Below are 141684 nucleotides of genomic sequence, written 5' to 3' on the forward strand. Positions count from 1 at the left end.
ACCAAAGCTGGTTTTGGGGAACACTGGAAAGCAGAGCCCTCCTTCGGGCAGGAGGTTCAGTTTAATTCCACTGTACCTGGCCACAGGACAGAAAAGCCTCTCCAGCCACACCTCTGGAAACTGGAAACTGTTTTCAAAACCAGCAAAGTGCTGCCTGAAAAGAATCCACTCATTCCATCCTCAACACCTGAGAAATTTACCCACGAAGAACCACTCCTGCAAACAGGCTTTCTGCCCTGAGCATTCCACATTTGGTAAGGGCAGAGTACTGTTCACATCTTCAGATGAGACTGAGAGAATCATTTCTAGTGAGAGAACCTTAGAAAAGTGCCTCAATTTAGAAATATCTAAAAGCAAACCAAAGTAACTCATCTAGAATTAAAAACAAACAAACAACAAAAAAAAAAAATAAAGCATAAGATCTAAACTAGAATTCCTGATTTTACATTCCAACAGAAAAGTAAAAAGTAAAATAAGTTTCACCTGATACTCGACATGTAAAAGTTCAGTTTATGAAGGAAGAATAAAAAGAAGCAGTGATTTACACTGTTCTGTTTTCAGTCACATAGGTGGCAGTCCATTGGTTCCAGCAGAGCAGATCTAACAGGTTTCTATGTTGTTTCCCTGATACCAATTCTGATTTTTAGCCTTTCAAAGTCCTGAGCTCAGGGCTGGAGAGATGGTGAAAGACAATTGCTTACCTTGTTCTATTTTAATGTATGTCATTGGCTTGAATAGCTCCATTTTTAGGCAAATAGTACAGAAAATCTCAGGGAAACTATTCCACTACCTGAATTAACATAGGGACTGTCCTCTGCAGTGCTTAGCCCTACATTTTCCTGATTTACATCTTTTGAAATGAATATTTTCAATGAACACACCACCCCTTAACAGCTGAGTGTCTTACCACAGGTTCAAACTCTGCCAAGGAAATCTGGGGCACTGAGCAGTGGATCATCGCCACATTGAAGAATTAACCAGAAGGGAGAATTTCTTTGCAGCCACCCAGGTGAGCCATCACTAGGTCAGGTGAGGTGAAGGAGGTGATCACCACCACGGAGATGAAGCAGCAGGGCTGCTCAGAGCACAGGAGAGCCAGGGAACAATTTTGACCAGTGGAGGTTTTCCCAGAAGCTTGTTTTCCCACTGGGACTGTGGGAAAGGAGTCACAGGCACACAGCACACCCTGCCCAGCAGGACAGGCAGGGTCCCAGGGAGCAGAACAGGAGTGCAGTGGTCACTGCCATCACCTCCCACCAGTGCAAGGATGCCCCACAGATCCTCCCAGCTCCCTTCTTAGAAACCACACAGTCCCAAAGGAACTTATGGACAGGTCTCACCCTTCCTTTTCTGCTCTGGTGGGCGAGAACAGCACACCCACTCAGGACTGTGGGGCAGTTTGTCCCTGTCCTGCCCAAGAGAAGCTTTCAAACCCCTGGGGTCTCCCTCTGAGCCATCCCACAGGAGCTGCATGGCTGAAGGGCCACTGCAGGTCCCTGTCCAACACTGAGCCCTTCCCTGAGCAGCTTTACCCCTGCCCAGCCCTCAGTCCCTGCCATTAGACCTGATTTAATGCCCACGTGCTCTTTTATTCACCTAACAAGTTTATTCCTTTGTCAGGTGCAGCCTCACGTCGGAGCGCCGCGCTGGGACAGGCACAGTGGGATTTATGTGCTAACAGGTTTATTCCTGCAGCAGCCATTCATTCCTGCAGCCTCCCCCTGGCTGGCTCCCCTCACCCCGTGCAGGGTGAGGCAGGAGCTCTGCTCAGAGCGAGCCTGCATTGCCCTCCTGCGGCCAGCACCCCGCTCACAGCCGCACATTAATCACAGCAGCAGGAGTGTAAAATTCAATTTTACCTCTCCATTCATTCTGAGATGAGTTGAAGGCCAGCCTTGTACATATAAACCACACTTTACTTCATCAGAGCCCTGGTAACAAATGGAGTGTCTTCTTCGGGGAGTTTAACCATCAAAAAACACCGCGCCATTTAATTCCACGCGTGCCGAGGGTCAGAGCAGGAGCTCTTGGCATCAGCAAATGCCTCAGCCCTCAGCTGTGCAGTAAACTATGTTTTAGAGATTGTTCCTCAATATGAAATGATCAGTCCATTTATCTGCTAAAGCAGCCTGTCTCTTTGTTCAGTCGCCCAATATTTTTTCCGCTGACCTGATCTGGACAATAAACCAAAGTCATCTTAAGATATTCACTGTTCAATTTGTTACTTGAGTGCCTCTGGGCCCTGCTGGCCCTGCTGTCAGCATCCCAGCTCCTCAGCCTTCCCCAGCAACCCCAGTGCCTGTGCCAGGCACCACCAGCTCATGGGGCTGGGCTCCAGTCCCAGCTCTGCCCCGTCCCAAACCCCAGCCAGATGTTCTGCCCAGCATCCCTCTCTCACCAAACACACCACAGCACCAACAGAAGGATTTACCCTGGCCAGATGTTCTGCCCAGCATCCCTCTCTCACCAAACACACCACAGCACTGGCAGGAGGATTTACCCTGGCCAGATGTTCTGCCCAGCATCCCTCTCTCACCAAACACACCACAGCACCAACAGAAGGATTTGGGGCTCCCTGTGAAGCTGCTTTTTGCACAGCTGCAGCCACAGGGTGCTGTGATGCTGGTTCCCTGTTGCAAGGGGAGCTGATCCGTGCTCACGAGGTGCCCAGGTCCCCTCCTTGCACCCTGACCCCTCTCCTGGAGCTGGTGAGTGCTACCACGTGCAACCAAACAGGGCTTAGAAGTCCCACCATAGTTTGAGTGGATGCATTTGAGCCAACATGGATGCAGGAATTTATCACATCTGCTATAGCTGGGCTTGTACCCTTTTTGCAGCAGTGTGTGCAGGAACTCACCATCCTTACACTTCTCTGCACTTACTGGCAAAGGCCAATGAAATGGATTGAGTCCCTCTCCCTCAGAGGGGGATGTAACTCGTGCACAGCCAGATCACTGCTGGCCTTCAGCATCTCACTGGTGTCTGAGCTCTGGGCTTCCAGCTTTAGAACTGGATTACCTCTCTCTACATCACTTTATGGGAGGCTTTTAGAAACTCAGCTCCACAGAGGTTTCCCAGTACCACAAAGAGCTGAGCTTGCACTGGCACTACCACCTCAAACTCACTTTTCCCTGGCTATCTCAGGTATCTCAGCTAGCAAACTGGGTGCCATGCACCTTATCCTTTGGCATCAGCAGTCCCTTGGCACTGCATGGAAGATCAGGCACCCACACAAGGCTGTGGTGCCCACTGCAGGAGCCAGACACCCAAAGTCAGCCCTCCCACTCCCTGACTCACTCCCAGAGCCCTTTCATGCAGGTAGCTGTAAATAACTAAAGCAAGTTTACACTACAGTGATGAGGGATTTAATCTTTAAAGATGTTAAAAGAGCTTCCAAACCACCAAACCATCCTGGCTGCACAGACAAGACACTGCCTGGAAAAGCTGCTCCTCATAATCATTAATTTTGCTTCACTTGCCATCTTTCCTGATGTGTTGCTCCATACCATCTGCTCAGCATCACGTAAGCAGCAAGATTTCAACAGCAGCCTGCTGACTGCAGCTTTCTGGTGCTTCCCACCTTGGCTGTGCCACACCAACCCTTCAGCCAGAACAACACTGGCCTGCACAGGCAAATGAGGTGCTGGAAGTCTCCAGAAGGACATTTTCATTTCTCTGCAAAAGCCCAGTGAGCTGGACTGTTGTGTGTGTGTGTGTGCAAAGTACAGCTGGGAGAGACAGCCTCAACAGCTGGGCAGTGGCAGACAGTGCCATCATTTTCATTTGTGATTTTTTTTCTCTGAAAACTTTCATTAAAAATGTTTTTTATACTTTTTTTTCCCCAAGGAAGATTCTAACCCTTTATCCATGTTTTGAAGTTTCACCCTGCATCTTTCACAGGTTTTTGAAGAGAAAGGGAGGGGAAGCAAGCTTCCTTTGCAGCTCTGCATCTTTCTGCAGTGGAAAAGCACAGCGAGGAGAGGGATGTGGCAAAATACTTTCTGCTGCTCAGCCAGAGAGAGTGAAGTGAGGAAAAAAGTGCAACTGAAATCAAGCACAGCATTTAAAGATCAGTCAGCACTGGGAAATATCAGATGTCAGCAATCTGCTCCTTCCAGTTTTAGAAAGAAGAGTTTTCTCTCAAACCATCTCAGCCAGTTTTGGTGACAAAATTCCAAACACGCAAACCCACTTGCCAAAACCATTTTTGCCTTCCAGAAAGCTTTGTGTTTGTGGGTGTCAATAAATCTGACAGACACTGCAGTCTCTTACTGCTGAAGGAGATAAAATTTCACCCATATTTACACTTCAGTAAAATGAACTATGAGTGGATTTACCCAGAGAGAGACAAAGTCAACAGTAAAATGCACATGTTCCTTTCTTCCAGCCAAAAAGTTATTCCAGAATGAAATTCTGGAGGGAGGAGGTGCATATTCAATGTTTATCTACTAACTTTGGTAAAAATACACAAAGCAGCCTGCTCCAAAATGGTCCATAGTGCCTCTGGAGTCCTTCAAGGCGTTTTTCCCTGGAGAACACACCTTGGGAAGAGCTGTGATGGTGGCAGGCACTGTGCCTGCCTCTGTGGCTGTGCCCTGGGAAAAGCTCTGTCAGGCTCTGTCCCTCTCACTGCACCTGCTGCAGGAATTCTGGCAAAGCCTAAAACTCCTGTCCTTCCAGAAGTTATTGCTTGCTTAGGTACAAGGGCTCCTGGAAAGTTTCCAACCCCTAATGGGAACTTTACTCAAATGAATGAGTAGCAGGTTCCCATGTATTTCAGCCTCCCCAGCCCCTGACATTTCCTTCTGCAATGTATCTTCCCTCTGTGTTCCACTCCTCACACTCACAAGACAGCCCTTAAATGGACTCAAGAGGACTCTGTGACAAAGGGACAAGAGTTAGGAGGTGCCTGTGAAAAGCTCTTGGGTGGAGAGCAGCAGGAGGATATGGAGCAGATCCAGAGCAGCAGCTGCTCTTCCCAACACATACCAATTCCCTGTTCAGTGATGAGTGCTTCCCACTGGGATCTCCTCACTCATCTTCACAAGCCTCCCTTGTGGTACAGCACATCCTCAGGAGGTCTCCAAACGGTGCTGGAATTGAAAGGTGCAATGATGAACCACACCAAGGGCACAAATACCCACAGAATACCCTGCCCAGGGTGGGTTACACACTGCCCACACAATGGCACCAGTGGGGACATACTGAGCAGGGGGCCATGAGGTTTGAATAGGGCCATTTGCCAACTATAGAATTCACTTAAAATTAACCTTTTCCATATATATTTTGGGGACAGAATGAGAGAACATAACATGAGTCTTGACAGCTGCTTGGAAAATCAGTGCTAGGGGATGTGGACACTTGACAGGCATCACTATGTGGGGACCCTTGGCCAGACAAAGGGGAGGTGGCAGCCTGGTTCCTCTCAGCACTGCAAGAGAGATGTGCCCAGCAAGAAAAACACACACACACACACACACACACCACTGTCCTTGGATACTGCTGGGAACCAGGGGAAGAGCAGCCTTGAAGCCTTGGGTTTCTCAGGCTGCTCAAGGACAAGAAATTATATCAATGATTAAACACCTGCTGTTGATCACATCATGTGTGCCACATGATGTTCTGCACAAAGCATGTTTTCAAAGAGTGCTGCCTTCTTGGACCAATAGTCTTTTCTGTTTTGTTTTGCACTAACTACTCTATATATAAATGTAGTGTTTCTGTAAGTAAAGCTCTCTTTTGTTTCTCCATTACAGGAAGAACAATGTTGCATTATCCTTTTCACCACTCTCCTTTAGCTTCAGATGCAAGCACCAGAAGTGTGTCCTTCTCTCCCAGGTGAGCCCTGCAAGGCACACGGGCTGTCAAACCCTGCACTGACTCCCTGCCATGAGGGTGCTCAGACAGGAGAGCTCTGGGGGCAGGTTTGGTAACAGAGCCAGGAATGGCCTCCTCTGGAGATGCTCCAGAGCAGCCAGTGCCCTGCACACGGCTGCAGGAGGAATCACTTTCTGCTTCTCCATCCAAACCAAGATTAAGGCTTCTCTGGTCCATCCCTCACCACTTAACACACTGATTTCCCACCCATGCCATGCAAAGGGTTAAATCAGCAGCAGCTGCAATTTCCAAAATGACAGATTTAGATAAGACAAGACTTGTCCAGCAATGCTGCAGTTCTGACGCAACCCCTCTCCATGTGCCAGGCTGCCCAGCATCCCCAGGGAGCCACAAAGAGCCTTCCTGGTGTCCTGGCTGCTCTGACAGCTCCTAATGGCCATCACTATTTCACACTGTCCCAGCCTGTATTTACATCCACAGCTGTCCCTGTGATGGATGCCTCCCAGCAGCACTGCCCCAGCCTGTGCCAGCACAGCAGCAGGGCCAGGCAGATCCTGCTCCCTGTGGCAGGACTGAACATGAGCCTGGCTCTTCCAGGTCCCAGCACATCCCAGCCCTGGCTGCAGCAGGATCTTTGCACAGCTTAGAAACCCTGGTATCTCCCCAGACACCAAAGGGAGAAGCAGCAGGAGTTCCATAAAACCTGGCTCATGGAAGATGTTTCCTGACACCAAAACATTCCCTGTCTGATGGGATCCTCTCTCTGCCAACAGGCTTCTGCAATAAACAATCTATTTCTTGGCTGGAGGGAACCAAGAAGCTGTTGTGATTTGCTGCTCTGTCCTGCTCTCTCTCCTGTAAGGTTTGACTTTTCCAAGCAAAGCAGTACAGGATGGAAAGTCTGGTGGTGATCCCTGCTCAGGTGGGAGACCTTGAAGGGAGACTTGAAGAGGCTGAGCAAGCAAAGCAGGATCACTGCAGGGACACTCACCCACTTCCAGGCATCAGGAACACCCCAAGGACAGGCAACACCCTCCTCTGACTGTTTCTGCCTCTGCCTGAGGCACCCAGGCTGGGAGGAGAGCACAGGGAGCAGCCAGACCTGGGAAAGCAAGGAAACAGCGAGGGTGGGATGTGCAGCTGCAGCCATCCCCCCATCCCACAGCGAACTCAGCACCAGGGATTCCCTTGAGGGGAGCCCCTGATGCTCTGTGCACTCCAGGAACTGTAAGAGAGAGTTCAAATAAATCTGAAAGACAAGTTAAATGCATTTAGTTATTTTAAATTCTATCTATTATTCTAGAAAGGAGAAAAGAGATTTTTTTTTTTTTTTTTTTACCAGGCAATTTTTGGTCATTCATAATTGCCAACACAGCCAAATGCAACCCCTGCATCTCACAGCCTTGAACATGCACAGCTCTGAAAAAGCCAGTTTTGGAATGGAGCAGGAAGATATTCCTGCATCCCCTGAGACAAATCACATCTGCCATGATGCCACAAACAGAACAGGGGGATTTTTTTATTTGGTTTGGGGTTTGGGGCTTTTTTGCACTGAACTGTTAATTTTGTTTATTACAGTAGTGGCTAGAATCCAACACAGCTCAAAGATTCCTTTGTAGTGAATATGAAGTGTGGACAAACTGCCATTTTTTATGACTCAGGGTGTAAGGGAAAGAACCACTACAGAATGTCCTGGTTGGGAATTTTGGGGGTTTTTTAGGGCATTTTGTTTGTTTGCTTTTAAACCAGTAGGACATTATCCCTCTGGACTTTTCACTAATCTCTGCACCTCAAACACTGCCTTTATCCCACAGCCACCAACAGCTTTTTCCTTTACCCTTTCTCATCCTACTTATCATTAAACTAATTAAATGTTAAAACTGAAGAATAAGGGAAACTTTTGAAGAATTGGCCAATTAGTTTTTCCCCAAGATACTTCTTGAAACCAGTGCCTGCCATCTACTGGCACTCTCTCAAAATGCAGCCAGTTTTAAGCCAAAAACTGGATATAAGAACAGTTTTTCCACAAGCTACTTACATTTATCTGCAGAGTCACTTACTCTAAATGATGAGTTGTGGTGTCAACTTCCTTTGCCAACTGTTGATTGTATGATCACTTGATGGAGATGAACATTATGAAATTAGAGTAACAAACCTGTTTCCAAGCTGCTTTCAGTAAAATTGCCTGAGCCCTGTGACAGGATGGGCACAGTTATCCATGACACTGATGCTCCCAAAATAAGGGATTTTGAAAGGCTCCCTCCTACCCTACAACCAAGGCTCCCAACTTTTAATTACTTGTCTCTTTCTTCAGATTAATCAGGAAGGGTTGTGACTCTTTTCCCATTAGTTTATCAGAACTACTTTTAATCCTCAAGATGGGAAATACATTTCAATTAATATTTTCTTAGCTGAATCTTTCTTTGTTCCAGTTTAACTTCATTTTCTTCTAGAGCTGGCAATACTGAAGTCCTGAGTAGAAACACAGAGAGCAGTTTCTGAGGGGCTTGAGGTGTGCACTTTTTTTTTTACCCCCCAGTCATTTGATGCCAGTGGGTAGTAAATTCACTTTTTAAAATACCTGTCTCCTTGCCAGCAGCAGAATGACTTCTACTCCAAGCAGTATTCTGATTCAACAGGCTGACATTTTAACCTCATTCTCTAAAAGCCAGGATTCAAATCCTTAAATGTTTCCTAAACTCCTGACAACCATCTTCAAATGGCTCAAACCTCCCCCACAAGAGCCTGTTAATGCAACAAAGAGCCACCACCAAGGCAGTGAGCCACCTCCTTACACAAAGCTACTTAAAGCAGAATGCTCTGTACTAATCCAGCAGGGAGCTGGAGGCCAAAGCTTTACAAAATAAATATTTTCAGGGTTTTTTAAAGTTTTCTAACACCTTCCAAGGGCCCACATCTCTGATGTAGCAGTGTTTTGTTTCTAAAGGTGACCTTAGTTTGGATTCTAGTAACACTTATCTGTATTTCTAGTGCAAGGTCTGTTCTGTCTCTGTTCTGGGTGTGGTGATACCTCAATAGTTTATAAAACTGCTAAAAAGACAAGTCTCAATTTCTTTGTTTATGAAGACCTACTGCACTCATTCTTGCACAACTACGATGGTTTGAAACGTGTGACAAAGCTTGCACACCCCTGGGTTCTGACCTCAGCAGGATTCACAATCATTCCCAGAGGAAATTTTGCAGCTGTGCAGCCAGGTAAAAGAACATCTGGACAAGACAGATTTCCAGAGCCACCCAAAGTTCTCAGAGCTGGCAAATGCAGTGACCACCCACTGCCAGCCCAGCCCAACACACCCACCCACCCTGCTCAGGCCAGAGTGATGCATTCCCAAGCTTCCTCAATTCAACAGTTTTATTTTTCTTAAGAATACTTCCAGAGGACAGAGAAACACAGACAATTGACAAGTCTTCATATTCAGTTCTTTCTCCAATCCTTTAAGAGAAAAAAACCTGCAAATTGAATCTTTTTAGTAAGTTCCAACGCTGCTCTCAGCTCTGGCTAGGAGACAGTCCCTGCCCCGAGGAGCTTCCAGTCTAAGAGAGTGATACAAAGGTGAGGGTCACAGGGACAACAAGGAGGAAGGTGACACAGTTTTGAAGCTGCTGGTGCCATTCCTGGAGACTGGTACATGTGTTTGTGCTGGCAGTCAGGACAGACACACCGAGGAGACCACACAGTGCACATGGCACAGCGTGCTCTCTCTGCAGGTATTTGGAAGGGACAAGGTAAAGAAGCTCTCAAAAAAGTTTTCAAGGCAGTCCTGTGATGAGAAAGGCATTTGTTCTATGTAGAAATTTTTGCCTATTTACATCCTTTTTTTAAAGAAAATAAAACAGTTAATACACCAAAAACCACATTCATCGAATCAGTTGAATTACAAAAATAAAATTTTTAAGCGATGTCTTTCTAAAATAAATATCAATAGGTAAAAATGGAAATAAATAAATACATGTATCCAAGCTGTCTTGTTAAAACAGAAACATGCAAAACTCCTTACTGAAAAGTAGCCATGGAATCCTGATTAAAGCAGCAACTGTTCAGAGCATCTTTCTCCTCAGTAACAGAGGAAAACGAGTCCCAAGCAGTAAAGAACAGATTTGTAATAAAAGAAATATAAAGGACTGTGTTCCTTATAGGAAATTATAGAACATTTCCTCTTTGCTGATCAACATAGGCTAAAAAACAGAGTTCATGATATTCCCCAGATGAAATTTACTGGTACTTCCAACCAGTGGAAGGTTAACATTTTTTCTCTCATAGGATGAAAAAGAAAAGTAAAGCCCTGTCTGTGAACTTGATTGGTCGTGAACACACATCTTTAGTCCCCTGATTGAGCAGAAAAATAATCCATCTTAAAAATACTGAGCTGTTCTTTCTCCCCCTCCCCAAACAGCAACTCCCATGTGCAGACCCAGAGATTTCAGTACCCAGGGACTGCTCAGCACAGTGAGCTGGGCCAGCTCAGCCTCGGGCAGGACACTTCAACTGCTTGGGAGCACAAGCTGCACCAGTGTGGGATGGTCCAACACAAATCAATGTTTCCATGGCAGCACCTTGCATTTCAAGGGGTAGTTGATTGCCCTGAGCTCCTGCTGGCAGGAGCCAGGCTCAGTTTGGCCGGTGTAAGTCACAGTGCTCTGGGTGACAGGAGGCAGGGTACCCTACTCCCCACACTCATAAGGCAGTACCACTCCAGGAAATCTGTTTCTTTCTTGAAGGTTTCAGTTTTTTGTGGTCCTGTATGTCCTCTCACTTTTTAAGTTGTTTTCTACCTATTTAAAAGGAGCAACATGCCCAGATTAATGACAGAGGTCAAGTAGGCAAAGATTAAAATGTCCACAATGCAAGCTCTAGGTTTACAATGTACTGGTCATGCATAAACCCCTACAGATCCTGGCAGGCATTTAAACATTTAGGTTGATGGAAGATCAAATTGCTAATGAACTGACTGCTGAATGGACTGTAGCCAGCTTGAAATCACTGGTAGGTTCTGCTTCTGATGTCACAACAACTGAAGTCATGTCAGTGGTCATCTACTTTAGCCCTTTTTGCTTTCAAGGAAAGATGCTGCAAAAAAAGAAAAGAAAAAAAATGCTTAGCAGATACACCAAAATTAGAAAATAAATCAGCTACAATGCTTTCTATCTTTAATCACAGTTTAAATGAATTCTAACACAAATATCCACACCCACCCAAGCTCTGATTGTTACTGACAACTAAAGTAAACCCATTAAATGAAAACCCAAAAAATACCCCAAAGTGATATTCTGGCTTGTAATAAAATAACTTCTAGTTCTTCTGTACTAGCTGCAAGCATAGGAACAATTTCCCACTGGAAACAACTTTCCAGGTGTAAAAATGCACAGAAAGATGTACTCCCAACAATACATCTGCAAAAAAAACCAGGAGAATGGACACAATGGACAACTGTACTAATCCTGAACTTGCACTGGATCTTTGGAACCTCTGTGCCCTTAAAGACCGACAAATGTGGAATGAAATATGAAAAGAGTTCTGTAAAACTTGGAGTGAGAAGTAACTGACCAAGATCAAGCTGCAGAAGAACATATTTTAACACAGAGTCCTATTCAATGGTAATTTGTTTTCAACTTGACAAAGGAATAAAACTTTTCCTTCCTAGCACAAAGATGTATCCTTCAGTAGAAAAAGAGTCTGAATATCTATAAATTAAATTATCGGTAAAGTAACATAAATCTGTGTGATTTGCAACAGTTCACTTATTCAAATTTTACATGTATGACTCAAAGTTTTACATAAGAAAAGTATTTCTAGTTTTCAAACATTTTACAAGGATACCCAAGATTTGGCTGATATGGATAACTGACCAGGCTGGAAGAGAGAATTTTCCTCAAAACCAGAACCATCCATTTATTTTAGGATGAAAGCAGTGATTAGGTCATAATGCAAACAGACTTCACTTGATCAAATCAAAAGGATGGCAATGGTAAAAATTAGGTTTTGAAAATTTCATAGAATATCTACTGCAGTAATAGAACTACCCTGAAAAACATGTAAAAAAACTACCTCAGTCAGGTAGGCAGCATAATTCAAGACAAGTCCTCTTTGTTACCACCTACCTAAAGTACAACCTCATCCCAAACTTCAGCCATGGAGAGGTCACAATAGGATTTTGTGTGGGTGTGGGCTGCTAAATGTAAATTATGTGACAACTGTAAATATGTGAGTCAAAGGAATAATCACTGCAGGAACAGATTTGATACAAGATTGACTCAGCTCCTTTTTACACCATGCCTGCAGATCATCTCTCAGCAGATGAAGGCTCAAGGTCCTGCCCCACAGGGGTCATCACTGCCTTTGTCAAATGTCTTATAGGAAAAAGGCAGAAAATATTCAGCTACTTAGTAAGTCCATTTATAAATGAGAATTGTCTGGATAATTGAGATGAATTATCCAAGATGAGCATAAAAAAACCCCTCTCTCAAGTCAATCACATGAACAAATGCCAAACTGTTGGGAACTGTAACCACAGAGGTGTCCTAAGGTGCTCCATGCACCACAGGATTCTCAATTTTGACAAAACCTCAAAGAAGTGAAAGAAAACAAACACCACATTCTCCAGGAAGTCAAATAGTGAAGCAGATGTATAAATTAGGAACAGATCACCTTTTTCATAGGTGTGACATGCAAATGCATTTTTTCACTCAGATTTTGTGAATTTTTCATTAATTTAAAATATAAAGCTCAGTAGATATTAATGTCCCATGGGAAATGCAAACACAAGCTCAATTTGGTAATCTGTACAGTATTTATAAGCTATGTAGTACCAAGTTTCAGCTGAACTAACATTTAGATAATACTTCATACCAATTCAGCTCTCAGAATGACCAGTGAATAAGTTTGGATTGATATCTTCACATGGGACAGTCAATAAAGGCTGGTGACAACTATTAAAAGGTACTTATAAATAAAAGGTATCTGCATCACACACAGCAATTTGCAATAAAGGTTTGCACAAAGAGCAGCTGTTCTTTGCCATTTCACATTTGAACAGATCAGAACTGATTTTTCTTCAGTAAACATAATTAAATAATAATGTTCAAAAAAAGGCTCAGGATTTTCACAAACATTTGCAAAGCATGCAAAGGCTCTCCTAAAATTATTATGCAAGGTGTGACCACTGCCTACCTACAGTGCTGCTCAGGGAAGTGCTACCAAGTGCCTACATTGAGGGTTCATTTCCCAAAGTGCTATGATGGTAAATGTAACTTTACCAGCAAATGGAACTCATTTTGTAACTCTGAGATCCATTGGCTGGATAACAGGGAAAAACATTTCATGCAGCAACTTACTACCCTCTTCCTTTATATTAAAACCACTACAATGAACAGAGCCAAGTTCAGTTCTGTCCCATGAGACCAGAGCACAACACAACCCTCAGAAAGTTCAGACACAAGAGCTGCTGCAGCAGCAATGGTACCGTTTGGCCTTTATGGCGATTCCGTACCGTTCCTTGCTGGTAAAAGTGAGGCGCCAGCTCCAACAGCCACGAGGACTCAACAGCTGTCACATCTCTCATGTAGTATTTAGCAGTCTGTATGACTTCATTGTAGACTACCCTGGGAGAAAGGAGACAAAAAGGAAGAGTGTTTGCTGTCAAGCAAGGATGGAGAGCTGATTCACAGCATATTTAGACAGTTTGACATACATGCTGCCAGAGGTGGCACTTACAGAGTGACAAGAGAGTCTTTAAGCTGTAATTTAGCCTCTTGCCTCTTTCTCTCTGGTTGGCCAGAGCTCTCCACATTAAGAAAATCTTTAGATTGCCATGAAAACAACCTCACATACTACCAGACCATATGGGTGCAAGGTATCTTATAATAGGGTCAAGGGGGACTCACAACTGATGCTTTGGAAGACAGAATATGAATTACTCTGTGATATCCTAAGGGAAGATGTCCAAAGCACAAGAACCCACAACAAGGAGGGCACAAACCCCAGCATGACTACCCCTGGCGCCAGTCTGCAGACAAGTGAGATAAGCATCAGAGGAAGAGATCAGCTTTAACTCCCACCAGAACATCTCCTGGGAAGAGATTTAGGAACATCCAACCATGTGGACTCATCCTCACTGCCAGCACAGTCAGGTTGCCAGCATGGGCAATCCGAATTCACCTTCAGTAGGTAAGGTCATTTTCCCCAAGGAACTGCAAACCCTTGTGCTGAAGGAGCAGCAGCCAAATCTTTAAGTCACTATCTGCCTTCTACACACAGTAGAGATGCAAACACCTGAGGTTTGTGGTTTCTCATTAATTGGTATTTAGCTCTAAAAAGCAAAGAGGAAAGAGTCCAAAATTCTCTTTGCCAAATGCATCCCGAGACATGGCAACTAGCACAACTGAAAATAAATCAGAGGAAAACAAACCAGTATGAAAACATGTTTCCCATACACCTGTAGCAGAGAGAACTGAAGCCCTCAATAGAGGATGGTTGCCCAGAGCAATGGATGGCTGCAGAAGCAGTGAAATTTAGGTTGCTAAGTTAAACTCCTATGTGACAGGTTGCCATGACACCAGGCCTTCTAAATCTCAGCAGCAGGCAGTGAAGGATGAAAGTCCAAATACTTCAGTTTGATCATGCTGACCTCAGAGTTGGACACACATTTCTGTTTGTAATATGAGGACCTTTGACCTGCATATGGAATTATCAGATCCCAACTAATGCCAAGTACAGCCAGTTCTTCCCTCAATCTGCTGCCATAACTTTTCACATCGTGAATTTTATGTGTAAGTCCTTTCCCTGCAATCCATTTGCCATTTCTGCAGCACCTGTTTGACAAGATATTTCCTTAATAAATAAAAGTAAATTAACCCTAGCTCTGTTTAGGTACAGAAACTGCTTGGAGAACAATCTGCAGTGCCTACTAAACAGGGTCACCTGGCTCTGCTTTCCAACCCCTGCAGGTTTCTTTGACAGTTAAACATCTCTCTACTTCCATCATTTATGGATACGTGCTACAAAATGTTGCAAAGGAAGTGACTATGACCTCCTACATCTATCCCTCACTGATGCAGAGAAGCAATTCAACATGGATGCTGCAAATCCTCTAAAAAAACCCCAAAGAAGTGAAAGCAGCTCCAACTTACCAGCGTGGAGGTTTCTCTGCATACAGCACTGAGCTGGGGTGGATATGAAGCTCGTGGTCATCACGGATAGTCCTTGAAAACAAGGTACTGTTTCAGACTGTGCCTCTCTTTATTGCTTAACATTTGGTCCCTTTCAGCCCCAGTATGAATGTTAAATAAAAGCAAGAATGAAAGGGCTGGAGTAAATTAACAACATTGGCATTTAATGAACAGAAACCAGGTTTAAATGCTGGTCAAATGAACGATTGATAATTTGATGTTCTAATAGAATTTTATCTACATTAAATGAAAAAGTAGCATTTCAGGCTTTTACTCAGTGCTCTGGGAGTGCTACAACACTACTGCACTACAATTGTACTTGCTTAACTTAAAGTAATCTAATGACTACTAGTAGCAACTTCCCACTACTAATAATTTTAGTTATATTTGCCAAAGAGAAGAGATAAACACTGAGGCAGTCTGCAAATACAGAACTTCAAATATTTAGTATATGGATTGCCAAACGTTCCTAATTGCAAATTAGGAGAAACATCTGCTTGATGATTAAACTTAGATTTATTCATCAGAGGAGTTTTGCAACCAAGCACCAGTTGTAGTGAAACTGTATATAGTCACCTGTAAGCTCCTGTGGAGTGGAATTTTGCTGCATTAGCAAAGAATCCAGACACTATGCACCTCAAAACAGGATCTGGATCACCTGGAAAAAAAGAATTTTTCTGTAAGATGAGTCAATGGAATGGCAAAAATCCCTAAAATACCACTTAATCATCTCAAACAACTTTTCAGAGTGCATCAGGCTTTGATAGCAAAAGCAGGAGAGCAGACAAACCCTGCAATTCTTTTTGACTTCAATTTCACAGCAAAGCAAAAATTGCTGCCTAAAAAATGAATGTTGCCACCTGTGCCTCCATGAAGAGTTTCACAGTTCCCAAAGCAGCCCAGAGTGACAGCTGAGCACTGAAGGCTGATTTGTCAGAGCAGGTAGAGACAAGTGCTAAGAACCAGTCCTGGCACCCGTGCACACACAGCACAGCAGGAAATCCCATCCCACAGACTGAACAGCACTTTGAACAAAAATGGCCTTTTTGAAAGAGGGAACAGTGTGACCTATTTATGAGTCTTCTGGAAAATCTGTCCATTAAATAGATAATCAGTGGTTATAACTTTTGCTGGAAATCTCGACTAATGAAGATTGGACTAAAATTTAATCATACAAATAGGCTAAAGTGCTCTTCTGCAGTCATTTTTAGGACAAAAAAATCTGGTCTAAATTAACATTATTTTGAGGCCAGGATAAAAATACTTCAAATGTTACAAGAAAAGCAGGGAGCAGACTGACAGTTTGGAAACTACCTTCACTATGTATTGGACAAGAGCTTAAAAAAAATCACCTTCACTGGACTTCTTTGGCACTTTAAAGCGGACGAGAAGTTTTTTCAGCTGCTCTCTTACAACAGAAGCTCTCACAAGCCCTTTGTAGTTCAGAAAGTGTTCCTGACACCACTGGGAGCTCTTGCTGTGCTGTACAATGAGAAGAGAAAAAAAATCTCAAGGAGATACCATCAGCAAAGCAAACTCAATCTCTTTTGGATAGCCTTGTTCTGTTTTAATTCTGGTCTCCTACCACATTTATTGTGGTTTTCCCTGAAAATCACCCACTCACATAGCAATTAATAAGAGTATGTATTAATAACTAAAAAACATGTCTCAAACAACTCATAAATAGCAGCAGACCAAATGCTACGAGGTATTTTCAAACATTTCAAACATTTCTTCATATCTGGTGAAAGCAAAGAGCATCAGTCACTCCATTTAATTCTCTCAGATCATAAACTTGTCTGTTTTCAACCTCAAAATGCAAACAACCTTTTCAGTGCTGTTTTCATTGGTCTTCTCTCTGCAAAGAGCTGTTTCTCCAGAAACCAGCACTCCCTTCAAGAGCTTTTGTTGTTTCTAAGAGAATTACACAGATACAAAATGTGAAGTTGGTGCCTGCCTGGCTGCTCTGTGGCTGTGGAAAAAGTCATGTTTAAACACTTGGGTGGTTATACTGCTTCAACTCAGCACTGCTGCAAATATTTTCCTACAGCAAAATATTTATACCAGCAAAATATACTTCTCTCAAATAGCTGTACTAGCTTCAAAACTATTAACTAAACCTCAGCTTACAGAGCAGTACTAAGGCTGGTGTTAGACCTCAGGGTAAAAACATAAGCTCAATGAAAAATTGTATGATTAATGAGTTAATTCAATACCAGGAGAAAGACTGCTAGATTTAAATGCAGATTATCATCAGTAAAGCACGAGAAAATATTAATTTCACTGGAAATTTGGACATTTGTTTTCTCCAAGCCCCAAGATAAAATCCCTGTCCCCTTGAAAACACAGCTGTCTACACATAAGATTTCCATGCTGTACCTCAACAAAATTCTCTTCTATTCCCTATTCAGAGGAAATGTGGAAGGTCTGTGGCAAACTGTAACCAGAGTCTTTCAATGTAGAATTATCACTTGATAGACTTGGGAAGTCCTCAACTTTGAGGACTTTTTGAATTCAGAACTTTCAGATTCAGAAGTGAGAACCTCAAATTCCTCCCATTCCTGCAAATCCACCTGAACTGACTTACTTTGACAAAGGCTTCATAAACATTCAGCATGGTCAGATGATCACCTTCCTCCACAGCAAACTTTCTGTGTTGCCTGGCCTGCAGAACAAGAAATATAATTTTATAGGCAGATTGATTTTTGCTGAAATCATGCCTGACATGCCCAGTTCCCTTCAGCCTAATATTTCCTGAGGACTGTTAAAATTCTTACCATCTAGGGCAGCTCCTCTGGGCAACAGCAATACTTTACTAGCCCCCCTACACTCAGGAACACTTCTAAAAATGAAATTAGAAAAATGAACAGATAAAGAATCTCCATTCATTAAAATTAGGCTCCTAATTCTTGCTATCTATTAAGAATTTGCTACATCCTTCCTGTTTTGCTCATCTCAGAAGGAAGTGGTGTGTGGGAAGGTTTTGTGGGATTTTTTTGCAAACCTTTACACTGACCAATATTGGTTCATAACCTTTCATGTTTTTGGCCCTCAGAAGGAGGTTTTTAGCAATACTAAAAGACTCCAAGGTTCCTCTGTTATTTGTTTTTTTTTTTACCTGCAACAAACACATATCATTCCAAACCTTATTTTATTTTCACACAAAATTGCAGTCTGTAATAGGCACCAGTAAAATACTTTCTGGAAGTCCAGAAATGTGAAAGCAACAAACAGAAAAAGAGACACAACTGAACTTACAGCCTGGTTTTTTTGATTTGGAGGGATCACAAAGATGTTTTGAATCTGCATCATGGCAGCAATTGTCAAAATCTCTTGGGAGCAGCCAAAATTTCCTGAAGAGTAAATGCAGAAATTCAATAGAGGAAACCTTCAATTCAACTTACCCCCATACAAAATAAAATGAAAAAGAAGCAGGATATGGTTTTATAGTATTTAAAACAAAAATACATAACCTCCTGGATTTTTTTTAGTATAAGAGTGAATGTTTTCAGGGGAAAACTTAAGACACAAATGTTAGACTTATTAGACTGTGAAATGTCTTGCACTAATCATTTAATAGAGATTTTAACTAGTTCTTTTCAATGCACACCAAATCAAGATGAAGTACAATTTGAGTTTAGCAAATGTCTAGCAATACATTGCAATTACATGACTGTGAAGAAACTGATTTTTCTCCTACCTGATTCCAGAAGCATCTTTGCAAACATAGGATTGAGAGGAAACTCAGCTATTCTCATTCCAAGAGGCTCTGTCAATCGGCAGTGCATATCCAAACCTGCAGCACATGAAGAAATGCAGCTGGGACACAGGCAAAACAGCACAGCAAGGCTTTGTTTAGGCTTAAACTGTACTAAAGAGCAGAATTACAAGATATACAAAATACAGCAAATGCACCTCAGAGTTGCTGAATGTTTGTTACACTAAGCTCAAAGGAAACCCATGATACCCATTTACTCTCACATGGGTTACCAGAAATTTTTTTTCAAAAATACTTGAACACATGTTTTTTAATTTTGACCAATTTTCACTGTCACTGTCAATAATTTAAAAAACCTGCAGTCCAAGTCAATGCCATGGCCAGATGGGATATTAGCTGTTAGACCTCTAATCCCCTTTTTAAATATTTAGTAACATCTTTGCTCATGAGGATGTAAAGCATATGAGAATGAAAATGGGGATAAACATGGAACAGGCATTATTGCAGAAACAGGAAGCTCTGCTGATGGTGGGATGTCATTTTTCTAAGCACATCTACTTAGGTCATGGAGAAAAAGAATTGATTATTATCTAAACAAGAGATGCACAGCTGATGAAGGTTTTCCACAGTTTAGTCTGTCTTGGGTATCAACCACCCAACTGCCAGTCCTGTTCCAGCTGCAGCCTTTTCCCTGGAGATGGCACAGGAGGGAGGCCTGACAGCTTCATCTGTGATGCCCAGTTCTCCCTGAGCAACCCTGCACATTTTCTATTTCAGAGCTTTGGCTCCCTCCAGTCAAACCCCTGCAGCAAGGGTGACCCATGCAAAGCACCAGGTCAGTCTAATTCTGAGCTTCATGCTGAGATTTCAGGGAAAGATTGAAATGGAAAAGCTTTTCCTTTGCAAGACGATGTAGAATTTTAAAAATATAATACACAGGGAACAGTATAAGAAAAAACAGCTTGCTAAGAAAGGCAGCAATGAGTGAAAATTAAAAGAGAAAACTTCAAGAGGCCAAGTTGTATGAGGTATGACAAAGAGGTAAAGCACAAGAGAAACACAGGCAGGAGTGAGTGAGAGCCCAAGAATGGGACTTGGGGCACTGCAGATTGCATAACCACCCACAGCAAAGGGACCTGAGGAAACACAGCCATGGCTCTCCCATTATATAAACACACTGCTTGTCAGACTGTGTGGTGGTAACAAAGCCACAGCTGCACTGCAGCAGAAAAGCAAAACCACAAATCAGGTCAAGGAATGAGATCTCCTGTCAGCATATGTGAATCCACAGATCCCTGCAGTCACTGTTTATTTTATTATTTGATATGCTATCAACTCATGGCAATGTAGTAATTCACTCACACACCCCTACACTGTCCAACAAAACCTACCAGGCTTTTCACATAATGTCAGTGTTTTCCTCAGAAACAGGTACCAAAGGCAGCTTTTGTGCAATGGTGAACTAATATATTTAAACACAAAGTCACAAAGCACCTGCAAAAATTAAGCTATGATAGCTTTCATTTGACTAGTGCCATATGAGAAGTTTAAGTTCTACCACAACTAATAGCTTAGACAGTTTTAATCTACAGAAGAAAATTGCATTCCTAAGCAGGAAAAAGGAGAAATGTCCATATATTTATGCACCACCTTCTACAGGTGCATCAAGCCAAAATCCTTTGGCTTCTGCTGCATCCTACAAATGTCAATACAATTTTGTATGATCTATATATGGGCTGTGCACAAATCTATTTGTAGTAATAAGTTTGAATATAGCCTGCAATGGATACTAGTTTGGAATAGGTGACAGGTTCCTTCAAATAATCCTGGAAGCAACCACTGAATCCACATATCCATAGGAAATTAAAGATCTTAGAAAAAGATACTACAAAGATTTTAATTAAACGTGCTCAGGAGAGATTATTCAAGTATCATAGCACTAAAATGTTTCAAGTAACAACAACTAGTGTGTGACAGACTGAGGGATTAAAACTATCCTTTTTAAACTCAGGCAATTGTTTCTGATAGGTGACAACTCACAAACAAATCTTCAACAAAGACTGAAATAACACTAAAAATAAAGCCACTTTTTGCCTGCTTATTTACCTCTTAAATTATGCTTAAAACCAATAAACTCCAACTGACAACTCAGACTCTCAAAAGAGCATCAAAGGAGAAGGCTGAGGAGAGACACTCCTGATGTAATCAGTTTGCACCACTGTAAAAATGATGCTACAAACAGTGCTGTGTTTATTCAACACAGCTATCAGCCTTAGGAGCATCTGCCCTGCACGAGCTGGCACCACACTGGCACAGCAGGGGCCTGACCCCAAACTGCCTTTCTGCATGGGACTGCAATGCCAGTGATGAAATCCAAGTTCCTACTTGCATAAGAGAAATTCAATCCTCACTGCACCTGCAAATGCTTGGGCAGCTTCACCTCTGCACCTTATATAAAATCTTTGTAATAAACCACCTAAAACTTAACTTTGCCTTTAACTTCAGCAAAAACTGATGGGGGAATCCATGTATCACACACATGCACACACATTTCTTTCCATCTGAAACACCAAGATCAGCACTTCTCTGTTCTGCTACAAAGTTGTGCAGCCAAGAGACTAAGAGCTCTTTGAAGCTACATGAGCAGAACACTTCTGCCAAAACATCACCCAGCTAATCAGTGAGTTTACTGAACTTGCCTCTCGTTTCCCTAAGGTGGTTTTGGCTGTGAATTCATCCTCGCAAACATGTTCCCGAGCCACTGTGAAGGTTCTTGTTCCAAGCTCACAGAGGTTGCCAAGAACCAAGTGCCTTAAATGAAACCCTCCTTTGCAAGATGGAACCAAACCAGCACAGGGCAAAATCCTGGCCAAGCAGAGTTACAGTTCCACGAGAATAAAAAGAAAGCAGACTGCCACAAGTTACAGCACAGCATCTGTGAGTGGTCTAAAAACAGCCACAAACCTCTGGAAGCTTCCAAAACTTACACAACCTCCTTTATGCTGCCTCATGTTTATGCTATGGAGCAAATATTGTCAACTCTGAATTAGCTACAAACAAGGAGCTAAAGTCAAGCAGAGCATAGTTTTGATTACTTGGCCTCACATCAAGTTTCTGTTTTGTTTAGTTTGTTGCATTCAAAAAAGATTAAACAGCTGTCAAAAAAACTCAACAATATAACAGTTCTTCCTATAAACAAAATTAGGCAGCAGGCATCCCACTCACCACACAAAAAGGAATTGAAAACTGTGTATAAACACATATTACTACATTGTGATCTGAGTGTTAAAAGTATCCAACAGCAGAATAATGAATAAAACCAGAATGAACAGACTTAGAATCAAAGACTATCTCGAGTTGGAAGGGACCCACCCACAAGGCTCAAGTCCAAATTCCTGCTCCTCACAGAACCACGTAAAATTAACCATATGCCAACAGTGTCGTTCAGACTCCACTGAACTGGAGAATAAGACGTGATTAGTAACACAAACAACTGAATTTTTAAAGACCCTCTTTTAAGTAGCTAAATAGTAGAAAAGTACTTTGAATTATGCTCTCAAGATCTGTCAGACTAATCTTTACTTTTTGTTACCAGTTTGTGTGTGTCTGTTGACTTGTCCATAACTGGCAAGTTCAATACTAAAACTAGAGCAGAGTCTTTGCAAGTGGCATGCATTTAAAAGCACGAAAAGCCAGAAAGCTGTGCACTGAAACACACACACTGCCTTGAGAAGCAGAGTTCCAGTCATCCAGGAGAAAATCTGCTGGTTTTAGGGATGATCAGGGGTTTTTATTAGTGGCTGTATCCTGTAATCACAGTTAACAGAATTAGAACAGTTTAACTTGCTGTGGGTTTGAACTCTGCCTCAGCTGCAGGACCAACAGCACAAACATGAAGAGCATTACACTACAGCAGGTGTAGCCTTCCAGCCACAGCCCATCCTGCATCCAGAGCAGAGAACAGACTGGAATGCATTTTAAAAATTATAATTAAATTAGTTCTTAATAACTTTTGTCAGTCCAGCCTTCAAAACCGTAGCAAGAAGGCAGTTTGAAAACTACAACACTCTCTGTGGGCTTTCAGGCACAGCCTCCAGGGACTGAGCTCTCCCAAATTCAGGCATCACATTTGACTCACAATGCTTAGGCAGAGTACCAGCACACACACAGCAAGAACAGATAATGACTGCAACATCTTAACAGGAAAATTTACAATAGACACACTATGCTTTTCAAAGTCCCACTAAAGAACAAAGTTGCAATTCTATCAGCCTTGATAAAGTCTGGGTTATTACAGTCAAACATTTACTTACAACATTTTGTTTATACCTGCAAATTACATGTTCCCATCACTGCCATAGTAACATGAAATAAAAGACCACCACACCAAGTCTTAGGTATGTAACAATTTATCTAACTGGATACAGGTAAAGTTAGTGTCTAACTCCTCTACTGGTCTAATAAGTGTCCAAATTCCATTTTTATCTTCATACAACTCTGGCTGGAGGAACACAAAGAGGATCTGCCAGGGAACAAACACCCTCATCAGCTCAGAGCCCTGTTCCTAGCAAGGATTTCCTCTCATGAAATTGCAAGGAAATACAGATAAGATAGCTATAAAATATTCATTTACCCAATCCAAATAGTTAAATTCTAGTTTAAACTCTATTGCTGCTGTTTGCTTGCTTACCAGTCTGAAATAACCAAACGAAAAGAAAGTAAATCCAGAAGAGACTGAGATACACTCTAAAAACCCACCAACAAAATATTTCACCAACCACATCTGTGTTTCTCTTTCTCAAAGCACAGTTCTCAAATGCAAATTTAATTAATGTCCATCCAATCATCAAATACAAATTACAATATTTTTTTCACTACTCCTGTAATATAGCTACAAATAAAGTAAAGCATTAAAATCTCACCTCCTAAAGCATACAGCAACTCTAAAGCTTGCACCATTGACTGTGCAGGGGGTGGCTGTGAAGAGAAAATGTGCATTGATTGAAGTTACCAGCATAGATCATGAGTTCAGCATAGCACATGAGTTCATAGATCTTTTTCTGCAAAATCCTTAACTACCTATTCTCTGCTGCCCAAATGAACAAAGAGCTGTCACACTCTTCCTTCTTCATAAATCCAGTGCAAAGGGACTGCAGTTACAATTCTACAGAACCTCACAGTTTGTCTTTTTAAGGCTTTCCTGACTTCTCAACAATTTTAACACCAAACTCTGGAATACGTTGTTTCTGAAATGGCTGTTTCTAAGTGGTCACACAGTTTTTGCACTATTGGTTCCCAGGAACACAATATGTTGACAGGGGACAAAGCTTTCCCAACCAGCCCTGGTGAATGGTTTTGTGGGCTACCACCAAGTCATCTCCTGATGTCCCTTGAGCCCAAGGAAAGGTGACAGCCTTTAGGGCTGGGACTCACCGAGAGGAAGGGGAACCTGAGCACGTTGTCAATGCCCAGAGCCTTGAGCTGCAGGATGACAGGGGCCAGGTTACTGCGCTGCATCTCGGGCACCGTGGACTTGGGCAGCTTCTCAAAGTCCTCCTCTGTGGGGAGAGAGAAAAAAAACTGGGCACTGAGCTTCAACTCCCACTCTGTGCAGTCACCACAACAGAATCATACCCATTTCAAGTTTAAATTATCACATTTGGATATTTAACAGGTGTTAAAAGATGATCTCTAGCCCAAAGATGATCTTTCTCCAATTATTATTTTACATTGCTTTCATTTAAATAGGAATTCAATGGTTTTGGCTACAGCGCTGATTCTGTAGTTCATCCACCCACATCTCAATTTGAAATGTTATAATTTGTTCACAGAAATCTGGAAATGTTTTGTTTCTCTTCTGTTTAACATTTTTGTCAGAAAATAAAAGGAAGGGTGCAATACTACAAAAAAAACATTTTTTTAAAGAGACATGGAAAAGCTCCAAAGCAGCATGCTTTCAGTATAACACTATTTCTGTAACTACTCAAAAAAATGGAGTTTTAAAATATATATTTTAAAAAAAGATTAAGGATGGAAAAACAATTTATTTAACAATACCTTTTTAAAATCACATTCACTATAAAGTCCAAGTCTGGAAAAATACTCCTTGTAAGAATAAAACCTCTATAACCTTCCACTAACCAACTGTTCTGCAATTTAAAAAAAGGTACATTCTACATTATTTTCACCAAAACTATTTTCATTTCTATAGAATCCTTTCCTAACTCAAACCTTCCCTAGGACAGACAGTGCTGTTTCTCTGTTGTTGCTCACTCTCTGCACTGTTGTGCACTTTCTTCTTTTCTTTTTTATTTTTTCCTCCTTTAAAACACTTCTTAAAGCACTCCCTCAAACAGCTCTTGAGCACACAAAAATATCTTCAGTGTAGTCATGGTTCCTCCAGTAAAACACTCACAAAACTAGGTAAACTTTGGATATTGTGTAGCAGATATTGTCTCCTGATTCTTACTGGATACATATAAATATATTGTCTCCTGATTTTTACTGGATACATATAAATACAGAGCATAAATCAGGCTTGGTTTAACTTGGCAACTGATGGCAAGGACATGTACAATTTAAAGGAAAATGCTTCATCTCCAACGTCTCAGAGCTCCAGTAAAACTAGAGGGGACCTCAAGCCCATCAGCAATGGGAGTGTTCAGCTACAAAGGCTTTTCCCATTAAGCAGCTGGGAACAGACACTGATTGCAGCTCTCTGCACAGTGCAAGGTAGCCAACAGATTTTATTTTAGTGCACTGCCAAGGTCATTGATTCAAGGGAAGAATTGGGGTTGGCAGCTATTGCTAGGAAAATAAAGAGACACAAAGTTTTCTCTGAGTTATCTAAAGGATTTCCAGAGACCTTTTGTATGCAAGGTCTAGGAGGGCTTCAGTCAAAGAGAGCACCACTGCTAAGTATTATAAACTGAAACAGCTCAGAAACCAAAATCCTTAAAGAACAAACTTCTTAATAAAGCTCACATTTCATGTCTGCAACTGCTGACTCTGCCCGGTTTCACAAAAAGATCGCGTTTCTAACACCTAGCACACAAAAACGAGCTATTTCTAAATGAGCCAGAGGAACCACAAAGGGAAATGCTGTTCTTTCCATGAAGGAGCACACGGAGTGCACACTCCAGTGCCCAGAGTGCCCAGCAGCAGCCCCAGGCACAGTGCTGACCTGTGTAGAGGCGGTAGCACTTGCCCGAGCGGCTGCGGCCGGCGCGCCCTGCCCGCTGGTTGGCCGAGGCCTTGGACACCGGCACCACCAGCAGGCACTCGATGGCCGTCCTGGGGTTGTAGGCGCGCAGCTTGACAAAGCCGCAGTCGATGACGAAGGCGACGCCCTGCACGGTGATGGACGTCTCGGCGATGTTGGTGGCCACGATCACCTGCGGGCACGGGCACAGAGAGGATCCTGTGAGCTCGCCAGCACACACCACCCATGAGATATCTCAGCTGTGACGGGCCCAGCACACACTCGGGAGCACTAAAGATACACCACAAGCAGCAGCAGGAGCTGTCAACTTGAAATAAGCCCAGTTTGCACAGCAGTTCTCACTGCTTCACAATCACTTTCTTATTCAAATTTATTCTCTCTTCATAAAAGAAGAGCTTGGCAGTGTTTGCAGAGAAAATCATTGGCAGTGTTTGCAAAGAAAAAGATTAACAGACTGCAGATCAAGTGTTCTTATGTAGCAAACTAAGAATATTTTCTTTCTGCTTCCCAATTACACTGAACTATTCTTTGTACACCGGAATGAGGTGGGGGATAGGAGGGGAACACAGTTGATCAAGAGTTCCACATTCAGCATTCCTGCAGGGATTCACTTACATATGTATGTCCTAAAATATTAAAACACTATTGTTTCCAGACAACAGTAGGAAATCTAATGCTTGTTTCACCCGAAATTAAAAAGAATATTTTGAAAGTTAACTGACTAATGTCATATCCCAAAGAGAAGCATTTATAAGAAATGTTCTTCAATGCCAGATGAACAATTTCACTTGTCAAATTCCAGCAGGTACAAGAATTACAAGTCGCTTTGGTGTAGTTTTGTCAGTGTATTTCAGCCCCAACACAGGCTCTGCATAAGCAGAAGGCACTAATCACATCCAATTATATACTTCTCTGACACTAAATGTCTAAACAAGACTTGCAGAAGTCAAAACAAAGCTTTTCTTCCCACTAAAATCAAGTAAGTTTGAACTTGTTCCTTAGATGAAAATACAGCACTTACCCACCTGTCACTCATTTTTCTACTACTGGTAGAAACCAGCCATGGACTTTTAGACCACAAAAAGAAAGAAAAAGGTAAAAGTAGTAGAGGAATTCAGAGTGTAAGAAGCTGAAGTTTCTTACAGTAAGCAACTGAACAAAGACAAATACAAAGTTTCATGGGGACACAAATTGCAGAGCTGATGAGGCAGACAGGAGAGTTGGAATTGACATGTCTAGAAAGGATCAAGATGAAAAGGGAAGGCAGGGAACACGTTCCTGGTTCCCAGTTTGAAAGCTGACAGGCACTGGAAGATGCAGAAAGACTCCCTCAAAGCAGCATTTGCAATAGTCCCATGATGTGAACCTGATAAATGCAACCTGTGTGTTGCAGACACCCTTCTGGGTGGTGGGAATTGATACACACACAAGAGCTCACCTTCCTGACAGTGTGAGGGACTCTCTCAAACACTTTCAGCTGCTCAGGAGAAGGCAGCCCAGCATACATGGGGAGAACACGGAGGTGCTTCTTCATCCCGGTGCGAGCGAGGGCCCGAGCCTGTTCTATGAGCATGGAAACTACAGTCTCCACTTCCTCCTGGAGCCAGAGCAGCACAGGGCACACAATGAGAGGCTGCACTTCAACAGCACATTTCTGTCACCCAGATACAAAATCTGCACCAAGTAATACCATTGTAATTGTCCAAAAGCCAGGACTTTGACTAAATCACTCTGTGCTGTAATATTTTTAATGCAAATTGCTATTAATAATAAATAAAGCTTTATATACATGTTTGTGTTCACTGTCATACCACACATACATGAGTAAAATCACAGGGGAAGGACTGAACTAAGCTCAGGAGGAAGCAGATTCATTTTCCTGTCTATCTCAACTGGTGAGAGCAAAATGGGAGGCCAAAATATTCTGGCAGTGCAGAATGCTGTGGGCCTGGATCAGGAATTGCATAGGAACAGCACTGACACCTCTTGCTCAACTTCATGTTTAATCTCAGCTGTGGCATCTCACTCTTAAAGACAGAAAAGAAAATGTTCAAACTGCCTCATGAAATACCAAATTCATTATTCCAAAGTTAAACCAATAAAGAGGATGAAGAATTGCTTTTGAAAATATGCAAGATGTTATTGAAGCTCTGCAAGGTAGCTCCTCACTGGAGAAATAAGTTGCCTCTCATTTGCTCTTCCCAGTTGCAAAGTGAGCTGACAAGCATAAATAAACAGAAGAGACCAGTACATTTTGATCTCATGGCAATTTGTTTTTCTGTCAAACACTTCAGATGTTGAGCCTAACAAATGGAAATTCCATTTGCCTAAACTATTAATGATGACTCATTGTCAATTTAACAGCTGAGTGTGTGTGATTTGCACCAGCAAACCACACAATATTCCACTCCTAACAAGGCTGAGAAAATAAAGCATTAAATGACAAAAACTATCATCAACTACTAGCTTTGATAAATTCAGGCTATCTTCACATCTTTGGGACTGGCCTCATTTTGCTCCCATCAATACAGAAATATTTGTCATCTTCACTGAGAATAAAGTAAGCACAACTAAAGAAAGCCCCAGGAGACTGAGACAGTTTTGCAAAGCTCACAATACAGCACTGTAAAGGAAAAAAAAATTGCTTATGTCTATACCTGGCCAGTTAAAAATGCCAGTATATCACCATCATTCTCCATCTGGTGAATTTTCATTGTAGTTTCCACAGTTGATTTTAAATAGTCAGGAACAGGACTATGAGGAGAGAAAACATCAGACACATGAGCAGAAAAATACAGACTCATCCCCTCCAGCAGTTCTGGGACACCAGAGCTGCAACCCAGACAAAATGACAGCACAGTTGCACAGCCTCACTACTGCCCAGACCAGACAGGAACACACCTCTGCAGGTAAAAGATGTCCACTGGAAACGTCCTCCCCTCGACAGTAAGGATCACACTGGTGTCTTTGCTGGGGTCACCAGTGTCGTTCTGATTAAAGAAATCCCTGAATTTCTACATTAAAATAAAAACAAACACTTTCAGTTTGATATTTCAAAGAATGGAGAGAAAAACCTAAAGACATGAAGAAGTTAAATTACTACTACTTAGAAGTTTATTTCATCAACTGGACAGTGCCAATTAAAAAATGTGCAAGTTTGATTTTGTTGCCTTCTATTCTGTCTGGAGTTCAGGCATTTAGCACAAATAGTGTTGCATGTTTATTACTTTGAAAAGTAAAAATTGGAAAGGGAAATAAATTATATCAGACACACTTGGAAAAATAAGATAAAGAAACTTTTTACTGGATCTATCACATCAGCAAAGTCAAAGCTTAGAGAACTTAGAAATAATTGGTGAAAAAAGGTTTATGTAGGGCCTGCATATTCTCTTTGAACAATATCCATCTTTGAACAAGTGAGTAAATTGTACAGCCCAACCTGAACACCAAGATCTCACTTTGTAAAAGCAGAGTTAGGCATGATTGATGAAAGTTTTTGATTTATGCATTGTGAGACACCTTCATAAATTTAGATTTATTGTCATGAAGTATTTTCAATAAATAACAGCAAAAGACAGAACTCAAGAACCCATATCATTCATCTCAACTTTTATGAGCATTATAGAGATAACCATCAACTCTCTGTATTAAAAAAATGTTTATATAATCACACCAATCATTTTGCTCATATTAATTCATTTTAGATTAACTGTCATCTATTTGAAATGTGGTTTCTGGCAGCTAAAATTTTGCATTGTAATGTACAGAATATGCAGCAGTGCAAACACTACCAAAGCACAGCACACTACCAACACTCTGGCACATGGTACTTGTCACTAAAGGAAATCTCCACGTGCCCACATCTTCAGTGCCACATGCAAGCTCTCACCACCACATCTTATTAAGGACAGAGCAGTTAGGAAAAGTGGAAAAAAGAATGAACATTATATAGGAGATGGAATAGCTGCCATATGAGGAAAGATTGAAAAGGCTGTGCTTGGGGAGCACAAGGTTGAGAAGACACAGCTGAGGTTTACAGAATCAAAGGTGACAAAGTAAATGTAAAACTGGTTTTGAGGGTGTTATTTTAAAATACCAAGTACAAGAACTGGGAGATCCTTGATGAAACTAAAAGGTTTGAAAGAATTAGTCCAAGTACTTCATTATATAGCAGGTGGCAAACTCCTGAAAATTACTCATGGTGTCCTGGAGACTTGCAGATTCAAAGACAAATTAACAAACAGCAGGTCCATAAACACATAGTAGAGAGAAACAGCAGGAAGGTGCTGACAAATATCTGTACTACAACTGCTGCAGATGCTGAGGCAGCTCAGACAGACAGACCCACAGCAGGTGCACAGGCTCACGTGCTCTCCTTAAACAGCATGTCCTGTTGCTACTGCTACAAGCAGAACACAGGGCTGGGTGAAACACTGCCCAGCTCTGAGAGAGCTCCTCTCCTGCTCCTACTCAAAATTAAATTCATGATGTTTTTACTAAGTTTACATAAGTGTCCACAGGTCAGGAGTCGATCAGGGATCTAGTAAGATCTCACTGAAATTAAATCTATTCATTTATCACCTATTTCTACTTTCTATAGCTGCCTCAGATTATTTCTATCAGCAAAACTGAGCTAAATCAATGCCTCTTAATAAATTAAGCCAAGGGAACATATTTTTATAAAGAATACAAATCAGCAGAAGAAAGATACCAATATATAAAAAGCAGATTTCATATTTCAATTCACATCCAAAACCATTTGCTAGTAGAACATGAAAACCAAATATGAGCAACTGAACTACAGCAGATATTTTCCTGCAACCACTCCAGCAGCAGCAGTGCTTCACAAGCAGCATAGAGGAAAGCTGTACATAAATAGCAGTGGAGCTGCCACCTAATGTCACTTCATTTCAACCCAAATCTCCGAGCTGTACCTCTGCATCCAAGGTGGCTGAAGCCACAATCAGGCGAAGATCCCCACGCTTCTTCTGAACCTGGGACAGAGACCAACAACACCCAGAGTTAAAACTGTTCTCTGAAATACAAGACTAGAACCAAGATTTAGAGAATCCAGATTACCAGAAACCTGTCTGTAAAGCTACTTTAAACTACAAGACAGATGATGAATGAAGCAGCCATATCACCCCACAGGTCTAAGAACCCGATGACTGTTTGGAGTTTTATATATTTATTTTAAGGGCATTCAGTCAGTTATCTTAATCTACTCTTAGTTTCCAGTGGGAGTCAGATCTTTAGTAGGTTGAAAGTCAGCAACAAGCCCCTATCACTTCACATAATCATCAGCAGCAGAATCAGTGTATTTTTGGTACTATCAGCTAAGGAGAGATTTCAGCATCAGGGGGAAGAAACAGAGGATCCTGAATGTCAGATGACCAAAGTAAATAGCTGGGTATGTACAATGGGCTGCAGGATGAATGAGGAAGCAGTAATCACACTCCCTAAATGAGGAAGCAGCAATTGCACTCCATCAATTATCAGCCATCAGGATCAGAGACTGAATGAAAAGGATGGAAATTAAAACAGCAAGAGAGAACAGTATTAAAATTACCAAATTAAAATTACAGAATTACAGTGAATTTTAAAAAAATTACCTTTTTTAGTAAGCCAATGGCAATGTCTGTATAAAGAGTCCTTTCATGAGCTTCATCCAGCATGAGGACACTGTGAAAAAGGCAGAAAGGTAAGGTTTCAGAAATTACTTGACTGACAATAGAATCAGTGTCTCCCTGTCTTCTAGAAACACCATTATTTGAAACCTGCTGCTGGACTATTACTGTTTACAGCCACTTACAGAACTGGGGAAGTTAAAAAAGCTTGCAGCAATGGAGCAGGGAGAAAAATGTACCTGACATCACATGGCACATACACTCTATATTCAGGCTAATTTTTTGAAAGGAGTAGAAGAAAACAAGTTTACGTTGACAGTACTGCATAGGTTTTTTGGATATCAGAAAAGCCTTTTTGTTGTTGATTTTTTTTATTAGTATAAGGAAGAAAAACAATTTAAAATTAGGAAATTAAACAATTCAGACTCCATAAGGCCCCCTTAATTTTTATCTCAAAACTACAGCATCAAATCCTGTTAGTTTTGGTGTTGCAATGATCAACTAACAATATGTTGTTGCTAACAACAATGGTGTTTTTACAATATAAAGAAGTCAGACTTCTACAATAATTCTCACTTAATTAGTATTTAATTTACAATAGCCACTAATAATTTATAAAAACTGCTATCACAATAGCATGAAAAGAAGCAGGTTTTGCCAAGTTGCACTTCAGCAAGCACTCATTCCATGTTTTCTTACCTGTATCTTGTTAATAAAGGATCAGCCATCATTTCCCTCACCAGCATACCATCAGTTAAAAACTAAAAAAAAAACAAAAAAAAACAAACAGTAAAAATATCCTTATCATATACTCTAAACTAACTGATTTTTAAAGATGATTTTCTAGGTTTTTGTCTGAATGTTTCCTTGCCTTTAACTTTCTAATGATCTATCAAATTAGACTGTGACTGCAACTGTGTCTTGAACAAAGCAAGAAATGATGGTAAAACCCTTCACATTTCCTCACATTTCCAACTCTAAATGAATAATAATCATCATGCCTAAAAAAATTAAATTCAGCTCTAGTTAATGAACAAACATCTCCATTTTTTTCACTGTAAAAGAAACACCAGTCTCTGAAAAAAAAATTACAAAGCAAATTGTCTCATTCATCAGCACTGCTATTCCAGCACAACTAAAGCAAATCTCTTCTGCAGGAACACAAGCAACACTAACATTGCTAACAGCACTGAAGAACAGCTGCAGAGTTGCTATTTAATCTACCAAATTATCTCTCAGCCTGCTCATCTTGGGTTTTATCTGTACTTTTAATCAAAATCTATTTTTAGGGGAGGATGCTTTTAATCTGTGATTCACTGCAGCCTTTCCCTATGACTTTGAGTGACACACAGGTCACACCAGTACTGTACCAACAGCTGGCCATACCTTGAAATTGTCCTCTATATTGAAAATGGTGCTTGTCAGACTATGAGAATCAAACAGATATTCATTTTATTAAGGTGCCACAGCCATTTCAAGCACAGTTTTGGGGTACCCACCTGGGAAATTGAAATGTTACCTATTCTCTAGACTGGGCATCACAAGGTTTCATTAATTTTTCAAAAGTACTTAAGAGTTTCAACTAATCCCTGCAGAGTAACCACACACTGTTCATGTTTCACCTTAATTCTTGTAGCCTGCGGGTCTGTGCAGTCATCAAAGCGGATACAATATCCAACCTCATGTCCCAGCACTGCACCTCTTTCATCAGCCACTCGGCCTGCAACCTGAGAAATGAGATCCTCATCAGCAAGAAACAGCTCAGCACACTTCAGCCTTGTGTCATTACAAACTACAAAGAATCTAGAGATACAATAAAACTCCACAACACATAAATTAGTCCCTGTAGAATCCCAACAAGTTACTGTCAGTCATTTGAGTGACACTCTAACCCATATCTACAGGCAAGGAATTCATGATTTCAGCTGGAATCTTATCACCCCATCATTTTCAGACCAAGAATTCAGGATAATTGTCAGTCTGGGTAATGTAAGTTCAGGAATTTCTAAGCTATGCTTTATATCTTTGCTACTATCTATCTTTATTTCTAACAACCTCCATGCTCTAGATGGGAGAGCAGATTAGTCACGTATTAAAATAAAATATCATTTTCAGTTCAAGACAAAGCAATAAATCATCAGTTACATTTCTCATCTCCTGTAACAGCCACAGTCCAGGCAGTCTGCAACAACAGTCTGAAAGAAAAACCCTGCTGTGTGCATGCACTAAGCCTGAATGGAATAATCTTTCTATTTTAGGCCTTAAAATGACGCAGTAAGACATGAAAGGGAAAAGAGAAGTGAGTTTGCTGTGAGAAATCATTGCAGCACTCACAACATCTCCTATAGAGCTTCTGCTCTGTCAGCTGGATGCCCTATGAAGGAGAAAAGGGAGAACACTGCAGGCAGAGTGCCCAAAGCACAAGATGCAGAGCACTGCTAGAGACTGTTACCTTAACCAGGCTGGATCTGGTAAAAGAACACTGGATTCTACAGTATCTACTGAGGTAAATGCTGCTATGTTGTATATACCATTTACTATATTACAGAGAACAGGCAAAATCAGAGTTATAAAATGGCACCTCAGTTCTCTGTACAAAAAGAATGCTGCAGCAGAAACTTCACCAAAGTCAGTGCCTGGCAGCAATTGTGAAACAAAGGAGCACTGGATGCTTTCTGTGCACACTGCTACCATAGAGCAGAAGTGGTTGAACTCAGCATCTCCTTTTTCCCCTGACAGCACATCCAGATGACATTATGCTCCCCAAGATATAAGATGTATATGCAAAAATTTCTCACAATAAAACTGTTTCTTCTTCTGCCTGACATTTTTACAAGAGGAAACCAAAAAACCCACACCTAATAACAACAAAAAAAAAAAACACAGAAAAAAAGTATTAAAAATTTAGTTATAAATTGCTAAAAAGCAGTACACAGCCTCTTGTTTCTTCACTGGCTGCACAACTATATGCAGATTTACATCACTGTTTCACCTTGTGAAAGAAGTTGAGGGTCACACAAGCACAGTTCTAGTCCTGAGTCAATCACAGCTCAGCCCTAACTTCCCTCCACAGTTCTGCTGACATCAGTCAATTCTACTTCAAAGCTTCTACATCTGCAATTCTGGAATGCTGGCCAGACCCACTAATGAGGTTGAATTCAGTGTGTAACACCAGCAGCAGAAACATCCATTCATTCAGGAGCTCATACCTGCTATTCAGCAAAACCTGCTGATAAACTGGAGGTTATAATGCAAACAGAAGATGGGGACACTCACTGAAACAGCAGCGACACGACGAGGCTGTGTCACCCCAACAACTCTTCCTTCAGCTGTCCAGCCAGCTTCTGCCAGGTACTGCAAACAACAATGGGGTAAGAGAGACACTGGTCATGCTGTGGTTACATCCTCACATTTTGTGTTTTTCCCTGGTTCTGCTCAATATTCCATGTAAAATCAGGGACCACCTGATTTTACCAATTTAAAAAGAACACTTACTTGTGGAATCTGTGTTGATTTCCCACATCCTGTTTCCCCAATAATCACCAGAGTCTGGTAGTTCTCCACTAGGTAAAGTATGTGATTTCTCAGCTGAAAGAGAAGATGACATTTATACATAAAAAAGATCATACAAAAATTTAAAAAATCAATTAAAATTACATTATTTACATATCTGGCAGATACAATAACTTCTTGTTACATGGAGTTCACTGCCAAAAGCGAAACAGTTCTTTAAAATCTATAAATGACATGTACAGCATAGAGTAAGCAATATACATCAATAAAGCCCTTAGACCTGGACAATAAATTCCAATAAATAGAGAGCAAAGTCATAAAATTATTATTTATGGTGCAAACTGATTTTATACTGCTCTTAAAAAAAAAAAGCCACAAGAACCAGACATCATACAGCACATTTAATATAACAAAAAGAGCTCCTGTACCTTGAAAACAGGCAGCTTTTGCCTTTGCTGCTCAATGGAGAGGGAAGCATAAGGGTTGTAGATGACAGTGACAGCACTGCTCTCAGCAGGGCTCTGCCTCTCCTCTGAGACACTGACACCAGGACCCTCTGAGCCTGCACAACAGGAGTGAATTTTAATGGAACAACACACTTCTGCCTGGTGTATCACAGTACAGCCAAAATAAATAGGTTTCATACAAATAGGAATCATGGGTGGCAGCATATTTTTAAAAAAAAACAAATTTTCTGTGAAAGCAATTAAAGTAAAAATAAACATGCCCCTTGCTTCAGCTCTGAACTTACCTCAGGAACTGAAACTTGACTTATTCCTGCTGCAAATTGTCACAAAACTACTGACAACTGAAACTGTGGAATCACTCAAGTGAACTAGAAACAAAAACTCATCTCAAAAACTGAACGTGTCATCTCCAGCTGCAGATTCAACCAAGAAAGTCTGACAGCAAACAGGAGAATTCCCCTGTTTTGTAGGATTTCCGTGCTTGCACTTCTCCCACTGTTAAAAGCCAAGCAGTTCTACCACAAATCATCAATTACTGTGATTGTTTCCACGGAGCTTCTCCACTGAGCTGCTCTCCCTGGTGTTAACCACTGTTATTCCCATCATGGCCATGATTTTGCTCCTCCTTCAGAACTCCTTGGGATTCCCCTGTGCACTTCATACCACCAGAGACCCACAAGGGCACCACACCCACCCCACAAACCATCCACTCCATCCCCTTTCCTGCCATACCATCCCCAGCAGCGCCCAGCTGGAGCCACAAACAGCCCTGGGCTTTGGCAGAGAGAGGACAGCCATTTCCCCACTACCCTCACTGAACCAGCACGGCTGGAAAAAACCTTCAGGATCATCCAGCCAACCTTCAACCCCGCACCACACTGTACCCCTAAAGCGCAGCACCCAGCAGCAGAGTCAGACGCCTCTTGAAAGCCCTCCGGGATGGTGACTCCTCCACCACCCTGGGCAAATTATTCCAATGCCTGACCACGGAACAGTGAAATAAGAAACTGTAACAGCTAATCGGGATGTCCCGTGTCTCAGGTTAAGGCCGTTTCCCTCACGGCACACAGCACAGAAGAGACTGGCTCCCATCTCCTACCGCCTCCTGTCAGGGAGCTGGAGGGAGCGACGAGGTCACCCCTAAACCTCCTTTTCTGAGAGCAAGCACACCCAGCTCCCCCCGCCGTTCCCACAAGACATGTTCTCGAATTCCCTCAGAGCCTTGCTGCCCTTCACTGTAAATGTTCCAGCGACCCCAAAGAGCCGAGCGGGGCAGCGCCGCCGGCTTTCGCCACAGCCCTCACCACGGAGAGGCAGGTCGGAGCTCTGTCCCCCACACCCCTCAGCACGGCCAGCAGGGCTGCATTCCCCGCACCCCTCAGCGGGGCCAGCCCGCGGCGGGGCTCCATCCCCCGCACCCCCCACACCCCTCACCCGGCTTCCAAAACTTCACCGGCCCCACGGGCGCCGCCATCTTGGGGTGAGAGGGCGACCGGAAGCGGCGCGCGGCGCCCACGTGACGCGGCGGCGTTGCCATGGAGACCGCGCCCCCTGGCGGCCGATCCCCGTGTGGCAGCGACCGGAGCTCTCCGCGGGTAACAGATCTGCCGAATATTGTCCAATATTGTCCGATATTGTCCAATATTGTCAAATACTGTCAAATACTGTCTTTCTGCCCTCTCGACTCTGTAGGGCCAAATATTGCTGAATACTGCAACCAAGGCACAGTGGAGTTACTGCCAGCGCTTAGTAACAGATCTGCCTTTCTGCCCTCACAGCCCCATAACAGGGCCAGATATTATCAAATACTTCAACTAAGACACAACAGAGTTAGTCAGGATTCAGAAACAGATCTGCCTTTCTGCCCTCTCGACCCTATAGAGCCAAATATTGCCAAATACGGCAACCAACACACAGCGGAGTTACTGCCAGCACTCATTAACAGACCTGCCTTTCTGCCCCCACTGCCCCATGGGCTGAATATTGCCAAATATTGGAACCAAGACACAGGGCTGTTCCTGTCAGCATTTAGTAACATCTAGTATTTGGCAAACTGCCGTGCGGGTGGGTAGGCTGGCAGCACTACCGTGGCTGCCTGAGGAACAGTGGACTATAAGGGAATGAGGGATGAATTGGGATCAGGAGAGGCCCTGACCAGAGCAGCTGTGGCTGCTCCATCCCTGGCAGTGCCCAAGGCCGGGTTGGATGGGGCTTGGAGCAGCCTGGGATAGTGGAAGGTGTCCCTGCCATGGCAGGGGGTGGGATGAGATCAGCTTTAAGGTCTTTTCCAACCCAACCCGTTAGCCCCAACCTACGAGAGCACACAGGATTTAATGGGGTCGAAAGATCATTGCCCAAAAGTCCCTGTGAATAGATGGAGCTGTGCCCCACCCCAGGCTACTTACAGGCTGTTTAAACCACAAACACACACATGAAAGCCCATGGAAGTTACTATTGAATCAATCTTAATACAGGCTTTGAAGTAGAAGCTAGAGGAAATATAAAAAATAGAAAGTTTAGTAATGCTGTCACATATTCATGCTTATGGGAAAATAAAAATCTACTCACATCTTACATTCTTATAACTTCCCATGCTAGCAGTGCAGTTATGGTGATTAACACAAACTGCACCTCACAACACTACTTCCATGGTCCTTGTTTTGCTGAGTAACCACATGTAAAAGAGGTTACTTAGTTATAATTATGATGTTCTTAAAGTTCTAAGTAGGTTTTTCAATGTACTTTGGATATTAAATCCACACTATCAAAAATAAACACGACTCGCAGTATTTTGTATCATCAATATATTAGTAATTGTTGAGAAAAAATCCAATATGGAAAGAGCTGCCTATTAATGAGATGAATAACAAAGTGGAAAAGTTATACTTGACAAAATATATACAGATAATTATTATGAAAATAAGATTGCACAAACAGTATTTTGCACAGAGTTCAACACTGTATGGGGCTTGCCTTTATGGAAAATATAGCTAAGAATAAAAATACATATTTCAAACTTCTTTACATCTGGATGGAAATTAATAGTACAAACATATGAACTGTTGAATATTTACAGATTAGGAGAGCCAGAATTATTACATTTCCATGATTGTAAGTGCAGAAGAAAGAGGGCCCAGATGAGTTGCATACTAATCAGCAGTACATTTTTGCAATGTCCATTTTTGTAAGATCCATCTGTCCATTTTAATGTTACCTTGCTGCTGCTTAGCTGAAACCCATGTGAAATTCCCCTGCCAAGTTTTAACCTTCCCCTTTGAAGCCCAGAACCCACAAAACACTCACACAAGCACATACCCGAGTATTTTGCAGTAGAAGAGCCACAAGAACAATTGAGAAATGGTAAACCTTTGTTTTGACTAATGAATATCTGCACTGGCTGATGCTGGAACTTCTGTACCTCAATGTGCAGCTGTTTGGGAAGATAGATTATTCATCTGAGGGTGTTTTTTTCCCCCTCCAGTAATGAATGGATTAAAAAATAATAATAAAAATATTGAGCTTCCAAGAGACCTTAAAAATGGTTCTGTTGCTGACTGCTGTGTCATTGCATTTTTGGGGAAATTAGAACTTTTGTGAAGAGGCAGCAGCTTCACAGATCTCAGATTTACTCAATTTTTCCCACAAGATCAGACAGCAGCAGCAGCTACAAAGAAAACAAAAAGTCTGTCTGGTAATGCCAAGGAATTGGTCTCACTTGGCTCTCCTACAAACATAGTGGATCCTTTAGAATATTATTCCTTGCATACATTATTGCATGATGTCCAACAATCCAAACAGTCTAATACAGAGGCCATTTGAAATTCAGTCACTGCTAAAGCCTTGTTTGCTGACACATTAGCTTGTTCTGCCTGCCAGCACAGCTTTGTATGAGAAAATGTAACATTAGAGAAGCAGTAGTGTGGTACTGACCCACTGGTTTCTAGATTAGGGTTACTCCTGTTCTGTGTTGTGAACTAGTTAGTGGAGAGTTTGTAAAACACAAGACCAAGACTGATTTCAGAGCCTGCTTTCACCTTGGGACAGACTTTCAAGCAATATGAATTTCAATACCTTGATTTATTTTAAAAAAAAAAGGTTGAGCTACTGAGTTATGATGCTGCCAACCCACCAGCTTAAAACATGCATGAAGAGATTGAGAAATGAAAATGTAATAGAATAGTAGAAGTCATTAATGGCTTTATAGTATTCTTCGAACAAAGCCACAATGGCAGTTTCACTTTCTCGCAGTCTGAGGTTTCTTTCCCAGCTGCCCTCACAAACACTGCAAGACAGTGCTGGACAGGGATGGACGTGGTTCCTGAGGTTCTGCTCCTTGCTCTGCAGGGACATGCAGTTCATCTCTCTATGATCCAGTGTGGCCTCATAACCAGGGAGCCATTCCTCTTAGTCAGCGGGGGAGAGGTGTGCATCGTGTTATTTGGGGAGTACATGGCCTCCCTGGAGGCGTGCAGCCAGCTCCTCTTCCTCTTCAGATCTCCTACAAATGCTCTCAGATACAGAAATTCCATTCTCAGGAAGTGTTCCCTGGTCACGTCTCTGGAAGCCACTGTTATCCTGAACAGCTGGTCCCACACCCTGTTCTTCTTGCAGCTGGAAAACTCTTTGAGGTCGATAGGCTTTGACTGTGAATGAAGAATCCGAAATTCCAGGTCAAAGTGGGCAACTGCAGGGCCTGACAGGATCAAAATGTTACTGCTGTTCAGCTTCCCATCTGTCCATGTGAAACTAGCAAAGGAAGAGTGAGAAATTATGAGTTAATTCAAAATAATCAGTAACAAAAGAATTGACTGAAAATTCTCTTTCATCACATTTAGTTATGTTGTACTCACAACCTAACAGATGAGCAATGGGCTGTTTTAAGGATAAATGTCAGTCATAAAATCTGATAAGGAAAGCAATTCTGCAGTATTGCTGGTTTTCATTTCCATGGAGAGAAATCATGTAAAGCAAGAGAAAGAAATTGGCACTTGCCTGTAGGAGCCTGTTGTCACTCTAATGCCATCAATTAACATGAACTTTTCACGGACTTTTCCAATGATTTTGGTGCCTGACCTGGTGCAGTATGTGCTCCCCGTGATAATCCGAACCCTCATCAACTGTCAAAGACACAGCAAGAGTCAGGTGCACTGCAAAGTTCAGTGATTGCATTTAAAGGAGTAACACAGAATAACTATGCTGGATAAACTGCACACTGGCACAAGAGTCACCCTCTAGGAACCAAGTGAGGATTTTATCTTGTTTTTAGGCAAAGAGGTGACATTAAGAGGCAAGACCATAAACTGACTGTGCAGAATGTGACTGTGAAAATTCCTGTTACCTAATCATCAGGATCCAAATTCCACAGAATCCTGAGAACCTGCTTCTCCCTCAGCCTTCAAAGTTTCAGTGAGCCCAAGCAACTCCAGTCATGCTTTAGGAACTGGACATTCCTCCTACATTTCCTTGAACTTTCAATTAGTATTTGTGCTCAGAAGGCAGCTGTAACATCCAATTACAAAGGTTTCAGATTTTTTATTAATTGCTATCTTTTGTGAGAACAGTTAAACCTTTCAAGATAGAGCTGGAGCTACATAAAACCCATTTTAACTCATGGCAGCAGGTGTAATAATTTCTTCTTTTAACAGCTCAAAGATTACAGTCACAAGAGGATCAGTCCCCTACCTTTATAAATATGACAAGGCTCACCTTTTCCTCCTCAAGATCAACTCCCAGATTCTTGCACATTTTTAGAAAGTGAGAAAATGAAGAGTGATCTAGAAGGATATACACTTTAACTTGCCGTTGGCTACAGGCTTCCAAGAGGTCTGTGAAGATATCAGTATCTGTGAAGGAATCCATAACCAGGGCAATCATCTGAAACAAGTTTCAGAAGAATCCATTAGGCTGCTTCCACATCATTGCAAGGGAGATAGTACATGAAAAATTTGCCTTTCAAACTCAGCATCCCCCCTGCCTTTTTTTCAGGTAGTTATGGAACATGGTACAGTCTTCTATGATAAAGAGTATTCTTCCTCACCCTGAGATAGAACTAGATCCCTGGTTTTGTCCTACCTTCTTCTTTCCTAAGCAAGAAGTTTTTTCCTTCTTGAGAACAGATATCTTTTCCTCATAAGCATTGCCAGAAGAAAAAGGCGAGCTAACTTCCAATACTAGAGTTTTCCATTATTTCAACTTTTCAAATATGAAAAGAAACAGTAAGAAAACCCAAAACCACCTGTGTCAGACTGCTTTTTACATTTCACCTCTCTGTTTGAGATAAAAGACAGGCTCGTCTTCACCTTATTATCCCGATTCTCATATTTCAGGATCTGACTAAAACATCCCTTGAGAGCCAGATCCTACCCGCACAGATATTCCCCGTGAGCTGAACCCAGGGCTTGCCGTGGATGCTCCGCAGGATGGGGAAGCAATGGCTGTTTCAGAGAGCCGGGAATGGGCACGCTCGGGATGTTTCGCTCACGGGTGCCAACTCCCCGAGGGAACTTAGCGGCACCCGGAGAGCCCGGGCTCGGCTTTCGGCAGTATGGGGCGGGGGGAAACTGGCAAATAATGAAGCTATTTTAAAATAACTACAAAAGATGTTGGTAAAGACATAAAGCAATATGAAACAGCAAAGTAATTAAGATCGGAAGGTTATGTAGAGTAAGCGAAGTGGGGCAGGACGAGGTGGCCCCGGGAAGCCGCGCAGGCGGGAGCGGGCGCTGCCGGGCACTCACCTGCCGGGCGGAGCGGATCTGGCGGCGCACCGCCTCCTTGCAGCCGTAGATGCTGTCCCCGCAGCCGGGCTGGAAATGCGCCTCCACCCGCGTCAGCCCGCGGAAGGCGCCGCTGGCGAAGCCCGGCCAGCCCAGCTCCAGCGCCGGCGGCTCCAGGTCCGAGCGCTCGGGGAAGTAGGTGAGCGACGAGGCGTCGAGCGAGGCGCCGGCCGAGGGCTCTGCCGCCGGCTCCGGGCCCGCGGCGGGCGGCAGCGCGGCCCGAGCGATGTCCTGCACCTCGGGCTCCGACAGGAAGGGCGGCAGCTGCTCCCGCCGCAGGAAAGCGCGCAGCGCCTCGGGGCCGCCCGCCACCAGCTCCTCCAGCGCCAGGCGCTGCGCCTCGCTGTACGGCCCGGCCGGCGGCGGCCAGCGCCCCGAGCCCTCCTCCAGCCACTGCGACGCGTTGGCCATGGCCGGAGCGCCCCGCCGCTGCCCCGGCCCTTTATAGCGCTCCGCGCCTCCCGCCCGGCTCCGCTCCTCCCGGCCGCTCGCCCACGGGACGGTCACGGGTGGCACAGCCCGCAGCCTTCCCCACGCCCAGGGATGCGCCCACAGGAGCGCCAGCAGCTAAGGAGGGAGGATCAGCCCAGCCCCGGATCAAAAGGCTGCTCCTAAGGTTGGAGAGGGCAAATAGCCCCAGCAGGAAAGCACCGAGCGCCGACGCTTAGTCACTTAGTCACCCCGATTTAAAATGCCAAATAAACAGAAGACAAAGCTCAGCGATAATCAGGTGAAAACTCCACGGCAAAAAGGAGTTTAATTGTAAACTGTTTCTTGTTCCTTTTAGAGTACCTTAACAGCTGCACGGTATAATAAAGTTAAAAAGCACATAGAACAAAAAAGGTAATTTTATATACATTCAAGAACTGCAGGACTTGTGCTCTTAAAAATACAACACGATATTGCTGTTGAAGGTGCAATCTTGGCTGCCTCCCTGCAACTTGGCTTGCTGCCAGCGTTCCAGATCCACAAATCAAGTAATAAACTACCTTATCATTTTGAACAAGTGCAGACAGAACCTTTTTCCCTGCCTCCTTTAGTAAAGGAATGAGTGACTGCTCTGAAATCCAAGTAATAAAAGTAGCTAAGCCGTCCATAGAGATTTCAGACTGGAATACCAAAGTTAGTTTTTCTCAACACTTGCAGGCCTTTTGAGTTGTGGATATTTTTATTCATTCATTCATTCATTCAATATTCAAGCCAACAGCTTAAATGTGCCATCTACTGGACACACATGCCCCTAAATAAAAACAGATAACTCAGACTGATTTGATTTGGCAAAATTCAGTGTGGTTGGCCACTGAAATACTGAGATGCAGGTCTAAAGAAAAACAGTACAGGTCACATCTCAGGGAGAGACTGCACACACTGCTTAGGTAAGAGACCCAGCAAGCACAGATATGCACAGAAACCTGCAAACGGTCAGATAAAGGCTTTGCAAAGCAACCAGACCTAAAGTCCACTCAATATTTGAAGTATCTTGAAAAACTAGAATGGCACTTTAGCTTCTTAAACCAAGTTAGTAGTGGAAACATGATAGATCAGGAATGAGTATTTCAGACACCACAGTTAAAAAGAGAAAAATGTTTATTTAACTCTTACAGTTATTTGTAAATTAACATTACCCAGGATAACTCGTAACATTCTGTAGTGTGTTTGTCAGTTTACTTTTGAATAGGGCCTTTGTCCAAGCCCTCAGTAGCTGTCCCACCTTGGAGCTCACTGCAAAGAAGGAAGTACACATATACACACACATATATATTTTCATACCTCTAAACAAATTCACAACAGCATGATCAAACTAAAGGGCTAGTTAGGTCATTCAGTTCCAGAAGGTTTAAACAATGGAAAAGTAACACAGTTGAAGATAACCTGCAACAGTTTCAACAGACTTTGCAACTTTAGTGGAAGAGTAAGGTATCACAGAATAAAATCAGCTTTATGGCTCTCTGTAAAAGCTGATTCTTCTCCTTTCAAAGATAAAGTAGACATTAAAGACAGTATTGGGAAAAAAAGATTGAGAATTCCTTGATATAAGATAGATTTCCAAAGCCACTCTGAGCAAGTTCAGTGCATCTCAGATTTATCCAAGTTTACATAAATTAAAACTAGGGCATTAGCAATCCAGGAAAGCAAGTTCAGTTTTGAGGTTAAATACCCAGAATTAAAACAATCATCACCACTAATGCACACAAGAGAAACCTGCAAGTAGTTACTACATAATTCCTTTTTCACCGCTTACATTGCATAGTATAACACAAAGTGCCGGAGAGTGGTGTACATTAAAGAAGTAAAAGTGCTGGACGGAAGGGGAAGAATCTTCAGGTACAAAGTGACAGCAGCCTGAGCCGGGGGTCTGTGTGTTGAGTGGTCAGGGAGGAGTCATTTATTGAGGGCAAAGAGCGAGGCGCCGCGGAGGCTGCGCAGGCTGGCGCTGATGTCCCGCCTGTGCCTCAGGCCACACCGGCCGGGGACCTGCGGCACGGAGCCGGCAGGGACACGGCCCCGCCGCGACAGCACCTCCACCATGTGGCTCAGCTTCGACCTGATCGTCGAGTAGTGCAACTGCCTCTCTTTGTGCAGCTTCTGGAAATATTGGGCCCTGTGACTACTGGGATATTCAAAGGACCGCAGAGAGGATATGGAGCCTGTAGAGCTTGCAAGGGAGCACTGGGATGATGATGATGAAGACAATGATCGCAGGCTAGAGCTGGGTACAGCCTTTCCAGACAGAAAATACTCTTCTCTTGACAGCTTTCTGGGAAGGAGGGGTGTTTCTGTGCCCTCTTCCTTTGTCTGTGTCACTGCAGTCTTCAGCAAAATTGATGTCTGAGTGCCTGTCACTCTGGCTGTGACAGCGGCCTGGGTGCCAGTGTCTGCTGTGGCAGCGCTGGCCTGAGTGGCTGCGTTACACTTGGTCACAGTTGCCATCTCTTCCCACGGGCCAGTTTGAGTTGATACACTTTTCTGCTCCGCTGCAGCCACTTGATTGCTGAACAACTCCTCCTCACACAGGCAAGAATGCCCCAGGGTACAAAGCTTTCCTGCAGGAGTATATTCAGTCTGATCTGTTTTTTCCAGCAGTTTCTTTGGAGTGCTAGACAATCTAGCAAATTCTGCTCTCAAGTTGCCTTCCACAGTATATTCTTTAGAGGATTCTGTTCTGGTCAGCAGGTGATCAAACATGCCACTGTTCCTGCAGCTGGACGGTCGCTTTGGGCTGATGGGCAGTGACTGGGCATAAAGAATCCTGAACTGGAGGTCAAAGTGTTCAACCACTTGACCTGACAACACCAGCAAGTTGCTGCTGTTCAGCCTCCCATCAGACCATGTGAAACTGTTGAAAACAAACCAAGACTCTCAGTTACTCTCCAGTGCATTTCAACAATACAGCTACAGACAGCAAGACTCAGCTTAAAAATTAAGGCAAGGTAAGGTAAGAAGCCAACAGACTGTTCATTTCTGCAAGAAGAACTCTATTTAGCCATGGCTAAGCTCTCTGCTAGCAACAAGTTGTGCAAACCAGTTTTCCAAAGGTGTTTTCAGATTTGTGTCAGCTCCACTTCGACTCAGCTAGTCCATGTGCCATTGGCACTCACTAACACTGGGCAAACTGCAAAGTTAGTACATCTTTTTGCAGCAAATCTCCGTTTCTACAGCTTCACTGGGCACCAGCAGATCCCAATACTTGCCTGTAGGAGCCTGTTGCCACTCTAATACCATCAATTAACATGAATTTCTCCTTGGCTTTCCCGACAATTTTGGCACCTGACCTCATGTAGTACGTGCTCCCTGTGAGAGTTCGAACTCTCATCATCTGGTTCAGAAAAGAAAGGAAAAAAGTAACAGCAAATGTAAGTTAATTTCTAGAAACTTTTGATTAGCAATTCCATTTAAAAGCAGCTATGCATAGTTTAGAAGATAGGAATGAGATTTACTTTTTTATACAGTTTCTATGAGTGTTTTTAGTCACACAGTGCTAAATTGTTGTTGGATTAGGTGAGGTCAGCTCCAATTAACTACTGCCCAGAAAGGAAGGAGTGTTTGTCCCTCTCCAGAGAAACTTTTACTGAAGTGAACATAAGCCTCTCCAAGCCAAGCCATAATGCAACCATGTCCATTTGTATTCACAGCAAATCACCTGGCTCACATCATCCAAACCCTTTTAAAAGCAAGTATTAGGAAAGAAAGCAGATGATACCAGAGCTGTGCCACCCTTTAGCTTCCCACGTTTCTGTTTTCCTTAGCAAGCAGTTCCTTGAGCCAAAGAATAAAGCTATTTAAATATTGCAAAATTAAATCTCTGAAAACTGCTGCACCCTCAGGACAGGGATGCCAGTGCACACTGCACACAGGGCTGGTGCACATCATATGGGCAACAGACAGGCTGCTTTAACCTTTCAAGGCAGTCTGATGCTTTGCAGACAGGTTTTTTGGATATGCATAACCAGTACCACAAAAATAAAAACAAACCACACTGACCCTAATTTAGTACTTACACTTTCCTGCTCAGGACAAACTCCCAAATTGTTGCACATTTCCAAGAAATGGGGTACAAAGTCCTGGTCAAGAAGGATGTAGACAGGGACTTGGCGGTTGCTATAGGCATCCTGAAGGTCACTGAAGATCTCAATGTCTGTGAAGGAATCCATCACAAGGGCAATCACCTGCAAGGGAAGTCATATCTCTTACTCAAGGGATTTATTTGACACAAGGCCACTGCCTCCCCCAGCCATTTTCTCCTGCTGCTATCACCAGGGCCTCATGCACAATTCCTCGTCCTGCTGCATAGGCCCTGGCAAGTTCTAAAATATTTCTATATTCCCACAACACTCCTGTAAATTCATTGTGCCCAGGCATACAAAGCATGGGCCTGAAGGGGTTTTTCCTCTGTCTGATGTGTTTGTACACTGTCACCTCCTCCTTTCCTACACAATCCCCTGTAATGGGGCCACACTGGGGAAGCTATCACAGCGAAATCTGGACTCCAGACAAACCAACTGCACACCTGTTCTCTCAGTGTTTCAAGCAGTGACAGGAGCATTAGCTCAAATGGCCTCCTTGATGTCAGATCTCACAAACCCCAGCTGATTTCCAGACTCTTCCTAGTTTCTATATTCTTACTGAGTTTCTATCCCTTACCTTCACAGGAAATGCCTCTTCTCACCCAACAGTTCTTTCAAAAAGGCAAATCCTAAGATGGGAATATCACATTTAGGAACCATCTCTCCAGCTAATTCAGAGCCACCTCAAACACTGATTTGGTGCTAGAGTTCTCACCCTTCAAAATCATTTCGGTGTAGGGAGACAAAGGCATAAAGGATTCAGGTTTATGACTGAATTTTCCACTTTTCTGTTAAACCAGCATAAAGAACAATGATAACACAACCACTGTGGGTAGCTGGCACCTGCCCTTGTCAGATGGAGGCTGCTCAGCACACCCAAGGTGTGTAAGCATGCAACACAGCTGCTCTGTGTGTGGCATGGCCTGTACTCACAGGAAACCTTTCCCACAGGAACAGGCTGAGCTTTGCATTCCCATTCTCTGTCCTGCTCCCTAAGGGACTGGTTCTGTTTGGCTGAGTTCTGACACATAACATACACAAGCACATGGGTATTTCTAAAGTTACATTATGCTGGGGCTTCTTGCATGTGTCTTGAGATTCTTGCCACCCAATCATCACTTGTCTAAGTGTTGGAGAAGATTAAAAACCGATAAGATGTTTTTGACAAGACCAGACAAGTAAGAAAACCACCCCTGAAAACAAAACAATTCACCCTAAATCTTTGGGAACACTGATGCCTTCAGATGACAGCTCAATTCACAGCACATTTGAGTTCTAGTCCCAGAATTAGCAGCTGAAAAAGACACAGTTTTGCCCAAAATATTTAGAGGAAAGAGAGAAAACCCTTTTTTCTACTCATGCATTCAGGATAGCAAGGACAAGATCACAGAAGTCACATGAACTAACTGCATTTGAGTGCCTTAGTTAGAGAAGAAATTATGCAGCATCTGAAGTTTTCCCAGTCTTCACATCAACTTGAGGAACTCAGAAATTATTGAGAAGTATCACACAGAATCTGACATTCAGTAAATTTTAGGGTGTCAAAAATGTCCGTTTATGTTCACAAAAATGCTCCCTGGATCAGGCACAGCCACAAATGAGGCAGGAGCAGTTTGCCTTGCTCTTGGCTCAGTGTGAGAGAAGGTGTTTGTCAGGACCCTGCAAGGAACAATATTACAAACAAGTACAGTTTTTGGGGAAAAGAAATGTCTTTATGGTGTTTACTTGAGTTACTAGACTGGTCTCATATACCTGTAGGGATTGTCTGAGAACAGAGTTTCCTCTGTGACCGTTTCTGGCCAGGATCCAGTCGTTCATGCCATCCTCACACACTCCCTAAGCTTCTGCCCTGGGAAGGGAGTACAGACCACGCTCGGTTCCTGATTCAGGGTGTGCCGTGCACGTTACAAAAAGAGACAGGGATTGCTTCATCTGGCCACCCAAAAAGGAAGCTACACATTTAAATTCTAGCTGAGCCAATGGAATGGCTGCTAAGGAGAAGGGTGGTTCCCGGCTGGGGATTACAGTTGGAGGCTATAAACTCCGGGAATGCCAGGAGTTACAGGGAACAGTTACAAGTTCCTACGCCACGTGATTTTCTATGTGCATAAGAACAAAAGCGTCCGCTCCTGTAGGAGAAAAGTCCTGTAAAAAGCAGTTCTATACGTCACTTGGGCGCAATTAGTGAGCTAAGGAAAGGAAATACAATAATGGTGTTATATCCCATAGGTAACCTTCTCTAATAGAAGAGGCTTTTTCTGTGTCACACCCTTCAGAGCACAGTAGAAGGTTTCTGCAAGCGAACCTGTCTGACAGAGCACATCAGTGGGGAATCCTGAATGGGAGACCTCTTGCCCAGCGGGGAAGCAGCATCGGCTGGATGCAAGGCTGTGCTGGCCGCGGCAGCAGCGCTGCGGGCCGGGAGCACTCGGCGCATCCGCTCCAGAGCACCCGGGAAAGGCAGGGCTCGTCGGGGCAGCAAACAGAGTGCCACTTTTCCCGTATTTTCGAGTTGTCCTCCTTAATGAGACACTGCTCGACAAGGGCTTTAAAGCCACTTGGCTTTGCTCGTGCCCATTTTTTATGAGCTTGCAGACCCAGGGGAGAGGGGCCCCGGGCAGGGCAGGGCGCTGCCGGGCACTCACCTGCCGGGCGGAGCGGATCTGCCGCCGCACCGCCTCCTTGCAGCCGTAGATGCTGTCCCCGCAGCCGGGCTGGAAATGCGCCTCCACCCGCGTCAGCCCGCGGAAGGCGCCGCTGGCGAAGCCCGGCCAGCCCAGCTCCAGCGCCGGCGGCTCCAGGTCCGAGCGCTCGGGGAAGTAGGTGAGCGACGAGGCGTCGAGCGAGGCGCCGGCCGAGGGCTCTGCCGCCGGCTCCGGGCCCGCGGCGGGCGGCAGCGCGGCCCGAGCGATGTCCTGCACCTCGGGCTCCGACAGGAAGGGCGGCAGCTGCTCCCGCCGCAGGAAAGCGCGCAGCGCCTCGGGGCCGCCCGCCACCAGCTCCTCCAGCGCCAGGCGCTGCGCCTCGCTGTACGGCCCGGCCGGCGGCGGCCAGCGCCCCGAGCCCTCCTCCAGCCACTGCGACGCGTTGGCCATGGCCGGAGCGAGGCACCGGGCCCGGCGGGCGCTTATGGCGAGTTTGAATCCAAACAGCGCGGCCGCCGCCGCCGCCTTCCCCGCCCCGCGCCGCCGTTGGCTCCGGCAGCGCCGCACCGCCTCCGCCGGGCGGGACCGGGGAGCTCCCGGCTGGGACAGCCCTGCCCCGAGCCCTGCCAGCCTCCAATGGAGCTCCCGGCTGGGACAGCCCTGCCCCGAGCCGTGACAACCTTCAATGGAGCTCCCGGCTGGGACAGCCCTGCCCCGAGCCCTGCCAGCCTTCAATGGAGCTCCCGGCTGGGACAGCCCTGCCCCGAGCCGTGACAACCTTCAATGGAGCTCCCGGCTGGGACAGCCCTGCCCCGAGCCCTGCCCCGAGCCTTGCCAGCCTTCAATGGAGCTCCCGGCTGGGACAGCCCTGCCCCGAGCCCTGCCAGCCTTCAATGGAGCTCCTGGCTGGGGACAGCCCTGCCCCGAGCCCTGCCCCGAGCCCTGCCAGCCTTCAATGGAGCTCCCGGCTGGGACAGCCCTGCCCCGAGCCCCGCCGCCTTCAGGGGCGGGCAGGGATCGCGGAGCTTTAGCCCCGAAAAAATCAAGCCCCTCTGAGAAGGGCTTCTTGAGAAGTGCTAACAAATGCTGGAGCTAAAGCCTTGAACACTCCCAGGGAAGGCAGGCACAGCTTTGGTGTTCCAGCTTGTCTCCACAGAATCACGGAATATTCTGCGGTGGAAGGGATCCCCAAGCCTCATCCAAGTCCAATTTCCGGCCATGCACCGAGTCCCTGAGAGCATTGTCCAAACGCTTCCTGAGCTGCATTTAAAACAAAAGGTTACACCCACCCGCTGGATTTCCTCTTCCAGACAGCCCCTGGCTGTAGACAGCTGAGATATTTAACTGAGTGCCGAAACTTAAACCAATTTTACAAAACAAAACCAAAAAACCTCAGTGGCATTTTTGTATTATTAAAAGAAATTTAATATAATTTTTAAATTAAAAAATTCAATCTCTCTATTAAAGACACTGAGTCAGGTGCTAATACTGTCAAACACGCTTTTGGCATGAGTTTTACATAAAGTTTAAGATTTTATGCATTGCTTCAACATGTTAAGAAACCATCTTCATACTTACAGTAGCAATAAAGTCAATTCCATACAATATCAAATATCCTTTTTTTAAAAAAAGTTTTAAATATATTAGACTCTGATTGCCAAAATGCCATTTTATACACAAAGCTGCTAATACAATATACAGTTCTTGCATTATTTTTTTTCTTCACATAAAATACATTTCATCAAGTTTTATTTGTACATCATTTACTACTGATCAGTGGAATTACGAGTTATTGCAGAAGGCTTGCCATTATTTCTTACTGTCCTGTACATGCAGCAGTCCTGCCTTTACCAGGGTAATCCACCCTCCTGCAACCTCTCACTGCAATCTAAAGGCTGAAGACATAGTGGTGGCAATACTAAGGCTGCATCTGCACTGTTTAAAAACCCGTATCTCCCTCCAGCTGTGGGTGGAGATCATTGCATTGGTGTAGCTTTGGGAACAGGTAACTCGAGCAGAGTCTCCTCTACTACAGCTTCCATGGTTGAAATACAGCAAAATATTCTAGGTCATAATTGTGCCATGGCAGATGTTGCCTGCAGAGCCCAGTGGTACTCGAATTGTGTGAGGGAACTGAGAAGTCCATTAGCAGTTTGGCCAACATGAACACAGTAAAGAGAGAACTGTTCTGTTGCACAGCCACGGGCAAAAGAAAACAAAAAATGTAAATGTGTTCTGGTGTAAGAGGTGAGACCTTGCTGCTGCAAGTGTTCTGGATTCTGCCTGTAGAGAACTGACACATTAGTCAATGTGATTTGTTAAAATACAGGGAAGCCCCTGTGCAATTCCTTTCTGCGTATTTAGGAAGAGAGAAGTGGTGATCATCAGAGAAATCAAGAGAGCAAATAATAATGTCAAAATCTGGCACGCTCTGAACTCTGAACTGTTATCCCCTTGCAAAACTCTCCAAGTTAAAGATCAGCAAGAACTGTATAGTCACCACAAACCTTCCAGAGACAAGTTACCTTTAGCAAGTATAAGGCACAGAAATAACCCAGGTGTAGGGAGAAACCTTCCAGCAGACAGACATTATTTCATCCATGACTCACTGGAGACCAGTGCTATTGCCTTCTCAGGATATTTCCTTTTCCATGGTTACTGACTCAGTTTCAGCAGGGATGATGTGAGTAATCAGAGCTCCAAGGAAAAAAAGGACACTAGACAGAAGTTGCAATGCCATTTGGGAGCTTTTAAGGGATTTCAACCCCATGAAGGAAGACCCTGCTCAATAAACTCAAGAACTCTCTGCCTCCACTGAGTATTGCACTGAGTCATTATTGCTATTGCCCTGCCATGCTCTTCTTCCCTACCATGAGTTCCTCATCCAGGTGGCACAGAATCACATCAGAACTGGGAGGGTTTTAAAATTCAGAAGCACCAAAGAAGTGAAATTAGGTGGGCTGAAATCACACTGTGTGGTGTGTGAAACACAGGTCCAGGTCTGACTTCAAACAGATCCCAGCAATGGGATTTAAGCCCTTATCTAACATTTCAGCACTGGGGCTTCCTTGGCTGAGCTCACTAAAGTAGAGACATTGTTTTCAAAGACACCTTTTTCTCTATCTAACAAAATTCTTTCAACATGGAATGTAAAGCTGCTCTCATCAACCACTTAGTTTGCTAGAAACAGTACAAATCCAGCACACAGGGAAATTTTTTGAGGAGAAGGAAGGGTTATTCTCATGCACCTCTGCCTGCAATAGACTTGTCAGTACATTCACATTCCAGATCTTTGCAGTCTCTGTGAACAACTACAACCTTTGGCTCACTGGTAATTGAACTGGGACTCTAATCTGGCCTTGAATCTATAATTAGATATTTATTGATCTCAAAACCATTCAGTAAATCATAAAAACCTCAAATGCTCCTCTAATAAATGAAGATATGCCAGTCACAACATGATTTCTAGGTTCCAAGTGCCCTCTGCTCTGGACCTGGGAGTTTTCTGGGATGGTCTTTAAAACATGCAGATATCAAAACCCCATTATTGTTGTAACACTGCTAAATTTTACAGTGAGAAATGTTATTCCTAGAGGTAGGCTGCTACAATGCCTGTGTAAGAGAATCCATGTGTTTTTTATTCCCCCAAAAGCCTGTTATTCTCCACAAAATAGTTCACCAGAAGCAGGTTAATTATCCATCTTACAGAATTCCTCATCCCAGACCTACAATTAACAGCTCTGCCAGTGCTCCACAGGCAGTGACCATTACATCTCAAATGTCACCACACAGAAGCATGAATCCATTCCAGGCCATTCTTCTGCAGCCTTCCAGCTCACACCCTGGTGCAACTTCAGCCCAAAGCCAGTGGTAGGTAAATACTTGGCAGGGCTGTGAAACATATCCTGCAAGATTTATCCATTCCTGCCTCTTACCATTAATAACTTTCTTGTCTGATTAAGAATGGATTACAATTGATCAGACACCACTAGACTTCACAGCTAGGATGATGAGTTCCCAGAGTTTTACTTATGTGAAATACCAATGGAAGCCAAAAAGCTGTTTGTCTGAAATGGACTGGTTTCCTGCAGTTTTGATGTATTAACAGCTCTCAGTGAAAGCAAGCCTTAAACTACTTTACACTATTGCATTCAGTGATCTTCCTTTCATTTCCTTGGAATTAGGCAGAGATCAATACACTTGCTAGCACACAAAGTTGCTCTGAGAAGGAAAAGGGCCCTACTCCTCCTTTGCTGGGAGGGAAGGCAACATCTGGGCCCAAATTTTGCACCATATACAACCTAGTAGATAGCGGCACCAAAATTGGTTAGAGTGAGTTCAGAAAACTCATTAGGGTGGATGTGAAGAGACAAACCTCACCACCATGGGGGAAGAGAGGCACCTGAAAGATCATCTCCCCTGTTCTGTAACAGCCAGGCCACACTTGGTGTTATCCCAGAATAATTTACTTAAGGTAATCAGAAGATCCACTGTTAACCACACACAGATGCAGTAAAGTCTTTCCAGTTACCAAATCATCCTCTTACTACTAGAGAATGACTTTAAAAATCCCTTAAGGTCAAGCACAAGAAGTATTTTCCAGTCTTATAATTAGCATAAGTTTCAACAATGGAGGGAGGCCAACTTCTCTGAATGCTTCAAACTCTGCCTTTAGCAGAACTGGGGTTTTAAGTGAACCAGATCAACTGCACCTAAAACTGGTGAGGAAAGAGAATCAAACCATTAAATTGTCAGCCCTGTATGGGAATGTATCCAGCCCCAGCAAGAGGTGGATTTGATGGGGGGCAGAGGGTAGCACTTAACAGTCACTGGCAGCCTTAGACCACTTTTTATAGCCTAGAAAAAAGTTAAGGCTGTGAGGATCCCCACAGAGGAAGAGGACATGTGAAGGGAATACTGATGTCTAAGAGGTGCCAGGTAAAAGGAAGATGGGTGGAAGCTGCATTTGCTGTAGCTTGGCTGAAGCACAACTACATGAGCTGGATTTAATTCACTGATGGCTTACAGAGACCCAAACAGGTTTATGTCTTCAGAGTTTGGAATTTAAGCTGCCCAAGAAGACACATATTCATGCAGGCAAACAGTTCTGTGTGTGACAGCCCCTCTGTGCAGAGGAGTTAAAGTTTACAGTTCTCAGATACAACTGAAGTGTGGCCAGTTCCTCAGAGCTGTCCCACTCTCCTTTCACCTCCCCAGGTACACAAAGCCTGAACTTGCTGCAAAGCCAGTGCCAAAGGCCCAGGTTACCCCGTGCCAGTGTTTGCCAGGTGGGCTGTCAGAGCTCACATGAACTACACCAAGACACAGTGCTGGAGCTGCAGCTGCTCCACAGCACAGAGCCTTTGTTAAGTTCTGATGGTGTCAGGCAACTCCCACAGACACAGGCATTTAAACATTCCTCTGCCAGCTGCTACCCACTGCTGACAGCTTCTGGAAAACAGAACAAAACATCTCCTGTCCTGCTGCAGTGTTCAACTACCACAGCAATGGTTAAAGTTATTTCTCAGCCAAAGACTGCAGGTTAATGCAAGTGTTGTCACATCTATGGGATTAGAAATGCTTTCATGGTGCTCCTAGTTAGTGTTGGCAAGCCTTTCCTTCCCATCCCTCCTGAGCCCTGTGGTTCTGGAAATCCAGAAAAAATCAGAACACAAAGCATATTGCCCCTAGTATCTGTGTTGAGCATACAGAGTAAACAAACAGAATCAGTAGGAAAGTGAGATCAACAAAAGTCTTTTCAGTTTTAACAAATTAAGAGTCTAAATAGTACAAATAAGTTTTTTTAAATTACTTATCCCAATATAGACCTTTGTCAGTATTTTATTGCAGTAAAATTCTATTGCCAGGGCCCCTTTATTGCAACATCACTTTTAAAGCCTATTGAGTGAAGCCTGTTCCAGGAAAAGTTCTGCTTCAAACCTGATGGCAGTCTGCAGTGACGAGGTGACACGAGCAGAACAGGACCCAGCCAGTGCACAGTTTGTGATGGTGAGCTGTCACTGCAAGGAGGTAACACCTTGCAAACTTCCTAAGTGCAGCACCTCTGCTTGCTTTGTTGCTCCAGCCCGGGAAGTGCTGGATGCAGCTGTGTGGAAAACAGCTCTGTCCACTCTTGCAAACCTCCCATGGGGGCTGACCCCCCCTCCAAGATGTGTGCATCACCTAAGAGTGAAAACACAGGTCTGAACTGTCACCTTCCAGCTGCTCGGTGACTTACAGCAAGAGGCTCAGAAACTAAGATTTGAATTCAGATCCTTTCTTTGTTCCAAGGCATCTCATGACTTCCCAAGGATGGGAGGCAGCACACCATACCTTCTTCCCCAGGGAGCAAGACTAAGGAGACTCTTCTGACATCGTGTTGATGTGCATCCCTTCCTCTCCTAAGAGCCTTGCTCCACCTGCACTACTCATCCAGCTGCATTGGAAGTAATTGGCAGGGTAAAGTACAATTTGAGATGAACAAGGCTGCCACAGTCAGGGTGTCCATAACCAAATTCTCCCTTTGGAATACAAACAACCTGGCCACTGTGATAGATCCAACAGCCCACCCACGTCTCATTTCCTCTGGGGTGAGACACAGAGCAGACTAGGAAATCCTGCAGCACCCGTGCACCTTCTCTTCCATTTCCTCCATGGGAGCTTTGAATTTCAGGAGGGGCGGATCGCCACTGGACACTGTGTAGTACACCGAGGTCCCGTTGGAGCTGTAGGGAGAAGTCCTGGATTCGATTAAGTGCGACTTGGCCTCGCCCACGCCCTCAGCCACCGCTGCCATGCCGGTGCTGAAGTGGGTGCTGAGGAAGGGGTGCTGCAGGAGCTTGGCTGCAGCTCGCTGCCGCTTCAGTTCCGACAGCGTCTGGTGGTTGTGCTCCTTGTAGGCGCCCCAGAAGGGCGCGGCCTCGGCCAGCCCGGGGCTGCCGTAGGGCAGCGCGTGCCCGGGGCTGCTGTCGGGGGCAGCGTGCAGGCTCCAGATGTCCCCGTTGGAGAAGCTGTACTGGTAGGGGCTGGCAGAGGCCATCAGTCCGTTCTGCAGCGGCACCTCGGTGTCGCACTGCGTGCTTTTGTTCGCGAGCTCCGGGAGCAGGGAGGAGTTCTCCAGCACTGAATTCTGCAACAAGACACGAAAGAGCATTGTCTCCCATTCCCCACAGCAGGGTTCATCCCTGTGACACCTCCTCAGTCTGCTCACACTCAGCCTTTCTACCAGCCAGGTGCTGCAGCATATTGAATTCCCCCACTAAAGCTGCAAGCCCCAATCAGGAACTGTTTCCCAAACCTTCACTCAGAAGGCCCCCCCCCAAATACACACACAAAAAATAATACGCTTATCTATATATGACAATAATTTAATTAAAAATAAGTAACTGCAAAGCAAGTTTACAATTCCTTTGTGCTTACCAGTTTGTGAGCTTTAGAATGAAAGGCATACACTATTTTTTTGGAGCATCCTGGTTCATTTTTATCTCAAAACTGTGTATGCAGCTGTAAATCCAAAACAGGCTTTCCACTTGAGTGGGACATCCCAGTTTATACCAAATGAGAATTTGGTCTTTTGCTCACACCTGGTGGATGAGGTCTACAAATTTTTCAGCCTCCTTCCACCCACTGCTACTGAACCCACACCACCAGCCCTCCTCAGTGACTCCCATGAAAGAGAAGAGATTCCTTACAGGGTCTGTATTCTCCTGGTCAGACCGAGTCTCCCCAATTTCTCCAATGAGACCCGAGTTTCTCCCTTCTTCTGCTGCCCCCAGCTGCTGCCACACCATGGCCTCCTTCTCGCACTCCTTCCTGTACAGGTTTGTCCGGTCCGAAAGGCTGGCCCTCCTCACCACCTTCCTGTGGGACAGGGACAAGGCCATCAAAGCTGTGAGCAGGGCATGACATTTCCTCTTAGCCTGTGGCTCTTCTCACCTCCTCCTCCTCACACTTCACAGCCTCTCCCTCTGGAATGGAACGTGGATTCAGCTTCCTGACACCCACGCAAAGGCACTGGGGTGGATACTGAAGGTGGGAGGAATGTAAGGAGTTCTAAACTGGCACTGCAAATCCCATGCAGGTCACCTATGGACCTATTCTACACCCAGTGGAGTAAATGTAGAGGGAAATGGCCCATGGGCTGTTTAGGGAGCTTTGTGGTGTGCAGGGCTGCTTTGGTGTCTAGTGAACATCTTGTAAAGACCTCTGCAAACAGTGTCTCAGCACATGTGACATACTACTGAAAAGCTCAAGTTACTCCACTTGAGCACTGATTTTCCAACACCAGTTTCAGTGGTTTAACAGGGTAAATTCTCACCATTTGATCCCGTGCTCAGGGCAGTTCTTAAACCACATCAGCACAAAACCATTTTTCTCCCCAAGAATTAGCACCTCTTCCTAGCGAAAAAGCCACTCTTCAGAGGAGCTCTGCTTTCAGCAACCGAAGTGAGCTACTGCCTTTCACCAGTTCATTCAGAAAGGACACATGGGTTGTTCTTACTGACCTCAGGGTGCTCTGGAGCCACCCCTGGGTGGCCAGAGCCCAGGTGAGGTGCAGGGAGCAGCACAACTCACCCCCGGCTGCCCGTGCTGGAGGTCCTGCGGCTCAGCGACGATTTGTGCCTCATCTGAGACTTCATGATCACATCGTGTTTGTGTTTCAGCTCCAGAAGCAGCACTTTGAATTCCTCCTCTTCACACAGATCTATGGCACACACAGACCAAGCCCTTTTGTCAGACAGTTCTCATTAACACCATGTTATTAATTGTGCTTTCCTAGTTAGACACCCAGGTCTTAGGGCTGCACACAACAGCAGGGAAGCTCCCAAGAACAAGGGATAACACACAGCAGGAAGACTTGGTGCCTAGGAAATGCCTTCTTCCTTCTTTTTATGACAAAGAAGAAGCATTTTCTGTAGTAAAGTAGGTGCTTCAAAACCTCAATCCCAGATAAAGAAACTTCAATTTTGACTCTAAAAAGATACCTAAAATAATTATGCTACTGCTTCTGAAAGTCCCATGTGAAGACTCCAGCCATTTCTTTCTTTAAGCTTCATAAACTCACCTATTGGCATCTCATCCAAAGATGTCCTGGCACTCAAACTAGCCCCATGGGACACAAGCAATTCAGCCATCTGCATCTAAAGAATGAAAGAAAGCCAAGTTGATCGAGGTATTTGAGGCAATTTAGGCTTTCCTCCCTAAAGCTGAAAGGCTGGAATAAGATGAGAGGCAATGGCACACAGGTTCAACTCACCTCAAATCACTCTGGTATGTGTGTGATGTTAAACACTGCTCCCACCATCCACCTGCACAGGCATGCTCTGCCTGAAATTTCTCAGCAACCAGTTCTTTTTGGAGCCCATGGGACCTCCTCTGATGCTCTCCAGAGAGCCCAGCCCCAGCACAGATTTATTCCATTTGCAGAGTACCCCACAGTTTGTCCAGGCAGAAAGGAATGCCATCCTCACACATGACACTCAGAGTGAAATCCTCACCTGTCCCCAGAAAGCAGCAGCATGCAGAGGTTCCCAGCCATCCCAGTCCTTAACATCCAGGCTTGCCCCCTGGTCAAGAAGCACTTCAGCTGCATGCAGATAACCATTGGCTGCAGCTATATGCAGCTAGGAGATAAGAAACAGAGCATGAGCCACCTGCAAGGACCACCAATGGTTTTATACTGAGTTTCAGAGGATTTTCTTGGCTAATGTTTGAGCCTGGAGCTGGACAGGCAGCACATTTCACACTGGGCAGATGGCACCAGGTCAAAAGTAGGTCACTCCTGCTACTAAAGCTCAGTATTGCCTGCATGTAATTCTGTTTGGAGAGGAAATTGCTTAACAGTTCTCAGAATAACTTAGATATATGGATGAGAAAAATAATGTATTCACATTTTAAATCAAGGGCTTTTAAGTGCTTCCCAATCTGTAGGGAAAGCACCATCAAAACACGAGCCTGCAATGCAGAACATCATCCACTCTAAGTTCTGCATTCCTCATGCCAGAAGAACATCTCCTCTTCCCCACTAAAGTGCTGTGGATGTGATTTTTTGGAATTAAATTTACAGCCTGCTTTAGTCAGAACTGTCTCCATGCAATTGCACTTCCAATCACACTGTAATTATTATCACCATTTGAAAGTCAAAAACATTTTAAACCTTGGCTACTTAAACCTAAAGGAGTATGATTTTTCAGATATTGGCTTCCAACTACAGCCACCACTTTGGAGGCAATCAGTAATGATCCCTTTTAGTCCCCCAACTTCATGTCTCTGAAGATTTTCATAATTGCAGTCTGCTGTTGCATCTCTGAGCAAAACACTGACCCATGCACTGCTCTGAAGGGATTAAACTCCACTCAGAGCTCCTCCTACTTCAGTTGTGCTACAGGGGAGAATCAAAGCTTCTTTTCAAAAAATGATCATGAGGATGCCACCACACAGAGTTACAACTTCATCTAGAAATAAATTCTGATGCTTTCTGGCAACTCAGTTCATTTCTACATAAATTTTATGCCACTTTCTAGAGGCCACATGAATTAATAAGGAATCAGTTTGGTATGGTATGAAAGGAGGAGCCAAGAGGTCTGTTTAAATGTATATAATCTTTGTTAATGGGAAAAACACGTTAAAAAATAAGCTGCAATAAAAACTTCAATCATCCCAGCTTACCTTTGAGGCAGCCTGCCCTCCCCTTACACTTCTGGTAGATGCTAAAGATGGCATTTAGATTAAGAAACTGGAATGCACTGCTGTGCCTGGCCCTCCAACACATGAACCAAGTCCTGTATATCAGTCATGGGTGGACCCAAGCATTAAATGTATGAAATGCCCAGCACATATGACCTCATTATTGAACATTCCCTAAGCTGGGACTGCTGTAAAACAAGATTTAGGAGACGCATTTGTGGGGTAAAAAGAGCTAGGATTGTTCAGCCTGCTCAGTCCCTGCCCAGAGAGATCAGATGCCAGCTTTGTGCTGCACATTGTCCTGGGTGCCCAGGGGCAGGTGCCACCCAGTGAGAACCAACACAGTGGCCACTGACTCTGTGTGAGCCAGGTCCCACACAAGCAGAAAGGAGGCAGGAAGCCTCCAGGGTTCTGAGCACTGCATCCTGCTCCCATGGAAACCAGAGGGCTCTCACAGTCTCCTCCACAGGAATCCAGTCAGTCCATGAGAGGCAAGAGGTTACTGGGAGGTCTCCCAGGCCCAGCTCCCTGCAGGTCAGCAGATGTGTTCTGTTCTGCTCTGTGGGACTTCTCCTCTCAGTGACATGCACCTGTTGATTTTGTGTAACTCCTGCTCCAGGGCAGGTTTCATCACCTCTGGGCTGAAGGAAAGCAAAACTGAAGGTGCTGCAGTTTCACTCACCAGTGTAGCACCTTGGGCATCAGTCCTGTTCAGGTCTTGTCCAGTGGCAAGTATGTCATGAATGTCACAGATCATGACCTGCTCTGGAGCAGCTCGCATCTCATTGATCCTCTCCTGGGTAATCCCTGGTAAAATTCCAGTTAGAAAGAGGACAGTTGGAAAGGTTCAGTAAAACTCTCCTCTGGCTGAGTTAAATAAGATTTATGATCCTGGTTGATATGACCCCACATCCTTCATCCTCATGACTTTTAGGAATCAGAATAACCAGAGCCAGGTCCCAAGAAATTATGCCAGGAGCAGCTCTCTGCTTTTCTCCAGAGGCAAATCAAGAGCTGAGAAACAGGGTAATTTTTAGTACCACATTGACCCATTTCTGTATTTTACATAAACTCAATTTCCTTACCCTGATAGGCCATGCAAGTCTCAATGACATCCAGGGTTGGCTCATCTTCACAGAGGTCATATGGCATGTTGCCATCTGCATTGACTGCCAACAGGTCTGCTCCACTGCAAGGGGAAAACTGAGTTACACCAGGAAGGACCTCAGACAGCCTAGAGCAGAGTGCCAAACACTGGGATAAATCCTTAGAAGAACCTAACTGGGATTTGACACCAAGGTATGTATGAGATAAAGATCTGAAGCAAAGCTGTGGAGCTAAGAATAGAGAAGATTAATTCCAGAACTGGATGAAAGGCAGCACATTACACCTCCTTCCAGAGTCAGTAATGCCCTGTATTCCACATCCACTCCATTTTTATAACCCTCATCCAAAAACTTCCTAACTCAAGTGGGAACATCCTCCAAGGGATACTTGACTGCATCCTCTTCTCTCCTTCATTATACAGTCAAAAAAGAGCCAAATTTTCAATGCTTATCTCCCAGACAGCACCACCACAGGGAGAAATCTCCCTCCCTGAGGAAGAAGGCAGCAGGTCAACACTCCCAAAGCACAGGCACTCTGGGAAAGGGAGGAGAGGGCTCCATACACAGGCACAACCATCTGCTCCAGGCAGGATTCACCACAGTGCTCATGAAACAGCTCAAAACACACCTGGCTTCCTGCTCCTTGCTGGCAAGTCTAGAAAGGTTTGAGCTTTAGGGACTTGGTCACCCTGTGCCACCACTGGGGATCAAACACTGCAGGAAGTTTACTGATCACTAATTAAGACCCAGGTCACAAAGCTCACCCAGGTGTCTGAGTTAAACACACTGCTGCCCTCCTGCACTAGTGTCTGCTTGACTGGGGCTGGAAGATCTGACGTGGTGGCTTGAGGGAAGATCCTGCTGGCTGCTCCTGTTTCTGGCCCCCCAGCAAGTTCCACAAGCACACACAGACACACCAGAACACAGGCAAAAAGGGGACATTTTGGCCCAATCTCCAGAAGCTTCACAAAACTGAGCCTAGTCATTTAGGGTTTATTCTCTCTTCAGCCTTTCTGCTCTTCCTCCTCCTCCTCCCTCTCCCCCAAGCAGGAAGGACCCCCTTGAGCAGCCTGAAAGCAGGGAATAATCACTAATAATCACCAATCTCCCAAGGTACTAAGCAGTCCCAGTTTCCTGTGGGTAGAATCAGACCCACAGAAAGGACAGACACAAAAACCACCTACTGCTGGATGAGGATCTTCACCAGGTTGATGTGACCACACGTGGCTGCTGCATGCAGAGGAGTCCAGAGCTCATTGTCCTTGGCATTGACATTGGCCCCATGGCTGAGGAGGAGCTTGACTATGTCCTCATAGTTGTCTATGCAGCACTGGGGAGGGAGAAATGCAGACAGATTAGGGTTTGCTAGACTTTGGGAAAATGAGGGCTCATACCTGCTCAGCTGTGAAATAATAAAGGGCACCTGGACACAGAGACCTACATTATCCTGGACTGCTTGGCAAGGAGCATCTCCAGCAGAGTTAAACACCAAAGTGAGCACCAGCAGGTCAAAAAGGCAGAACACCTACATGGGACAGACCAAAGGGTCACTGGTGATTTCCAGGGCCTTCTGGTGTGGGGGCAGAACCATCAGGGAATTACAGCAAACACGCTCACAGCTTCTATTCCACTGGGTCTTCCATATTCAAGAGCAAACATAGCAGAAATTCAATGTAACCAGTATAACCACATACCAAGGGATGAGCTGACAAGCTGACATTCCCTTTTCTTAGGGAAAATCCCACACACTGGCATGTGATGAGCAAAAGTTTCTCAGGAGCTGACACTACCTACCACAGTTATCTGGAGAGGCACAAACTGGATTCCCAGAACTATGAGGTACCCTGCAGAGCACCTTTCACTTCCCAAAAAAACCAGCTTCCTTCTGCATATAGTGTATAGCCCAGCAGGCCAGAAGGGCCTCAGCCTCTTTCCTTTGGTGAAGGTGGAATTTGCTCTTTGATCCACCTCTCGTTCACCTCTAGACATGAATGTGCATGTGATAAAGACACTAAAATAAGATTTATTCTTGTGCAAGAGGCATGTCTGTGCTCTGTGCATTGCTGCAGACCCACACAGCTCAGCACACAGTATGGCCTGTTAATGGGGCTGAATTCCAACACACAACAAACATTTCTGAGTGACAAGGACCTTTCAGGTATTTCTATTTTGTTCACTATTTGTACATGGAAGTGGGGTTAAAGTCATGCCTGTCACACAGCCAGGTTATCATGGAAGTGGAAGGAAGTCACATTCCCTGGAAGGAATGCTCATGTGCCCATTGAGGGGCTTGTCTGTGCTCAGGGATTCAGGTAATTCCAGTGGATACAAAGCTCCCATCAAAATCCCAAATACACCTTTACAACCTCCCAGTGCAAGGTGGGATTCTCCAGGCTTTAGAGCCTGGCTGGGCAAGCAAGGAGGCTGCCAGTATTTCTCTGAGTGCAGGATAACATCTCTTTGGAGAGGTGATGGTGGTGGGAGCCTTTTGTTCTTCCAGAAGCCAGTTTGCATTTTTACACAAACATTCATCCAGCTTTGAAGAGAGCAGGCAACTGGCAAAAGAGCCCAAAATCCCGAGTCAATGGGAGCATTCACAGCAGGGAGTTATGGCCAGAAAACCCTGAGTGCTCCAGTGACAACCAGGCACTGTTGTTTGAGGCAGTGGAGGCGGCAGCTGCCAGGCACAGCCAGTCCCACGTGCCTGAGAGAGAATAGAAAAACCCTTTTGGAAACAGCACAGGGGCTCCAAGGAAGGCCACAGACCTACACACCACTGTACAAGTCTGTATTTCACTGGTGACCAGCTACTGCCATCTCATACAGACTTTGGAAGTCCCTGAGCCTACAATGAGCAGCAGCAGATTCTTCAAACATCTTGTGCATCATTTATTTAAATCACTTTCAAAACTCATGGATTGCCAAGGTCTCTAAATTTGAGTTAATCTGCAAAAATTAAAGGGTGGGGGAAATGCTGTTCTCATGTGAAGTCCATCCCTGACTCCTGAGCTCTTATTATCACTGAATAAAGTCTGGGATACAGCAAGAAAAGGATTTGATCTCAGTTTGCTCCCTGAGAAACCAGATTGCCTTTTTTCTTAGATTGCCTTTCTTTTTTTCTCAGTTAAAGCAGTGAAACTTCACCATGATGGCAATCTAATCTTTTGAAGCTGGCCAGGTTGGCTCAGTGGCAGCAGGGGCACAGGAGGTGGGAGCTCCTGCCACACTCACCTGGTGCAGCGCAGTCAGTCCATCCTCGTTGCACAGGTCTGGGCTGATGTTGCTCTTCAGCAGGTAACACACTGCAAGGCAAGGACAGAGTCAGAGCAGCCAGCCTGCCCTGCCACAGCTGGTGCTCTCAGCCCTGCACAGCACAGCTCAAGGCAGGCAGCTCACACCATCAGTGTGGCCAGAGCTGCAGGAGCCACTGTCCCAGCACTGTCACTGCAGTGAGAGCAGAGTTTCCTGGCTTCATCCAGCAGAGAGCACCAGCACACAGCTCACCCCAACCTCCTTCCAAAGGACACTGTTAACATAAGTGAACATTTTCATTCAGTTGTGCTGGAACAGTCTCCATTTTTGCCATGTGTTTCACAATGCCTGAGTGCAACCTCCGCACTCTGTGGGCCAGGAGAGCCCCAAGGGGATTTTGGGGTCCTGAGTTACAGCCATGAGACAAATCCCTGCCACCATGAGAGGGATGAGGCCTTGCCTCAAGAAGTAAATTATCCATGATGAGAACCCAATACATTCAGGGCCCTGCCACATCTAAATACATCAGGGTTGCTTTGGACACTTCACTTGAGCTGCTAGGTGTTTGGAGAAAGTTTCCCAGAGGCTTCAGTTTTTAATCACTGCTTTGGGGGAAAGGGTAATATTTATTCCATTAAAATGCAAATTCCTGAAACATGTGAAAAGTCATTAGCCCCTAGGTGAAAAACTTGCACAGGGCAATAGCAACAAGGTTGGCAAAGGGCATAAATTAATAGCAACACCAGAAACTCTTCAATTTCAACACTGCTGACAGACCCTGATGACCCATGCCCATTTTCTGTTGTTTCCTTGCTCATTCCCTGTTTTTTCTCCAGAGATTTCACTACCTAATGCTTTTCCTACCTCAAATGTCACTGACAGCACAAGCACAAGCACAAGCCAGAGGTTCATAATCATCTCCCTGGGGCCAGAGCAGCAACAGATATTCACGTCACATCTTGTTTGATGGCAGGATGCAAGCACTGAGTGAAACCAGAGCTGCACAATATGGAACACTGACAGAGCTCAAAGGGCAAGGACCATCCTCAGAGCTGGCAATCAAAAACACTGCAGGGCTGCTCGCTGCAAAGCACCCTGCAGCCTCTGATCCCTGTCCTGCTGTCAGAGGGAGCTCTTCCCCAGCACATCCACAGGGAAAACCATCTGCAGGGCTGTCCCTGGGGACACAGCTCTTCTGGCACGCAAAGCTGAACGTGGAAAACACACCCACCATGACATCAGTGATGATTTATGAGGCTTTGTTTAAAAGATCTGAAAAATGCACTTGCAAGAAAGGCAAAGTGAAATTCTGATTGGAAGCCATTGCTCTGACGTTATCACAAAGGAAGGCAAAACCAGAGAGGAGTGAAATAAAACACAAAACAGAGTTGTTTCACCCAACTCAAAATGAATGCTTGCATTTACTTTTGCTGGAAATAATTGCAAGGCATTGACACCTGCTCGAAGAAACTGCTGCAAAAAAGCAGAATGCAGCAAAGACAAAGCTCATCCAGCACCAGAGTGAATCCAAAGCCTCTGGTTTTTTTCCAGCTCGAGGGCCAGTGCAGGAAGCCCACGCCTACACTGGACTCACAGCCCCAACACTTGCATGCTTAACAGTAATAAGAGCACTGAACCTCAGCCAGTATATCCAATTTAATGACTCTGCTTCTACTGTTTCTGGCCAGCCCTGAGCTCTTGCTCTCCTAATCCAAGCTGAGTGATAGACGAGTCATTCACCAGTGGGTCTGTTTGTCTCTCATTTACGTTGGATGCTCTGCCATTAGGGTTTTAATTCAATCTCAGTCAGTTAAGTGCCATTGTGTACTAATGACACACAGCTCCATAATCATGTTTTGCCTGATTATGGAGATTTGGACAAGTAGATGCTGGCAAATTAACCTTGTAAGTGCTGTCTCTCCATGGGAAGAAGCTGCAGCATAAATCCCAGCTTGTTACAGGGTTTTGTGTCAAAGGCACTGTGATCACAGCTTGACAGAGTTTGTAAGAGGCCCTGAAGGGTTAGATTCAGAGAAGTTTTTAATCTTACCCTAAAGAAGTTTTGAATTCTTCACTAGCCCCTGCAGCAGCTCTCATGTTCCTGGTGCACCTCCCTTTGGCTCCCTTCTGCCCTCAGGACAAGCTCACCTTATTTCCCAGTATATCCCAAAACTCTGAAGACTGGCAGCCACAAGACACCAGGAAAGGGCTCAGAAAAGTCAGATAATGAAGCTAGGTGTGGATGTGGTACCACTGAGTCCAGACTAACAAAGCACAAAGAAGAGATCAGACTGTTTTCTGTCCAGTTCTAAGCTGAAGATGGCATTTCAGGGCTTGGCAGGAGAGCACAGGGTCAGATAGAAACAAGCCCTCATTCCTGCCACCAGCCCAAATTCACAGCAGAACACAGCCCCATCCATTCCTGCCACCAGCCCAAATTCAAAGCAGAACACAGCCCCATCCACTCCTGCCTCCAGTCCATGGTCACAGCAGAACACAGCCCCATCCATTCCTGTCCACCAGCCCAAATTCACAGCAGAACACAGCCCCATCCACTCCTGCCACCAGCCCAAATTCACAGCAGAACACAGCCCCATCCATTCCTGCCACTATGCCCATGTTCACAGCAGAACACAGCCCCATCCACTCCTGCCTCCAGCCCAAATTCACAGCAGAACACAGCCCCATCCATTCCTGCCACTATGCCCATGTTCACAGCAGAACACAGCCCCATCCACTCCTGCCTCCAGCCCAAATTCACAGCAGAACACAGCCCCATCCATTCCTGCCCACCAGCCCAAATTCAGAGCAGAACACAGCCCCATCCATTCCTGCCTCCAGTCCATGGTCACAGCAGAACACAGCCCCATCCACTCCTGCCTCCAGCCCAAATTCACAGCAGAACACAGCCCCATCCATTCCTGCCTCCAGTCCATGGTCACAGCAGAACACAGCCCCATCCAATCCTGTCTCCAGCCCAAATTCACAGCAGAACACAGCCCCATCCATTCCTGCCCACTGGCCCACCAGCAGGGCTTGGGGTGGCAAAGAGCAGCTCCATCACACCCCTCCCTGTGAGCTGAAGGCACATGGAGGGAGGACAAGGCACCTTCTCCATGCCCACTACCCAAGAACAGCCCTTCCCAAACCACCAGGAAGAACAAGTCCTCCTTTCTGATAAACTTCAGGAGAAAATGTGCATTTGTGGGTTATCCAGTGCCCCATGAATAGGAAAGGGGGGCACATCTGTGATGCTCTGCAGTGCTGGAAGCTGGACCCTCCCCTGTGGCAGTGCCACTGCCCTGCTCTGCTGCTTCACACACAACACAAGTTACAGAGTGTACAAAATGCTTCTCTCCTCAAGCCCTGCTGGTTCACACGCTTCTCTGCAGACCCAACACCTTCTCCCCTCCTCCAGGCCTGACTGCTGCTGCACAGGTAGAAGCAAACCCTTCATCTCCCAAGGACACAGATTAGTCACCCAGCGCCAGCTGATCGCCTTCTGTCGGCTCAAGCCTCAGCCTCCACTGTGGAAGGACAATCCCCCAGTGTTCATGGAACAGAGCAGGAATGAACCCTCTGCAAGCCCCTGAGCCCAACAGGAGGGGCTCTGTGGGGTCACATCAGCGTGTTCAGCAGCACAGGCTGGACACTAACACCACGATTAACTTCTTAGAGAGCTCAGTGCCAAAAACGCTGAGCTCTGTCAGAGCTGTGCTCTGCACGTAGGCGCAGGCAGGTGGGGAGCAGGGGCTGGCTGCCTGGAGATCCTTGGAGCACAACTTGTGGGAAGCAGCTCCAAGCACAGAGCAAATGAAGGAATGAAAATGATCACAATAAGAGCTGGGTGAACAAATTGTTGTGAATAATTCATTGCAAATTATATTAACTGAGCGATCACTCAAATGTATTTTCCATTATTCTCCTTGCTCTGCCTATAATTGAACCTCTCACACACCAAGATGGTGTACATTAATCTTCAATTTATACTTTATCATTCACATCTGTGCTGTTTTAAATAGAAAAAGCTCCCACAACAGCTGTGAAAATACAGTCTTGGTTTTAAGCTGCCCTCCATCAGATGTCCCAGGGCAGCCTTAGAAAGATTCTCCTCCCCAAACATAGCAAACCACTTCTCAGGAGCTCCTTTTCCTCTCAGCCTCACTTATCTTCCCCAAAAAGTAAAAAGCAGGGGAAAGGCAAAAATAACACTGCAGAGGTCCTAAGGAAAATTCAACACAGGGCAATCTCCTGCCTGAAGAGATCTTACAGTGCTATCATTTTTTATTGGTATGACTTCCCACTGAGTTTACACTAGAAGCAGCTTTTCCAGAAAAGTTCTTAAACCAGATGAAGTTAAAAAAAGCCTTTGTTAGTGCAGTTTCCTCAAAGTCAATAAGCTACACCATAAAATCCTGGATACTGTTACACTCCCTTCTATACCCAGCACTTGCATACCTCAAGCATTAATAACTCATAAGAGAAAAAGCCAACTGGAACTGATATGGATACCATGGAGGGATTGAAAAAAAACCCAACAGACACCTTCCTGATAGGAGGTCCTGATTCCTCCCAAAAATATACAATGGCAAACTGCCTCTACTGGCAAGCAGGCTTACCTGTGTGCTCCAAGTTTACCTACACACACAGCCCAGTACTTTTTAAAAATCCAGGTTTGTCCCAATCTTTTCTACTCCACAATTTTCTTTGAAATCATCAAAACTCTTCAAGTTCACCTTTTGGTGAACCAGGCACTTCCAGGCCACCTTGAAAAGGTGGGGTCTCTATGACAGCACAATAATTTCTGTATGTCCACAGATGATTTCACTGCATAAAATGAAATTTCACTTGGGTTAATACAACATTTTTACACATTGCTGCGAGTCCTTTCCACCCAAATGCAGCTTTAGTCAGGGAGCTAGTGTAGCAGAAGAAGCTCCTTCCAGCATTATTTGTAGTGACACACACACAGGGGTGCTGGCAAATGTCTGCAGAGACTGATCCCAGCCTGCCAGGCATGGGACTATGGATGGGCTCAGCTACTTCAAAGCTGCATGTTTACTGCTGTGGTTTTGCAGGGATATTTATTACACAGGAGAAACAATGCCAGGAAAACAGCACTGAAGCTGTGAGCGCTCTGCCAGCTTCCTAGCCCAGCATACAATGTTAAACTCACATTTAACAGCATATCTAAACTCTGAGCAATAACAGGATGAACTCACTCAGCCTTATCCTCCACTCCCTGCAATGTACAACTGATAGCCCATGCTGGTCCATTGATAAACTCCACAGCTCCCTAAAGCTTTCTGAAGGACAGAAAAACCCCACAGAAAGTGAAAAGCCACATTCAGAGAGCTTCAAACACATCATACACCTAAAAATAAATATGGCCCAGTTTGCCTGCTGAGCCAGCGACGGAGACAGCCCATCCTGATTGATCACTGAGCTTTCTCAGGAAGGTTCAAAGCCTGTTAAACACTTCCCACCCAGTTTATAGCCAGGCACACACATTGCTTCTGATATACCCACAGAAGCTGTGAAGTCTGGAGAGAGGCCAGCAGAGCCCCATCTGCCTCGTGCCACAGTCCCAGGGCACTGCACACAGCCACACTCAGCCCAGGGGCTGCTCCTCTCAAGGAAAATCTGTTCTGACTTTGATGCTTCTTACTTCAGAGGGCACAGCCCTCCCCAGCCCCAAGCAGCCTGTTTTCCACAGCAGGCTCCTCCTGCTGGGTTGGGGGCCTGCTTATACAAGTTTTATTCTGACAGCAAGTCAACAAGCCCTACATTTATTTAATGCATAGAGTCCAATTCTTTCTCCCCATTTGTGCAAATTTCAATCCATTTTTGCTTTATCCATCACTGCAGCACCACAGCAACAAGAGCAGTGCTACAAAAGGACAACCTCCTACAGCTGCTTCTGGGATGGATGGGCCACAGCCTGGCCCCCACACCCTTCTGCATCCCACATTTTTCTTGTTCTGCATGCAGGACTTCAAGCTCTGGTAATCCACTTAGTGCTAGTGATGATAAAGCATCTTTCTTTAATGGCTGCCATCCACCTGGGATTACTGGGAAAAGGAAATGGGCAAGTTACCCATCTGCAGCCACAGGGCTTGAAGGGCACAGCAGAAACAAAGCCAAATTTATTTCAATTGGGAAAATAAAAATTAGAGGATGCTGCCCTATGACACACCTTTCTAAGGATGTAGTGTCATGTTCAAAAGTATCCTGATCCTCTTCTCATGTCAGACTAACAGTGAAATTGATCCACACTGGAAATGTTAAATACATAAAGCAAAATTAAAGTCAAAGGTTACTTCCCTGTTTTCTCATTTGTCACCTGGTATTGGAAGAATAAATAAATCATTTTGGGATGGTTTTTAAACAGATGATGGGATTTGAAAGGGATGAGTGTTTTATATAACCTTTGGGCTCAGCTGCCTTCAGCAGGATTGCTGTGGGCAGGCAGCCAGGAAAGCAGATTCCCCAATATCACCGTGACAGAAACACCTGGGCTGCCACAGAGCCTCTTCCCTTTATGAGGCATTTCACAGTAGTTATTTGAGCAGTCCTGATTTAAAGAGTACTAAAATAAATATATTAACTCAGGCTTTGGAAGGCATGGACCAAGCAACCCAAGGATGATTCAGGAGCTTGGCACAGCAGAGCAGTGCTGGCTTTCAGGGTGTGAGAGTTCACAGAGGGAATGGTCCTGCTGTGGTGGAAGCCACAAGAGTCAGTGGCCTGAGCAGGGAACAACACCACAAAGTGAGGGATGATGGACAGCCACATTTTCCTGCATCCCCCATCTCCTGAGCACACACCTGAATTTTAGGGTTTGGTGGGCCCAAGCAGGTGAGCAACACATTTCATTTTTCTCTGAGTTTCAGGCAGAGCAAGACAAAGGGCACCTACAGAGTCAGTAACTCAACCAGGACCTCCTGTTCTCCTGCTCCTCCTCTGGCTACTTCCACCTTTCTTCCCATGAAAAGCATTTCTTGGAAGTCATGACAACACATGCAAATCCATTCAGACAACACAAAATCAAGACATGTGCCTTTTATCTGAGCAGCACAAACGATCTCACTTGTGTTCAAAAACAACTTTTGATGTGTTGGACCAAAATCCAGCTACTGAGACATGGAGCACTCAGCACCTGTCTGCACTAAGCTTATTAGATATTTTAGTCTTTCAGAGTACCAAAAAGTAAATGCATCATAAAAAGTTATTGGTTTTAATAGAAATGACAGCCAGAGAAGTGTTTAGATAAAAGGGAGCAATGGTGTCAGGAGGGAAACTTGTGCAGCTGTCTGAAGAGCCTCCCCAGCTAGATGAACACAATAACCTAACAGGTGATCAGAGCAGCAGAATGGCAAACCCTCCAACCTCCACACAGAGCCAGACTGGCAGGATTTGCAAGAGGATACTCTGATGTGCTCTGTGGAGCAGGAAATAGTTCCTATTGCCATCTGAAAGTGTTTCTAGGTTCCAGAGCCAACAGCCTCTGCCCCAGCTCAGGTTTCAGGCATCCCATGGCCTCAGCTAAGCAGCTGTATGGTGACCTGAACCACATGAATGTTTTTAAGAGTTTCAATTATAAAACAGGAAACTTTCTACTTAGAGTAACGGAAGAGAGGTTGTGGTGGAGGGTGGGGAAATACAGACCTGCCTTTCAAGCTGCCCTGAGCTCACACTGAAGCATTCCCTGCAGTGGCAGCCTGCTGACCACGTCCCAGGAGCTCGGGGCAGGCTGGGCTCTCCTCCTCTGCCCCACTGCACAGACTCCTGTTCTGTGTCCTGCTTCTCCAACCACACCCAGCTCTGCAGAGAGCCCTGCTGTGCTCTCTCCATCTGCTCTGGCTGTTTCTGTGCCTTCCCCACTCTGACCTCAATCAACACTGCTTATTGCTTTTTTCCTCCCCACCCCCAAATTTGTCTCTCGTTGGTTTAGGATGAGCACACAGGGGATGGAGATCTTTCAGAGCTGCATGCATGCCCCTAGGTGTGCTCAGGCTGTATTCCTGACCCAGGTGCCAGGAGGTGTGAACACCTGCAAGGGCAGAGCACAGTGTGCCAGGACACTGAGAGCAGCCAGCCCCGTGTGACAGAGCCACAGCAGGAGCTGCTGCCAGCCCAGGGGTGCCTCACACCATCACCCACCTGGGAGGGCACAGGGGACATGCCAGCAGTTAAAGAGCAATCTGCTAAACCCTCACCCCATGCTCCTCAGCACTAACTGGAAATGCTGCGCCATGCAGGAAGGGAAATGTCTATAAAGCAGAAAATCATCCTCCCACCTCCTTTTTTAAAATCAGATAAAGACAGAATATGGTTTCATTAAAAAAAAAAAAAAAAAAAAAAAAAAAACCAGAAAAAACTTCCATGCAAGCTTAGCAGAAACCTAAACTTTACCAGAGAAGAATTGGCAACCCTTTTGCTTTTGCAACCTGTAATTATTCAGGAGGAAATTTTACACATTTCAGAGATTTGAATTTCAACATCACCTTCCATCCAGAGATCTCCCAAAGTGCAGCTGCTGTTAGTGCAGTGAGCTCCAGGCTATCTCCTGGGATTTTACAATCAGTTTTTGCCTCATTTCACAGCTGTGACATCTCAGCCCAAGTTAGGCTAGGCTCTGGAGGCTCAGGGACCTTGCTTTGCCAAGGTCACAGGGACATCCATGGCACAGCTGTGACACTGCCCTTGAGCCCAGGTCCCAGCTCTGCCCATTAAGCTCAAGAAAACTCTCCTCTCCCCCATTCTTTCTGTTCAGCCAAGAGCAATTGGGCAAAGCAGCTGAAGCCTCAGTGCTCAGAGCAATTTTTATCCCTACTCTCACATGCCCAAGTGCCAGAAGTTTGCAGTTTTTAAGGGCTGATCATATCTCACTATTCCCCCAGACTTTCCAACCACTGATCTTTCAACCTTCATTCCAGCACCTGTCACACAGACAAATCACACCATTTATTCTTTGTATTAATAATGTACCAGGTCAAACACCTCCAATCCCAAAAGGATCCCCAAAGTCCAGTGTCCCTTGGTTACCAACAATCCTGTCAGAGAAGTTTGTTCACTTTATACATGATCACCACCAGAAGTATTCAGCACTGCATGGAAACCAGCTCATACACCTGAGAGTGGAACCAAAAGTGAGCACCTGAGCTTGGCAGAAATGCAGCTTTTTCACAGCTCCAGTGGTGCTTACAATAAATGAGACAGAGACTGCAAAAAGCCTTCAAATTTGGTTAAAACAAGCAGGCACAGAGCCATACCTTCCTTGGTCTATAAGCTGTGAATGCTGTGCACATAGATCACCTTGTTTTAATAATTATCTCATCTGTTCCATCATACCAAGTTGAAAACTCTCTCAAACAGCTCCTGCCACAAGCTCCCTGTGATTTCTGCTTGCCAGCACCTCAAGAAGCAGAAGAGGAGCATTCCCAGGCAGGTGATGTAACAGCTCTGTGACTGCTGGGAGGACCATGGGAGGCAGCTCCAGAGCTTGACAGGTCATTCAGACCTTAGAAAGGCAAAAAAAGACTTCACCCATCCCTGCCCTGTGCACAGACACCAAAGTGCAGCTTCATGTGAAGCCAGGACAGCTTTTGCTGCCGGCTCTGCTCTGCTGAGCTTCCGGCACTTTGATGCAGAAAAGAAAGGAACTGAGCTTGGGGTTTGGCAGCACTTTCCTTTTTCACCTCATTTTCAAAAGCCATCTCCATCAGCTTCAATCTTTCATCTGCACAATACAGCCTGAACTCAGCAAACCCCTTCGGATTAGTGATGGGCAGAGAGAGAAAAGCTCTCAATTTCCTGACAGGGCAACAAGGATGCTGCCTGGAGGAAGGAGAGGTCTGGGGTACAAATCTACAGGACTCTACCAGCCTTTGGGGCAGCCTGAGAACCTTTTACTTAACATAAAGAGGAAAAGAACTGAGAGTCTCCTCCAGAAAATGCTGTGCCTTAGTGCTGTGAGACAAGAACTTCAGTCTCTATGCATACATTTATTTATTTTTAATTCATTTATTTGTGTTTACATGCTGAGATTACATGCATTATGTGCTATATTAATATATCATTGTAATATATAGTAACAAAATACATAGCTCAAACCACCAAATTAAAAAATTCATCATTCCTGCAGCTCTTACATAGGTTTTAAATATCCACTTATCAGAGCAGTATCTCTCAACATTGAAGCCACAGCTCTTTGATGCTGGGAACAAGGAGTTACAGGCAACAGCAGGAAGTGGAGAGAGCACAATATATCCCACTTAGATTCATAGAATTGTTAAGGTTGGAAAAGACTTTTAAGATCATCAAGTTCAACCATCTGTTGACTTCTCTCCCTTCATCCCTGCAAGAGGACTCTTATCCTGGGATGAAACACCAAGTCTCCACATCAGAATTGCCAGTGAAATGCCTCCCCCAGCCTCTGCAGCTCAGAGGAGTTCTAGTTTTCCTTTCTGCATCAGTGGAGAACAGCTTCAGTTTGCCAAAGTATATCACAATTCTCAATAAAATGGCAGTTTGCAAAATAATTAACAGCCATTAAAATTCCCCATTAAGTTTTGCCACTAGCAACAGCAGGACCATTCTCCTCCCAGCAGCAGTGAAAACTCTGCTGATTTCTGTAGTAAACCCAGTGTTGTTAATGAGCCATTTTATCCCACCCTGTTTGTTTCTGAAAGCTCCCTCAGCAGCAGATCCCTCTTATCAGGAGTTTTTCATTACATATTTAACACTACAAGAGCCTGAGTGCCATGGACCACCTTTGAGCTGTCACACTGCAGGAATGGTGACATCCATCTCTGGGCTTGAATGGCAGACTGCTCTGTACTCACTGCTCCCCTTACACCGAGGAGAAAAGGGGGAGAGAGCCTCCCTACTCCCTCCTGCCTGAGGAGAACAGACTACATGATCAAATTCACTAAAATAACCCAAATTTTGAGCATTAACACAAGAGGAAAGGCAGGCTCCAGCTTTGCATCATCCCCCATCAATTCCACAGTCTAATATTTTGACTCGAACATTTACAGGAGCAACAAAATGCTTCAGGAGCTCAACCCACCTTGGTAAGTTCATTAAAGTAATTAATGCTGAAGTGGCTGCTTACACTGCTCTGCTGACAGCACTAATTACAGGCTGCAGAGGTGGATCCCAGTGACAGCAAAGGGGACAGGAGCTGGCATGGCAATGGGCAGATGTGCAGCCCTGTGCCACCCCTGGGGCTGGACCCAGCACTCCCCTGGCTCCTCCTGCTCCCAACCCCAAAATTCAGCATCTCCAGCACAGAGTGTAACTGAGCAACTCTGACAGCTTCTGCTGTTTTTCTGCAGACCAACACCCAGCAGAAGAGACCTGGAGCATCCTCCTGAGCACCTTTCTGAGAGCAAGCCCTTCACCAGCAGGAGTAGGGCTGGCTAGCCAAGGTGACAGGGCCCTTACAGACCCTCCCAAGGACAGCAGTCCAAGTGTTCTGGTTCCTGGAGACATCATGGACCATAAATCTCCTGTGAAATGTAGTGGGAGGGTTGTACTCTCCCTCTTAAACCAAGGATAGAACCTTCCTCACACAGGTCCTGTCCTGCAGGCATGGGCAGAGATCCCCACATGCTCAGTGTCACCTGTGCCAAGAGCACCTGCGTCTCTTTGGGGAGATGCAGGAGACCTGACTCTCACTGCTAGATCTGTGATCAAGCACAAGCTCTTTTTGGTTCACTTTTGTCTAGGAAAAACATAAAGAAAATTATTATTATTTTTCCAGTCAGTTGTTTGTAAAACATGCTATTGATATGTTTCCCACATTTCACAGGCTGGGACAATCCCACTCCAACCCTCCATCAGCACCCAATCAGTGCTACAACAGAGAAATCCTGTTTCCTTCTGTTCATCTGATCACAAAGAGCCATTCCCAGGGAAAGCAGCCCACCCCACCAGGAGCATCCAACGAGGTCTGGATCTCACAAGAGCAGTAACCAGTACAGTTGTGTAATGGAAACCTGACCTACAAACCCTGAACCAAATTCTAGCTGTTCCCCTTTGAGAAGTGAGGCTGCACACATCTTCTGCCCTGTGCTGCCACCTCCCACAGCTGTAATCCTGGCTTGGCTCCACATCCCAACAGCACTGTCACCTCTCCTCCATCCAGCATGGCTGGGAGGAAGAGGACCACCAGCAAAAGTGAGTTAAAAAGAGCCCTGGTTGCATAAATTGTATCATCTGTGCCACTCAGGGATGGATCTGTTGTGGTGGCCAAGCTCTCCACACACTTCTGGGTTAAGGACACAAAGGAGCAGCCAGTGCTGCCTCTTCCAGGACCAGCAGCACTGCAGCAAGGGACCTTTCCCAGCACACACATCCCCTGCTCTGGGGACACAACACCTGTGTGGGCTCCAGGGTGACAGCCAGGTGACACTGAGAGGTTTTGGGACAGACAGCATTAACTCTCTGCTGCTGGAGCCTTGCTCTCCTGTGTGACCCCAGCTCCTCTTTCCCTGCACAGACCCATCAAAGCAGACTGCTTGGAGGTGTTCTGTGCCTGTGATGCACTGCAGCATCAAAGACATTAAGAAGAAGAATATATTGCACCAGAGAGTCTCACACATAACGTGCCCATAAAAGCAGAGATGAAAGCTCAGCACATGCAGGCAAATCACAGCAGCTGGGAACTGCAGAGTCACCCTGGGAATGGGACAAGAGGCAAAGCAAAGCCATCTCCTCCTCCACTCCAGCACCAGCCAGGACAGCCCAGCCAGGGGGAACTGGGACAGACCTGAGCCCCAGAGCAGCTCAGCAAGATGCACAGACCTTCCCTTGGGTTTCCATTCTGCAGTAAAATTCCAAAAAGCATTAAAAGGGGGTTCTTCAAAGGACTATGAAGTGAACAGAAGCTGTTATAAGGAGGTCCTTACACTGTCAGCAGTTTTGAGATGCTTTGCAACCACCTGATCCCTCCTTCCCAATGCAGGGTATTTAAACCAAGGAATTTCTTCAGAGAGTGGACTAGATCTGAATGACAAGGTTTCTCAGCTCCCTGGCTGGAAATTCCTTCTTTTCCTACAGCCTTGCTGAAAAGAAGGAGAAATTTGCTGTTGCTGGAGCACATTCCCAGCAGTGATGGACAGGGGCCAGGCTATGCTGACCCACTGACCAGCCCTACTTGGCCACACTCCTGGGCCAGCTCCCACGTGTCCACAGCACACAGGGCACACCATCTCTCCTCACAGATAACACTGCTCTCTCACAAAAAAATACAACAAAAAGCTGCCCTGCTGGACTCATCCCCAGAGAAAAGCCAGCAGGGTCTGCAGTTGGGAAGGGGCTACATGAGTTGGGAAGATGCTGCTTCACCCCCACCTGCCTTTCCCAGTGGGTAGTTTGAGTGTGTACAGACACCAGGAGCACAGTGAGAGAGGTTTTAGCATCACATGGAACCACAGTGGATGAAAACTCACTGAACACCTGCTTTGCTTAGTGACTGCAGCAGCAGCTTTGCAGGACGTGGGTGATTCCAGAGGCAGTTGCTGCTTTGCTGCTGCTCCCTGTCACAGCAAGGCAGGAACACTGAGATTTCCCCCAGCTGCTCTTATCTTGTCTCACAGCATTGAAAACTGGGACCTACTGAGAGCAAACAAACAAGCCATGGCATTCACTGAACTCTGCTGTAAATCACGTGCAGGGACAGGCTCTTTGTGCAAAGTGACAAGGAAGATGTGTCTGCAATGGTTTCATGGCACATCAGCATAGAAAATGGTTTTAGTCCCTAAAAGCAGGTGATTAAAATTCCAAGATGTCACAGATTTTAATCCTGAGCTAATTTTTTCCTCTCTTCTATGCTGTATCATACATCACGGCTATCAAGAGAGCAGAACTCTCAAAAATCAGATGTCCTGAAGCTAGAGTAGAAGAAAATTATGTTTTCTACAGCAAATCAGTTCAACAGAGGCTCAATAAAACATGATTGATAATTAGTGTTTTCTTTTTGGCAGCTAGTAGCAATTGTCTTCTCCTTAAGTCTAGTGCATTTGCCAATTTAAAACTAATCTGTCCAAAAATGAAACAAAACATCTGCCAAAAAAATTCCCAGTGAATATTGGTTAAGATTTACAAAGTTCTACAGCAGAGTGTCACCTGCTACAGCATCAGACAACTCAACAGTAATTAGGGTAGAGCTGAGACAGCCTTGTGGAAAGAGCCATCAGGCAAATGGAAAATGGATGGGAATAGCTAAATCAGTTTAGATTTCCTTAACAGAGGTAGATCAAAAGAAAACTAACCCGATTAGGAGGGAGAGAGACACTGATCCAGATTCATGGAGCAAAGCAGAACAGCTATAAAGTGATATTTATGCCTGTTTTCCTTTCCAGGGCTGCATAAAGCATCAGCATGTACCAGTAGATCTGGCCCAGATTTATGGGCTAAGGGTAGACCCTTTTAAACAAGGACAGCTTCTCTTCTCCAGTTTACTTTCCCAGTTAAGCAACTGCCCAAAAAAAAAAAAAAATTAAAATAGGCCATTAAAAAAAAAAAAAAAAAAAAGTCTCCCAAATTCAATTAAATAGAGTAGGTGACAGTCAGTGCTGCTGGCAGTGCCACTCTCCCTGCTGGGGGCACCTTGTCCTGCCTGCAGCAGGGCAGGCACACACTGGCAGAGCCCAGCTTTTGGCAGAGCCATTTCAGCTGGGCCAGCACTGCCTTGGCCATGCACAGCTCTCTGAGCATCCTGCTCTGGGGATGCACCCCAGTGCTGCTGCAGCCTGAACAGTGCAGGAATACAACACACAGCCCCAGGAGCACCGTGCCTGCCACAGGGACACACACCCTGCTCCCCCAGTGACCTCCTGGGTGCCCAGGCTCCTCATTAGCCACCCCCAGCACCCTGAGCCATGCCCAGCACTGCCACAGCCTCCTCAGCCCCAGGCAGTGCCTTTGCAGCAGCACCCACCACAGTGCCAGGGTAAAAATCCCCATGAAGCCACTCCTGCTGTCCCCAAACCCCAGGGGAAGGACTCACTGCCTGGAGACAATGACAGCACAAAAGCTCCCTGCCACCAGCAGTCTCAGAGAAAGCCACCCTGGCTGTGTCCCCACGTGCTCTTGGCAGCCCTGCTGCTTTCCAGAGCTGTGAGTGTCCCAGGGGATGTGTGAGCACAGGTACACTCCTTTTTCCAAAGCAAATAAAAGTGTGACACCTTTGTTCAGGTAAGCACCTATGCCCCCAAGGCAGTGTTTTACACCACCACTCTACACCACAAACTGTGCCCAATCTAAAGAGGTTTTTGTTGCTGAGGAGGCTGTTCCAGAGCCAGGGCAGGCTGCACCAGTGGCACCTGCAGCCTCCCTTTCACCCACTCCATAAGCATTTCCACCAGCAAACCCTCTCACAGCTCCATAAAAAGAGCCAATAAAAGAGCCTCTCATATTTTGGCTGAGACTTTGCATGGGTCCCATCAAACCCCCACATTCCTGCATGTGTCAGATACCACCTGACACCTCCCAAGGAGCTGATATTGCATTGGATGTTATCAGGACCTAACACAGAAGCTGTTTTGGGACAGGGCAAAACCAACTTTGCCCACTGCAGTGCCAGTAAACACCTTTCTTGTGCCCTGCAGTCCCAGGATCCCCGGGTGACCAAGCTGCTGTTCCCATGTCCCAGTCACACAGGAGCCAGAGCCCAGGCTCAGCCTGTTGGGTTTGGAGGGTCTGTCCAGCTGTGGCACCTCTGGACCTCCCCACAGGATGCTCCAAGAAGAGCTCGTGGGTACAGCAGGGCCAAGACACTGAGGAATGACACAGCATGGGACAAGGAGGAGCTGTGAACAGATGTGAGAGCTCAGGGGGTGGGTAAACAGGATCCCCACTTCTTTCCTGTTGCACGGCTGGAAAACCCACAGGCCCTTCCTGCAGGAAGGGAAGGAGGAGGGTGGGGAGCCCACAGCACCGGGGTCAGCTTCCAAAACTGGGAGCTGGCTGTCCCAGGGAGCCACTCCTCCCCATGGCACACACACGATGCTTCCACTGCTGCTGGGAACTCCTGGCTCTGACCAGGGTGACCCCTGAGGGACCCAAAATGCCATCTCAGTATATTTTAATGCCATGGGGCAGTGATTAGAGGGGTGGTCTGTACAGCAGCATCCAGCAGGAAAGAGCTGAGTGTTCTCCATGTGCACTCTGTATCCCATGAAGAACAGTGCTTTAGGTGACCAAACCAAACTGACTGCACCAGAGGCAAAACACACAAATATCTTTATGCTCAGGGATTCTCAGGAAGCCCCCAGCAGCTGAAGGAGCTGCTCTCAGAGCTTGGGCCAGGACAGCTGAGTGAGCAATGTGTTTGTGGACCCCATGAGAATGACATGAGGGTCAAGCAAAGCCAGACCCTCTGGCTCAGCACCCTGCTCTGGGCACAGCTCCTTCCACCTCCACCTGCAATCCAGGCTGTCAATCCCACCTCAGGAGAAAAAAATCAGTCAACAAATATCACCCTTGAGCTACAAGACAAGATTCTGGATGTAAGTCAAGCAGGAAATACTTCCTGTTCACTTGTTCCCCATAGGGTACCTGACAGATCAATGCTGCAGACATTCCCATTACTGAACACATGGCAAATCCTAGAGCACTGACTGAGGCACTGCAATGATGACCCAAGTCTTGAATTATTGCTACAGATCTAGTGCTGACCTGTACTCAGATGGCAGCTTTCCTGGCTCTGAAGAGTGATAGAAAATTGTCACAAATGAGAGTAATTTGGGTCAAGGGACAGAGCAGCAGCTTTGTTGTAGCTATTTCACAACTGCATGATTGAAGTTATAAGAAATAAATTTCCTATGAAAGCACAAGGAATCCTGGTTAGGTGCCCTTTCAGATGAAATTTTAAACTCAGTTGCTCTTCTAATAAAAGCAAAATGGAGTTCCAGCACCTCTCCATGAGCCACTGTCACCTCCCAAACCAGACATGCTGTGGTTTGGGCACAGGTTGGAAGCTGGCTGGTTACAGCCTAGACTGGAACTTCTTATCACATTCAGGCCTTGCATCAGTGTTGTGACAGCACCAGCTTTAGGAGGAAAGAAACCCCTGTGATAAGTGCCTGACAGGCAGGAGATGTCACTGCAGATCCACAGGGACTGTCCTCCTTCACTGGAGCTCTGGCTCTTTCTAACACCTGCTATTTCAGGCTGTTACACCAAAATTTTAATTAAAACAAGAGGCCCATTTAAGCTCCCAGGGAGCCCTGCTCCAGCCTTGCTAATTAAAGACAAACTGACAGGATCTGAAACGATAAAATAAACCAGGTCTGAGAAGTTTGAGAGGCACAGGACGAGCCTGAGCTCTAAGTAGGTTGAAGCTTGCTGTCCATGGGAGCTGTGTGCTGTCCAGCCCAGGCTCCTGGGTGAGCTCCTGCTCTCTGTGGGCTGATGGGCTCTGCAGAGGGCTCAGCACAGCACCCAGGTCAGAGCCCACCTGTCTCCTCTGACAGCACAAAGATCTGAACCCAGGGCTGGCAGACAGACACAGGAAGCTCTCTCCACATAACCTAACAGCAGGGAAATACCTGTTCTTTATTGCAGGGCACTGCTCCTTTCCAGCCCCAAGAGGCTGAGAGCTGGGATGGATTTCCAGGTGAATTCCTTGTCCCAAAGTCATTGGGCAAACCACAAACACCCTGCAGCAATGAAACCTTGGTGCAGCAGAGCTGCTCCATTCCTGTGCACTTTGTACTTTTCTTTCAACATTATAAATATGGAAAAATTTTGCTGTTATTAAAGAGGATGGTTTGACAGAGAGAATCCTTCAGATAAGTTAATTGAAAAGACCATGGATACACCAAGCCATCATGTCTCAGTCCTTATCATTGCAACCTCACCTCTAACCCTTGCTGCTCTAAATGGAAATACTTTGAAGGTGCCACAATCTTCCCCACCCACTCAAAATGTGGATGTGTCCAGGATGCAGGTGTAACACAGGACAAAGCAGAAGCTGAGTGCAGCTAACTCTGCCAGGGACACCATCAGCTGCCAAGCAGGCTAAAACAGGGCTGGTGCAAGCAAGGAGAATGATCTGACAGAGGTTAATTCCTGCTCTAGTCTCCCTTTTTTACAGGTGAACTCTAGAGCAGTAGCCCTTAGAACAAAAAAATGTGAGTGTTGTTTTGTTTGGTGGGTGGGTTGCTTGGGGTTTTATTATGGAGGAGAATTGTGGTTTTTTTAACTGATGGGATTTCTCTTATCAGCCCAGGTAAAGGCAGACAAAGATCAATGAGACTTTGGAAGTTTCCCACTACATTTCAGAGCTTGATGCTGTTACATTCAAGGCAGGGACCTTTTCACCACACTGAAAGCAAAGCCCAGCACAGCAGACCAGACCACAGGGAAATGTGAATTAAGGCTCAGCTTTAAAACCTTGGCCAAACTGAGAAATGCTGTAAACGGTATAAAAACATATTCAGAGCAGAAAAACACCCCAGAGTAACTAAAGCCCTTTTCCCACAGGAGTGGCATTTGCAGCCAGCCTACTTCATGCTATCCAGGGAATCCAGAGGCCAAATCCAGCAACAAACAATTGCAATTTGCAGGGGCCTCAGTGGAAACTGCATCTGCTCACTCAGAGCTGCACATGGGCTCTTGTTGCCTGAATTAAAAGGAAGTGCAAGGTGCTTGATTGCATCTTGGCTCTTGATTACAAATGCACCAGCAGCCAGAATTAAACAGTTGGCTTCCTGGCCTATTTAGCATCCTTTAGTGCTGGCTTAGAGGGTGGGCAAGGCTTAGGCAATGTTTTTATATACCAGCATCTGATTTTTTTAAATTTTATTTTTTCTCAAGACATTTGCAGCGAATGATAACGTTTCCCAAAGATCTGGCCAAGCTCCAGAGGAAAAAACAAGCAGTAGAAGTGTCTGTAGGAGCCCTGCACTAGGCTATAAGGCACTGCCTGAACCAGCTGCCATAGCAACTGCTATTAAAGAAAGAATTACAGCATTCTTCACGGAAATAGGAAAACTCCCAGTCAATAAGTGCAAGGATGAGATGAAAAGCAAAAAAAAAAAGGAGGATAAACATAAGCGAGTAGGAAAAATATGCACAACTGAATGAGGAGCAGGGCTGCTTGCACAGGTAGATGTGCTCTGGGGTTGTGGAGATGCCTATAAATACACTAAGATACCTAACTCCACCCTCATTAGCAAGCATTTTAGATACAGTTGATCCTGCCTTGGGGCAGGAGGTGGATTACATGACCTCCTGAGGCCCTCTCAACCTCTATTTTCCATTATTCTAGGAGGGAGAAATCTACACCAGCTGAGCTGGCCTCAATCCAGAAGGGCAGGAATTTAAATCTGGAAAAAAATAGATTTAATCCACTTTTCAAGTTCTCCTTGACCAGGAAGAAAGCAGAGCCTGCAACCACAGCTTAAAGACAAGTTCTTCCTGGCTGGAAATGCATTTTCAACTGTACCAGGGGTAAAGAAGTAATGTCAGCTAGAAGGATTCACCCCCAAAAGTATTAATTTCCCCATAGACATTCATTTGCAAAGAACAATCAGATACATGGCTGCAGACTGTTTTACAGGGGGTTGCTTTACAAAATACACCTGGAAACAGAATGATGCTCTCAGCAGCAATCAGACTCATGTCCTACATCCCTTGGTGGAACTGGATTAAACCCCACAACACAGCCCCACAGCAGGACAGAGCCTTCGCTCTCAGAGCTCACAGCCAGGGAGAGAAAGCAGAGGAAATTTCACTCTGGGTTGTGCTGCTTATTGCACAGAAGACACCAAGGTCCCCTTTGGAGCTGCTGGTGCCACTCTCTGATTCCTCACTACTGGAGTGGGACAAAACTCAGAGTGGAGCACAGAAACAACACTCACCTGGAAGAAACACTGCCTGCAAGAAAACCCCATGTCCCAACTGCTAGGGCAAGGATGTGGCTGGGTGCAGCACCAACACTCCCAGCTGTTGCCCCACTGAGCAGGGCCAGCTGTGCTGCTCCCAGAGCTCCATCCCACACACAGCCATGCCCCTCGTGCATGGAAAACACAAGGACAGCCAAGCTGGGAAGTTACAGGCTACAAAGAGCCACTGACATATCAGCAAGCAGCACCAGGTTTGGAAGTCCTGGCTCTGATATTCGGCAGCTCTGTAGCCACCAGGAGAGAAGCAGGCATGCAGGGCTGCCTCCACCTCAGAAGCAGAGCAGCCAGGGCAGGGAAAGGTTAAATGCCACTGATTTAGCACCTGTAGACAGGGACTTGTCCAGGCACCTGGTTGAAGCAAGGTGCCATTGATAATCTGCCTTGGGCTGACACGGTCTGACGTCCCCGGCGAAGGCACGCTGAGCCCTCCCTGCCGTGCTTTGGCCAGGCAGGGATTGAGAGCAGATGGTGACCTCACAGATCCTACCTGCTGCACCTTGCAGGCACAACCTGAGCTGGAACTGCCCCTCTCCCTCCTGCCCAGCTCGCCTCTGGAGGCAGGAGCACTCCTCACACACGGCCACAGTAACACCCCCAACACCCCAAGGAAATCTCCAGTTCGTATTCAGGTGCACATGCAACCAAGGAGATGCTGAGTCTCTCCTCCAAAACACACTGCAGCCAAAGGCTGGAATATGATTAAGGGATTTAAGCTGCCTCTTGTAAGAAACAGAATCTTGACAACAGTGACTGGTCAATCCCTGTTTGATTAAAAACACTTTAACCCAAACAGACCATTCTTACTGGCAGGACAAGCAGTTTGAATCCAATGTTTATTCATTACCCTCTAATCCTATTACTAAATACACCAGAAATATTTTCAGTGGTATCAAAAATGGTGGGAGGCAACACACATGTAAAAGCCAGAAAATGAAATGATGTGGAAATGACCAACTTTTGAGAAATAAAAGTATTTCTGATCAAACTTTTTTGTTTAAAGAAAAGTTGTCAAATGAATTGTAGGAGTTGACTCCAGATTTGAGGGGGGAAGAGTGCCTCATTCCAGGAAAAACTTAGGTGGACTTTCAGTGTTAATTTTGAGACAGGAAAGTTGGCATTTGAAGCTCCTATGGATATAACTTGATTGATTTCAGTGAGTAGGGGGGAAAAATTTTAAAAATATTTACTTGTTATGACAACAGAGAAAGTTGCTGATTCAATATTGCTCATGCTCCCAGATGCCTCTAGTTAGCTGCCATATGCAAATCACCCCACGCTGGCATCACATCCAAATTGCATGAAAAAGCCAAGTTAAAATGTGGCCAAATACGTGAATCTGCTTTTGGAAGACACACCAACCACCATTAACAAAATTAACAAAATTCATCATTGCCAAGGGCTCCCACACGCAGCTTCCTAAAGAGGACAGCCCTCATTTCCACACCCAGTGAGAGTTTAAAACTTGAGAAATGCCTTTGTTATTGAAAAGAAACTTCTAATTTCTGACTCAAACCATTCCCAAATACCCAGATATACACTCAGACTGATAAGAGATCTTTTCTTTTCAGAGCCCTTCAAGGGGCACAAAACCCAGGGGAAAAACCTTCTCAGACAGATAAATGCACTTACAGACCCAGACACAGGAACCCCACAAAAAAAAAAAGCTTCAGGAGATTAATAATGTGGAAAATTAAGGCACTCATAAAAGGTTTGAAGTAACAAGGGAACAGATCACATCAGCTTGGAAAGGTTAAAGAAAGCAATTTATAGACACTAATTAGGGCCTCTTTTAAAAGTGCCTTTGCAAATGACAAGGTTGGGTTTATTCCAGAGAGGAGCAAAGGGAGCGTGGTCAGAGCTGCCTGGGGATGCTCCCAGAAGGATGCACAAACCATGCTGGGCACCACAGCACAGGAACAGGAGATTTGAGAATGGATGGCACAAAGGGAAGCAGGGGGCATGTGTTTATAGGAATACATTGCTGTCTCCCCAGGGAAATCCTCCCATGCAATGAGCTCCAAGCTCCTGCCCTCTGCTCTGTGACTGGGAACTGTTTTGCCAAATGCCGAGTCCAAGTTCACCAAACCTGAGTTTTCCTTCCCTGTCAGGCTCACCAGCCATGAGGATCTGCAGAGTTAAACTCCTGCAGAAGTGCTGCTTTATGCAACACTGGCTGTGATGAAGTTTTGCTTGCAGGATGAAGTGCCAGGAGGTGGGAGCTGGAGGACTGCAGCGATGCCATCGCCGGGGGTGGCAGCAGTGCCTGGGGGAGGCAGCTCCCATCCCACAGCAACAGAAACCAGGGCACCTCTGGCACTGCTGGAAGCTGAATCAACCCTTGGGGTCTCTGCTTCTCTGCTGGCTCTTTCAGAGAGCCCAGCTCAGCCTGAAGCCAATGCCAACACCTGCAGCTTGTGTCGCTCAAGCAGGAGCTCCCACTGCAAACAGCCCAGGTGTGCAAAGGGACTTCCAGACAGCAAATGCCACATGTCTGTACAAGCAGCCACTTCATCCACCTCTGGGATCTGTTTTCTCAGTTTACAGAACACCAGCTCATCTCCCCATGCTCTGGGGCTACTTTTAGAAAAGCTCAGTGATGTAGAAAGGCCTGGACATGACAGCCCTGGCTGCTCCTGGGGACGAGGTGCTGCCCTGGGAATGGCAGGACCAGCCTCCTCTCCATGGTTTCAGTCCATCACCTCACAGAACAGCTTCAGAGCCCTCAGCAATTTCTTATCTTCAAAAATCCTTTGCAATCAGTAGAGTAGCTCATAAAGCATTCCTTTATTGCATTCTAGAGCAACTCCTTCACAGCCACAGGAGCAGCCCAGAGGCTGCATGCAGCACCACACTCCTGAAAGCTCTGTGTGGGCTGAGGGGCCTCCCTTTGCACCATCCCTTTGAAACCAGCTCAGACTGAGGCCAGATCCAGGTGAGGCCTCGAGCATACCCCCACTTGAAGTGGTGATGGTGAGTGCTGCCCCTCCCCAGCATTCCCACAGAGCAGCACGCTCCAGGTCCAGGCTGGGGGTGCCCTGCTCTGCCACCTCAGAGCTCAGCCATGAGCTGTCTGCAGCCCAGCTGAAGGTCCAGGCAGCACCTGCAGCCCAGGGCACTGCTGCCCTCAGCCTGGGGTCACTGCCATCACCCCACTGTCCCCAGCCTGCTCACATCTGCCACCAGCAGCATGCAGCCTGCTCCCTACCCCCTTCTGTCAGCGAGATCCAAAGGAGCTTTTAATAGCAGCTTGTTTGGAAAACCTGGGGTGTTCTGACAGATCTGTTGCAGAAGATGTGAGGAACAAGCAGACAGGAGCCATCACCCCTTGAGAGCTCCTGCCCAGGCTGGGCTGATGGTCTCCAGCAGCCCCTGCCTCCAGTCCTGCCACTGGGGCCATGGAACCACTGAACAATGAAGGCTGGAAAAGCCCTCCAGGATCATTGAGTCCAGCCATTCTCCCAGTACTGCCAATGTCCCCAGCTGCCACATTGATGCATGTTTTAAATCCCTCCAGGGATGGTTACTCAACCACTGCACTGGGCAGCCTCTGCCAGGGCCAGACAACACTTTTGGTGAAGAAATTTTTCCTCATAACCAATCTAAACCGACCCCGAGGTGCAACTTGAGACCATTTCCTCTTGCTGTCACATGTCACCTGGCACACAGCAGCTCTCTCAATCACACCTGGGCAAGAGGCAGGAAAAGGACAGGGAAAGCAGCATGTCCAGGACCTCAGGACCCCTGAAGAGCAGGGCTGGGTTCTGCACCCACCAGCTCCATCCCACAGCACTCAACTACCAGTCAGGAGGTGCTCACACACTCCACAGCCTCAGACATCATCTGGACAAAGAGCCAGCTCAGCACCCAACTCCATTTTCTCCCCCCGATTTCATTGCACAGCAGCTCCCACCATCCCCTCTCCCCCTCGGGGGGTGAGAATGATAAAAATAAACAGAAAAGTCACAAGGAATGGAAATGGCACAGCCAGAGGCAGCTGGGAGGTGACACGTGCCAGCTGCACCCCCAGCTCCAACCTTCCTCACACTGACTTATCAACTCCTTAATCATTTATATTTCACCTCCCCCTCCACATCCCACATGGAAACAAAAGATGATTCATATATCAAAATAATCACCTGGGACCTCCAAAAGCCCACGAGTTCCCACACTTTCTTGACAAGGAATTTTGCCAGTTTGGCACCTGGGTTTGACTCTGTCCCCTCCTCCCTGTATAATGGTCCCACATCACAGAGGGGGCAGAGCAGGCACAGAACTGCCCACACACCACTTTTAGGACTTAAATTGATTGAGCACAAAACAAATTCACTGTAAAATCTTGAGGCATTTGAAAAATCCAGCTACTTGGGAAGCACCTGTGCCCTGGGAATACTGTCCCTTGTCCTTCCCAGAGGGTGGAGAGATTGATTTTCTGTCAGCAGGGAAGTGGATTTGTACCACTTGGGTTTTATCACCAGCACCACACTGGAAAGAGCTGCTGGTTCAAGCCCACAGGAAGAGGTCAATAGGATTATGGTGCCAAAAGAGACCTGCAGTGATGGGTTTTCCCTCACAGGAGGAAAAGAGTGAAGCTGGGAGCTGAAAGCTCAACTCTGCAGCCTCAGCAGTGAAGGATCCACGTGGTGCAAGACCACTGTGCACAGGATACTGCCACCAGAACACTGGTGTGACAGCCTGAACACAGGGAGCACAGCCATCCTTCACCAGGGATGGTCACAAACACCTCCACACTCCTGCATCCTCACAAGATGAGACAGCATCTGTAGCCCAGACAGAGAGAAGCTTTCCTCCTTCCAAACAGCCCAGATCCCAAACCAGAAGGAGCTGAAAGCAAAACTCCAAGGCTGGGCCCCCTTCAGAGCCATCACAGCCCCAGCCACAGAGGCACCAGCACACACAGAAGGAAGATGGTGTGACCTGTCACTGGCAGCTGAACAGCTGGGTATGAACCCAAACCAAGCCTGCCAATTCCTGCCAGCACAGGCAGAGCTGATACAAGTCACAGAGCTGCCCACTCAGGCAAGGCCAGCAGGCACAGCTGCCTTCACTGCTGGAGCCCTCCTAGAAAACCACAGCAGAAACGTGGGGCACTGAAGCAGAGAGCTGGAAAGAGCTATGAAACCTCTAAAGCAAGGAAGGAATGAATAAATGCCTGCAGCTCCTGGGCATTATCACAGGTCTGCTGCCCCAGGGAGGCCACAAATGCACAAAGAGCCAGAGCCACAGCAGGGCTTGGCAAATGCAGTGACACTGCCCAGGCAGGGTCATCACTGCCCATGCTCTGTTTCCAAACAGGAGCAAAACACACACAAGGACAAGTTACAGGGCAGAAAAGGCTTGCTCAGAAACAGGGACATGGCTTTGGGGAGATTGTTCATGAGACAAGACAAGGTCCTTGCCTTCCCCCCACGTACCCTGCAAGGATACCCTGCCTCTTGCAGAGGGTGCTGGAAACAGAGCAACATTCTCTAGCAGAGATGCTCAACTGGCCAGGACTCCTAAGCACCCCCTCTGCCATGCCAAGGGACCAGGAAGATCACACCAATTTCACTGCCTTGCAGAGCACCAACTCCAAAGGCTGCTCCAGCTCTCCTGCAAAAGATATTTTCACTCCTCTGCAGAGAAGCATTCTCCAGCTCCCCAGAGCTCACAGGTTTTCCCCCATGCTGTGCTGAGGCTAATGGTTATTGACTTTTAGACATATTTTTTTCTCCTCCCTTCAGATTTTGTAGCAGAAGCAAAGCACTTTCATCCACTTTGAAACAGTGCAATTAAACCAATTTTGGAACGATTTACAGTTCTGTTCTTCAGGAAGAACTAAGCAAAGCTGTGCTTCCCAGTATTTTGGGAAAAAAAAAATCATACATTCACATAGCTCTGAATCCATGCCCTCAAGCAGGGAAACTGAAGAGATTTACACCATGTAAATCCCTGCGACAGACTTCTGTAAAGCCACTGAGAGGCAAACCCAGAAGGCAAGGAAGTGTTTCACACCTCCTGTAAGTAGGAAGTGTGAGAAGGAAAGGGATGAAAACTGCCTTCCTTCACCCAAAGCTCAGTCACAGCTCCTGCCCCATCCTGGCACTCATGCACCCACTCCTGATGCCATCCAAGGTAACGCTGGTGTCACACGGGGCTTTGAGGACCTCAGAGATGGCAATGCCAGAGCCCAACACCACAGCAAGGGCAGCCCATGGGTGACAGCACAGATGCCTGTGACACCACAGAGGGTTTCACACTTGGAGCTCACAGGCAGCCAGACACAACCCACCAGGCACCACACCATACCTTCCTCCACGTCATTCCTCAGAGAAGCCTCCAGCAGAGCAACGCTGGCTTCAAAAGACACTTTCTTCCTGTTCACAGCATTTCTCTTCTTTTCATGCTTCCTCTTCTTGTGCTGCATCTCCTTCTCATACTGGGCCCATTTCTTCAGCTGCTGAGCCCTCCGTTTCTGGGCTGCCCGCAGCCTCTCCAGCGTGGGCACCTTGTCCAGCAGCTGCAGCTCGGTCAGCAGGTCCACGTGGGCATCCATGGCTTCTGCCCACACAGGGGAGAGGGAGGATGCCCCAGTGGAAGGGATGTCCCACCACAGCTCCTCTGGATGGCAGCCAGCTGCTGCTATACCAGCATGCTGAGGCTGAGCTGGGGAGGGCCCATGGCAGAGTCCGGTGGGAATGTGGGGAACCTGAAATGAGAAAAGCAGGAGGGATCAGGGATCATCTAGCACAGGAGCTCAGCCTGCTGGAAAACACAACAGGCAACATCTACCTCCTCAAAAGGCAGCTGAGTTAACCGTGCTCTAATTGCTTTAATTGTTCTTACCAGCCTTGGTGATTTCCCCCTTCCCCCACTCCAAGCATCCCAGCAAAACTCTCTTGATTAAGCAGAAGTTGTTCATGTCTACTGCTCACATTAACCCTCTCCTACAGGCAGAGTAAAGCCTGAATGAGCAAAGATCTCCCATCTGTTTGATACCATTTGTCAGACAAGCTGGGAACAGTTTGAGTACTGACACATCCATCCATCCATCCATCCATCCTGGTCCAGGTGTGCCCACCCCACAGTGCTGCTCACAGCTGCAGCCACCTCCCTGAGCCACTTCAGCCTGAGCAAGGCACAGGGCAGAGGGGAGCCAGGCTGCAGTGCCCAGGGCAGTCACACACACAGGCCAGGCCATTCCAGCACAAATAACACAGAAGCCAGAGGCTGGAGATATCTGGGATACCTGTCTGGTGCCCCAAGGCCAGGCAGGTTTTCCCAGAGGAACTTGACCCCCAGGAGCATCATCTGTGCTGCTCTGTCTCATCCCTCCAGCCCCAGCTGAGGACAGCTGCACAGACCTAGCTCCCAGGTATTGACAGCACTTAAACCACCTCAGCTCTGAAAAACACAGGGGTTGTGCTCATTTCTCTCTTCCTTCAGGTTTTCTCTTCAGCACACACTAAATCACTGTGGTTTTGCAGTTCAGGGTCCACAAGCACAGTGAGTTCACAGCTCCTGACCCTTGGTGTGGCCACAACAGCAACACAGAGTGCCCAACCAGGGACACATGGGCAGCTGCCCAGTCACCTGCTGCTCAGGAGGAGGAAACAGCCCAGATTTCAGGAGATATCCAAGAGGAAATAAAGCCAACATCACAAGCAAATTGAATTAATCCTTTCCAAACAGACCTGTGCAAAGCACACTGAATGGCTCACACAAAATCCAGGCAAGCAGCAAATAACCAGGTATGAGATGAGAGCTCGTGTGGCTCAGCCAGCTTGGAGGGGACACAGAAAAAAGAAAAACTGTTGATGGGAAAGGGCAGCTGAAGAACTTGAGTATTCATAAGAACCTGAGAAAGCCTCAATAAGACAGCTGAAGCTCAACTCTGCTGCTGCAAAAGAGAAGAAGCAAAGCCTGGTAAGCATTGAATGCAGAGAATCCATGGGAAAAGTAGCAGAAGAGAGGCAGCCAGACCCAGCTGAGAGACAGGGTGAGGATACCAGCCCCTACCACACAGGTGAGCCAGGAAAAGCCACAGCTCATCCCAGAGTTGAAAGCAGCCCATGGAGGAGACTGAGAGGCTGCAGGGCAGTGTCCACACCAGGCAGCACATCCAGGGAATCCCACAAGGCTGAGGCATCCACACTGCTAAACACTGCTACAGACCTTCCACAGGGCTTTGACCTTACCTATAAATATCTGGGCAGACTGAGAGAGACATGCCATTTCCTCCAACAGGTAATTGGCTTGGGAACTGAAAACAAACAAACTCAGCCAGAGCACACAGGCAGGTCTGGGAAGCTGCTTTATCCAGCAAACAGCCAAGGACAGCTTCAGCAGCACCTGCAAACCTTATTTTGAGGACTTCAGGACTGACCTGAACAGAAAAAAAACCCAACCCTGTTTAATCCCATAAGAATTTAAGAGTGCCAAATAATGCTTTAGCTCCACACAGGAACAAACCCAAATCCTTGCAATGTTTTTCATAAGGGAGCTACTAACTCAGAATTTTGTTTGAGATGGAAAACACCAACCTGTGGCTTTAGCACAGCACTGGAAAGCAAGGGAAAGGTGCCATGGCTCCACACAGCACAAGAGCCACTCACAGCTGTCCCTGACCCCTGCCACAGCCCCCAGGGACTGGGACTCATCACAGTCCCCAGAAACCTGCAGAAAATACAGGAGTGCACTTCCCAAAAGCTTTTCTTTTGGGACAGACGCATTTCCCTGCGCATTTCCAGGGTTGGAAAGCTCTTCAGCACCTCTGGTGAGCTCAGCTCCTGCCCCTGGCCAGCATTCCTGGGAAGTATCTTTGCTGGCAATCTCAGTCTCTGCTGCAGCAGCACAGCCTGCAGATCTGAAGCTCAGTCACAATACCTCGAAGGAGGGGAGATAAGGGCAGGAAATGCCTCTTGGAATACTGCACAGGCACTCCCACCTCGCTCCTTTTCCAGGCCACTTCTGCCATTGTTTGCTCAAAGATGAACAAATATTTTCCAAAACACACCTGGAGTAGAAATGAGGACCTAATTCTGATTATTAAAGCAGGGAGCTTTATTTCAGCATTTCACATGATAAGCTGGAAGTTTTCTTGTGGGTTTAGGACTGCACCTTGGAAAGAGCCACAGGACATTGATTTGTAAGTGTGGCTGGGCTTGCCCATGTTTCAGCTTTCCTGCATGCACCTCGTCCTCCAGCAGCTCCTCTGCTCTCACAACATGGGAGATTCAAGTGGTCTGCAAAGGGGAGTGAAACAGAGAGGGGAGATCCACAGACATCAAGACATTTCTGGAAGTACCAAACACCAGCATGTCCTCAATCCAACCAGAAAATGAACCTCTAAGGCAGCTAAAAGGTCACCCTGAGAGCTCTTCCTGAAGTGCACACAGCTCTACTTCTCCCAGACATAATTCCCTGTCACTCTCACAGACCCCAGAGCCCCAGAAAGACTTTGGCCCCATCACTCTGGCTGCCTGTTTCCCAGCGACCTGGTTCCTTGCCTGCACCTAAAGAAATGGCACATTGCCTCCTGGCACAAACAGGTCAGGCTAACTATAGCCCAGGTTCAGGCCCCAGCATCTGTTTACCTGCAAAGTGACACAGAAGTGGCTGTGTGGGTGTCTGTGGCTGGCAAGGCAGCACGTTTTGGTTTCTATTTTATTTAAAGATGCAGAGGGGGCAGAAAAAGCCCCACTGCTCGTGTTGGAGGGAGCTGAGCAGTTTCCATGAGCTCAGCAGATCTGGTGCCACAGGCTGAGCACATCCTGCCCCACACACAGCCCTGGCCCTGCAGGGACAGTGGGGGCTGCTTCAGGGGCCAGAGGAAGGCAAGGCACTGGTGCCATCCCCTCCTCCAGCACTGCAGCAGGGAAAGGCTCACTCTGACCCAGCCAAGGATTGGTTCCTGAGAAAGGCACACAAGGGCTGGCCAACACCATCGTGGGTTTTTTGGTAAATTTGCATTTCCTGTATGTTTTGTCTCACCTGACTAAGCCCCAAAGAACTTTCAAGGCAAGGTTACTCACTGATGATACAAGAAGAGAGGCAGTTCTGTGAAATGAGAGCTCACTGAGGCAGGGGTTGCAGCTTGTGACCCCAACCCTGTCCAAAGGTGTCTCTCACACACACTCCTCCCCATTTCACACCTTGAGGTTGGCACCTGCATCCCTCAGAGGTGAAAACCAAAGGTACTCGTTTTCCTCCACCAGCACACACTCAGAGCTGCCCCCCTGACCTTCCTACAAAGCACTCAGCTTGCAGACAGTTTGCCATAACACTGCTGAGGCTGGAGCTGGATCTGTTAAAGCAGCCCTGCAGCTGAGTGAGGATGGAGAGTCTCCTCATCTCCCCATCTGGAGCTGAGACCTGCAAATCCCCTGTCACATCTCCCCAAGGCAGCAGCTAAAGCACAGCATGACACTAATGCAGAACACAAACACTCACAGAAGTCCTTCACTTAAGTGTCATCTACTGATTTCAGTTTTATTCCACTTAAAAAAAAATACAAACACAAACCATGGAAGAACAACCCTTGAATGGGACACCTTGAAGTGAAAAACTGGAGTTTTCTTAAAGCTTTCAAGCAAAGGGAAAACAGGAAGGCCCAGAGTAGCCACTTATGAAGTTAAAGAGATATTTCCAGCCACTGGATAGCTCATGGTGAGACACCTGCAGGACTGGGTCTGGATGATCAGGGGAGGTGTCTGCAGCAAAAAGTCAAGTCAGTGGCATGAAGAGACAGAAATAGCCCTCTCCTCCCCACACCAAGCTAATCTCTCCACTGGCATTGGAAACCAAGCACAAAAGCCTGCAGCAAGGATCTGAGTGCATAAGCAGGCAGCAGAGGAGGTGGTGCCTGGTTTATTTATTTCATTAACATCAACCTCTTCTGCTCCCTGCCAGGGCCAAGGCCAGTCTGGGTGCTCCTGTCCCATGAAATCCAGGTGACCAGCCCACTGCAGCCCTTCTGCTCAACACACCCTCTGCAACAGGCACCAGTGAAGAGCTCACAGGCTGCTCCTTTGGGCATCACTGCAGCACTGTCCCTGCTGGGGGATACAGACCAGCAAAGGTGTGTGCTCTGATGGGTGCTCCTGCTGCTGGCCAGGATCTTCCCAGGGTCTGGAGGAAGCAGCAGAGCAGCTCTTCATCACTTGGTCATCACTGGAGCCCAAAAGCCAAACACCACCCAGAGCAGCCAGAAAGGCTCTGAGAGGAGGAGGTGACAGCCCCAGGGTAGGCAGGGGCTGCAGGGAAAGGCAGGCACAGGAGTTCAGCCATCCCCAAGGGGGGCTCAGGGATGTGCCCCAGGGCTGACCACACACAAGGGGCTGAGATCCTTTCCCTCTCTCCCTCCTGCAGCCCAGGGTGGCTGGAAGGGCAGCAGTGCCCCCCTCCCACCCCTCCAGGAGGAACACACTCCAAGGCACTTCCTAAGCCTGTCCCTACAGAGCACACACCCACAGCAGCTCTGCCAAGGCACTCACCCACCCCTCCTGAGCTGCTCTCACCTGCAGCACCTCCAGGAGGGTGGGAAACAAGCCCCTCTCCTGTCCTGATGGGAACACAGAGCCCTGTGCTGGAGAGGAGCTCTTGGGGTTTGTCTGGTTTATTTTTTCAACTAGTACAGAGTGCATCAAATCAAGAGGGTCCTTCATGCTTAGACCATCATAACCTAAAACTGTTTTTATAAAGCTGCCTCTATCCCTTCCTGCCTTTTGGGAAAACATTTCATTGGAGCACCATCAATAAGAACATTGCCTCAAGCCCAACTGGGTTTTCAAAGCAAGACACACAGAGGGGTGGATACCAACAGTGACCACATGGCAAACTGGGAAGGGGATTTCAAATCACAAGAGCCATTCCTCTGTGGAATCCCAGCCCCAAACACTCATTTTCACCTCCAATGCCACAGGACACAGTCCCATTTCCTACAGAGCAGCATTTCCAGCCTCCTGAAGGTTTTCCTTTTATTCTGGAGCCTACATTTTTGTTTCTCCAATATCACCCACCATCTCCCTTGTCTGGGTCTCTGTGCATGGGCTGTGACACAGGTGGGCACTGACACCACCTCCTCTGGACACCAGGGCTGGTGGCAAGGCTGAAGGCAGAAACCTGAACAGAGCCCAAGGCAGCATATCAGACATCAGCCAGTGTCCTCACAGAAACCCTTCTCCAGAGCTCAAGAGCATCCACAGGTGAGCAGATGAACACAGGCCAAGGTCAGTGGGCAGCAAATTCACTGCCAGAGCCATACCACCACCTCAGCATTGTTATTTCCAGTCCTGTGCTCCTGCCACACGGCACTGGTGGAACCCACTGGTCCCTCAGTCCCTCTGAGAGCTTTGGCCATTGCTGCTGGTGGCAAATTCTCCTTGCACTCACCATGTGACTCTGTGTGTTGTGCTGTGAGCCCCACAGCACCCACAGGTTAACCACAGAGAGTGAAAATTATGAAAATTGTTGCTGCCTGATTTAATTTCTCTGGTATCTCAGAAGTAAACAGCTCCTTTCCTCACTCAGGCTTCAGCTACACTTTAAGCAGCAGATGCTTAGAACTACCAGAAGAATGGTTCCTCCTGAAGGAATGACAGGGAAAGTGGCAGGAAACATCACTTAAAATAAAAAAGGAAATATATATTTATATACAGATATATTTTAGCCACGACCCCTTAGGGAACACAACTCCTACATCTGCCCTGGAGTGCTGCTGGGGAAGAGCAGGTACAGAAATATTTTGGGTGAGAGATCTCATCAGAAATTGGGAGTTTCAGGAGAGATTCTTGGCTTTCCCACAGGTTTCTTGTATGCAAAGTAAGTAACTTAATCTGTGCCCCAATTACTTTCTTAAAGTGAAGATACTGTTTTACCATCTGCAGCAAAGGAACTTTCATTGCTGCCTGCTGCAAAGGTGGTGAAGGTGCATCACTGTAAATTATTTTTCTAGCTTGATGGAAAGCTCAAAATTTCAAGCTAAATTCTTCTCCAGAGAATTAAAAACATTTTGGTTTGCCTGCTATATCTCTAATTCCAGATAATCTCTCTGTCTTCAATGAGCTCCTTCCCAGCAGAGGGAATAAAATACAAGCAAAAAGAAAAAAAAAAGTGAAGCAGAAAGTATAAAAAAATCTCTTGGAGCCAACACAGATAATAAAATTTTTAAGTGCCTCTTTCTTTTCTCCTTCCAACTGCTCCACTCCTAACAATACTGGCAGCTGTTTGAGGAAAGCCCCTCACTATTTTCACTATATATTTCCTGTAAACACCCAACACAGCACAATATACATTCCCTTTCCTATCAATATTTCAGCGTGGGCTTCCTTAAAAAAAACTAAAAAAAAAAATTAAAAAAAGCCTTCTATGCCAAGCAATCCTCCCCCACATCAGTGTGCAGAGAGGAGTAACACAAACCTGGTGGTCCCCAGACACAAAGGGCTGCAGAGCTCAGTCTGGGGCTCAGCAGGCACAGCAGGGAAGGGCTTTGAGCACAGTTCACACACATGATTTAGGAGAATTAAAGCTAAACCAGCTCAGATCTCACTTCCCTCCACGTGGCTCCTGTGCAAAGCTGCTCCTGGAGCCCCAGCACCAGGCAGCAGGACCTGGAGGAGTTTTAAAAACCCTTCCTCTAAAAGCTCTGCAGAGCAATGCACCTTTCTGCTCCTGCTCCTTCAGAGCTGCCACCTTTCTGCATTAAACTGCCCTTGCCTGGGGAAATTTTCAACTCTAGAACTTCCATGTGATTGGTTTTCCCACTCACTAATAACTGGGGGTTTCTTCTCTGCTCTCTATTTTTATTCCCTATCGTCCTCCTCACCAGCCAAGCTCCACTCTCACTGGCTCTTCCTCCACATCCACGGGCAGAACAGGCTGTTCCAGCCCCACTTTGAGGTGTAGCTCCAGACCAGGCACTGGGAAAATCTAGAAGGTTGCACTGGAGCTCTAAAAACTGCTCCAGTTTTTTTCACAAGCCCCCTTGTACCTCCCAAGGGGGATGCCTTGGGTTCCCCTCTGCTCTCAGGTCGATCAGTGAATCAGTAAAAACAACACCCTGGGTTCCTGGCCATGAATTTCCACAAGGAGAAGGGAGAGGGGCATTTCTGCCAGCTTGAACTTGGAAATCTTGACAGCAATTTCGAGTAGAGTTAAAAAACAGAAAATTCAGCTCAATTTCAAACTACACCAGAACAAGGCATTCATTCCCCTTTACCCCAGCACCAAACCTTTACAGTGAGTAGACAGCACTCCCTAATTGTCCTGATTCCTTCTCTCCCTGAGCTGGGGCTGACTCACAACCAGGAGCAGAGCTCTCCCCTCTGACTGTGCCCCAGACAGCACTCAGGCTCCAGGGAAGGTGATGCTTGAAGACAAGGAAATTTTATTCCTCCAAGAATCCAGCACACACCACTCCCCTTTGCTCCCCTTAGCAGAAAAGTGTCTGCTAACAAAATTTATCTCCAGCATCAGAGGAGCAGCAGGATCCCTGCCCTTAGGCAAAGAAAGGAGGATCAGAATGGGATTTCTGTGCAAACACCAAGCGAATCCCAACTTCCCTCGCAGCCCCATCCTCTCAGTCAGGCAGTTAAATATTGAAGGAAAGGCATGCAGCAGCTCCCATTATGTGGAACCAAAATTAATTGAGGGCATAAGTCTCCGATTGGGCTCTCCATTTATTTTTTCCACAGCACATTATATGGGAGTGGGGATTGCAATGCAGACACCTGCAGGGAAAGCAGACCCATCTGTGACAGTGATATTACCTCTTTTTATTTGTTTTTCTGGTTAGAGCTTCCATTTTTTATCAACCCTGCCACAGACAGATGTGTGGAGGCTTCCAAAACTGCATCCCTCTTCCTGACATTTTCAGCTACACACTGAGATCTGTAATTTGGAAAACAACAATTTTCCCTCAAAACAGGCTTTAAAATAAGACATGGGAAAAAAAAAAAATTAAAAAAGCAAACCCCAAGCTAATTTCCAACAGAATCTCAAAAACACCACTGGAAGAGCCCACACCCTTCCCTCAAGATATAAATTAAAGCCCTATTCACGCCAGCACCCCACTCTTTTTAACAGAAATCCTTCCATTGTTTAAAGCCATTTACACATATTTTGGCCCACAGAAAAAAAAAAATAATCCTGGGAACAGCCCTATTCTGGCAGAGCAACAAGCTAGATAAGTGCCTGGATTTTCCATCTGCAGCTCCTGGGCAGCTGAGGCTGTGCCAGCATGGGATGTGACAGCAGCTGGGCTCCTGCAGGCTCCCAGCTATGGGCAGGGATGTTTCCCTGGAACACCCCCTGGGAATCCCACCTGCCCCATGCAAATGTGCACCCCCAGGGCTGTGCCTTCTCACAGGGAGTTACCATCCAGTGGGACTGCATTCCTTAATTTTTATTGATTTCCTGGGTTTTTGTCACCAAAAGGAAGTCCTGCCTTGCTCATCTCTTCCCAAGGCAAAGGTGTGATTCTGCCAGCACGGTGACAAAGACAGTGATTGGCAGAATTTAAAAGCGTTTGCTACACACCTGACAGGAGGAATATTGATTTTGTGGGAGATTTATGAGAGGATTCTCTTCCCAGCCATCTGATCCATCCATTTTAAACAGCGGTTGCATTTAATTACTGCTAACAAAATGCTTTCAACGCTAAAGCTTATGGACATTATTGAGCATATCTATAACAATTCCAATCATCCTCAAAAGGTCTTAACAAAATAAGATAAAAAGACATCCTCTGACCCATCCTGCATCCATCACGGAGTCTGTACAGCTACTAAGGATGGTGTTGCCCTTCTCCCTCTGCTCTGCTGGGTGCCCACAGGCTCTGCTGGGAAAGTAAAGAGGTGAGGCTTTGGGAAAAATTAATTATCCGTGTGACAGGGCAGGAAATTTTTTTCCAGACAGCTCCAACAACTGGATTTGTTGTCTAGGGTTTAGCCCTTATACCTCAGTGAACTCCATGATGATGTATTGTCCTGCTAAACCATGCATCTGTCCCAAAAAAATTCATCCTCCAGTTCCCCCAGATTGTTCAGGTCTAGGTTAGCCCCCAGCATGCAAGAAGGGGACCCTGGGGCTGCTGATCCAACACTTCCAGCCCAGGTGAGGTCTGTAAATCACACTACAGCTGCTGTAGGGTACCAGGGCCAGCCCATTCCCAGCAGCACTCCGTCAGCACACCAGATCAGGCTGTATTCCCTGAAAGCCTGCAGGAACATCACAAGAGCATCTTCTAGAAAGTGGAACCACAACACTTGAAGAGCACAAAGGCTCCTTAGGATGCAGATGAGCAGGAATCCTGCAGGGGAAGGCAGCACCGCCTCTCACTTCCACCTCTGCCGCTCCAGAGGAACTCGCCTTATCTCAGATGCAAGCCAGGAGATTGAAACGAAGTGTTTTGCTGGCAGAATGCTAACAAAAGCTTAGCCCAGCCCTCTGCCGTGCCCACATCGCCAGTTTCAGACTGAAATCAGACTCTGGGAGCAGCTTGCCACTGCCTTGCTTGCGAGGCAGATTTTCTGTTTCTGAAGAACCTTATTTTTAGGCGCAGCTATCAACCTGCACGTCACCATCCATGCCCTACTTTCTGGGTTTTCTGCACCTCCTCTTGGCCACAGCCAGGGTGGTTGTTGGCTTGACTTGCTGCTTTGACAATACAACTGCTCTGACATCAGTTTAATCAAATATTTACCATTTACTACTTTGAAAATAGGATTTTTGGATACTTTAGATTAAGTTGATTTACGAGCACAGAGCCAGAATTGCTGGTACAGCTCTTCTCCTCACCAGTCCAGGTTCTTACTTTGCTTCTGCTGTTTCTGGGATTACCAGCACAAAGGCTCTGCTGCTACAGGCCAAGGAGAACCAAGGAAAACCTTGGAAAACCTCAGCCACTCATGAGCCCAATGTTCAGCCATTCTTCTCTGCTGTCCCAAGGTGCAGTCAGACCTGTCCAGGAGAGACTCTTCCCAAAGAGATCAAGATTTAAGGGCCAGAACTCATCTGGGAAGAATGGCTGCTCTTAGGGAAGACTTTCTGGAGGGTTTTCTGGGCAGAGATGCCAACCCTGCCATTCACTTGTTTGTTCTGAGAAAAAGTGTTATTTGGATGGTAGAAATACCAGCATAGAAGTCAAATTCAGGTAGCAGGGGCACCTTAAAGCCCAAAATCTGATCAATCCAGCAGATGGTGGGGATGGCCCTTCTGCATCCCACTGACAGCCCTACAGCACTGCTCCCACCCACTGCTTTGGGGGGTTAAGGAAGGCAGCAAACAAAGCCCACCCAGTACAAAACTCACTTAACTTCTCATAGCATATGAACTCTTGCTCAAGTCCTCACCAATAAAAATCCAAGTCCTACACAAATCCCTAAATCTCAGCTTAGCCCCATCAAGGAGAGAAAATGAAGGTATTACTGGACACCTCAGAGCCAGCACAAGGCTCTCCTGCCTCCCTTGGTCCTTCTCCTTGGAAGGGTTTTTGACCTTTGAGCTGCTGTGCCAGTCATCAAGCTGAATGTGTGTCCTTGAAAAGCTGCCAAACTCCAACACCATCACATGGAGCCACCTAAGAGCAGCACCTCAGGCTTGGGTTCTCCCATACAGATCATGGAGTAGTTGGGACAAAATTAGGGCAACTGGTCCTGATGAGTGAAGCTGTGCATCTCCATCCTTCCCTCCAGGCTGCCCTCTCTCCCAGAAATACCCAACCCGCAACTCCTGCCCCTGCCAGCTCAAGGGCAGAGCATCAAGACACAGCAGACCCTCACCTGCAAAGCAGGGACAAGAGCAAACTCACAAGGAAGGTCTCTTGGCAACTCAGGGTGAGAGAAAAGGAGGGGGGAATTGCTGCCAGCTTGTTTGTGTGCACTTAGGGTGGCATTTCCAACCCTGTAATTGTTGCATAATGAATTTAGCAATGGAGTTCAAGAGCTATGAATCACTCAGGCCAAGAAAGCATGAGTCAGCCCCCAAAGAATCAGGAGATGTTAAAATTATATACATTTAACTTGAGCTTGACAAATCCAGAGTAACAATGTCCCAGACAACTCAAACCATCATGCCAACATCCCCACTGCTCCTCTGGATGGACACAGGATCAGAGCAGCGCCTTTGGCCACTGCAAATAATTTACACCTGCAACCCCTGCCCAGCCCAAGTTATCAGCCCCAGCTCCCAAAAACCACCTGATGCTGCCTCTTAGCTGGTGTTCACTGACTCACTGAGAAAGGTGGTGAGGCTCCAGGCAGCCAGGGAGAAGCTCTTTGTGCAATCCTGACATGGATGGAGCACTCAGGATGCTGATTTCACTGTGTGTGAGCTGCTCAGCAGCTGGATGGGCACAGGGCAGGACAGCAGGGGTGGTGTGGGAGCTGGAGAACAGCACAGAGCTGGGGTGGGAAAAGAGAGCAGCTCAGTGCAGGGGATCGAGCATGAAACAGGGCAGATTGATGACAGAGAAGGATGCCTGAGTTAAGGAGCATGTGTGGGTGAAGAGAAGACCTCAGCAAAAAGAAGGTGTTTTCCTGGCCCTGTTGGGGATCCATAAGCCATGCCCTGTATTTTGCATTTACAGGGCCTGCATGTATGGAAGGAAAGTTATTTTGAAGTGACATAGGGCACGAATTCAAAGCAGAACAACTATTCTGGGTTAACTCCCCAGGTGGCTTCTTATTCTAGAGTGGTAGTACCTTTTTCTAGTTTAATTCACTGTAAAAATAGATTAGGCCAGTGGTTCTCATCTGCAAGGCCATGGTAGCTGGCCTGCTGCTTTTAGAGCATCCTTAATTGGAGCCTGGCTATGGGGACACGAGGGGCTCTGGGATGCAGATGGGGCAGTCTCAATTTGGGAACATGATATTAACTTGAACCAGGAAAGAAACAACACCTGCAGGAGTGTCTGCACAGCCCTCAGCAGGGACACAGGGCAGGGGACAGAGCCTGCAGTGCTCTCTGCCCACCATAACCAAACACACTACACCAGACCCACAGTCTGCCCTTTACACGCACCCCAAGGCCTCCTTGTAAAACCATTTTTGTTTGAGGTTCCTTTGAATTTGCCATTTATCAAGCTTCCATTTAGCCCAGTTAATCACAGCCTATCAAGCTCTTTCAAATGCAAACACGGAAATGTACCCAGCAACTGCACTTCTCCCGTTTTTCCTTCTCCTGCTGGAATTATGGAGGGCTACAAAGCAGGAACGCCAACCCACCTGTCTCAGGCTTTTCAACCACTTCCCATGGGATGAAATCAGCTGACTATTCTGGAAAAAACCAGACTGATCTCTTTCCCTGCCTGCTAGTAACATTCAAGGAGAACAAACAATGCGTTGTGCGGGAGGAAGAGCATCCCTGTGAAAGTCAAGGGGAGAGGCAGATGGGCGGCTCCAGCACCTGCATCAGCACATGGACATGTCTCTGGAAGCAGGGACAGCCAAGCCACCTTTGTCAAAGGCTGTGCATTTCCTAGCTGGGCCTCTAGAGCCAGAGATCTCACAGCTCATTTAATCCTCATCAAACGACACACCATTATTTTGCTTTGTTTGGGTATTAAGGCTCAGCCTTCCTCAAGCTATTCATTCCTTTTCCTCAGTGCCTACGTGGCTGTTAACCCCAGTGCTGACATGCTTCTGAGAGCTGCAAGGAAAAGCTCTGCCAGGAAGAGCCACATCACTGAGCAGGTGTCGTTTGTCCCATCAGCAGCTTCACTGACAAACCCTTCCCACCCTGCCATGAGACCCGGGGTGAGCATTCACTCCTCTCACCTCCCCAAGTCTGACAGCTCTTCTGCGGCTCCTTGCTCAAGCCCAGCACTGCCCAGCAAAGCAGGAACCACCCCAATTTCGGGGCCAGGTGATTCCCACCCACCATTACCTGCCCCTGGTGCTGCTGCAGAGCTCCACTCTGAGCCTGCAGCTGAGCAGGACCTGACATAGAAGTGGGCTCTGCCTTAGTCACACAATCTTTGCTGCTGGTACCACCCTGCACCTCCACCCAGCCAGCAAAGCAGCCAGGCTCCTTTCTGGAGTGTCACCTTCAAAGAAAACCTTTAAAAATAAAACCTTTAAAAATAAAACCTTTAAAAATAAAACCTTTAAAAATATAGTATCTATATATAAAGCAAAAACATGTTGGACAGTAAAAAGTGACAGTGCCTGCTGTACACAAGGCTCTGGGAAGCAGCAGGGATGGTGTGGGCCAGCAGCAGAGTGGGGCTGTGCAGGTGAATGTGCAGGGGAGTGAGACAAGGAGAGACAAGAAGATTAATAGAAGTGGACAGATTTCTAGTAAGACTGTGATAAGCCTCTTGAAACTTCCCTAAAGGATGAGCCAGCTGGCAAGAGCATCCTAGGAGGTGTGTAAGTGGACTAACAGCCTTGCAAAAAGCCACCAGCTGACCCCTTTCACACATCCCAGCTCACTCCTGCAGCTCCTTAAGCAAGGGGAGCTGAACAGGCCATACCTGGATGCTTCTACCCTGGCACTCAGCTGCAATTGCAGCTCTCCTTGCAGAGAACTGGCCCTGAAGTGCTTAGAGAAGCAGTGAGGTCGGGCTGACCGAGGCACCAGCAGAGCTCACAGCCCTCCCCAGCCACCACCCAGCACGTTCCAGGAGGGGCTAACCCCGACCCCTGTCCCCAGCATCTGCCAGGCAGCTTTGGGAAGTGGCACATGGCTCCTGGAAAGGGCTTTGCCAAAGGATGGCAATGACAAGGTGATGAGCAGGATCCTTGCATTACACTTTCCCTTCCTTCCTAAATTCAGCTCTGCTGGGATCCCCCCAAAGCCAAGTCCTGCAAAAACACCACACCCCAGTGAGCAGCTCCTCGGAGGAGGAGGAGGTGAGGGGAAGGCAAGGATGAAGCATTGAGATTTTTATCCTTCAAAGGACAATACTTTCAATACCTTCTGGAGGTGGAGTGGACACCACACTCAGGTAGAAGGAGCTCGCTGTGTCCCCTTGACAGTGCCACAACAAAACCTTGTCACTGTTTAAAACTGGAGGTTTCACCTGGAGCACCTTCCTCAGGATAATAAACAGCAGCAGCCAGTTTATTTGGTATCAGGCAAGTTTTTCTTCTTAGGCCAATTAGCTGCTGATATAATTTGCCCACTGAGGTCACTGAATCATCATTTAGCAGTTTCAAAGGAGATGAGATGAACTGCAGGCCAATTTCCCCCCTCCAGCTCAATGAGTGATTCAAAATGCAGTTAATGATAGTGGTTCATAAGTATCTGGCAGAGGATTTGAGAGAGCAATTTATTGCCCAAAAAGAAGCTGATCTCTTTCAGCCAAAGCAGCTCAGCTGGTGAAGATGTTGGATCTGATTTTGCCATCTTACTTAACAGTTATTAAAAACTCAAGGGCTGCTAAACTTAAATCAGACACAGGTAAAAGGAAAAAGGAGAGGAAGACCCAAACCAAGGCAAGGTTAAAACCCACTTTGTCACCAGTAGGCAAGAGACCTTTTAAAGGATAGAGGAAAGAACTGAGTAATAACCAACAAGACTTGCAGCACAAATCCTGCATTTTTGAGTGTTTATATAAGATAAAAATGAGACACCCCCTCATCCACAAAAGCTTCATTATTTGTAAACCTCAGGCTCCATAACCAGTAAACACTGGTTGATGTTTTTCTTCTTGCTGGATGAAATGTGCCTAGAGGCAACAGGCATTTTATAAATTATTAAACCAAGGGAAAATAAGGTTCCAACAAAGTGACTGCAGAAGCACCAAGGAGCTGGTACAATTGGTACCAGCACATTTACACAGAGTCATTTTTCCTGCAACAACTGACTCAACAACAAGACATTGTTAGAAATGCACATCCTGGACACGTGGTCTTGATGGCAAAAAGAAGATGTGATATCTCAGCATTTCATCGCACCCATCACACATATCTGAAGTTCAACACTTTAAACCTTATTTTTCTTATGAAACAATCACTTCTGTTTTCCAGCCACAGGGAAAATAAGTTTTTGTTTTTGTTTTTTTTTTTAAATTCCAACCTCATGAGAGATCTCAGGACACGAAACAAAACCTATGAAAGCAGTGTAATAAGAGTATTTTAATATCATCTGCAGTTTTTGATCCAACCCGTAGCATTGAGAAGGAAAGGAAGGAAAACATATATGAAAAAGTATTCTTCACTTTCAGGATTTAATATGTTACATCTCTCAGAACAAACACAGTCCACCTGCAGACTAAGTTCTGCTCCAGCCAGAAAAAACCCTTCTGCTTTCTGCCCAAACAGCACTTGGCCCTTCCACCTGTGAAAAGCCACTGAACAGTAATGGCAGGGCTCAGGACAGCGGGTCCAGGAAGGCTGGGTCAAGGTGACAGCTAGGGCAGCCCTGGCAGCTGCTGCTCCCGAGGCTCCCTGAGCGATTTTTAGGGAACAGGAGGGCTCAGGGATGGGCTTGGCTTTTGGGTTTTTCCCCCCAGGTTTGTGAACCCAATTTGTGTAAAGACACTTTTCCTGCTACTTCTCTACTGCAGCTTGAGGCACCTTCCTCCTCCTCAAGCGTGCAGAAAAGACCTTTTCATGATAAGCAGAGAGATAAACCAGAATTTGGTGGCTCGTCAGTCGACCAAAAGCATCTCTGCCACCAGTGCCACCTCAGGCCCTGGAGCTGGAGAAGGGGCAGAAGTTCAGACTGAAGTTCCCCTGCCCTGCCTGTCTGAAGCAGACACACAGAACCGGCACTCGCAGCCCCCATGCCATTTCGGGAATTACGGCTGCTTGTATCCGCGCTACCTCGAGTAAATTTCTTCCACACCCCTTTGGTGCCAGGAGGGAGAGGAATTCTACATGCACGGAGCAAAACGCAGCCACGAACAGCCCAAAACACGCACATCACACCGCGCTGGCTCTGGCACGATGACCCGCGGTACGAACGGCACAGCACGAGCGACAAAAGCTCCGCGGAGCCAGAACCGCGTCCCCATCCGTGTGCCACGGGAAGGTGGCCGGGCCGAGCCGGGCCGAGCCGGTACCTGTGCCGGGCTGAGCCGGTGCCAAGCTGAGCAGAGCCGGAGCCGGGCTGAGCCGAGCCGGAGCCGGGCTGAGCCGAGCCGGAGCCGGGCTGAGCCGAGCCGGAGCCGGGCCGAGCCGAGCCGGTGCCGGGCCGAGCCGAGCCGGACCGGTGCCGATCCGGGCCGAACCCGTGCTGGGCTCAAGCGTGCCGGAGCCGGGCTGAGCCGCGCCGGTGCCGGGCCGAGCCGAACCGGAGCCGGGCCGAGCCGAACCGGAGCCGGGCCGAGCCGAGCCGGAGCCGGGCCGAGCCGAGCCGGTGCCGGTGCCGGTGCCGGAGCCGGAGCCCGGCTGAGCCGAGCCGGTACCTGTGCCGGGCTGAGCCGGTGCCAAGCTGAGCTGAGCCGAGCCGGGCTGAGCCGGTACCGGAGCCGGTGCCGAGCCGAGCCGGGCTGCCCGCGGAGGGCAGCGGCTGCACAGCCCGCTGCGGTGCTGGAGTTGCCCGAACTCCGCGCTGCCTGCGGCGGGGACCGGGACCGGGACCGCGCCCGCCCCGGCACCCCCGCAGCATCCCCGAACCGAACCGAGCCGGGCCAGCCCCAGCCCCGCTGCTCGCCCCCATTCCCGCACTCACCGCTCGGCGCAGCGGGCCCGGCCCCGCAGCAGCAGCCGGAGGGAAGCGCAGCGAGGCAGCGGCGCCGCGCAGCCCCAGCCCCGCTCCGGTCCCGCCCGCTCCGGCCCCGCCGCGGCCGCAGCTCCGCCCCGAGGAGGGGCCGGGCCGGGAACGGGCCGGGAACGGGCGGGGAACAGGCGGGGAACGGGCGGGAGCGGCGCCCGCCCCGCAGGTGGAGGCGCGGAGCATCCCCGGGGATGTGCGGGAGCGGCCGCTGGCCCGCATGGGGCGGGGGGCTGTTTCTGTCGCCGGGAGGGGTAATTAAGATAAAGAAATAATTTTTTTTTTTTTTTTTTTTTTAATTTTTGAAGGTGGAAGGTCGCACTCCTGCTTGCCCGCCCAGCTACCTGTATATACGATTTACCCCGACTTCTGGCTAGGCACAAGGTGAGGGGCGCTGCTGCCCCCACTGAGGCTGGAAGGTGGATGTGTGGTTTAAAAACTGTTTTGTCAAGGTTTTTTGGCATAAATATCTGAGCTCGGCAGCAGGTTCCTATTTGCCACAGAGTGATTTGGTGTGAGGATGGGGTCCCGGAGAATTTTTTAGGAGGAACTAAAATCCCTCTCAAATCAGTGTAGCATCACATCAGACTTTTAAACACGGTGATTGATATCAAAACCAAATGCTGTTCCTGAAGTGTGCCTTATGCCAATTTTATAGGCAGATAAGAGCCCTTGCCAGGAGTCAAACCAGTCACTGGAGATGGGAGAGAAGCCAAGAAGCCTCCTGGGCTAGGGAGTGGCACTGGGGAGCCCACACTCACCCACTGGGAGCAGAGCAGATTCCTCATGCTGCTGTCAGATATTGTGTCTGCGATCTGTTGCCTTTTCCAGGGTGAAATAGGTTTCAGGAAATTTGGAGGATTAATCACCATGGACTCTATTTCTCCTTGGGAAAGAGTCTCCTCCCAAACTGAAGAGATCCATGGGGAGCAGCTCTGACACTGAGCTGTGGGGTTTCACTGAAACCCTTCTAGATCAAGACAGGTCTTTAGGATCAAAATGCGAGTCACTCCTTGAAACAGGAGAAGATGTAGGTAAGTGTTCAGAGGTAGTAAACATGAATCTTTGCAACTGTGCAGTAGTGTGAGAGACCATCCACAGGGTGAAGGTCTGACTAAGGTGGGAGCTTACCCTGATATGTGATTGAGAGCTCTGTCCACTTATTACTACTGCAACATGTCAGAACCACAGTTTAAAAGTCAGCAAGTGACCCATGGAGACCTGGCTTAACTGTAAAACTTGTCTTATTGCTACCTCTGTATATGCAAAAAATCTGAAAACAAAGCTGATGAGAAGAAAGCACATGTGTGTTCTCCTCATTGGATCCACAGAGATCTAGGTGCAGGATGGATGGAATGGGAAAAGCTTTGGCCACGTTAGAGGTTAATTACAGCTCTGGGACCAGACTTGGATCAGCAGCCAGGACCTCGGCAGCCCTGGGCTGCGCAGGGTGGAGGCGGCTTTCCAAAGCCCGAGTCTGGCAGCAGGAGCCTTAGCCCAGGGCACTGGAGAGCTCAGCAACTTTGCATCAGCCTCTGAAGTCCATAATTCAGTTGTCTGTTTATTGGAATTGTGTTGTAAGCACAGCTGCTTTCTGAGGCACGTATGGAAATGAAGGGGAGTCTCATAAATACCCTGGCTCTGCGCCAGACCAGTGAGTCAGCGTAAAGAGCTGAAATGCAGCTAACAGCTACAAGGTGAAAAAACCCTCAAATATCCCCAGAAATGCTCCCTCAGCCCCCTTCCCCCTTTTCTGTTCAAATTTGGTTATCAGCATTGTGAGTGGGAGGTGAGGAGAGCTACAGCCTCAGCAGGATCTTGCAGTGCCCAGGGCCTGGGACAGAGAAGGTGGAGACCCTTCAGGGCAGAGGGAGGGCTGAGCTCATCTGAGAGCCCGCAGGCATCTGCATCGTCCTCGTTTGTGCTGGCAAATCAAAGCCTTTGCTTCAGTTGCCAATGCAAAGATTTGGAGCTAGAAGAGAAATACAATGTTTGTTTACTAACACAGTCAAAATTCTCTGCATCAAGTTCTCTTTATTTTTTTTTTCCAGTACAAATAAATTTTTCTTAACCCTAAGTTAACAAAAAAAAATAAAAAAATTCAAAGGTAAACTTGCATTAAAAAGCACCAGTAAAGCATCCAGCAGTTTCAAAGACCCAGTTCTTAGATTCCTCTTCTTCATCCAGCATTCAATCCAATTTCACAGGTAGTTTTGGTTGTTCAAGTTTCCTTTCTTCAGGAAGCCCACTATTTGCTGGAAAGATTTCTCCCAGGCCTAAGAAAGGGATTTTTCTCTTGTGCTTTTATAATCCATGAGTTCTCAGCAGTCAGATGAGTGTCCTGGATTAAACAAACAGGTGGGAAGCTGCAGTGGCTGAAGGACTCTGAGCAGTCCCTGGCTCAGATGCACAGAAGGAGCTGTCACAGGCCGTGCTGGGAGTTTAAAGTGACCAAGAGAGGTGACAGCAAAGCTGCTGCCCTGCTCTGCAGGCACGCAGGACACGTGTGGTTGTGGTCTCTGCTGCACTGGCAGTGCTGCTGTCAGCCCGTCAGACACAGCACAGCTCAGGTGGGCTGCAGCCTGACCCAGGGCTGAGGTGCTGCCGTGTTTTCCTCTCCCCTCTTCAATTTACGCTTCCAATCTCTGCAGTTTTAGTGCCCTGGTAAAGTTCTCCTTTCATGGTGTTTCAAGGTCTCCTGGTGTATTTCTCTGACTCCAGCTCAGAGCTGCTGTCTGATGGCAAGGGAGCAGATCATGTCCTTACTTAAACCTGCTGCAACGGAGCAAGAGCCTCTGCAGAGCAGAGGAACACGTCCTCTCACTGCCTGCACATCCAAACACCTCTGGGAATGCCCATGGCAGTCTGGCAGCACACTGAGGGCTGAGGAGGAGAAACAAGTCATGAGACAGCAAATGAAGGCAGGAGTTGGCCACGGTGGTGGACGTGGGCTGCTCTGAGCACTGGGGCTCTCCCAGTGCAGGAGGTGAAGCCAACTGGGCAGGGGAGGCACAGAAAGCACTGGGAGGGGGCTGGAAAGGAAAATGGGTAAAATGGAGATGGGGAGACAGAAGGAGATGGGCAAACTTGCAGGTGAGGGCAGGTTTTGAACAGAAACAGTGGGAGAAAATCAGTGGTGCAGCATAAGGGGAACTGTGGGGTGGTGGGAGGGGAGGAGTGATCCAGCTGTGGGGTGTGTGGTCTTTAGAAGGCAACAGCAAGGGACAAGAAAAGGAAATTATATTCAGACTAGGCAATTGCCAGTGATGAAACAATATCTTAGAGAAAGATTCATGAATAAGAACACTGACATTGATTATTCTCTGTAAAACAAACAAGCAAACAAACAAACAACAGATTCAAGGGTTGAAAAGTGCTGATGTCATGGGAAGGCTCTCAAATGTCTTACATGTGGAATAACCAGTCTGACTTAAAAAGGAAAATTAGATGAAGGAAATCAGTAAGAGAAGAGAGGACACAGGAGGACACCAAGAGAGTAGCAGCAGAATTGAGGGACTAAAAGAGACAGAGGAGTAGATCTGGAATATTCATGCTGATTTCAGTAGAAGGTCAGGAGAGGATATCAGAGATTAGCTGAAGAATAAGCCAGGATGTAAAAACAAGGTGCATACGTCTGATACATCTGAATTAAAAAGTGCTGCAGCAAGAAAAGTCAAAAGTAACTGATATTTCATGCTCCAGCTTCAGATCAGTAAAAAAAATTGGAAAGCTGCAGGGAGGGGCTGTGACCTTGAGAACATCACTCCACCTGCACTAGGGAAGTCCACACCAAACTGGGCAGTGAACTGGAATTCCCAACAGACCAACAAGCTCTCCAAGGGTATCCTCACCACTGCAGAAAAATTAAGATGTGGGATGGTGCCAGTGGCAGTTTGTACCTTGTAAATAGACCAAAGGAAGAAAAAAAGGTTAATTGATCAATCCCTAATATTTGTAAAACACACCCTTATCACAGGCTGCCACTCACTCCTCCTCTTCTGCAGGCACAAAGGCCAATCCCTCCAGGCAGAACACTCAGCACCAGCCCCAGCACTCACCCAGGGCAAAGCTGCAGTGTAACATCCTGGACTTTCCCAGCACAGCCACCTGCAGACATAAAAGCCAGGAGCAGGTCTGGAGAGAAAAACCTCTCTAAACCCACAAAGAGCCAGGACCAGGCTGACCTATGAAGGATTTCAAGCCTTGACAGGAAAGAAATATTACAGGCTGGTGGGCAGAGATCACAGCCTGCACGGTTACAAGTCAAAATCCCTGTGGTTAGGAGCTGCCTGCTTGCCCAGGGTGACACTGTACCCCAGTTTTTAGCAGCCTGCTCCTCCTCATCCTCATCCTCATCCTCATCCTCATCCTCATCCTCATCCTCATCCTCTGGCTGAAGGAATGGGCACTGCCTGCCCCCTGCCAGGGATGCCTTTAACCAGCCAGCCCCTGGTGCCAGGTGACACATCCACGGGGTCACTTGGGCACCTGGCATGGCATCCTGTGGGGTTTGCTTCGAGGGGATTTGCTCTGAGTGGTTTCCTCCCCCTCTCTGCAGGGTGACAAGCAGGAATTGCACTGCAGCAGAGCACAGCCCTCAGTGCAGCAGCACTGCTTAACCCCACCACTCACCCCTGCCTCTTCTCCAGTGCCTCAGACCCTGCTGGGGCCTCCCTCCCCAACATGTGGGGTGAGTGCCATCTCCAGAGGTTTCTGGGGAACACCCCACAGACAGCTCCAAGCACTTCTCTCTGTCCATAGCTTGGGAGATGAACACCTTTTATACTGCTGTAGCTTGTTTCCTTCCTCTCACCCTCACATGGCACTTTAATACCTGTTACTTACCTTCTTCTCAGCAGTTTGGGGAGATTAATCACAAAGATCGTCTCAAGGTGCAAACTTTGCACTTGGCTGGAAACTTTGAAGGTCAGCAGTAAGCTGGTTTATGTTTATTACAGACTAAAACATGAAAGCACCACTCAGCTGGTGCTGCACAGGCTCACTGCACTGACAATTGGCAATATGTGAATATCAGGGAGTTTGAAGGTCACAGCTACTTGTGAGGAGGGGAACCTCAAAATACAGTCTCCAAAAAAAATGAATCAGAAGCAAGACTCCCTGGCTACCTGAAATCATGCCCTTCTGCACAATTGTGGTGTCAGTGATGAAGGCTTTTAGGAAGAAAATATCACATCAGGCAAAGCAGGATACTCCTAAAACATCTCAGCACTGAGCTACTGAAAGATGCTTTAGCATTTAGATGAGACAATGCTGTTTTATTTGCAACTATCACTCCTGGTAGCATCCTTGAATTTCTCCATTTCTGGCCTTGAGGAAATCGCCCAGCCCACAATTCACTTGTGGAACAGGGTGGGCCTTCACCTGTAGTTCACAAAGCTGATGGAAATTTGGAAAATAATTGCCATGCTCCTGTTCTTCAGCCTGGGCACTGTGCCCACAGAAAGCAGAGCCTTGCACAGAAACCCAGAGCAGGGCTGTGCTACCAGGTTTGGTTCGCCTGCAAAATCAGGTCTGCTCCATCCTCAAACACCTGCAGCACCACTTATTTCTCTAATTTCTGATTTCTTTAATCTGTTAAAAAAAGTTCTGACTCAAGAATATAGCCCTTGATCACAGGAACACCGTAGTGGTAAGTGTAATGGCAAATACAAAGAGCAGCACTGGTTTTGAAAGCAAATGTCACTTTTGCAGAGGGCTGTGGTTTAGAGGTAAGGTCAGGGCACTAGCAGAGGAAAACCATGACATTTTCTGCACAGCTCTCACTCACTGGTCCCATAAAGGCCCTTCCACCTTCTATTAGGCAGCCATTGATTGGAATTAATTAAAATATCTCCTGTGCACTGGACTCGAAACTCATCCGTGCTTTGTCATTATCTCTGAGATTTCTCCCCAGTTAAAGCAAATATTCTCCAATAATCTGGTTTGTAGTGAGTGCACAAAACATTTATCCACAAAATACCCTGTGGCATTCAGGTATTTGACAAGCTGGAGGGTTTAAGGGCGTGCCTGGCGTTTCTGTTTAGATATACAACTGTGCAATGCATTTTTTAATCCAAGCTCAGAGAGAAACTTGGCCTCAGAACCCTCTGGAACAGAAAAAACTGCAAACACGTTTCTGGAATCCTAACCTCAAGCCCTTGGCTTGTTCTGGCATTTAACCCTTGAGGGGAAGCAGCTGTGCTGTGCCTGCAGCCTGCTCAGTCTCCTGCTTCTGCTGCCTGGGGAGCTTCATCTTCCAGTTTGCAGGTGGGTTTATTTACAGGAAATTCTTCTCTCCAACCATTCCCACGGCTCTGTGCCTTCACTCAGGTCCTGCTCCTCTCCCAGCAGTGACCACACACTTTGTCCCTTGGAGCAGCACCCCAGAACAAGCCTGGGAAGGCTGGCATTGCCATCCCTGACTGAGCAAGTGCTCACATGAGACACCAGACCTGGCTGGGACTTGACATCAGTGAGGCAGAGGAGCAGGAGGAGACTGCAGATGCTGGAGCTGCTCTGAGCCCTGCCCTGCTGGGAAATGATCCTGACAGGCCATGCATCTTTAATGGTGCTCTCTGCACTGAACACATTTGATAGCTGAAGGCATAAAAGCCTCAGCAGGAGTGTCAGGAGCCTTTGTCCATCTTTCAGAGCCAGATCCAGTTTCTACAGCTGATGAAAGTGCCCCTGTTAGTTTTAGCAGGGCCTGAGGAAGGAAAGCTGCAGCTTGGGCTTACAGCTGTGAGAGTCAGGGGCTGGTTTATAGGGGTTTAACCACAGATATTCTGTGCTCAGGACTTTCTCCTCTGTCAGAAGGATGGCTTTGCTGGTCAGCTGCCCTGACAGGGATGATGCTGTGCATACACCAGGCTCTGCAGCAGCAGCTTGCAGATAACCTGGGTTATGTTTTCAGAGTTCCCCTGTCACTCATGCCCACTCTTTCCAAAAGGGAACATAATGCCTTTGCTCTTTAAATCCAAGAATTCACATTTAAATAATCAGCATTTAAAATCAGTGAGAATGAGAACAAAGCAACACCAAAAGACACATCAGGGGACAGCAGAAACTCAGCCCTTTATCAAAGTTCCCTGACATTAGAAATACAGACTCAAGGTTAAGGTATCCAGCCTTAATTGAATATTCAGTATTACACATCTCACACAGCACTAAAAGCAACATCAGGATTCTTTTTTCCCCCCTGAGGCTATTGAGACCTGGTTTAAAGATGTATCAAGGCAAGCTAACATAGCAGAACACACAGAACAATCCCATTTCCTGGTTATGGGAACACACAAGCGGCTCCTGCCCCAAACTTGGGTTTCATTTTGCAACCCCCCCAGATTTCCCCTTTTTTATTGAGCTTTTAGCAAAGCAGATGAATGGTTTTTTTCCCTTCCCAGTGCATTCAGCAGTTCATTTGGGCATGGCTCTGCATCTATTGCAGGTCAAGATGTTCCTAATTGCTTTCACATGTATTTCAGTTAACCAGCCCTGGTCATGTTACAAAGCAGATGAAAGATCATTTTTTCATATAGATCCTAATGAGTAGGAAAAAATCAATACAACAACTGTAACAGGAAAAGTGATTATGACAACACACACTGTCCTACAGTATTTAAAATGAGGGGAAAAAATTGATTCTAAACAATATCAATTGGAAGTTTCCTGCTCTGATACTCTGGTTCACAGTTGTACCACCTAGTCTGATCATGGACCTGACTGTCCCACAGAGCTTTTCAGATATTTTTTGACACAAAAATGAACTTCCAGGAAAAAGAAATATTAAAAAAAAAAAAGAACAAAGAGCAAGATTATGGTTGCTTCACAGATGAGTTCTGTTCACATACTTCTCCATTTTACATGACATAATACTTAATTTCCAGTTCCCAAATTAGAAACTTTGGTCCCTGACCAGGAAGAGTGCAGAGGGCTTAATTTCAAGTTCTTATCTGTGCCCAACATCCCCTCTTCAACTGCTGCTTGTTTAATAATAACCATGTTTAACCATGCAGTTATTCTACTGTTCTGAAGGTGACTGGATGGATAGAGACTCACAGCACTGGGGATGAAGCTATCAAAAAGGAGCCACTTGCATTACATAACCAACCCTTATTTCAGTCTGAAAGCTTTGCAGACCTTGGCTCAGTAGCCAGGACAAACACAGAGCTACCACACTGCCCAAGCTCCCAGGGAAGCACAAATGCAGAAAGGAAGATGGCATTCCAGAAATGTAAGGGAACCCTGCCTAAAGGTACTCCAAAGCACACAAGGCACTGCTAAATGTTGATAACTGCTTAGCATTAATTAATTTCATTAATTCCACCCCCAGGTGAAGGAATAAAGCCCCTATGTTTGAAATGAGCACTTTTGAAGGCTCAGCAGAATTAATGCTGTAATGACTCAGTGCTAGTTACTGGTGGCACTGCACAGACCCCAAAAGGACAGGGACAGCTCACAGCAGTACCTGGCTGTCCCACTGCTCTGCAAACCTAACCCCACTCATTCCCTAAAGATTTTTGAGAAGGATTATTCTGGAGGAGAAGGAAAGAAGGGAGGATTTGTGATGGTTAATCTGAGTGGTCTAAATTTCTTAAGGAATTACAGTATTTTTATACTCATAAGAGAAATCTAGTTCTGCAGATTAAAGTGTAGGGAGAATTAAGGATGGCTGTTTCCATGACTGGCTTACAGCAGGCTGGAGATGGACAAGCTGCTCCTTGGTTTGAGAAGATGTTTTGGCACCTATGCTAAGTTATTCCCAAGGGCAGTGGTTAGAAACTTCTGGTCTGCCCTGTGCCAACAGACTGCATCCAGGTCTGTCAGCTGGGTGAAGCCCTCCCAAGACATCCACCAAAGCCTTCAATGTGGAATTAAACTACCCATCCCTTCCTCAGAAACCCCTGCTCAGCACTTTGGGACACTAAATAACATATAGCACAGAATGCTGTGGCTAAGCTTCTTTGGTAAGGTCTTAAATTTTCCTGGTAGTAATGTTTTAGAGGCATATGGGGGGTGAGGTAGCAGTGAAGTCACCAGAAACAAAGATTTGTATCTATTATATCTCACAGCTGCAATGAGTATTCACAGTAAAATTATTTTCTTGGCTGTGCCTTGAATGACACTCTAACAAATCATTTTAATACCTGGACTACAGCAGCTATGGTACAGCAGCCTGGTGTGAAAATATCACTACCTTGTATTGGTGCCTAAAGAGGCTGCCTGGAGCAAGGGTGGGCAGTGTTAGAGTAAAGCAGGGGTTTATTAAATTCCTTCAAATAATACACTTTGGGCAGTGCAAGAGCCTGCTGAGGTTACACCCAAGATGGACACCTGGCCACAAGTTTTCACACTTTTATAAGTTTTGGTCCATTTCCATCTTGGGGTTAATTGTCCAATTCCAGCTCCAGGTCCTGCAGTCCCATCCTCCCAGATTCTCTCCTCAATTCTCTGCTGTTTGCACTTTTTGGGTTGAAGCTGCAGTGGTGTCCTTGGTTCTCAGGCTGGAAAAGGATTGCTTTGTCAAACTAAACTGTGAGGAGAACTTGCTGACACTTTATATGAAGTTCAGAGTCACACACTTCAGCAGAATCTGAAAAACATGAAAGCTAAAACTTAAGTCATCAGTATCAAGGAGATATTCCTATCCCTGACCATGAAAAAATCATCTAAATCTGAAATACAGTAGGAAAAAGAAAAGTTTCCAGAACAAATGAATATTGGTTTAAGTCTGCTCCCAAGATATCAATAGAAGCTTTGTTTTGTTGTCAGGCTGGACACTTACAAATCACCTCATAATGCCTGAAATACAAATTCTGCTGAGCAAGGGACAAATTCTTACATTTTCCTGTGGGGGGTAGGCTGTAAGTCCTCACTCAGGTGTGTATACATAAATAAAATCCATACACCTGTGATGTGTATCTGAAGTTTCAGGTCTGACATTCTAAACAAAGTCAGTTTGCAGCTCTTGTGAACACAGAGATCCTGAGGCTCACTCTTGGCACACCTGCCTTGGCAGCCCTGTTTCAGAGTCCATGGGAAAGCCCTGGGAGCTGCCTGGCAGAGCCCAGCTGGAGCTGGGAGATGCTGCAGTGCTCCTCTGGGCAGGACCCAGGGTTGAGGTGCATCATTCCCAATTCACACGTGTGAGAGGGGTAGAGAAAAACCCTCTCCTGCTTTGCTTTACTAATTCATGCAGGCAGCTCCTTTTGTTTCTGAAGGCAAGAATTTTAACAGAGTTAATGGGTTGCTATAAATTCCTTATTTCTGGAAAGCTGATGCTTTCACTGCCTCTGCCCAGCACAGGCCCACAGCAGCACTGGAAGGGAAAAGTCCAAGTGGTTTCCTTGGGCTCTCACATGGCCTGGGGGACACCCAATTTGGAGACCAACAAGACCTCCCAAACTGACCTCTGGACAGGCATAGCCCTTCCCCTGCCCAGAGGGGCTGCAGGAGCAGCCAGCAATCTCAGGGGTGGCACACTGGAGATGTGCACTGTGGCTGGTCCCAGGCTTGCCCTGGGTCACAGCCCCATTTGTCCTCTGACCACCTCACCCAGTGCTACTGGCCACCTCCACTTGCTGTGAGTTTAAAAATAACCCAAACCACTTCTGTGCAGGTTCCCAGGGCTGTAGCACTGCACACAGCAGAATGAACCTCAGCAGCATGAGCCTTTCAAGGAGTCAGCCAACTCCCTTCCACCTGTTGTGTACTGAGGGACTCACCCATTCCTCCTCCAACTTCAACCAGCTGATGCCTCCCACAGTGTGCCAAGGCAGCCACCAAACAGGAGTGTCACCAGAAACACCTGGGACCAGGCACATCAGCAGAGAGCACAAGCAGCAGGAATAGCTCATGAAGTTAGTTTGTGTCCTTTACAGCATCCCCCTTCACCATGCAGGTGACAGTCCCAGCCCTTCAGCAGTGGCACAGCCCTGCCAGGCTGCAGCAAACCTGGCAGGAGCACAGAGTGCTGCTGGCACACCTGGCTGAACTTGCTCAGCCTGAATCCTTCACTGCAGCCCCAGCTGAGCAGCAGGGCTCTCCCACAGCTCTGCTGGAGACAGCCCCTGGCTCCTGGCACAGGCCTGTGAGAAACAGGCACAGCTTTCAGCACTGCTGCCAAAGGTGTTGCAATAGATTTTGCTGCCCTGCAGGTCCACCAGGCTGTTGTCCACACTGTGACAATTGGCTTTTTCCCTTCCATCTTCCTACCCTAAACCCCCCCAGTGCCAAGCTTGGCCATGCAGAGGTCTGGCAGAAATGTGGGAGGGGGTCTGGGAAAGGCCAGGAGCAGGAAAAGCAAAGCAACCCATGCTACAGCTTATTTTCTGTCAGCAGAGAGATGGGGAAACAGTCCTGGTGCTGGTGATCCCTGGTGAGATGCTGCTCTGAGCAGGTGCAGTAGGAAACACACTCAGAGCCAACATTAATCCTTCTCTTAATTCAAGGCTAAGGAGAACATTATTTTAGATATATCTACAGCCTTCTTCCCTGTCTGCTGTGGGGAAAGTGGTCTCTTCTACCTAGAGTAAGCTCCTATAAGCAAAGCAAAAGGGAGCCTGTGACCCCTGCAGGGTTCCTGCAAGGAGCTCTGCTCTCCAGAAAACAGAGGCCAGAGACAGCTGTCCTGCAGAAACACCACTCCAGCCCCATCCTCAGCCCCACCCATCCTACAAAGCCAAGCAGGGAGTTGGGCCAGGGGTCTAACAGGAGTTACAGGACTCCTTGGGAACACCTAGGGTGGAATATCACTGGGGTTACTCCACTACAGAAGGAAAAGCAACAAGTCACAGAGCCCTGTTTACCTCCCCTCTAACAGCAGTGCAAAACAACAGACAAAAATTCTGACATCACACAGCTGAGAACCAAACCCCTGTGAGACAAAGCTGATTCCCAGCTGGACAACCTCCACACTCATCATCCCCATCCCTCTGTGCTCATCTCCTGCCTGCCTACACCCCACCCACTGCCTGAGCCCACCAGCAGGCACTCAAATGCACCCACCAACACAGCACAGGCACAGCTGGGCAGGATCCCTTTTATTCTGCAAGGATTAGAAATGCTCCAACCAAATGTGCCATGTAATTATTGCAGTAATGTATGAAGCAGAGTGGAGGTGGTGAATAGTTCATGGTGCCTTATTTAGTGGCAGGTGATTAGGTAAGTTACAGGGTTGGGATATTTTTCTTTCTTTCTTAATCTTCCACTCTTCTGTGAAAAATTCAATTTGCCTTAAGGCAGTGTTGAGAGCTGATACTGACCTAATCCCTGAGCAGCCCAGACCTGACCTGCTGCAAATTCCCACCTCTATCACAAAACCACATTCCTCTCCCTGACGATACAATGGCTCCTGAATCCTTTTGCCTTCAGACCCTGCTTCAAATGTGTGCTTCAAAACACATTATATAATTGTGAACCAAGAGTCAAATCTGAGCCTGTAGGTGAAAATGTCTTGTTCTGCAAGCCTGAAAAAGGAGTATTAAATATTTTCTGTAGTTCTTTCTTTGAAGGCTTCTAGTTTTTCTTTCTCCTCCCTTCCCTGCTAGAATCTTAATCTTTCTGCTCAGCAAACTTTAATTCTCTTCTATCCTGCTAGTGTTAAAACTGGCATCTCTGCTTGCATCTTCCTCCCTTCCCTGTGCACCTAATTGACCATTATCACTACTAATGTCACTAGGAACCTGGGAGGGATACTCAATATCAAAGTATCCTGGGGAACAGCTCAGGGAGGAGCTGCAGGCAGAAATAAGCACTAATTTCTTCTCTCAGCCCTGCAGTGACAGAGAGCTTGGCAGTACACTCTCCTCCCTCTGCATTCAGACCTTTAAGGAAATAATTTGAAGGTTGTATTCTCGAGCAGAAGGGTGTTCCAGCACCCTCTCAGCGACAGCCAGCTGGATTCCTGAAACACAAGGGTAATAGTGGCCTTGGACACAGGGGTGTCAGCATGCATCCATGTGGAAAGGAAAAAGCACAAAAATATTGTTGACTGGTGATGTGTGAACAAGGCTGTGGCACATTGTACCAGGGTGTGGATAAAGCATATTCCAGCTGCATCATTCTGCTCCTGCTGAAGTCATTGGTGCTGGATTTGTACCAGGAGCAGATAAATGCTCCCAGGCTCGAGGACTTGATGGCAGAATGTGCTGTAGGGAAGATAAAGAGATGAGGTGTCAGTGCTGGCATTGTGATCCCATGGGATGCAGCAGGGCATTGCAGGGACAGCCAGCAGTGCCAGCTGCAGGTGCTGCTTTCTCACAGCAGGCATGGAGCCATCAAACCCTGGAGCACCAAAGAAAATCATAAAGGTACATCAGAGCACCTGTCCAGTGCCTGACACTGATGTGCAGGAACTTAGAGCTGAATGAAAATCATTCAGTCATGGCATGGTTTGGGTTGGAAGGGAACCTTGGAGCCCATCCAGTCCCACCCTGCCATGGCCAGGGACAACTTCCACTGTCCCAGGGTGCTCCAAGTCTGTCCAACCTGGCCAGGGATGGGGCAGCCACAGCTTCTGTGGGCACCCTGTGCCAGGGCCTCAGCACCCTCACAAGAAGGAATTTATTCCTTATGTTTACTCCAAATCTACCCTCTTCCAGTATAAAATGTCTCAGTGTGCACAGGCCCACAGGTTTACAATCCTTGATGAGCTTCTCTGGAAAGAGTCACTGGAGGGCTGGGCATGACAGCAGGATCATTGCTGCTTCTCTACATCGTGTACTGCTTCCCAAAATGCCCAGGAAATGTAGTTTTGACAAAAATTGGAGAGAGTAGTAGAAAACAGAGCATGTCTTGTGGAGCTCTGACAACCAAAGGCTTTCCATTTTGTTTTCCATGGAGTAATGTTGAGAGGAAAAGGGACAACTCTGGAAAATCCTGCTGCTCCACCTGCATTGGGTGCATTGTTTGGGCTGGGGTAGAGTTAATTTTCATCCCAGTAACTCATACTGGGCCTGTTCTGGGTTTGTGCTGAACACAGTGTTGATAACAGGGATGTTTCAGTTCCTGCAGAACAGAGCTTGGATCATGCCAAGGACTTTTTATTGCACCAGCAAGGAGCCTGGGGGTGCTGCAGATGTGAATGGGGGACACAGGTGGGACAGCAGATCTCACCTGGCTGCAGGGACACAGCCCCTGTGGCCTCAAGCCCAGCACACAGAGCTGGGAGGAGAAGAGAGCAGGGGGAGCATTTGGAGTGTTTGTCCTCCCCAGCCACTCGTGATGGAGCTCTGCTCTCCTGAGGAGGGCTGAACCTGCTGCCAGGGGAATGGGGAATGGGGAATGGGGAATGAATCCCTTGTTGTGTTTTGCTTGCATGTGTGACTTTTGCTTTATTAACTGCCTTTATCTCAATCCATGAGTTTTCTCACTTTTCTCTCACACTGGGGCAGTGAGCAAGCAGCTCCATGGGGCTGAGATGTTGGCTGGAATTAAACCACAGCACCAGGGAGGGTGTTGTGGGCATGAAATGATGCTCCCTGGGATTCTCTCTCCACATCTCAAGCAGGGCATTCTGCATTTTATATCCTGCATTGATCCTCTCCAATGCTTTAAACTTCTCTTTCCAATAACTAAATTATTTTTCAAATCTTGTCATTTGCTCATTTGAGGAAACTTTCTTTTCCCTGGAGAAATTATTCCATCATTCTGCTCAGTAAGGAAGAAATTAAACATGATCATATTAATTATGGTTCCTTGTTTAACATAAAGCTGTGATCAAAAGGCTTTTATGTCTAAACAGTTGTGGCTGTGGTTGGTTGTGGTACTAAAAAATTGTGGCATTAAAGGCTTGCACTTAAGTTCAAAATATTTGAATTATACCTCTCAGAAGAAACTGATGCCACATTGAGAGAGGTACAGCCTTTTATTTTCAAGTATAAATGTGAAGGTGCAAAACACTTTAAAAAGAAACATGCTTTTGCTTTAATTTCCAGGAGATCTGAAATAATATATATTTTTATAATAATATTAAATACCAGGGTTTTTTTGCTTAAATTTAAAACATGGTGCCTTCTTTTGAAAGGAAGGGGCAAGTTGGGCATCTTCTGACAAAGCCCATTAAAAAAATATGTCAAGGACATGAAGTCTGCAAAGCAGAAGAACTGGAATTTGTCACTTCTGGCAAGACTGGACTCTCTGGGTTCCTACCAGCCTGGTGGGGACTGCTGGTGTCTGTGGCTCTAAAGTCAGCCTCAGATTTGAGGACTGACTTCCTGAGCCAGAAAACTCAGGAGTATTTGTGTCTGCATTTCAGGAAAACACTTCCTTCAATTCAGGAGCCAGAGCTGCTCAAACAGGCGCCTACAAGGGAGGAAAATAGGAAATGGTCAGTGGGGCTGCTCAGAACGGGCCACAGAGGGCTCCTCCTATGGGAAACACCAAATTGCTATTTTGGGTTCAAAATCACAACAGCAGCATTTGGAAGGGTGATTTTTTTTTTTTTTTTTTGTTGTTGTTGTTGTTGTTGTTGTTGTTGTTGTTGTTGTTGTTGTTGTTGTTGTTGTTGTTGTTGTTTTTAAAATATCTACTTCTTCCAGAGCAGGGGCATTCCCATGTGAGCCAGCCCCACTTCCCACATGGCTCTCTAGTTCAGTCCCTGCTGCCAGGCTGGGCAGAGGGTGTTGGAGAGCACTTGAGAGTTAAAGTTCTCCTTTAAACAGTGAACATCTACTTAACCCCTCCCCAAAAAGCCCAGAGCTTGAGATAAAATCCCCCTCTGATCCCTGCTTCCCAGTGCAAGGGTGCACTTTGATACCTGATAAAACCAATTGTCAGTGGCTGCTGGCTCTTGTGGCTGAAGTGACACTGCTTGAAAAATTCCCACCCACAGCTCCTAAATTCACAATTAAAACACTTTTCTAAGCTCTCTGTAAGACACAGTAGCACAACCAATGCTTGCACCTATTTCAAATCCTAGTGCAAAATTGCAGAGTGGTTTGAAGGTGATATAATGTTATAAAGTGCATTTTGAGTTGGGTAAACACACTCAAGGGGTTTATGGTTCCTGGGAATTGTCATCTCTGCTGCCTGGGGAATCTGTTGTGTGGTGAAAAACAGCGTTCATGAAGATTTCTAGCCATTCAAGAGACTAGGCTCAGGGGGAGTATTAATATGAGTTATTCCCTCCATTTTTGCATCATTATAAAAGCTGTTTCCACTCAGTACCCAGACAAATGGATCTGGGTAGCAGGGGCAGAAGCAGCCACCTGAACAGGAGCAGTGGTAAAAGCATGGATGTGTCAGTTTTCCAGCACAGGGCAAGCCAAGCCTCAGGAGCAGGAGAATCATCCCTTTAGCCCAGATTCAGGGCAGATCCTGTGGAAGGAGGCCTGAGCAAAGCTCTCCTGGATCACACACGTTGGGTATCCCCCACCTCTCCCAGCCATGAACCTAAACATGAACTCAGTGCAAAAATCTCTGTATCCTCCCAGTTCTTCTCTCCCTAGAAAAACTCTACGAATTCCCAAAAGTGCCCAACTGCATCTTCTCCCCCTGCCGGCACTGCAGCAGCTTTGCTGCTGTCCAGGGACATTGCTGTGACACAGGAGGGCAATGCTGGCACAAATCACCAGGCTGGGCACAGCCCACGATAGCTGTGAGTGATTTGTGCTCCCTGGGCAGTGTGTGGTGCCAGGGCCAGCAGCCCTTGTTAAGTCAAAATAGTTTCATCCAGACTCAGTCATTAATTTCCCTTAAGAAACATCAAGGTTTGGTGCATCAAAGGTTCTGGAAGTGACCTCCAGGAGATGTTGAGGGGGAAGTGCAGGAATAGGAGCAGTGTGATGTGTGTGTAAAACAGGGAGAGGATGGTAAATCATCCCAGCTGCTCAGTGCTACACAGCCAGGGACACGGGAGCACAGTGCTCCTGGAGTCCTGAGCCATCCCAGAGCCCTGTCCTCTTACACGCGTGGACAGGTTAAAGCACCCAAATTACAGAGCTCAGCCAGGATGATGAGTCTGGAGCAGCTGGACCGAGCATCACGTTGGAGTGCTGGGCTGGGGATGCTGCCGAGCCTGCAGCTGTGCCAGCCCCGAGCTGTGCCCCAGCAGCGAGGGACAGGAGGGGACACAGCGAGGGGCTGGAGGGGACACAGCGAGGGGCAGGAGGGGACACAGCGAGGGACAGGAGGGGACACTGCGAGGGACTGGCAGGGGACTCTGCGAGGGGCTGGCAGGGGACACTGCGAGGGACTGGCAGGGGACACTGCGAGGGACAGGAGGGGACACTGCGAGGGGCTGGCAGGGGACTCTGCGAGGGGCTGGCAGGGGACACAGCGATCCCGGCTCGGCTCTGCCCTGCCGAGGGGCTTTGCTGCAGCTCCTCGGGCTACAGACAGCAGCCTGGAGGGCTCCGGTAGATGTGCCCGGGCACAGCAGCCCCTGTCCCTCTGGATGTGGCCGAGGACAGAGCCCCTGTCCCAGCTGGATGTGCCCGGGCACAGCAGCCCCTGTCCCTCTGGATGTGGCCGAGGACAGAGCCCCTGTCCCGGCTGGATGTGCCCGGGGAGAGCAGCCCCTGTCCAGCTGGATGTGCTCCGGACAGAGCCCCTGTCCCGCTGGATGTGCCCGGGGAGAGCAGCCCCTGTCCCGCTGGATGTGCCCGGGGAGAGCAGCCCCTGTCCCGCTGGATGTGCCCGGGGAGAGCAGCCCCTGTCCCGCTGGATGTGCTCCGGACAGAGCCCCTGTCCAGCTGGATGTGCCCAGGACAGCAGCCCCTGTCCAGCTGGATGTGCTCCGGACAGAGCCCCTGTCCAGCTGGATGTGCTCCGGACAGAGCCCCTGTCCAGCTGGATGTGCTCCGGACAGAGCCCCTGTCCCGCTGGATGTGCCCAGGACAGCAGCCCCTGTCCCGCTGGATGTGCCCGGGGACAGCCCGGCTCAGCTCTTCCCGTTCTCAGGCCAGGGGACACTCCCGGGCTGGATATCAAAGGCCTCCTGCGAACCACGTCAGCCAAAAAGCATAAATAAACCCTCCAGAGGAGTCACAGCAGTTCTCACAACAAGAAGTTACCAGCGGTTAACAAAGGATAAAAGCAAATAAGCGAGCCCCCAGTTCCTTCCATCGGCACCACCCTGAGCAGGAGGGTGTCCATGACTGCTGGAATCAAAGCCTTCCTCTCCATTGTTCCCTCGGCACCAGGACAGCCCGTGGCCCTCTGCCACCGCAGAGCTGGATGAAAGGAGCCCGGAGCCCCTCGCAATAGGGACCGCGGCTGCTGCTGCTGCTGCCTGTGCCCCGAGGAGCTGCAGCAAAGCCCCTCGGCAGGGCAGAGCTGAGCCGGGCTCGCTGTGTCCCCTGCCATGTCCCCTCGCTGTGTCCCCTGCCAGCCCCTCGCTGTGTCCCCTCCTGCCCCTCGCTGTGTCCCCTGCCAGCCCCTCGCTGTGTCCCCTCCTGTCCCTCGCTGTGTCCCCTGCCAGCCCCTCGCTGTGTCCCCTCCTGTCCCTCGCTGTGTCCCTGCCAGCCCCTCGCTGTGTCCCCTGCCAGCCCCTCGCTCTGTCCCCTCCTGTCCCTCGCTCTGTCCCCTCCTGTCCCTTGCTGTGTCCCCTGCCAGCCCCTCGCTGTGTCCCCAGCCAGCCCCTCGCTGTGTCCCCTCCTGCCCCTCGCAGTGTCCCCTTCCTGTCCCTCGCTGTGTCCCCTCCTGTCCCTCGCTGTGTCCCCTGCCAGCCCCTCGCTGTGTCCCCTCCTGCCCCTCGCTGTGTCCCCTCCTGTCCCTCGCTGCTGGGGCACAGCTCGGGGCTGGCACAGCTGCAGGCTCGGCAGCATCCCCAGCCCAGCACTCCAACGTGATGCTCGGTCCAGCTGCTCCAGACTCATCATCCTGGCTGAGCTCTGTAATTTGGGTGCTTTAACCTGTCCACACGTGTAAGAGGACAGGGCTCTGGGATGGCTCAGGACTCCAGGAGCACTGTGCTCCCGTGTCCCTGGCTGTGTAGCACTGAGCAGCTGGGATGATTTACCATCCTCTCCCTGTTTTACACACACATCACACTGCTCCTATTCCTGCACTTCCCCCTCAACATCTCCTGGAGGTCACTTCCAGACCGTTGATGCACCAAACCTTGATGTTTCTTAAGGGAAGTTAATGACTGAGTCTGGATGAAACTATTTTGAATTAACCACCTTTATGATGTCCTGTTCATATGGGTAGTTTGGCCACATTGCAGCCTGAGTTCTGCTGCTCTGCCCATCTACCTTTGCAAGGATGCAAATCTCTGCTTCATCCACTGGGAACTTGCTCCAACAGGGTCTCCATCAATGGCAGCACTTGTAACAACTAAGCAGAAAGTAGTTATGGAACAGGGAAGTAAAAACTCTGCTCACCATTACCAGCAAAAGCAAGGTTTGCTGTCATGGACTATCTTTCAGGGAGACTCATATCCTAAATGGGGCTTTTCATGAGAAATCCACTTAGTATTCCTCTAAAATTCCAGGAGGGTGAAATCCCCCACTCCTTCATCTCATTAAGGATGAAAGAATGCCAGGTATGTGGCAGGAATCTGGGGTGAGAGGAGGAGTGGGGTATATTTTAACCAAGTTGTAGAGTGGGAAAAATAAACTGATCTGAGGATGAGAATATGAAATATATTTCCTAGAGCTGAGAAGCAATGTCAGCCAGTATAAATGTGCTAATGCACAAGGAACACAAAACTGAGTTTAAGGGTGACATGTCATTGTGGATGTGCACAAGAAAGCACTTTGGGATCCTCTCAAGGCATTTTGCCTCTGGAGTACTGAAAGTTTATCAGCTGATGGCTTCTAGATCACGTGGATTTATCTAAGTGTAGCAGACAAAATGCTGAAAGGCAACTGGTGCTCAAGGTGAGGGGGTGACAGAGAGTTCTACTACAGGGGACTTCTGGTCATTCTAGCAGGGACTGAGTTATTTCTAAAATTTTGTGGAGAAGCCCTGTAAAGCCCTCAAAGCAGAGCAGGAAGATCAAACCAACAGGATTGTTCCTCATCTGGATACAGTGGGACTGCTGTTCAGGTGCAGAAACAAGTGTCAGTGAGGCAGGATAGCTTGACCCATTACTATTCTCCTTGAAGGGAATAAAACACCCAGAAGAACATAATGTTTGGTGGAAAGATAAGACTACTCAAAAACTGTTTGCACAGACTGGAACTCACTACCAAGCAAGCTCAGACAAGGCAGTGAGTTCCCAGCCTCCCAAGCTTGTACAGGACATTTTCACAGTTGGCATAAGGAGCCATTTAGGAGCATGGAGTACACTCCAGGGAGAGCTGCAGAAACAGGGTGAGTGTCCAGAGAGGAGGAAAACCAGCCTCTGCTGCAGCCAGCAGCCTCCCAACCCTCCAGGGCACCAGGGCACTCAGGAAAGTGTCACCACAGCATCTTTGGGGGCTACAGGTTGCCATCATCCCTCAAGCCTTCTCTCACCTAGAAATCCACCTTGCTCTTCACTTAAATAAGGAAGGCACCCAACGCCCCATGGCGTCCCTGCTATCCAGCAGTCTATCACCCATTATATTTCCAAAAAGCTCAAGCAAGAGGAGCTTTCCAAAGGTCTCTCTCTTCTGGAATTTATTTGACATAGGTTTGAACAAAGCCACACTTTTTCCTTGCACATGATGATGCTAATTTGTCCAGCCAGACCTGCCACAAGCTTCCCTGGGGATGAGCTTCCTCTTGATGGAGGAACTTGGATTCCTCCACAGAACATCACTGACAACATAAAAATGCTTTTGCCATCAGCACTGCATATTTACCTGCTGTCAGATGAAGGGAGAAGCTGTTTCATACCTCATAGTTCTGAAATAATTTAAAAGCTAAAAAAACAGTCTTGACTAAACCCAGGAATTTTAAGAGCACGAGTTTCTCAGTCAGACCATAAATCCAGCTTGCTTCATACTCTGATAGTGGGGAACAGCAATTGCTTAAAAATAAAAGCATACCTGTCCAGAGTGATTCTCACCAGTCTCGAGACTTCTGCTGGCTTCAGGAAATGAGTGGTTGGAAGATTTTTCCACTTGGCACACTGTGCACTGAGCACAGATGGACCAAGTCTCCATGATTTTACTTGACCTCCCTCCTTCCCCAGAGGAGTTGTGCACTCAGCCAGCACCACTCCCAGGCTGGCTCTGCTGAGACACAGAAGGGCAGAGCAGCAGCTGTGAATTGTCACAAGCAAATATTGCTGTGAGCTGGATCCACAAAAACGGTTCATTCATCATGGCCTCTGCTGCATTAGAAAATGGGAACTGCTTGAAAAGAGAAAAAAAGAACCCCTAAGGATGTAAGAAAAGCAATATTACTTAAAAATAAACTAAAAAAAATCCCTTGAAACTGACACCTTGCTAACATGAGGGCTGAGACCGTGTGAACAAGGAGGGGGAAAAGGTGTTTGTCAACTACACACAGGAAGCTCAGTGCCTGAAAAGGAATGATAGGAGCCAGAAAAACTCTTGGCAAGCCATGCTCAGGGTCTGAGCCATTTAAAGCCCAGTTGAGCTGCAGCTGATGCTCAGGGAGCACTCACTGCCTGCACAGAGCAGGGGGAGTGAGCAATGGGAATCAGCACAGCTGCTCTGTGCCTGCCACTTGGAACCACTGCATGGAAATCCACCATATGACTTTGGGGATAATGTTAAATCCATTACAGCACTCTCCTCTCCCCTGCTCATCCCACACAAGCTTCAAAACTTGTGGTTTATGACTGACTGCCAGAGGATCACTGTAGGCTGTCTCTGGAGGGATAATCCTAAATTTTAAGTGACAATTCACGGGCATCTTCTCTTTCTTCCGAGATGCTGTCTTACACAGCACATTAAATATTCCACAGATTAATAACTGGAGCAGAGAGTTCTAATCTTGGTGTCCTAGCAGAGATTTAGCAAAGAACATGTTTGAAGTTGCCATGGCACAGGAAGCATAAGAAGCCTTGAAGGCCCAAAGCAAGGCTCAGCAGCAGCTCCAAAGGAAATCTGGGACATGGGACACGTGATGGATGTTCAGTCTCCAGGGCTGCTCACTGACGTGGTGTTTCCACCCAGAGCACATCTTAGGGACCCTGTGAAAGGTGGGACCCAGTTTGAGCTCTCTTTTAAATAGACCAAGCTCAGCACTGCTGTGAAATTGTACTTTCGTATTCTTTGACCTGAATTAGGGCATGACTGAATTGTATAACCAGCTTACAGGTTGCTTTGAACTTGATTTACCAAGGACCAAATGGGAACCACTTGACCATCTCAGACCTGGCAATTGCCCTGCTTGAGGACTCCTGCCAGGATAAACACAGCAATGATTCTGAGGCTGCTGGCACAGCAGCTCACTCAACAGCAGCCCTGCCATCACTTGCCAAAGGCCCTCACAGCAGCACTTTGAGATTTCTATCCACAGCAGGATTATTTTTCCTCCTACTGCTCCTCACACAACCAGAAGTCCCATTAAAAAGAGGCCCAGCAGGTGTCTTTTGGCCTGTTCCCCTTTCAGGGGGCACAAACCAATGGCAGGAGACAGCCCGAGCCCCTCCTGGGTTTGGAGAGCCCTGTGCCACTGACATGGAAAACAACCAAACTCTTCTGCACATGGGGAGGAGAAAACCTTGCCACAAGTGTCACAATGGTGAGGCTCCTCAAGGACTCCAACACTACTGTCCAAAATCATACCACTGTGTCCTTCTGCCCTCAGCACCACACACTCCTTCCATTTCTCTCCTGCCAGCACCAGTGCTCAGGTAACACCACAGCAAATCATTACCAGGGAACTGAACTGAAATTAGCAAAATTCATCCCATTCTGCAACGTTCATGCTTTTCATGGTGCTGCTCCAAGCACCTGAATGGCCACCAGCACACTCAGAGCAGCCTGTGGCAGCGATCACCTTGTCCAAGTTCATCAGTTACTCCAGCTACTGTGGCACAAAGTAACAAATTAATAGCTAATATTCAGGAGATTACAAAATTATGTTTCTTTAAAGCTATTTAAGCAGCTTGCTCTGGCACCTCTTTGCAGAACTAGACAGCTCTGCTTTGAATTAATGCAAAAGAAGTGGCTGGCACGATTTGGCCAGAGATTTAGAAGTCACACAATGATGCATTACAGATGCCCTTTCAGGCTCTCCTTCTGGAACAGTTTTATGCACAATTCACTTATCTATTTAGCAGGTAACACCAAGTATCAGAACTATTTCCATACCATGGGTAGTCCCTCTGCCTGAAGTAGCTCAAGATGGGTCAGAAAGGGGTCAAATAGCAACAGGACATCATTCACTCCAAGTCACTGAGATCAGAAAAGACTTGTTGGGGTGTAACTTCACTGGTTTCAGCACAGCATGTTTTTCCACATTCTTTACCACCCACAGAATTCCCTTAATTGTCCTAAAAAGTGCCTCCAGGCAGGCAGGGATAGGATCAATAATCCAAACTTGAGGTCACCTGGGGGCAGGCAGCTCCTTCTCCTGCCCTGCCCTACAGCCTGTGAGGAGCAGCAGAGGCCACCAAGACCAGTATCCCAATCTGGGACTGGGCAGTGCTGGGTGCCACAGGAACTGCAACAACCCTACCCTCACAGGCTCTCTGAAGAACACTCAATGCACAGGTGAAACCTCAATATTTGCCCACAATTTTCTCTTTTTTAGAAAATCATAAATCTCAGCAATACTTTTGAATAAAAAAAAAAAAACAAAACAAAAAAACTCATCCTGTGGCAACCAACTTCAGCACAAGCAAGTTTCTCATGTTCTTTGCTTTGAATCTGCCAGGTGACAACTTACCTTGATGCTGTGCAGCCCTTGGGGACACCAAATCACCACCTCTACACCTTCTTTATATCACTTATAGTCTGGATGTTTCCCCTATCACCTTGCCTTTGCCAGCTTTTGCCAAAGTGCTGAAGACTCCTCAGGTTTGGGTTCACCACTCAGTACGGATCATTCTTTTGGGAAAGCAACAAATTGTTCAGTGTGACAGCTGAATCCCCAGGCAAATTCAAGCTGGAACATATTGTACAGCAGGACCAAGGGTCCTGGCTGCAAACCTGTGTTTTTAAGCAAGGTACAGCCAATCAAATCCATCCTCATAGCTCTAAAGAGGTGAAATCACTGAAACAGAGAAGTTAGTGGTAAAATCAAAAAGCTTTGCTTTATTGCTCCAACTTTTGATCAAAAAGTCCCATCACAGAGCTGCCCTGCTCAGCCAGCAGAACCTCTCCAGGGCAGCACAGGGCTGGGCAGTGTCCTCTACACTGTCCCCTTGGAGGGCTGGTTGTGCCCTTATGTGCCCAGCTCTACAGTTTCAACCACTTCAATATCTCTGCTATCGATGGAGACAAGAAGTACCCACTGGTTACTGGTGGTGGTTCAGCAGGAAGGAGATGGAACACGAGCCTGGGGAGGCAGGGCTGAGCTCAGCCCCCCTGGTGTCCTGCAGCACGACCTGACATGTCCCGACAGACGACTGTGACACGGGCAAGGGGGACACCTGCTGGGCTGCCTGGCTTGGTACAGCCCAGCTGCCGAAAAACCATGTAAAACCAGGACATTTTATTTAATTTTAAAAAGCTGTAAAACACACACTCTCCAAAAGCCCTGAGCCTTACTACGACAGTCTCTGAGAGGAGTTCTCCTCTCCACGAGCTGCTGTGTGTGAGCACGACTGAGTGCTCCAGTGTCCCATCCTCCTTGGCCAAGGAGCTGGAGGGGATCCCAGCGCCCCGAGCAGCCGGGAGCACTGAGGCTCCGCCCTGCCGCACACCGGGAGCTCTCCCCGCACACCGGGAGCACTGAGGCTCCTCCCCGCACACCGGGAGCTCTCCCCGCACACCGGGAGCACTGAGGCTCCTCCCCGCACACCGGGAGAACTGAGGCGTCCTCCCCGCACACCGGGAGAGCTGAGGCTCCTCCCCGCACACCGGGAGCTCTCCCCGCAGCGCCGCGGGGCCAAGGACAGGGCTAAGGCTGCTCGCTGGGGTTCCCCGTGCCCGAGGCTCGGCTGGGAGCCTCTGCTGCCCGCGGGGCCTGCTTGGGCAGGCGGATGGGGACATAGACATTGGAAGCACAGTGCTCCTTGAGGTACTCCCCTCCTTTCTCCTCATAGTCCTTCCTGCTTATCCAGCCTTCCTCACGGCTCATGTGCTCCAGTGCCCAGTCCCTCGCCCCGTACCAGGCATCCAAGACGGGGCTGGAAGCAAGGTGAACCTGGATGGAAGGAAAACACAACAACAATGTCAATTCAGCACAGGAAAGGGAAGCCCTTTTTACCCTGGTTGCAATGGTATATGAGACAAACAACTGAATTTAGAAATTTGAGCTGATTACTCAGTGTTTCTCAGAAAGAGTAATGTTAGAAATGGGTTCAAGTGTGTTTTCACCTTGTTATCAATTCCTAAGCAATCAAATTTCCAGCCAAACATGTTTTTGTGTGCATGGTCCTTCAGCAGAAGCAGACTTTCCTTTTCCCATTATGCTCATTATGCTGTCTGCACAAAGAGGAACTGAATCTTTGCTTAACCTGCACCTTCTCAGGTCATAAAGCTGTTTGCAGAGTCTTGCCTTAAAACCCTCTCTTAAAACCCATCCCTGCTCTGCACCTCAGCTGATTACATCTGAACACAGAAGAACAGGCTGTTCAATAAACATCATGGCAATACACACACCTGAAAGGATGACTGAAATGGCCTCATTTCCAGGAGCTCCTTCTGGACTCTGGCTTTCAGTCCAGGGTACATGGTATTTCCACCAGTGAGGAAAACATTCTGGACAAGGATAGCCTGTTGTTCCTTTGAGTACCTGTGAAGAACAAGAACAGCTTCAGCCCTTCTCAAGGACATCTGCTCCATGAACTGGCACAGCTGTGGGGAATACTTTGACCCAGGATTCACTTTGAGAAACTTCATTTTCCTAGCATGAAAAACTTAGTTTGTTTCCTGGAAATTAAGGGGGTGGCAGAAAAAAATCCTGAAAGCAGGCAGTATGCCATAAATCAACAACTGGATTTCTTTCTAGGGCTGGAATTCTTAGCTTTCAGAAAATGTGATCTCCTATGTTCATACAGTTCAGGGGTGATATTTCATCAGTGCTAATGTGTCTGGAAATGTCCAGCAGGTATGCCTGTATCTTAACTTTAAGTTTTGGTTTCCCAAACCAGAGACTTGCTCACTCTTGCAAGCATTTGTTATTTCCCTCAATAATGAGACAGACCAGGCATCTCTAAAGTGGAGTTTGTGCAAAACAATCCAGTGGGGTGCAGGAAAATAAATTGATAAATACATTTAATTAGTATTAGTAGGTGTTAGTAGGTGTAGGTGTCATTTAGTAGGTGTTTATTTCACCTTTATCTCATTATTTTTTAATTCCTATTTTTTGTGCATGTTTTAAAACATCAATAATACATTAATTTAGCAGCAGCTGTATATACAAAAACACATATATTGGAGGTTGTGTGCTCAAAAATTTTCCTATTGATGAGGTTATTGATCAAAAAACTTTGTAGACTCACTGATTTAAAACAAGCAGAGCTACATGTGGCTTTCAGGAAGACATATCTAATCTGCAATGCTCAACCCCACCAAAAAGAACTATTCAACACATTTTCTCAAATTATTGCTAAACCCTCAGCATTTCAAAAGCTGGTATCAAATGAAGAATAGCTTTTCTGAAGGAAATAGTTCTGTAAACTCACCTCTCAAGGACATATTGCATGGTTTCTGCTATACCAGCCTGGTCCTCTCCTATCAGGGAGGGTTGGAAGACAATCTCTGGAGCCCTGATTCTTTCAGTGCCAAGGAAAAGCTGGTGGTACTCTGCCAGGTTAAACACGGGCTTTAAAAACAGTGAGAAGTAGTGGGGAATTATGTTAAAGAACAGCAACATTCTAGAATAATTATATATATATATGTATATATATATATATATGTGTATATTCTAGAATAAGCAACGTTTCCAAACAATTCTGTACAAAAACCAAGAAGGTAATGGTCCCACAGAGAAACAGCACTATGTTAAAGGTTCCAAAAGGTCAGGAGAGCTAGAGCTTTCTGATAATTTATTCTGCTTGGAGCCACTAAGGCTCAACCTCACAAGTTGAAAGTTGTGTCCACTGGGATATCAGGCTATGGATCACAGGCAAAAACACTTGACAGAACTTTCTTCCATTAATAACACAGCACTGCCTGCAGAGTGAGCCAAGAGGGAATTCTCTTCCTAAACCACCAGCCAGGATTTCTCTCTTAATGTCCTGTTCAGGTGGTTTCAGCATCTCTACAAGAGCAGGCAAACAATGTTTGCATGAGAAATGTCAGCAGACTGGCTGGACAACTGGGATGCAAACCCCTGGCACAAGGTGTAAATATAGAAACCAAACCTGCACTGCAGCAACAGGCTTCTCAACTTCAGGCTGCTCCTCAGCAAATAAAGGTTCAAACTCATTAATACTTTCCACATCCTCCAGGGACTGTTCACTGCCCAGTGGATCCAAGTCAGGAGTCTGGAAACAGAGCAAGCATGTTATGGTAGGTTAGCTCAGGTGTGATTTCAGTTCTGGTGACATGACTGGAAGACTCAGTTTTCTCAAATCTCAACTCTTTAACATGCCTGAAAGCATAAATGGCCAGGAAACAGAGAACAGACATTCATGCAAAAGCACAAAAATCAAACACTTCCAATAAATTTATCCCACTGCCAGCTCAGAAATCCAGGCCTCAGTCACCAGGCTGACTGCCAGGATCTCAGGCAGCCATGTCCTAAGCATAACAACCTTAAAACTTAGTAAAATAGCTTTTTATACTGTTTAAAACCTGGTGCCCTCCCAGCATCTCTAACTGCTCTATAATTACCATTAAATTCCCTATTTTGCTTGTGTGGGACTGGAAGACAAATATTTGCTACCTACAAAGACACTACACAATTTTTGAGAGTTTCAACTGTCTACTATTTGTTCACAGGATCCACCAAACCTTCTTTTATTTTACACAGACCTGAAGCTCTTTCCTAATGAAAAGCATCACTCAAAATCTTACAAGACTCCTGCTGTGAGGTAGCAGCAGCTTTTAAATTATCTTCATTTTTTTGTTACAGTGTTACCTCTGGGATTTTGTTGCTAAATATTTGCTTTATTTTAAACTTGAAACATTTGTTGCAATGCCAGGATGAGTTAAAATTACATCCTTCAAACATTCTTAAGTACCTTTTTATATCTACTTAACCAAACTGAAATACTCAAACTGAAGTTTAGAAGTGTTCATTGTTACAGCAAAAACATGTAGTCTCATGAAGTCCTGTTAAATGCATTTCTTTTTATATGTTATAAAAAAGGAAAAAGACAAAACCAGAAAGATTCACAGAACTCAGCTGAACACCTGGTCTTACAAAGGGATTTTGTGATAATTCTAAGGGCTCTCTCAAGGCACACACCAAATAACAAAGCTTGTGGATTCATTCTGAGGTCTGAGATTGCACCTAGCAAAGAGCAGGGGTGTGGAAGATGTTGGAATTTAGGCACAGTCCCTGAGAAAAATCACAGGTAACTGCTAATCTTTCAATTCTCTTTTTTCTAGAACATCATCTCTTAAGGCAGAAAGGTTCTTCACCACAATGACAAGCCCATCATCTCCCTGAATTTTGCTGAAGCACAGTCATTCTGAATCTTGCACTGATAATCACACACAGAGGCTCATCCAGTTCCACCCTGCCATGGGCAGGGACACCTTCCACTAGACCAGGTTGCTCCAAGCTGGCCTTGAACACTTCCAGGGATGAGCTAGCCACAGTTTCTCTGTGGCTAACCTAGACAAGGATCTCTCCTCTATGCTTCAATGTTCTGGCTTTTTTTTCTCTACCCTTTCCCTTAACAGAGGCTGATAAAGCTAAAAAGTTCTGTCTTATGTGACCTGAAAGTCAATTAAAAGCACATGCACAACCAGCCTTAGAGCACCTCTTGGCAGCAGCTGCTGTGTGCTGGGTCCTGTGTTAGTCTGGCAAAGCACACAAGGAGCTTCTCACCTTTGAGACAACTCCAACACCCAAGTGTAGTAATTAATCTTTCATTAATGAACCAAAACAGAACATGTTGCTTAAATGTACCAAAACCAGACAGCTACAATGAAGGCAAGGTTGGTTGTTTACCATAAAGTTCTCTGCACCTGAAAAGGGAGAACAGAAAGGAAAACAAATGCTGTTTTTAACTAAAAGATGGATGGGTTCCTCTGTATCTTTAATAGAAGGCTAATGAAGATTAAGGATGATTGTCTCAGGACCTTCTCTCTGAAAAGAGAGAAGCAGTTGCCAACTTAATAATGACTTGCAGTGTGTTAAAGAAAAAGCTCAGTTCATCAATGGAAGGCTGAAGGGACACATTTTCAAGCACAGAAGTTTAATTCCTTCAGAGATAAAATGAGGATTAACTTGATGAAAACATCCTACCTCTGGCTTGCTGTCCACAACATCTACTTCAATATTGACTTCTGACTGTAGGATCTTCTGCTTTGTTTGCTCAACAGACAGACTCAATTTGTTGATGTAAGACTGAAGTTCTTCTGCAGAGTCCATGTTCAGCTCCACCAAAGCTTTGTGGAACTGATCCATCTGACCATCTTCTAAAAGTTCCTGTGGACAGAACAGAGTTAGCTGTGATGAACAATTCAGGGCAATCACAGCACTCAGCAGTGATGTACAGGCACTCTGCTTGCATGACTAGAGACTGTGATGTGCACACTTTGACAGCATTTGAAACATTTCCCAGAAGTGCTGCACCAATAACCTCTGTTATCTCACAAGTAACCTTGGCAAGCCCCTATCAGAGAACACCCACGACAGTCACAGCTTCTTTACCACGATGTGTGACCTGACCAAGCTCTGAGGGCAGCCTGCCCTCCTCCCAAGCTGCCCCACTGACACTCTGCCTTCATTACCTGCACATAGAGCAGCCTGTCCAGCCTCTCCTGGTCCAGCTGCAGCTTCTCCTCGCGCCGCCGCGCATTGAGCTCCTGCAGGCGCCGCAGCTGCTGCTGCCTCTTCTCCTGCTTCTCCTCAGATGCCACAGTGCTGCCCAGCAGCTTGTTGGAGAAAGGCAGCTGCATCTTGTGCACGTTGTTCTCGTAGTACTCTGGGCACCGCCACTTCTGCAGCTCTGGGCATTGGGGAAGCAAAGGAACTTCAGCAAGGATTCGTGTGCTGCGCACACCCCGCGTGAAGGATGAAAGGTGAGGGAAGAAGGCAAAAATAGTGCAAGCACAGAATTTTGTCACCTCTTGGCAGCTGTTCCCAAGCTTGGCTGTCCCCTCTGAGCACTGCCTGCAGGTCACACACCCAGTGCAGGCAGCTCTGAGTGCTCTGACCTCCAGGAAACACCGAGTACTACAAAGTGCATGTGCACACTGGAGTCTCTGCCCAAGGGGAGGGAGAGCTCTCGTACATTTCTAAGGAAGGCTCATTCACAAGTGACATATTTTAAAAAAACACTTTTCTTCAGGAAGCACTTCAGATGACATTTGCCATGGAAATTCTAGAACTTATTTAATTCACACAAAGTCATGAGAAACACCCTGTGCAACTTTGGAAATCTTAAAGCAGATATAAAACACAGAAATCCTAACCAACTTAGAGGTTTTGTTTATATATAAAGGAAACAATAAGCTCATCTTAAATTCTTTTCTGCTGAAAACCATCACAATTTTTATTCACTGGAGAAATTTGAACCAATACAGATTTTTGTAGTAGTAGTAGTAGTTAAATTTTATTCCTATCTTAATTTTAAATATTAAACCACTGTTAAACATGAGGCAGGTTACCACAATGAAAACAAAACAGAAGTAGAGTATCTCCGAAAGAATTTGAGAAAACTTTGAAAGAAGGGGTAAAAGGACAGACTAAGTGTGGGTGAGTGTGAGGTTAAGAATCTCTGGTGCTCTGGGCACCAACTTTGTTGGGTTATTTTAAATGAGCAAAGCAGCTAATAGTTGCTAAAAGGTTATTTATTGCAGAAGCATATCAGTCTTAAAAAGCAAGCAGAAAAGCAATGGCAGAAAGCAATAGCAAAAAGTAATGGCAAAAGGCAAATGGCAAAAAGCAAATGGGAAAAAGAACCAACTCTTTCTAATACATACTTTTCTATAGAATCTTTCCAACAAGCTAAGACAATTTCAAACCACCACTCCTTAACCTATTAGAATTCTAGTTTTTTAATACACTAGGTTGCCTATAGACTACTCATACAACCTATCTTGTTCTATCTGAAAAATGTAAGCAATATTCTTACTATAGCTCTATTATGTCTAAGCACTGTCTACAACGATGGTCCTGGAGCCTCTACTAAAAATATTTTTTACTAAAATTCACACTTCTACTTTAGTATCTGAACCTTTCACTTACTAAAAGCATTAGAGCTCATACTAAAATTTACTTATTGACTTACTTACTTAAACTTACACTTATACTTTATGTGTGAGTAACTTAGCACACTTCAATTGATTCAAAGGCTTTAATTTAATCCCTACACTCTGATTCTTCCCTGACTCCAGGTGAGCACTAGCTGTGGTGAATGAGGCTGTGTTACCTTCTGTGTAGTCCTGGGCGATGTAGCTGTGCTCGTGCAGGATCTCCTCCATGCGGCTCAGCGTGATGGCAGCGAAGTGCCCGGGGTATTTCAGCTGCAGCAGCCGCTGCAGGTACACGGCAGCCTGGCACCCCCCCAGGTTAATGCGCTTGCAGTTCTTGGCATCCAGCCTGCAAGGGCCAACAGGCACAGCTCAGACTGGGGGAGCTCCCAGGAAATCAAACACAGCTCCTGCTTTCCCATGAAACATGTTGTTTCTTTCACGTGTTTCAAGGTTCAGTCACCAGAGAATCTAACACACCTGCTTTTCTCAGGTAACAGCACAATCACTGCTGTCTTCACTTTTTTATTCTGACAGACTGTTCTGCTTTTTAAAAATACCCCAAATATTAAATAATTTTGGCTACAGCAAGGAGATGTTCTGTTCTAACAAGAGAAGTAATGGGATAGTGGTGCTAAAAGTAGTTTTTAAACCTTTGTAATACTTTGTGGTTGGACAAGTGTAAACCTTGAAAATACGAAGCAGTTACCAGATATAACAAAGCCATGTCCAGCAGTAAGGACTAAAAAAGAGAAAGTAGAGCAATGTAGCAGAATAACCAGAATGATAAAAGCCTCAGGTATTGCAGAAGTCTCACACACAGAGCCCTTCACTTTGTCCCAAAGCTGCTTTAAAACCTGAAGCATGTTTTCTAATGCCCAGTTTCACTTGGAGCACATATCCCCTTTTTGCCTTTGAAAGTACACATTAAAGCACAATTAGCAACTAAAACACAACATTTACAAGAGCTGCACTGCTTCTTCAATTCAAAACTCAACAGAACTCAGCAAAATCTGCAGACCTGGTTTTAACTCATCAGTATAAAATAATACAAGAGTTAATAGTGCAGAGCTGGAGGAATAGGTATTTGCATCACTTGAAAATCCAGGGGCTGCACTGGAGCTAATTCACCCAGAACTTACCTTCCTTCTAGCACTGGCAAAATGTGTGTGCACTGGTAGCCTGAGGATATCACCAAACCACTGCAGGGCCAGTTCTGCCTTCTGTTGTGATAAAAACTGTACAGGCTGTCCACGCCATAGGACACTTTTGGCACTTGGTAGCATTCGAAGAGGAGCTCAGACATCATTTGCCTTGAGTACAGAGGATTGCAAACTGCTTCTGTCAGAACAATTGGGTGATCCACACAACCCTGGGAGAGACAAGGGGAAAGTACAGTAACAAAAGTATGAAGGGAAAATCCAGGGTTAGTTATCTCTGCTGTTCCTTATAAGCATCAGCAAAAAACTCCTCCAAAACAGGCATGAGAAAACACTTTATGTGCAGGGTATTAATCATGAAAGTCATATTATATCTAGTGTTTAAGGGAGTAAAAAATATGTTAATTCAATCAAAGGATAAACTCATAATGGTGGAGGGGAATGGACTTTTAATGGCATATAGAAGTTATTAAAAGTCTAAGTAACCAAAATCTATGCAATGAGGAAGTGAGTGAAAAGCAGTAGAAGTTCAGTTCCACTCTGGGTAAAGCTTTCAAACTGGTGTTGTCATGCAGGCAAAGGGCTCCGTGGTCTGAGAAGTAACTCTCACCACAGCTGGGTTTGCAGGAGGTCAGTAAGCACGAGCAGTAAGAGCATTGCCTAGCAGTAAATTTAATTGAGTTTAGATTAGGTACTAAGTAAAGATTCCTCCCTGTGAGGGGGCACAGGGAAGTTGTGGCTGCCTCATCCCCAGAAGTGTCCCAGGCCAGGCTGCATGGAAACCCGTGCTTCCTGCTGCAGTGGAGGCAGTCCATGCCTGTGCCCATTACAGGCCCAGGGAAAATCTTAAAGGATTTTTCCCGTCTGGCCTTCTCAGCCTCAGCTAGGATTTTCCCCAAGCTAGAGGCTCTTTCTCTACCTGCAAGCATGACAGGAAGAATCATAACAAAACACCTGCTGGATCCGTGAGAAAGCCTGGGACAAGAGGTGTCTCCTTCTCTGACCAGTGAACTGT

At 46.5% G+C, this 141684-nt stretch overlaps 5 protein-coding genes and 1 long non-coding RNA gene across 8 annotated transcripts in view; all 6 read right to left on the reverse strand.

Annotated features, from left to right (window-relative positions):
• Positions 1-9193: 9193 nt before the first annotated feature.
• On the reverse strand, positions 9194-37070 carry DHX35 (DEAH-box helicase 35). Of its 2 annotated transcripts, none has more exons than XM_056507497.1 (22): positions 37006-37070; positions 35533-35666; positions 35087-35179; positions 34868-34945; positions 33214-33318; positions 32291-32352; positions 31577-31646; positions 30899-30958; positions 28866-28978; positions 28622-28718; positions 27403-27561; positions 25926-26136; positions 24176-24300; positions 23665-23719; positions 18725-18820; positions 18283-18377; positions 17612-17689; positions 16377-16506; positions 15601-15682; positions 14986-15057; positions 13347-13458; positions 9194-10927 (listed from the first exon to the last, which is right to left on the reverse strand). In XM_056507497.1, exons 1-22 carry the CDS (start codon positions 37043-37045, stop codon positions 10883-10885), a joined length of 2112 nt encoding a protein of 703 aa, XP_056363472.1. In that variant the 5' UTR covers positions 37046-37070; the 3' UTR covers positions 9194-10882. The 2 variants fall into 2 exon arrangements, with proteins under 2 accessions (XP_056363472.1, XP_056363471.1); XM_056507496.1 differs by having other exon boundaries at positions 13320-13458; positions 37006-37068.
• A 1294-nt stretch (positions 37071-38364) lies between these two features.
• Positions 38365-43607, reverse strand: LOC130261366 (protein FAM83D-B-like). Its single transcript, XM_056507499.1, has 4 exons — positions 42309-43607; positions 41278-41445; positions 40564-40688; positions 38365-40317 (listed from the first exon to the last, which is right to left on the reverse strand). The coding sequence occupies exons 1-4, from the start codon at positions 42756-42758 to the stop codon at positions 39927-39929; spliced, it is 1134 nt and encodes a 377-aa protein (XP_056363474.1). The 5' UTR covers positions 42759-43607; the 3' UTR covers positions 38365-39926.
• Positions 43608-50159, reverse strand: LOC130261365 (protein FAM83D-B-like). Its single transcript, XM_056507498.1, has 4 exons — positions 49558-50159; positions 46847-47014; positions 46040-46164; positions 43608-45684 (listed from the first exon to the last, which is right to left on the reverse strand). Exons 1-4 carry the CDS (start codon positions 50005-50007, stop codon positions 44730-44732), a joined length of 1698 nt encoding a protein of 565 aa, XP_056363473.1. The 5' UTR covers positions 50008-50159; the 3' UTR covers positions 43608-44729.
• Positions 50160-50960: 801 nt separating this feature from the next.
• PPP1R16B (protein phosphatase 1 regulatory subunit 16B) lies at positions 50961-108240 on the reverse strand. The gene is made up of 11 exons (XM_056507651.1): positions 108140-108240; positions 90830-91229; positions 64581-64651; positions 62534-62679; positions 61329-61432; positions 60926-61050; positions 59055-59180; positions 58622-58697; positions 58132-58261; positions 57249-57417; positions 50961-56686 (listed from the first exon to the last, which is right to left on the reverse strand). The coding sequence occupies exons 2-11, from the start codon at positions 91074-91076 to the stop codon at positions 56165-56167; spliced, it is 1716 nt and encodes a 571-aa protein (XP_056363626.1). The 5' UTR covers positions 91077-91229; positions 108140-108240; the 3' UTR covers positions 50961-56164.
• Positions 108241-122905: 14665 nt separating this feature from the next.
• Positions 122906-131815, reverse strand: LOC130261419 (uncharacterized). Of its 2 annotated transcripts, XR_008841979.1 has the most exons (4): positions 131338-131815; positions 129097-129402; positions 127375-127446; positions 122906-123481 (listed from the first exon to the last, which is right to left on the reverse strand). It is a non-coding gene; the product is annotated as an uncharacterized LOC130261419 (long non-coding RNA). The 2 variants fall into 2 exon arrangements; XR_008841978.1 differs by having other exon boundaries at positions 127375-129402.
• Positions 131816-132262: 447 nt separating this feature from the next.
• ACTR5 (actin related protein 5) overlaps positions 132263-141684 on the reverse strand; it is a 10049-nt gene continuing 627 nt past the window's right edge. The window contains exons 2-9 of the mRNA XM_056507619.1: positions 140652-140881; positions 139689-139858; positions 138046-138263; positions 137558-137740; positions 135501-135623; positions 134820-134959; positions 133795-133927; positions 132263-133336 (exon numbers count right to left, since the gene is read on the reverse strand). Of these exons, the coding sequence (XP_056363594.1) occupies positions 133091-133336; positions 133795-133927; positions 134820-134959; positions 135501-135623; positions 137558-137740; positions 138046-138263; positions 139689-139858; positions 140652-140881 (1443 nt within the window). The 3' untranslated portion in view covers positions 132263-133090. The remainder of the gene's footprint in view (positions 133337-133794; positions 133928-134819; positions 134960-135500; positions 135624-137557; positions 137741-138045; positions 138264-139688; positions 139859-140651; positions 140882-141684) is intronic.

The sequence above is a fragment of the Oenanthe melanoleuca genome, chromosome 20 (assembly GCF_029582105.1).
Source record: "Oenanthe melanoleuca isolate GR-GAL-2019-014 chromosome 20, OMel1.0, whole genome shotgun sequence".
Taxonomy (NCBI): domain Eukaryota; kingdom Metazoa; phylum Chordata; class Aves; order Passeriformes; family Muscicapidae; genus Oenanthe; species Oenanthe melanoleuca.

What these genes read in the sequence shown, in the direction of transcription:
- DHX35 (XM_056507496.1), bottom strand. Translation starts at nt 37,045, where the DNA reads ATGGCGGCGCCCGTGGGGCCGGTGAAGTTTTGGAAGCCGG. An exon ending in AAAAGCTGCCTGTTTTCAAG is followed by an intron (nt 35,180 to 35,532) that starts GTACAGGAGCTC and finishes CTTCTCTTTCAG; the next exon opens with CTGAGAAATCACATACTTTA. An exon ending in CGCAGGCTACAAGAATTAAG is followed by an intron (nt 32,353 to 33,213) that starts GTGAAACATGAA and finishes TTTTTTTTTTAG; the next exon opens with TTTTTAACTGATGGTATGCT.
- LOC130261366 (XM_056507499.1), bottom strand. Translation starts at nt 42,758, where the DNA reads ATGGCCAACGCGTCGCAGTGGCTGGAGGAGGGCTCGGGGCGCTGGCCG. An exon ending in TTGATCTTGAGGAGGAAAAG is followed by an intron (nt 40,689 to 41,277) that starts GTGAGCCTTGTC and finishes TGTCTTTGACAG; the next exon opens with TTGATGAGGGTTCGGATTAT. An exon ending in GTGACAACAGGCTCCTACAG is followed by an intron (nt 40,318 to 40,563) that starts GCAAGTGCCAAT and finishes TTCCTTTGCTAG; the next exon opens with TTTCACATGGACAGATGGGA.
- LOC130261365 (XM_056507498.1), bottom strand. Translation starts at nt 50,007, where the DNA reads ATGGCCAACGCGTCGCAGTGGCTGGAGGAGGGCTCGGGGCGCTGGCCG. An exon ending in AGATCCGCTCCGCCCGGCAG is followed by an intron (nt 47,015 to 49,557) that starts GTGAGTGCCCGG and finishes CTTCCCTTGCAG; the next exon opens with GTGATTGCCCTTGTGATGGA. An exon ending in TTTGTCCTGAGCAGGAAAGT is followed by an intron (nt 46,165 to 46,846) that starts GTAAGTACTAAA and finishes TTTCTGAACCAG; the next exon opens with ATGATGAGAGTTCGAACTCT.
- PPP1R16B (XM_056507651.1), bottom strand. Translation starts at nt 91,076, where the DNA reads ATGGATGCCCACGTGGACCTGCTGACCGAGCTGCAGCTGCTGGACAAG. An exon ending in GACTGACTGCGCTGCACCAG is followed by an intron (nt 62,680 to 64,580) that starts GTGAGTGTGGCA and finishes CTCCCTCCCCAG; the next exon opens with TGCTGCATAGACAACTATGA. An exon ending in CTGCTGCTTTCTGGGGACAG is followed by an intron (nt 58,698 to 59,054) that starts GTGAGGATTTCA and finishes TTCATTCTTTAG; the next exon opens with ATGCAGATGGCTGAATTGCT.